This window comes from Crotalus tigris, unplaced genomic scaffold, assembly GCF_016545835.1.
Source record: "Crotalus tigris isolate CLP2741 ecotype Arizona unplaced genomic scaffold, ASM1654583v1 scf7180000018432.44079421565:4894166, whole genome shotgun sequence".
Classification (NCBI taxonomy): Eukaryota; Metazoa; Chordata; class Lepidosauria; order Squamata; family Viperidae; genus Crotalus; species Crotalus tigris.
The window spans coordinates 2331726-2475904 of record NW_024096999.1 but is presented as its reverse complement, the minus strand read 5'-3'; the positions used below and the strand labels follow the sequence as shown (position 1 = coordinate 2475904).

Sequence of the window (144179 nt, the reverse complement as noted above, 5' to 3'; positions counted from 1 at the left end):
AGGTTGCAAAAGGATGAATCCTTTTTATTTTTGAAAGAAAACATTTGCATTGCACATTTGTTCTGAGAACAGGCGGAGGAAACTCCCACAGTGTTGTCTAAGTATTGCGTGTGGATGCAGGTGACTTGACGGAAATATTGTGGTGCTCTCTTGCATTTTGTCAGCAGTGTTTACAGTAATTCTCTCCCACTCCTCTCCAATCAGTTCAGGAGCACAGATAGACCCATGATGCTACTTGCTCGTTCAATAGTTCACAAGGGTTGAATATGGACAGAAAAATACGACAAGGGAACAATCTACCTGCTGCTACACATCCTGACTGCAGCTAGGCTTGCTTTAGTGCAAAAATGGAAGAGCAAGGAAATTCCCACAGAGGAAGAGTTAATACATAAAATATTAGCATGTGTGGAAATGGACAGACTCACAAAGATATTAAAAGATAACTGTGGATCAGTTTATTATGAAACCTGGGATAAATTTTACCGCTGGAGGAATTTGAAGAGGACGGTCGGGATTAAAGATGAATGTTAAGATAGAAATATATGTTATTTTAGAACAAGTATTGTATATAAAACTTAGATGTATATGTAGAGATGAAGAATTGATTGTAAAAAGTGGAATAATCTGATAAGAATGTATATACTGGAAGATCACGTTAAATCCAATGTTTGTTTGTTTTTAACTGTATTATAAATAAAATTTGTAAAAAAAAAAAATAGTCCACAAGGGTTGACTGAAGGGGGTTGTATATAATGGAGATAAGGTTTACATGATTTACAACTTTCTTACCCACGTTTTTTCCATGGGGAAGATGAAGATCTGTATGGGTGTCAGACAGGGATGGGTCCTCGACTTGCATTCTACTCAGCACGTAATTCCCCAAAACAAATCAGGTCCTTTTCTACAGCAATTTACCAAGGCTGGATTCTTTAAATCCAGAGAGAAGCAACCTAGAACTAAGGAGAAACTTCCTGACAGTGAGAACAATTAATCAGTGGAACAGCCTTCCTCCAGAAGCAGTAAATGCTCCAACACTGGAAGTTTTTAAGAAGAGACTGGACAACCATTTGTCCGAAATGGTGTAGGGTTTCCTGCCTGAGCAGGGGGTTGGACTAGATGACCTCCAAGGTCCCTTCCAACTTTACTACTATTACTAATTACTATTACTAAACATTGTCCCTTCCCTTCTCTCTCCTCCTGTTCTTCTCCCTCTCTCTCTCCCTCTCCTCCTCCTTCTCTCCCTCCCTACCCCACCCCTCCTCTTCCTCCTCTATCTCCTTCCCCTTCTCCTCTTTTTTTTTTGCCTGAGAAGGACTCAGAACCCACTTTGTGAAAGAGGATCCCTTCCCAAAATTGAGGGGGGGGAGGAGAAAGAGAGCCCCCCCCCCGGTTGTCACGCACACATTACATCTTTAATGCCATTTTGCCTGCTGTCATGGTAAATAAAGAATATTAATTAGTCAAGTAGCCTCTGTGACAGGCCTTTTGTTTTTACCCTGATTCCTAAATTATGTATTCTGCTGATTTATTTATAGCTCTTGAGTCAGAAATGTAGATGCTTTGTACGAGAGAGGTTGGAAGATACGTTGGCAAAGAAGTCAGGAGGGCAAGAAAGCGCAGCTTTTTCTGTCCTGTGTCTTCCTCCCCCCCCCCCCTTATATTTTCATCAAAATGTTTTTTAAGTGTATTGATCACACGGAAGAGGAGATGGGGAAGTACGGATTTCTGTAGGTTGTTTTTTTTTTTTAATTGTTGCGAAGCCCACAAATGAACGTTTCTTGCTAAGATGTTGCCCTTCTCTCATATAAGCAAAATTAGTGCTTATTAATTAATAAAAAACAAGCTTTTTTAAACGATTCTTTTAAAAAAAAAAAAAAAAAAAAGAAATAAAAACTTAGCTTTCTTCTTTTTTTAGTTAGCCTGGAATGCCAAAATTTGTTTAATCACAACGTGGGAAGGATCTTCCTCTCCAGCCTGACTCGTATTTCTCAACTTGGAAACTTCCAGATGTGTGGATTCCAAATCCCAGAATTTTTAGCCATGGTTATGTTAGCTGGGGATTTCTGGGAGTTGAAGTCCATATGTCTGAAAGTTCCCACGGTTGAGAAACTCTGATCTAGATTAAGCTTCTGATTAATGAACCCTGTGAGCAGCATAATAAATGTAAAAGGAAGGAAGGAAGGAAGGAAGGAAGGAAGGAAGGAAGGAAGGAAGGAAGGAAGGAAGGAAGGAAGGAAGGAAGGAAGGGGACAGCCATATGGCAAGGATATAATCACAGGGATTTTCTTCCTCCCACCTCCCTCCCTCCCATCTTCTTCCCCCACCCTTCCTTCCTTCCTTCCTTCCTTCCTTCCTTCCTTCCTTCCTTCCTTCCTTCCTTCCTTTCTTTCTTTCTTTCTTTTCTTCCTCCCTCCCTCTCTCCCTCCCATCTTCTTCCCCCAATCTTTCTTTCTTCCTTCCTTTCTTTCCTCCTTCCTTCCTTCCTTCCTTCCTTCCTTCCTTCCTTTCTTTCTTTCTTTTCTTCCTTTTCTTCCTCCCTCCCTCCCTCTCTCCCTCCCATCTTCTTCCCCCAATCTTCCTTCCTTCCTTCCTTCCTTCCTTCCTTCCTTCCTTCCTTCCTTCCTTCCTTTCTTTCTTTTCTTCCTCCCTCCCTCTCTCCCTCCCATCTTCTTCCCCAATCTTTCTTTCTTCCTTCCTTTCTTTCCTCCTTTTCCTTCCTTCTTCCTTCCTTCTTCTTTCCTTCCTTCCTTTCTTTCTTTTCTCCTTTTCTTCCTCCTCCCTCCCTCTCTCCCTCCCATCTTCTTCCCCCAATCTTCCTTCCTTCCTTCCTTCCTTCCTTCCTTCCTTCCTTCCTTCCTTCCTTCCTTCCTTCCTTCCTTCCAAATTTATTCGCCTCCTGTCTCACAATTACATGACTCTGGGAGCCCTTCAACAAAATAGAAACAGCGTTAACAAAGGTTACCACACTAGAACAGTATAAATCTCCTTCTCTCCTTTATAGAAACACACGTACACCACTGATGTCACGTATTTAAGGAGTAAACCGGGGTGGGTGGGGAGATTTTGCATTTTGCACGTCATACCTTTTACAAGATAGAGGAAGGGACTGTCTTTTGTCCCAGGGCTACATTTTGCGGTTTTATCCATTGCACCTATAATATGCGGTTGAAGGCAGAGAAATGCTTTAAAAAGGGTGGATCGCTACCCAGGTTTTTAGGCTGAGGTTTTACTGGGATCTGTGTTTTCAATGGCAGAAATATGTGTGCAATTATGTCTTATGAATTTGGATAAAACTATGCTGCTGTTTGTTGTTGCTGTTGTTATTCAGCCTGATAAAATTACTTATTTTCAGCCACAGGTTTGTGAATATAACTGATCTGAAAAGCCTTGGAATTTCAATTCTGCAAGTATAATGGATTCCAGATTTTAAGTTAGTCCACTTGAGGGACGTTGACTCAAAAACCACTGACCTATGATGATATGTTTTGCCCAAATGAAGGTTATAAACAGGAGCATTTTAGTAGTGTACAGAATGTCATTACTTTATCTAAAAGAATGATTTTTAATCTCATTGACTTTTAGAGTATACAACTGATCTTATCTCATGTACTCCAATCAAATGGGCTCTATTATGGAAGAACAAAGCCTTTTCATAATAGACTCCCTTGATCAGTTTTCTAACCTTTAATAAGATTGCTATATTTATCCCAGATATACATATTTTTCTTTCCAGGTTTATTGATCATTCAAAAATCTATAGACAAGAACTGAACATGAAGAGGATATACTCTTCACCGGATGAAATAGTTATTCAATGGTGATGTGTATTATAACCCCCCCCCCTTAAAAGAAAATTTTCTTTATGCCTATTTTAAGCAATTGATTACTGCCTGGCTAATAATAGGTGCGCCTTTTGTCAACCAGCTGAATGGAGAGGATCGTAGATAATGTACTCTATAATTGTTCAGTTGACTGCTGTTGAAAATTCCCAGCTCCTACTTTAGAAGACCAACAGTCCTATGTTACTAACTAATTTATCATGTAAGAGTAATTAGAATTCTCTGCATCAGCAGGACCCACCTGGGGTGCAGCTTCCTTGATGCCCTTGTCTTATTTACGTAGAACATACTTCCAGTTCTCTTGCAAGAAAAATTCAGCTGAGGTTAGGAAGTGGAGGAGAAAGGATGGGGTGGAAAGCTCAACCAAAGCAAAATCTCACTGGCATTCAGCTACAGTACTATAATGTTGGTCACAATGGTTAAATCTGGGTTAGTCTCTGTGTAAACTAGAATAATAGAATAACAGAGCCGGAAGGGAGCTTGGAGGTCATGTAGTCCAACCCCCTGCTCAGGCAGGAAACCCTATACCGTTTCAGACAAGTGGCTGTCCTATCTCTTCTTGAATAGTTCCAGTGTTGGAACACCCACAGCTTTTGAATGCAAACCGTTCCATTGGTTGATTGTTCTCACTGTCAGGAAATTCCTCCTTAGTTCTAGGTTGCTTCTCTCCTTGATTAGTTTCCATTCATTGCTTCTTGTCCTGCCTTCAGGTACTTTGGAGAATAGCTTGACTCCCTCTTCTTGACGGCAACCCCTGAGATATTGGAAGACTGCTATCTTGTCCCCCCTCGTCCTTCTCTTCATTAAACTAGACATACCCAATTCCAGCAACCATTCCTTATATGTTTTAGCCTCCAGTCCCCTGATCATCTTTGTTGCTCCTCTCTGCACTTTTTCCAGAATCTCAACATCTTTTTTTATATTGTGGAGACCAAAAACTGAATGCAATATTCCAGATGTGGTCTTACCAACTGGCTTTACTTGCCCGGTTCTTGTGCTCTGGGATAACACAATCATGAAAAAATTGGATGCAAAATTCCAAGTGTGGTCTTGCCAACCATTTTTATTTTATTTTATTTCGAAAAAAAAGTAGGCATGAAAATAGTAGGCATGAAATATACTGTTCTATATTTTCTATCTTAAAAACCAAAGCTGCATAAAAGAACATACTATTCCTATACATTTTAATAACACCGGCTTTCATCCCTCTGAAACTGAGCTGTGAAAAATCAGATATTTTTAAGGGGGATATAGTGGAAGAATTATTATTGTCAGTCAGAAGATTTGGTTGATCGTCCTTCTTCAAGCCCGCATGGAACCATTCTCGCTATAAGTTCAATGTGTTTCCAAATATCTGCCGAAGATGTCAACTTTTGTTGACCTCTTTCAACCCGGGGGGGGGGGGGAGAGACACTGGTGTTCACAGCATGGAAGATGAGCTGAGCCTGATGAAATTTTTTTATCCTGGGTCCCTATTTTGAGGAGTCATTCAAGTTGAACCGTTTCTACGGGCTTCATGCAGTTTGTACAGCCTTTTTAAACAAACCCCCTGATTTTTCTAACCATGTGAATTCTTGTCAGTGCTTCAGCCAATTATCAGCCTCCTCTGTTTCTTTGTTTCCTCCATTCTTCCTTTGGTTAATTGTTTGCTGAATATGAAGTCCTTGAATGACTGTGGAGATCTTGGGAGGTGGTGATGGATGAATGGAGAAGCGGCTGCAAAACATTTTTGTTCCTAAATTAGATTGAAAGGAAGACCGAGTCAAAATACGAAGTAATGATAATAACGAAGTTATGAAATAACAAATAACCAGTAACGAAGAAGCTAAAGTGCTCTTAGAATTCAAACAGAGACGCACCTGGTCTGTAACAGTCCAGATTTAACAACTGTCAATCAGAAAGACCCAAAAAAAAAGTCTAGAGTCCAGAATCATCATATTACTGAGATGAGTAGCACAGAAATTTAATAAATAAATTAAATAATAAATTAAAAAAAATAATAGACATGGCAGTACTTGGAGAGAGCAGAATGGAAAAGAAAGAACTGAAGAAGATAACAAAATACAAAGACCTGCAAATAGAAGTAGAACAACTGTGGCAAAAGAAAGCAAAGGTGGTATCAATTGTAATCGGCGCCTTGGGTGCAATCCCAAAACAACTGGAGCACCACTTGAACACCATCAAAATTGACAACATTGCCATCAGTCAATTGCAAAAAGGCAGCTTTACTTGGAACAGCTCCAAGTAAATAGCTCCAACACCATCAAACATCCACATCTGCCTATCCCAAATCCTTGATGGGTGAATAAAAATCCTGAATCCTGAAGTCTCAACATCTGGCTGACTGTGTGACCAACCATAATAATCATAAGCAAAGAATAGTAATATGAAATATCAAGATTTGCTAACTGAGATTGCAAAAAATTGGAAGAAATTGAGAATAGAATCAATTGTTTGGGGGGCATTAGGTGGAATGTCATGCTTTATTAAAAGGAATTTGAATTGCTTATTTTTGGGGAACAATTTATTGAGACACACACACACATACTTGCCCCCCCCAAAAAAATTCAGCCTTGTTGGGCATCTGATACATAATTAAATGTAACTTTTATGACTTCCTACCTTTTGGTGAGGCTGGAATTATGAAAAATGCTGGCCAACGCTGACTATAATATATGATTCAATATTTAAAATTCTCTTAAGCTCCTTCAAAACTTCCACTTCCTTCCATACTTCTAGTCCCAATGACAATAGAAACTTGCAGAGTTGCAAATGGAACCCTGTTTGTAGCCATGCTAAAAATGCTATTAGAAACCATGATAGTTGGGTTCCCCCATCACGTCAACCAGATTTTGACCAAGTTTCTTCTATTGCTTCAGTATCTAAACTCAATTCAAGAGATTGTCCTTTCATGTAAATCTGTGAAGGGTTTTTTTTTTTTTTTTTTATCCTTCCAGTCGGTACATTTAGTGGTACCCAAGCAATCAAGCCATTTTATCCTCTAAAACCTACCTTCCAATGATTTTTAATAAAAGAGCATGCATATTTGGATTGCTGTTATGGGTGTCAATCAGGCATTGCAATGGATCATCAATCACCTTTACTTTTCCTAAGTCACTTAGCATAAAGCTTTTGATAACATCTCATGCTTAGCGGGGGGGGGGGGGAGGATATATTTCAAAACAACACCAAAGTCTTTAAATTTTGAAACATTAAAATTTGCTTTTTACATGGACTCCTGAAACAACAGCAGCCCCGACTTTTCCATCCACTAATTCTGCCAAAAGTGATATCCAGGCTTAGAGAGAATAAATCATATTTGACAGTTTTAAGATTCAGAAATGAACTTTGCCAAAAATGGGAAGTTAAAAGTAGCTAGAAGGTGATTGAAAAAAAGGAGGATAAATAGCACTATCTGCCTACATGCTATATTGTAGTCATAGGGAACATTTCTGATATGTATTTAAGAGAAGCATAGTCTGTTGTTTGACTTTCTTTGTTAAAGTCAACATGTTGACTTCAGCTGCATTTTCATTTTGTCAAGTACCATGTACTTTAAATATTTTAATAATAATAATTAAATTGTGTGTGCTGCGAGAGACACGTACCTTAGATGGGTGGCTTTATAAATTTGATAAATATATCAAACAAGTAAAATGAGAATAATTAATAAATAAGAAATATTTTGAAACCAGCTGGTGGAGTCAATGAAGTAACAGTCTATCTCTGTTAAGGTGGAGTCCATTTTATTTTATTTTTATTTTCAAAATTTTATTTATAATACAATTAAAAAAACATTGTGATATAATGTGACATTCCAGTATATACATTCTTATCAAAATATTCCACCTTTTACAATCGATTCTTCATCTCTAGATATACATCTAAGTTTTATATACAGTACTTATTCTAAAATAACATATATTTCTATCTTAACACTAGTCTTTAATCCCAACCGTCCTCCTTGAATCCCTCCAGCGGTAAAATTTATCCTAGGTTTCGAAATAAACTGATCCACATTTGTCTTTCAATACCATTGTGAGCCTGTCCCTTTCCACACATGCTAATATTTTATGTATTAACTCTTCCTCTGTGGGAATTTCCTTGCTCTTCCATTTTTGTGCAAATGCAAGCCTAGCTGCAGTCAGGATGTGTAACAGCATTTAAATTGTTCCCTTGTCGTATTTTTCTGTCGTTATTCCCAACAAGAAGAGTTCAGGTTTTAACTCTAAGTCCAGTGTTAATATATCCCTCAACCAGTTTCGTGTCCTGTTTATTTATTTATTTATGAGACTTATATACCGCTTTAAGTGCAAGCACTCTCTAAGCGGTGTACACCAGTAAGCAATGTATATATATATATTTACATTGCCCCCAACAATCTGGGTCCTCATTTTACCTACCCCGGAAGGATGGAAGGCTGAGTCAACCTTGAGCCGGTGAGATTTGAACCGCTGACCTGCTGAACACAGTCAGCTAAAGTGGCCTGAAGTACTGCACTTTTACTGCTGCGCCACCTCGGCTCTTTATTGGAACTCTGTTCCAATACTCACGAGTCTTTGGGCATTCCCACCACATATGGTAATATGATCCAATTGCTATTTGACATTTCCAGCATAAGGGTGAGATATTTGAACCCATTTTGGCTAACCTTAAGGTGGAGTCCATTTTAGATGTAGATGCTGGCGGTCATCTGAATCTGACTCTCATACGAGACCTTCTTTCAAAAGGGACATACACAAGTACAAATATACAGAGAAGGCACATTTCCTAGGCCCTACTACATGGCATTGCTTCAGAGAGGGGACCTGGAACATACCTACTCTCTATGAGGTGTCTTGCACCAGAAGGCAAGACAAGAAACAACGGATGGAAACTAGTCAAGGAGAGAAACAACCTGGAATTAAGGAGAAACTTCCTGACAGTGAGGACAATTAACCAGTGGAATGGCTTCCTTCCAGAAGTTGTAGGTACTTCATCACTGGAGATTTTTAAGAAAAGACTGGACAGTCACCTCTCTGAAATGGTACAGGGTCTTCTTTCAAGAGGAGGTTAGACTAGAAGACCTCCAAGTGAACTTCCAGCTCTATTCTGATTGAAAACCTTGTAGGATGGAGAGAAATAAACTGGGAAAGGATGGTCCTGAAAGTAATTTGGTCCTATGTCATATAGGAGACACCCAGCACTTGGAATTGCATGTAGAAAGTTGGACAGTTATCAGGAGATGTTCAAGTGGATACTACACTGGGTAGGGAGATGAACTATGTCATGTGTAAAATAACTTCCAACCCTATGATTCTACAACATAACCAGCAGTTGATGTTGACTTAAGACTCTCTGCCGTTTCACTTCAACCTGGTGCCTTCCAAATTCCATATTTCTTTAGGAAAACATCTCAGGGTCTAATTCTTTCCAGAGTAAGCACGAGCAAAATGGGTCTTCCAGAATTCACGTTTTCCCAGTTTTTTTCTTTTTCTTTATGCATTCTTGGACCACAGCAGCAACAGCAGCCTGGGTGGCAAGGTCAATGGGAAGAGAGAAGCAGCCAAAGGTGATGTTCTCTCTGAATTTGTGCAAAAGGCCTGCCAAACCTCAGAGGGATGGCAAGAACACAGTGGGAGAATAACAGAATTTGACCAAGGGATGCTTGCTCATCTTTGACCCACACGCCTGCATTTTGAGGAAAGCGAAGGAGTGACACCGTTCAACTCCTCCTCCGAGAAAAACCAATCCTCGGTACGTTAAAGGTAAATCAACCCAGCGCGGAACATTTTTTGTAAAGGGGACAGGATAAAAGATGACCACTGTCCTTTATTGCTAGAAAGGAGAAGAGGTGTCCCTATGTTGCGTAGCAAATGACAGCTCGTTCGGGCTGCCATTACTGGATGACACCACGGTGGGTCGACAAATCAGTCTCATTATCGGTTGGAAAATTTGAGAGTGCAGAATTATTTATTGGCAAATTAGAGATGGCAGAATTATTGGTTGGGAAAGAGAGGATTGCAGCAGTGGGTTAGGAAATTAGAGGTGCCTGAGTTTTGTCTGTGCATAAATCGAGCTGGGGGAAAGCGGTTATCGGAGGCCAAATTAAAGACAGACACATTATTTATGGCTCCTTCAAAAAACATTGCAAGGAGGCTGCCCAGCCGGTGGAGAAGAACATATTAGTTGCTCTGGAGTGATTTCTTCCTGTTCTTCATTTTCAGACAACTATAAACGATAGGATATCTTTGCAGAACAGATGGCGTATTTGTATTTTAAATAAATAATAGATACACCCTAGTGCAGTGATGGCGAACCTTTTAGAGACTGAGTGCCCAAAAACTGCCCCATCCTGCCCCACTCCACCCCTGCCCTGCCCCCACCCACCAGGCTACCCACCACCTCCACAGCCTGCCGCTGATCGCCCAGGCAGCCCAGCAGTGCCATGGTGGCCACGCCTTCTACCCATGCCCCACAGCATCATCTGTTTGCGACGGGGAGCAAGGGCACAGCCTTGTCCCCATTGCCCGGCTGCCATGTCCTTGGCTGCACTGCTCCAGGTAGGCCGTGCCTGGGGGCGACTCTCCTCCAGGGGGGCTGCTGGAGTGGAGGGGGCTGTGGGGGGAGGCGGGGCTGGGGCAACGGCACGTGTGCCCACAGAGAGAGCTCCAAATGCCGCCTCTGGCACTCGTGCCATAGGTTCGCCACCACTGCCCTAGTGGCATTCCTTGAAAAATTCCAATACTGAAAGCAATGTTCCTTTATGCTTCAAATCACTGTTGACTCCTGTTTTCTGCCTGGAAAAGACCCTGCAATTTTCTTGACAAATTTTTGGAAGTAATTTGCCATTTTCTTTTTCTCAGGGCTGAGGGAGAGTGGCTGGCCCGAGGTCTTGTCTTTGTGTCTAAGGCAGGACTAGAACGCACAGTCTCCTGGTTTCTAGACGGATGCCTTAGCTACTACATCAGACTGACTCTTTGTGCTCTTTGTGGAGTTCTATAATTCATCTTAACTTGAGAATAGGTAATTCCAAATAATAATTCCAATAATAGGTTAACGTTATGGAACAGGAGGAAGAGCGGTTGCAAAAAAAAGGAATACAGGAGACATTTTCAGCACTGTCCCTAGTTTAGAATAAATAATTGCTTACCTATTGGGCTTCTTTCTAGTCCAGTGGTTCTCAACCTTTTTAATGCCACGACCCCCAACCGGTCGTAAGTCGAGGACTAAACCGGTTGTAAGTTGAGGACTACCAAACCGGTCGTAAGTCGAGGACTTTCCCTGCCTGGAAGTGCCGCACATGCGTGGTGCCACCCCCTGTGCCGGCCGAGGCGTAGCTGGCAAGTGGCAGAGACGGAGCAGGCCGACCACCGGCTGGGCCACCAGCTGGCCCAGCCCAAGGGAGATAAGACACCCGTCGGAAAAGGGGAAAAAATGGCGGACAGCCTTGCTTGGCGACCCCCATGAAATGGTCGATCAACCCCAAATGGGGTCGTGACCCATAGGTTGAGAATCACTGTTCTAGTCCATGTGGAGGATTTGCAAAAGAGTTGGTTTTGAAAGAGTGCAAAGAAGAGTAACAAAGATGATTACGGACTGGGAGCTAAAACATATGAAGAACAGTTGCAGGAATTGGGCATGTCTAGTCTAACAAAGAGAAGGACAAGGGGGGACATGATAGCAGTGTTCAAATACTTGAGGGGCTGCCAAAAAGAAGAGGGGGATCAACCTGTTCTCCAAAGCACCTGAAGCAACGGATGGAAACTAATCAAGGAGAGAAGTAACCTAGAACGAAGGAGAAATTTCCTGACAGTGAGAATAATTAACCAGTGGAACAGCTTGCCTCTAGAAGTTGTGGGTGCTTCACAACTGGAGCTTTTTAAGAATAGACTGGACAGTCGTTTGTTTGAAATGGTATCAGCTCTCCTGCTTGAGAAGGACTAGAAGACCTCCAAGGTCCCTTCCAACTGTGTTAGTCTGATGAGGAAGACATCACTCAGGAATTCTAGAAAAACTCAACCCTGTAGAAAAACGGTCACGATCTCATATTAATCTGGGGAAGGGAAGTTGTAACTGGATACATGAATGGTGAGCTGAAGATCCCTCAACACACGGCCTGGTAATTCTTCTCCCTTTGCCACAGCATTAGAGTACTATTGATTTTCCTAAACAAAGAGGATACTGGCCATATCCCACAGTGCCACACTTGCACAGTTTAATTCTTTTATCCATTTCAAACACAGCCGATCGATCGCGGTGCTCAGGTAGGTTGTGAAATTACCGGGAAAACACATCCACAAAGCAAACCCAATACAGGGCCTTGTCTGTGTGACTTAAAGCTTAGCGCAGCCTTGAAAAAAAAAAAATCACTAATGGAACATACAGCACAAGTGCGTCCATGCTGCGAGCCGTCCAGGATAATGCATAATGCAGGAACGCATCTGCTAACAGCCACTAACACAAGCTAATTTAATCTTGCTTTAAAAGGAGACACAAGGAATTAATCTCCAGAAAGGTCCCGTTTTGGCCCTCCCTTGAATCCAGGCAGCTATCCATTTGCAACCACCCGTTTTTCTCCAGGGAGGACATTTACCCAAGGAGACACTCTCAGCTGAACGGCCATCCTTCCTCCCCCCCCTCCTTTCTGTTCTTGGCTCAAGCTTTAGCCATATTTAAGCTGAAAAATGAATTTGACCCCCGAGAGTTGGACAGCCTGGTAGAGTTAAAAAATGTTTCAGCTGCTGATTTTAGCCGGCAATGTCAAAGCATTTGAAAAAGTGAAGCTGATATTCTAATTGTGTCCATCCTTGCAAATGTTCTCGTCGTCTCTCTTCATGTCCCATCCATACAGTAGATACGCACCTTTCCAGGTGGGTATTTATCTATTTATTTTTGTTTAATAGAATAACAGAGTTGGAAGACACCTTGGAGGTCATCTAGTCCAACCCCCTGCTCAGGCAGGAAACTCTATACCAGTGGTGGCGAACCTATGCCAATAATCCTTCAGATGGCTCAAAAAGATAAAACCTGTGCAATTATCCACACCTTCATCCCCCTATCCCTCCATCATAGGGGTGACATGATGGCAGCGTTCCAATATTTGAGAGGCTGCCACAAAGAAGAGGGGGTCAAATTATTCTCCAAAGCACCTGAGGGCAGGGCAAGAAGCAACGGATGGAAACTGATCAAGGAGAGAAGCAACCTGGAATTAAGAAGAAGGTTCCTAACAATGAGGACAATTAACCAGTGGAACAGCTTACCACCAGAAATGTGGGCGCTCCATCACTGGAGATTTTTAAGAAGAGACTAGACAGTCACTCGTTTGAGATGGTATAGGTTCCCCTGCTTGAGCAGAGGGCTGGACTAGAAGACCTCCAAGGTCCCTTCCAGCTCTATTCTATTCTATTCTATTCTATTCTATTCTATTCTATTCTATTCTATTCTATTCTATTCCATTCCATTCCATTCCATTCCATTCCATTCCATTCCATTCCATTCCATTCTATTCTATTCTATTCTATTCTATTCTATTCTATTCTATTCTATTCTATTCTATTCTATTCTATTCTTATCTCTCCATCCTCCCATCCATTCTTGGATTAGCAAGTAGATCTATTTCACATCTCCTTCCAAGTCATGATTTCTTAAGTAATCTACACTAGGTCAGGTTCACCCCAACCCACTAATATAAAACCAACCAAGCATACCACATGGGATACATTATCGTCCATAAGAATAAAAACCACATTTATGCAAAGTAAACACAAAGCAAAAGCTAATAATTTAAAGGAACAAAAGGTAACATAATATTTCTGATTAAGTTCCACTGAGTTTGTTGTCTGTTCAGTGACCGTACTACAGTTGATTTCAATGGTTTATCCTAACTGTGATCCTATCTGAATCCACACAAAACAAAGTGCTGGGTTCTCGAGAACCTTGGTAGTACATTGGGCCAAAAGAAAACACTGATTCTTGCAAAATAAATAAGTAGGAGTGATTCTCCCTTATATAGCCTTGTTGCTCCAGGTTGGCCCCAGTCTGAAGAGTGATCTGGTCAGTTTTTGTCGCAGAATTAACAGAACAGAAAATACTCTTGAGTTATCCATAAGATTTGTCCTGAAATTCCCAGAAGTCTGAAGTTGTTTATTTGTTCTTTTTCTTTTTCATCCTGCCACTATGCAAAAAAAAAGACATTGAAATCCGAGAAACAGAGTAGAAAACAGCAATAGAGATGAGAAAGGATCTGGAGGCTAAACCGTTTAAGGGAACTAGATACGTCTAGACTAGTCTAGTGAAGAGGACGAGAGGTGATATGATAGCTATCTTCTACTGCTTGAGAGGTTGTCACAGAGAAGACAGGGTTGACCTATTTTCCAAAGCACCTTGAGGACAAGTAGGACAAGAAGTAATGGGTGGAAGATCGTTAAACAGAGAAGCAACCTAGAACTAAGGAGAAATTTCCTGACTGTGAGAACAGAACAGGGATCTCTATGTGTCTCTGTGTGAATGATGTCGAAATGTAGGCACTTTTAATGGAGCTGCAGTACATGTAACACAAGTTACTAGTTAGCTTGTTCCAGCCCTTGTGATATTGTTGACCTCCCTACAATGCCTCTTGTCTAGAACTTGTTGAGATCACAGAAAAATCAAAGGAAATGGGTTTAAAGAATAAACAAGACGAGACAATGAAATTAGCAGGTGGGTAATGAATTCTTCAAAACTAGGCTTAATATATCTCAGTTCTGTTCTGTTCTGTTCTATTTAGAATAGAATAGAATAGAATAGAATAGAATAGAATAGAATAAGGAACAGAACAGAACAGAAATAAGAATAGAAAAGAAATAAGAATAGAATAGAATAGAATGCAGAATAGAATAGAAAAGAATAGAATGCAGAAGAATAGAATAGAATAGACAGATTATAGAATAGAATAGAATAGAATAGAATAGAATAGAATAGAATAGAATAGAATAGAGCTGGAAGGGACCTTGGAGGTCTTCTAGTCCAGCCCCCCGCTCAAGCAGGAGAACCTATACCATCTCAGACAGGTGACTGTCTATCCTCTTCTTAAAAATCTCCAGTGATGGAGCGCCCACTATTTCTGGTGGCAAGCTGTTCCACTGGTTAATTGTCCTCACTGTCAGGAAGTTTCTCCTTAATTCCAGGTTGCTTCTCTCTTTGATCAGTTTCCAACCATTAGAGAACAATTCGTCAGTGGAATGGCTTGCCTCCAGAAGTGGTGGGTGCCCCAACACTGGAGGTTTTTAAGAAGACACTAGACAGCCATTTGTTCAGAATGGTACAGGGTCTCCTGATTGAGCAGGGGGTTGGACTAGAAGATCTCCATGGTCCCTTCCCGTGTTTGTTCTCTATTCTATCTCATTGAAGGTGGATGCCAGCTCTGGTACATTTTGCTCCTCCTCTTATCAATTCTTTACAAAAAGGTGCCTCAAAACCTCAAAGAACCTGGTCCCCTTTGCCACTGAAGAATGACAGAGAGGTGGGTGGGTGAGTGGGTGGGAGGTGGGGGGTTTTCTGTTCTGCCTTCCCCCAAACGAGGCATTGTAAATAAGCAAATGAATAAATAGGAAGAAGCAGAAGAAGTGGATGAGAAATCCTTTCCATGCTAAGCATAGTCAAAATGCATTATTAGGGTGCCCAGGAAACGATAGTTTGTGTCCATTAGTCCTTTCAGGGTTAATATTGATGCAGATATTATTTCTGTCCACGGTGCCATTTATTTGAAATATTATGACGGGGAGTTGCTGCAGCAGTGAATCAAATCAATTGATAGAGCAGTTAGTCCGGCAGACAAGCCTGGCTTCCCACCGCACAGGGAGCATGAAATATTATGGAGATTGTTCTTTAAAGGGATCACTTAATCATCATTTGTATCCTGCCCCCGTTATTCCTCTCTGCCCAGCTTCCCTGGTCAGTTAGAGCTGTCATAACTCAATCAGGCATATAATACTGCTCATAACACCTCCGTAGTAGCAGGTATTGGAGCTGTCAAGAGGCACTCTGGGAATTACCCTGATGCATTGTGACAGCTCTCAACGCCACCCTGATAGGGATGTCAGTTTATATGTGTACAATATGTATTTCTTACATGTTAATTAGAAGCCGGTTTGTCTCTGAGTCTCTCTGGATGGTCCAGAGATGCTCATAATAGAAACATAGGTGTTGCGATTCCGGCTAATGAAACATTCCAAAGAACTTCCAGGCATTTATTTTCCTAAAAGTCTTTTGTTGTTACAAAATGTTGGCACAGGCACAATGGAGGGATGCTAGGATCTAAGTTCTCTTCCTCTGAGCAGTTAAATTATCAGCATGTTCCCTCCCTAAATTAGCCGTCATATCTCACATTATCCAATTAGCGTGAAGGTCAAATGTTTTCTTCCTCTTTCTTTCCTGGGCTTTACCCCCAACCCCCCTTCTGCTCTGTATTAACCCCATAATTACCAGACAATTCTACATATTGTCAAAAGCAAGAATATACAATATTTGCAGCGTTGACATCAGGTTTCTATCCTTGTATTCTACACCAGGGGTCCCCAATCCCTAGTCCATGGACCAGTACTGGGCCATGGCATGCCAGCAACCGGGCCGCACAAACAAGCACAGCCCCATCTGTGGGATGCAGGCAGTACACAAAACCACGCCCCCTCCGGTCCGTGGAAAAACCTTTATCCTCAGAACCGGTCCCTGGTGTCCAAAAGGTTGGGGAGCTCTGCTCTACACAGTTAAGGAAAGGGATACGACACCCTTCATCACTCAAGGCATGTGGGGAACCTCTTTGTCCAACACAGTGCAGGAAATTGTCCCTTTTGCTTATTTATCTGGCCAAATGGACTCTCACTGGCACAAGCTGTTAAAGAAACCAAGTTAGAGATCCGTATTATGGATAATACCTTTCCACATGCTTTCCACAGCTAAGCCTGTGGCAGCAGAAATACAAAGCTAGGTGCTGGGATTCTTAGAACGAAAGGTGGGGTGTGCCCCATTGGTCCCTCATCCAGTTTGTCTTTCCTGATCTCTAACCCAACGGGAGGAAGAGCAATCCAAGAGAAATCTGTCAATCACTATACCGGGATTGTCATTTTTATTTTGACATTTGTTTTGGGGGGGGGTTAATCTATTGTTTTGGTTTCTCCGAAGAGTTTTAGTTCTTGAGCAGAGTTGAAATACATTGGTGATGATGATTGCTGATGTTGTCATGAAAGGTAAACAGGGTGGGTTATGCAGATTGAATAATAGAATAACAAAGTTGGAAGGGACCTTGGAGGTCGTCTAGTCCAACCCCCTGCTCAGGCAGGAAACCCTATACCATTTCAGACAAATGGCTCTCCAGTCTCTTCTTAAAAATTTCCAGTGTTGGATCATTCACCACTTCTGGAAGCAGGTTGTTCCCCTGGTTAATTGTTCTAACTGTCAGGAAATTTCTCTTTAGTTCTAGGTTGCTTCTCTCCTTGATTAGTTTCCATCCATTGTTTCTTGTCCTGTCTTCAGGTGCTTTGGAGAATAGGTGGACTCTCTCTTCTCCCCTTGGATGCAATATTCCAAGTGTTGGATTGCATCTCGGTTGTATTTTGATTTGGACAACTGAATCAATTTGATCTGGCTGTGATTTTTGAATAAAGTTGAACCAATGTGGAAAGTCAGCCTAATTTGGGTGGAGAAGAAAAAGCTTTGAGGGTCATGAGTATGATGGAGTCAAAGTGGTGTAAGTATCCACTAATTCCATTTGACCCTTCAATCTGAACTGATGGTCAAATTCTACAAAATCTGTTTGATTTGGAGAATCAGTCCACTCTTTTTCAAATTGAACCCCTGAGAGCTTCATAAAAACGTCTCTTCTTAATATCCGAGCATTGATAAGGCTCCGGGTTGATAAATGGTTGGTAGGACTTCCATGAAACATATCCTTGCACAACAATTTTGATACAAGATAGAACATGCAAGATGCAGATTATGAATGGAACACCGCAAAAACCATGATGGGACCTTCTAAAGTTCTTTGATTTCCCTCAGTTTAGAAATAGCCGCATTTGACAGTTATGAAATATTCTTTTCTGTGCTGAACAACCCACAAGCTTTTCCTGTGGTTTCCTCTCCCCCTGATTACACGAGGCATCCCTTGTCTTCTCAATTTATTCTCCTGAGGGTCTGCTTGTTCTATCTAAGTTCTGCATTTAAGGGTTAACAGTGTTTTTAGGAATTAAGAGTGTAATGGAGTGTATTTAGAGCTATTTACAATGCATGAAACGTAGGTTGTTGTTAATTGCAAAGTCGTGTCCAACCCGTCGCGACCCCATGGACAATGTTTCTCCAGGTCTTCCTGTCCTCTACCATCTTCTGGAGTCCATTTAAATTCACACCTACTGCTTCAGTGACTCCATCCAGCCATCTCATTCTCTGTCGTCCCCTTCTTCTATTGCCCTCAATCTTTCCCAACATTAGGCTCGTCTCCAGTGAATCCTTCCTTCTCATTAGGTGGCCAAAGTACTTGAGTTTCAACTTCAGGATCTGGCCTTCTAAAGAGCAGTCGGGGTTGATCTCTTCTAGGACTGACTGGTTTGAACGCCTTGCAGTCCAAGGGACTCGCAGGAGTCTTCTCCAGCACCATAGTTCAAAGGCCTCAATTCTTTGGCGCTCAGCCTTTCTTATGGTCCAACTTTCACAGCCATACATTGCAACTGGGAAAACCATGGCCTGGACTATACGCACTTTTGTTGGCAGGGTGATGTCTCTGCTTTTTAGAATGCTGTTTAGATTTGCCATAGCTTTCCTCCCCAGGAGCAAGCGTCTTTTAATTTCTTGGCTGCAGTCGTAGGTAGGGGGTTAATAGTGTAATGACAGAGCATTTGTTGGCGGGAATATCCCACCCATAGACCAGAGATGATTTGAACTTGGCTCCCTCATTTCAAGACTGTTGGTCTACCTGGCCAGGCTGTTCGAATTAAAAGCTGCCTAAAATTTTCTATCATTTTCATTCTGTTTCTTCCATTCCTGTTATTGTGTCCTAGGGATGATAAGATGTTACACTGATACACCCATTTTAGAGGCAGATCTTTTGGAACGTGGACAGGATTGGGATTAGAATTAGGATTAGGATGGGGAGGACAATGGAAAGTAAGTGTGGCCAGAATTAGACACACATAGACATGTAATTTAAAAAAGAAATCCTTGGAATTGAGATTGAGGAGACTGTGAGGGGCCGTATGGGGAATCAATGTTTCAAACAAAACAGAATTCAGTGACACAGTTATTTTAGTTAGATTACACACTGAGCAACTAGCAGGATGGTAAATTGGGCCTAACCTCAGTTTACAAGAGCTTATAATATTAAACCAAAAGAGAAAAAGCACATTTCGCAGTCTCCACACAACAGGCTGATGTTGGTTGAAGGAACTCAGTGAACTTTGTGGAGTTCACCATAAACTTACTGAACAGGATGGGATTGCCCAATAGACTAAACCTGCAAAAAGAAAAAAAAAACCCATAATCCAGGTTAAAATTAACCATGTTTTGTATGTCCCAAAGGTGCTCAAAAGACAACTGGACATTTTCTCATTATTATTTTTTTGACTCGAAAATGTTTGTCTTCTCATCCAAAGGAGTTCCTTCATTTTCTTTAGATGATGATCCTGAATGATTCAGCATCTTTTGTATGATTTCCAAATGATGCAGCTTCTGGGTCTTTAGGTGATCAAACTCAACAAATTGATGGAGCCAAGTTTTGTCTCCCTGTGGTTCATGATTGAATAACTATAACAGTCAGCCAGCATGCTAGAGTTCAGAAAATCAGGAGGGTACCAATTTATTTACCCCAGGTTAGATTTTGTGATGAAAATAAAATGGGCTGGAAAGAGAGAATGCTTTGTCTGGATAACCACTTTCAATGTTGTTGTTGTTGTTGTTAATTGCGAAGTCGTGTCCGACCCATCGCGACCCCATGGACAACGTTCCTCCAGGTCTTCCTGTCCTCTACCATCTTCTGGAGTCCATTTAAGTTCACGCCTACTGCTTCAGTGACTCCATCCAGCCACCTCCTTCTCTGTCATCCCCTTCTTCTCTTGCCCTCAATCTTTCCCAGCATTAGGCCCTTCTCCAGTGAGTCCTTCCTTCTCATTAGGTGGCCAAAGTACTTGAGTCTCACCTTCAGGATCTGGCCTCCTAAAGAGCAGTCGGGGTTGATCTCTTCTAGGACTGACCGGTTTGAACGCCTTGCAGTCCAAGGGACTCGCAGGAGTCTTCTCCAGCACCATAGTTCAAAGGCCTCAACAGCTAAATCCGTTTTAATGTTCTAACCAACACTCCCTTTGTTTTTGCTTTTATTTTTGACTTGTTTGTTTGTTTGTTTTGAAGCCCCCCCCCAAATATCCTAAATCTACCAAGTCCTTCATGACCTTCCAAATGTCCTCAGGCTGGAAATAAAGAAGAATAACGTGGCTTAAAGATCCCCCGTCTTTACCACTGTGTCTCTTTTATTAATTTAACACTGATCCATGCAGGAAAGATTAATCATAGGTTGCTAAGCGAGATTTATAGATCACTGTAGAGGAAAGGCAGAATCTTCATGAAAAGCCTCGTTAAGAAAAAAAAAAAGAAAGAAATCTAAACAGCAGAGAAGAAATAATCTCTAGGCTCACCGAGGCCATGTCAGAGCTAATTGAAATGTTTAAGAGCAAGGCACCCGTTTTTTTTCTGACTCCCCGGGAAACACACTAAAAACACATCTCCAGACCATTCCGTTTTCTCAGCTGGACGTATATTATCCCTCCAGATCACAGTTGGGCCTCCACGGATTCCTAATTGTGAAAAACCTTACGACCCAGGGCAAGCCAGAATTGCAGTGCCCTAGCCTGCTTAATAATAAAGATAATTTACTGTTCCAAAGTGAAGGGTGGTTCGTAATCGGTTTTCTTTAAAAAAAACACACACATGCCCTTATTTTTAAAGAAAATCTCTTTTACCCCACTTCTTTTACACAAGCAGGGACATTTAGATACAGGAAACCCCTTCCTTCCTTCTTTCCTTCCTTCCTTCCTTCCTTCTTTCCTTCCTTCCTTCCTTCCTTCCTTCCTTCCTTCCTTCCTTCCTTCCTTCCTCCCTTCCTCCCTCCCTCCCTCCCTCCCTTTCTTCTTTCTTTTCCTTTTCCCTTGCTCCATTAATTTATTCCTTCATTCTTCCCTCCCTCCTTTCTTTACTTTTACCTTCCTTCCTTCCTTCCTTCCTTCCTTCCTTCCTTCCTTCCTTCCTTCCTTCCTTCCTTCCTTCCTTCCTTCCTTCCCCAATATCTCAGATACTGTTTAGGAACCAACAGCCTAAGGGAGGAATTAGAATGCAACCAAAAGAACAGGGTTTATTTGCTTATTATTGATTGGTGAGATTGATCTCCTCTGTCCACCGCACATCCTCCAACGATTTGCCCCCGTAACAACATCCTTTGATGGAGGTTTGGCTGAAAGGTCTTCTCCTCAGCTTCCATAGTTGAAGATGGATTTGAATTTGGATTCTCTCAAGCCCTTCGTCCCAATCACCTCCAGCTTGGGAGCCCTCCAGAAGGCTTAGCCTGCTGGACCCCTGCTGGGAAATGGAGGACAGTTTCAAAGGAGGCTTCCTTTAGAGTTGCCACCAGGCCCTTCCCTCCAGTTTAGATTAAAGATTGGAAGCCCACCGGAGGAGCTTACCTTACGGCAGAACATGAAGTCTAACGACCTTCCCCTTCTCATGTGAGTTTTCCTGGACGTTCCCTAAAGCTGCTCACTTTTAAGATTTTGAGTCTACTCGGCTTTCACAGATCACTTCTGCTTTTGACTCACCACCCACGTTGCAAGGATGAAAACCTCAGCTACGAAAGAATGCCCAAGCTCCTTTGGTTGGTTTGAGGGAAAATCTGGCAGTTGCAAAGGGTTTGGTTTTTTTTTTCCTCCTATGGCTGGAACAAAAAAAATCCTTCAATCCTTCCTTCCTCCCTCCCTCCTTTCCCCTTCCTTCCTTCTTCCCTCCCTCCCTCCCCTTCTTTCCTTCCTCCCTCTCTCCCTCTCTTCCCATTCCTTCCTTCTTTCCTTCTTCCCTTCCTCCCTCCCTCCCTTCCTTCTTTCCTTCTTCCCTCCCTCCCTCCCTCCCTTCTCCTTCCTTCCTTCTTCCCTCCCTCCCTCCTTTCCTTCTTTCCTTCTTCCCTCCCTCCCTCCCCTTCCTTCCTTCATTCCTTCCTCCCTCCCTCCCTTCCCCTTCCTGTTCCTTCCTTCTTCCCTCCCTTCCTTCCTCCCTCCCTCCCTTCCCCTTCCTGTTCCTTCCTTCTTCCCTCCCTCCCTCCGTCCCTCCCTCCCCTTCCTTCCTCCCTCCCTCCCTTCCCCTTCCTGTTCCTTCCTTCTTCCCTCCCTCCCTCCCCTTCCTTCCTTCCTCCCTCCCTCCCTCCCTCCCTCCCTCCCTTCCCCTTCCTGTTCCTTCCTTCTTCCCTCCCTCCCTTCCTTCCTCCCTCCCTCCCTTCCCCTTCCTGTTCCTTCCTTCTTCCCTCCCTCCCTCTCTCCCCTTCCTTCTTTCTTCCCTTTCTCCCTCCCTCCCTTCCCCTTCTTTGACTACCCATAACAAATCAACATTTCTAATGTGTCCCTTGGCTTCGCTTTAGCAACTGAGGCAATCGAGAAGGAAGGAAAAGGCAAGGATGAGAAAGGAGTGAGTAGCCAAGCCAGAAGCTCAATGCACACAGCTGCTTTCTGTTTACATTGCGGGCCTTGAATGTTTTCCAGATCCAACCAAACGGGTGAACCAAATGTTTCTTTCCCACTTGCCAAGAGTCTCCCACAAATGGCTATATTTAAAACTTGGCCGTCTGCCTCGGCTGGGCTTTGGATGCGAAGGCAGGTAACACACATTGTCCAGAGAGTTCCCCTCTTCTGGCACGCTTTCAAATTTGTCCCCCTCCACGTGACCGTGGGGATGCTGCAACGGTCGTAATTGTGAAAAACGGTCACAAGTCACATTTTTCAGTGATGTTGTAACTTTGAACGGTCACCAAGCAAACTGCTGTAAGCCGAGGACTCCCTGTATATTGAAATACAGATAATTTATACTTTCTCCTCCAGCACAGTACCAGCTTGAATTGCTCCATCCAAAACCAGAAATAAAGCTTTATTAGATCTACAAGCTTTCCTTAGGAAATAAAAATCTCCAATTACTTTGCTCCAGAAAAGATGTAGCAACAAGCAAAATGACAGCTGTAGTTCATAAACATCTGGACGGATCCAAATATTTTACAGCATTAAAAGTCGAGTTGTACCAAGATCCTGGACTATAGCTTACTTGGGCTTTTTTTTACATTTTTTATTTTATTTTACATCTGCCTAGTTATGGAAAAAGAAAGAAAGAAAGAAAAAAAAAAAAAGATTCCATCTGCTGTAATGGGCCGATAGCAACTAACTACTTTTTAAGCACTGCAATTTAGTGCTATTATTTGAGAATAAACAATTTGTTCTGTCAATTAAACATTATTTCGTTTGCCTGTATTATCTGGCTATATCAAGCGGCCATTGAGAAAACTGGCATGTATAAGGGGACGATGCACTGTTGATTCTCACAATATGCTACATCCGTAGCAGAGGGGAAAATATAATTTGATCAGGTGACGCTAAATTTACAAGGATACCTAAAACAAACACTATGACTTGCTCCAGCTGTGTCTACGGACGATCTGCAACCTATTGCTAAACTCCCCGTCTGTTATCCAGTGCTCAGAATTATAGGTAGTCCCCGACTTACGACCACAATTGAGCCCAAAGAGAGTTGTTAAGTGAGTTTTGCCACACTTTGCAATCTTTCTTGCCTCGGTTGTTGAGGCGTTAAGTTGGCCAGACGGTGGCTAATCGAATTTGACTTCCCCATGGACTTGACTTCTCCAAAGATGGCAGAAGCGGATCACCTGACTGCAACTGTCACAAATACATGCCAGTTGCCAAGCATCTGAATTCTGATCACGTGACCCTGGGGATGTTGCAATGGTCGTAAGCGTGAAAAACGGTCCTAGGTTGCTCTTTGCCGTTGTAACTTTGGTCACTAAATGAGCTGTAGTAAGTGGGGGACTAGTTGTATTTAAGGGCGAACGACGGACGTTCACAGCAAAGAAGAGAAACTTTCTCCGAACTAACTGCTCCCAAGGAGGAATTAATTGTCTCCCCAATCGCACGGTGCCGGGTTCACTTGCTCAGAACGGTTCCCGTAAGATGACCCAGAATCTCCCGGGCAGTTGTAAAATCAGCAACACTTTGCAGCTGCCCTCCGTCCTCGCCGATGATTAGCCCCAATTGAACCTGGAGGTTTTGCACCCGCGTGCCATCCGCTTCGATGGGAATGAGGCAAGAGGTTAACTGCAGGTGAACCCCCCCCTTCCCAATTCTGCCGGCGTATTTATTCAGCAAAATGAGAAATTGATCACATTATTTCATAGGGGGTGTGGGGGGGGAAAGCTAATTTATTACAATCAGTTTGCAATTGGCAGTTTTAGCTGGTGGGCAATTTTGGAGCATTACTTCTGCTTAGGCAGCGACGGCTCAGGGCATTCAGCACGTGGGTGGGGTGGTCATCTCCCTCGCCAAGGGCCAAGCATTTTTCAAACACACACACACACACACACAAACAAGTGTGTGTGTGTGTGTGTGTGTGTGTGTGTGTGTACAAAGAAGAATAAAAGGTATGTCAATTATTATATACAGGTAGTCTTCAGCTTAAAACAGTTTATTTAATGGCCATTTGAAGTGACAGCGGCACTGAAAAAGTGACTTAGGACTGGCATGTCACTTTTTTTCAGTGCTGTAGTAACTTTGAGTAGTTACTAAAGGAATTGTTGTAAGTCGAGGACTACCTGTAGCATTTAACAGTTGTTGGAGTTTTTTTGGGGGGGGGGTTTCCTTTGACTCTTGATAATTGCCTGGACTAGTCAAGGAAGGAAGGAAGGAAGGAAGGAAGGAAGGAAGGAAGGAAGGAAGGATAGGATAGAGAAGGAAAAAAAGAGAAAGAGAAAGAGAGAAGAAAAAAGAGATGGAGAGAGAAAGAGAAAAAGGAAAGAAAGAAAGAGAGAGAGAGAGAGAGAGAAAGGAGAAAGGGGAGAAAGGAGAAAGAAAAGAAAAAAGAGGAGAAGAGAGAGAGAGAGAAAGAAAGACAGAGACAGACAGGAAAGAAAAAGAAAGGAAAGAAAGAAAAGAGAAAAAAAGAAAGAAAGAAAGAAAGAAAGAAAGAAAGAAAGAAAGATCTATATTATATCCATCTGATCTGGAAATACGTCTCTCTCTCTCTCTTCCTTCACTCCTGGAGACTCTTCCCTGAAATATTCCAGCTCTCCTTCCTCAATGACATCTGGGTAGGGTAGCACTTCTGGTGTATTTAGGTCGTCTGTTACTGAATATTTCTCTGTCAGTACAACAAAAAGTGTGATGATCACAGTTAAAGCTCAACAAAGAAAATGCTGTCAGGCAATTAGTAAGCTGAAGTCAGCAGCGCCAGAGCGAGAGGGCGCATGTTTGGGAGAGCACATGAGTTTGCTCGCAATGAAAATGTTGCAGCCAGGCCAGGTACACAAACACTATCCTGCCTTCTTCAGGATTTGTCCTGGGCCGGGGGGGGGGGTAGGGTAGGGGGGGCTTCATTTGCAGCACCACAGCCCCCCCAAAAAAGGAGAGCCAGCAAAAGCCCTTCCTGGACTCCATTTCAACTGCACACCCTTCCCCCCATCCTGGTCTAAAAATGGCTTGCCTACATTAACAACAGTGTAAGGGGCCTTTTTCTAAGCCAAGTGTAGCGTCACACAGCTGGAGATGGATAGATTACAAAAATGGCACTTTAACAAGCAAAAAAAAAAAAATGGTGGGAAAAATAATGTTCAGATACCCTTTCAGAAATAGTATCTGAAGACTACAAGGTTCACTTTTAAAAGACAGTTTCCCTTTCTGCCTCCCCCCACCCAAAAAAAGAGGGAAAGAAGGAAGGAAAAGCAAATTATTTCATTTTTTATCCTTTGTTTTTCCATAGCCATTACCACAAACCAGTGAAATTATTTTACATTTTTATACCTTTTTAAAAATAAACTTCATTCCAGGGAGGGAGGGAAGAAAGGGAGAGATGGAGGGAGGGAGAGAAGAAGGAAGGAAGGAAGGAAGGAAGGAAGGAAGGAAGGAAGGAAGGAAGGAAGGAAGGAAGGAAGGAAGGAGAGAAGGAGGGAGGGAGGGAGGAAGGAGTGAGGAAGGAAGGGGAGGCAGAGTGGGAGGGAGGAAGGAGGGAGGGAGGGAGGAAGGAGGAAGGAAGGAGTGAGAAAGAAAGAAAGTAAGGGAGGGAGGGAGGGAGGGAGGAACGAGAAAGGAAGGAAGGGGAGGGAGAGATGGAGGGAGGGAGGGAGGAGGGAGGAAGGAAGGAGGGAGGGAGGAGGAAGGACTGTGAGGAAGAAAGGAAGGGAGAAATGAAGGAAGGAGGGAGGAAGGAAGGGGAGGGAGAGTGGGAGGGAGGGAGGGAGGGAAGAAAGAAGGAAGGAGGAAGGAAGGAGGGAGGGAGGAAGGAAGGAGTGAGGAAGAAAGGGAGGCAGAGTGGGAGGGAGGAAAGAGGAAGGAAGGAGTGAGAAAGAAAGAAAGAAAGAAAGAAAGAAAGAAAGAAAGAAAGGGAGGGAGGGAGGGAGGGAGGGAGGAAGGAGTGAGAAAGGAAGGAAGGGGAGGGAGAGTGGGAGGGAGGGAGGGAGGAAGGAAGGAGGAAGGAAGGAAGGAAGGAAGGAAGGAAGGAGGAGGAAAGAGTGAGGGAGGGAGGGAGGGAGGAAGGAGGGGGTGCTACTCCCTCTTTTCAACTGTAGAAGGTGTTCCTTGCTCAATTAAAACAGCTGAGGATCAGTTTATACACTTGGTGAGGCTGCCTGCAAAGAAAGCAATTTTCTACCTAATAAATCTTGATTGCACACAGAAATTCCAATGCAGAACCAGCAGACTCCATACGAGGACTCGGGTATTGAATATTCAGTCCTGCTGTTGATGCTGCTTTGAGGCAATCTGTGTCCGTTTCCCCAAGCCGAGAACTCTTGTTGGGTTGAAGCTCTAAGGTTCCTATTTTATTTTTCTGTCCTAAAAAGGGTCGGAAGTCAATGTTCTTCTTCCTTTTTCTCTTCCTACTCTGCGCCTCCTTCTCTTCTCTTTTTTCCTCTCCCCTTTTCCCGATAGTTTCATTCTCTTTTGTATTTTATGTCTTGATGAGCTTAATAAAATTATAGGTAGTCCTTGATGTACGGCCACCGTTGAGCCCAAACTTTAGGTTGTTAAGCGAGACATTTGTTAAGTGAGTTTTGCCTCATTTTGTGACCTTTCTTGCCACAACTATTAAGTGAATCTGGCTTCCCCATTGATTTTGCTTGCCCAGAGATTGCAAGTGTCATAAATGTGAGTCAGTTGCCAACTGTCTGAATGTCGATCACGTGACTACGGCGATGCCACAAAGGTCGTGAGTGTGAAAAATGGCCGTAAGTCGTTTTTTCAGGGCCCTTGTAACTTTGAACGGTCACGAAATGAACTGTCATAAGTCGAGGACTACCCACATTTTTAAAAAAGTTCATTTTTTGACTCTGTCTTGAAGGGGGTCGGGTCCAATCAATTTGCATTTGCCTGGGAACAAGTCCTGCTGAGGTTGTTGCAAAGGCCCAACCTGATGCCGACTTTTTGAAAATGTTCCCTGCGATAAGAAACAAAACAAAACAAAATTAAAAAAAAACCCCAAACAATCACAGCTATACAGTTTCAGTGTGCGGCTGAGAAATAACTGTATTTCACCTTGCACACTCATCCGGAATAGTTTCTCTTGGAAAAAAAATGGTTCCACTGGTTTGAACACTGATTGAGAACACGCTGCTTTTGAGCAAACGTTTCTTTTTCTGTAGTGTTGAACCTGATATATTGAGAAGCAAAACATCTCACCTCAGTGGTTAGCAGCATTTGTAATATAAAACATACCTACTATAAGCCGTGAACTACACTTGAACTGCGTTTAGATTGGAAGCGCATTTTCTTTCATTCCTGCCACAGAGGAAGGAGGGAGGGAGGAAGAGGAGAGAGGGAGGGAGGGAGGAAGGAAAAGAAAGAAAGAAAGAAAGAAAGAAAGAAAGAAAGAAAGAAAGAAAGAGGGAGGGAGGAAGTAAGGAAGAGAAAGAAAGAAGGAGGGGTAAGAAAGAAAAAAAGAAAGGGAGGGAGGAAGTAAGGAAGAAAAAGAAAGAAAGAAAGAAAGAAAGAAAGAAAGAAAGAAAGAAAGAAAGAAAGAAAGAAAGAAAAAAGAAAGAAAGAAAGAGGGAGGGAGGGAGGAAGTAAGGAAGAAAAAGAAAGAAAGAAAGAAAGAAAGAAAAAGAAAGAAAGAAAGAAAGAAAGAAGAAAGAGGGGTAGGAAAGAAAGAAAGAAAAAGAAAGAAAGAAAGAGGGAGGGAGGGAGGGATAGGAAAGAAAGAAAGAAAGAAAGAAAGAAAGAAAGAAAGAAAGAAAGAGAGGGAGAGAGAAGGAAGGAAGGAAGGAAGGAAGGAAGGAAGGAAGGAAGGAAGGAAGGAAGGAAGGAAGGAAGGAAGGAAATAGTTTACTTTTTAAAAAATTTGGTTGAACTGCCTAAGAAGCAAAACCAAAGTTCATTAAAAATAATGATCTGATGAGGTTTTGACTGGTAAATAGTGCATTAAAATAATATTTCAGAACTTCCTTCCTCAATTCTACTCTCTTCCTGTTTTCTTTCCTCCCCCTTAAAAAAATGAAAAAGATGAAAGCTACAGGGATGAATACATGAAAAGGGGATGGAAGGAGAGCTCTGTAGGCTTCTGCATGGTGGGGTTCTTCACCAGGTGTAAACTCAGTCAGCGCCAGAGACCTCCCTAGCTGCAACTGTTGTGGGTTGAGAAAGGAGAGAGCAGGTTTACCATATCTACGTTGTAAATAACCAAGGGCAGCCATAAGAGATTGGTTTCTTTTTTTTTTTGCCATCTGGTCATCTTCATTTGCTTCATTCTTTTAACAAATACAAAGAAGATAACTAAGAAGAGGAACAGGCTTTGAAAGCTGTCAAGGTCTTGAGAAGCTCTTAATCTAGAGCAGATGTTGTAGCTAAAGTCATAGAACGTAGAACGTAGAATAACTGGGCTGGAAGAGACCTTGGAGGACTTCTAGTCCAACTGCCTGCTGAAGCAGAAGACCCTATCCTATTCCAGACAAATGTTTGTCCAGTCTCTTCTTGAAAACCTCCAGTGATGGAGCACCCACAACTTCTGAAGGCAAGCCGTTCCTCCGGTTAATTGTTCTCCCTGTCAGGAAATTTCTCCTTAGTTCTAGCTTGGATCTCTGGATGAACAACTTGGGAATGGTAGCAAAGGAAGAGTTCCCTCTTCCCTCCTCATCCTTCTGTCTTCTGCACTGCTCTTCTGGTACCATTCCCTGCACTTGGACTACCATATCTGGGCACTAGAAAACCACCAGCCCTATCAGCAAAGAGGTGGAGAAAACCTAAGTTCTTTGCTGGTGGTTTGGATGTCTACAACCAAACCACCAGCCTGATGCACAATCAGACGGGTTGAAGGCCTGGGTCAAGACATTGGTAGCAAGAGGAAGTTGGGCAGGCCTTCTCAGCCTGGGGAACCACAAAGTGGGCGCCTCTCCTGCCTCCCCTACATTTACACCCCTGACATGAAATGAGAAGAGGAGTATCTCTTTAACCTATACCAGATGCCTCACCGTGTCAAGCTGTGAAGAATGTTTGAGCTTGTCTACAGACATTGGGGGGGGGAGAGGGAGAGAAGAATGGAATGCAGGTTCCAGACATTGAGCTGCCAGCCCAGGAGAACCAAGGCCATTCAAGAGTTGTTTACCGAGAACTAAAGACACTTTCTCATAATAATTCTCTGACACTTAATGGATAATGTGAGCTGCACTATTAGGGAGGAGGGAACTTTATACTTTTAATATACTGATTTAGGTACCAATTTACCAGAGCTGGTTTTCCTTTTACTTGTGCCGAAATGATGTACTCAATAAAGTTTTGCATTAGAGGTTGGTTCGTCTCAACTGTGCTTTCTTCGTTGGGTTTCTCAATCAGAACCTTGAGACACAGCCTCATGGCTGTTCCACTGCACCAAGCGTGATGGGAACAGTGCTTAGGTTCTGCCATCACCCCCGCCTACTCCATGTCTCCCTAGGTGCTAATGCACACAAGTTTGTATCAAGGAATGCTTCTTTCTCTCTCTCTTGCCCTGGCATCTGCTAAAATGTCAGCTGCGATCACAGCCTTTGGGGAAAAAAACAAGCATTTTTAACAACCTCCAACCTTACGATAAGGGGCTTATATTTCAGTGACTTGGGAAACAAGGCTGCATTATCTGATACAAAACAGCACAGATGTTGCTTAATAAACTGTTTGGTTTATGCATTGCATTAACCTCATGAAACATTTATGCAAATCTCACATTAACAGAAGGTAAAGCGAGCGAGAGAGAGAGGAAAAAAAGAAAGAAAGAAAGAAAGAAAGAAAGAAAGAAAGAAAGAAAGAAAGAAAGAGGGAATGAAAGATTGGAACTGGGGATGGAGAATACAAAAGTTTGCCAGCCTTTGTATCCGAGCGGTTTTCCACCCTTGTATTTTTACAGGGATATATTTTAACGATTTGGATTTCAGTTTCAAAAGACACAAGGGGCATTCCCGATTATTTGCTTCCCCTCCTTATGTTTTCAGCTCTGCTTTCTTTCCTTCCAGTTGATTTCACATTTTATAATGCTAATAGTGGGTGTATGGTTTGGAGTTTCTCTGCCGTCAGCTGGTCAGTAGGTCTGGGGGATATACTTAATGGAATCTGACAGCTGATGGGACTATTCCCATTGAGAAGGGGATTTGATATGTGGGATGAATATCTTGACCCTCAATTCGCCATATTAATGACCATTATCATTCAAACCGCACAGCCGATATAATTCTTTTTTTTTTTTTTTTGGCCTGGGCACACCAGTACATGCGTATAAAAGAAATGACTTATGGATGAGTTAGTCCATATACTGAATGAAGTGCCTTTCTGGATGGCATGTCAAAACAGATTAGCTGTTTCCCCCCGCCATAAAATTAAAAGCCAGCAGCTTTGTGTGCAACATACACTTGTAAACAAAGCGATCATAAAAGTGTAAAGGCTTTCTGTGTTGTGTCAGACATCCAGCAAATGCATTCCCCTTTAATAGGAAAGACACACAAAAAGAAAAGAGATGGGAAATAGAGAACTTTTGGCCCATCTGAGAATTGGAAGAGAATGTGCAGGAGTCAACTGATTGTCCTCAGTAAGGACCCATCTTGGTTTGCTGAGAAAAAAAAAAGGGGGGGGGGAATCAATGCAATTTGATTTCAGTAAGGACAACCCAAAGAAGGATAAGCTAACTCAGAACATTAATGTGATCCTAAAGACATGTAAACTTCTGCATAGGGTTATTGGGTCTCCATTTCCCAAGAACCCACCCCCCCTCTTCTCTTTTATCAGTTTCATTAGGGATGGATAGAAGAGACAGTGGACTGAGTTAAGATGGGGCTTTAGTGTGGAAAATTAGACCTTGGATTAGGGTTGAGAGAAAGCATCTTATCCGACAACCAGCATCTCACATCAGTTAGGAAGTTAGCTTACGAAGCCTTAGATATACACTTAGGAAAAGAAAAAAAAAACTCATCAACTAAGAGGTCCAATGATCTGCTTGGCACATAATACTTTTTCTGGTTGTGCTTTTGACAGAAGAGCAGAACATTTTGCTATTGATCATGGCTTGAATGCCTTTTAAAACATCCCACTCATTGGAATACTACAACCAATAGCATGGTCTGCCTGCCTGCCTGCCTGCCTGCCTGCCTATCTATCTATCTATCTATCTATCTATCTATCTATCTATCTATCTATCTATCTATCTATCTATCTATCTATCTATCTATCTATCTATCTATCTATCTATCTATCTACCTACCTACCTACCTACCTACCTACCTACCTACCTATCTATCTATCTATCTATCTATCTATCTATCTATCATCTCTCTATATATCTATCTCTCTATCTCTATATATCTATCTCTCTATCTCTCTGCCTATCTATCTATCTATCTATCTATCTATCTATCTATCATCTCTCTCTATATATATCTCTCTCTATATATATCTCTCTCTAGATCTATTTATCTATATCAATCTATCTCTCTATCTCTCTGCCTGCCTATCTATCTATCTGTCTGTCTGTCTGTCTATCTATCTATCTCCTTATCTATCTATCAAAATTACAGGCAACTTAGGTTGGTTTTCACTTCTTAAAAGGCATATAATATCTACTATAAAGGAGAATATTTCTAGCTCAGGGTTGAAATGAAGAGTCCTTGGTGCAGAGTGCACTGTTGATGCTACCTAGTTTGGGTAATGAAGCGTCTCGAAGAAAACAACCAAGGTCAGGGAGCACTAAGGACCCCTCAATATCTACCATTTTTGTTTTTAAAAATTGAGCTGAATTTGGCTTGCAACTTTTGGAGACGTGAAATTCAACAAAGGCTACCCACCAAGAAATCCACTGCTGGACAGAACTCCGACAATGTTGAAATAAACTGTGGATTCTTAGTGCTCTGCAGGTTTGGTTGCTTTTCTTGCAGGAGTTTCAATATCCATCTAGGTAACATCATCAATGTTAGTGATGAGCACTGATGATATTACCCAGTTGGATAAGGAAACATCTGCAAGAAAACCATCAAGCTCAGAGAGCACCAAGGACCCCACAGTCCTCCTCATCCTCCCGTCCCCTTCCTCCTCCCCAAGCCCACCCCCTCCCTCTCCTCTTCCTCCTCTTCAAACTCCCTTCTAATATGGATGACATTACCTAGTTAGATCACAAAACCTCTGCAAGAAAACTACGAAGCTCAAAGAACATCAAGGACCCCACAGTTCAACCCTGAACCACCAACCTTCTCTTCTGTATTTGAATAAAGCCAACAGAAAGCAATTTACTTATTACCTTAACAAGCTCTTTCTTCCTTTCCTTTCCTTTCCTTTCCTTTCCTTTTTTTGTTTTGAAAAGAAGACTTTGAACCTATTCAAGTTCACCAACTCTTTATTCAATCCCTTGTCTGCCTAATGTCCTGAGACATGTAGTCCCCATCAGTTTTGGCAACATATAAGAAATGCATCTATATGTATATATTTTTAAAGAACTGTTGGATCAAGGAGAAGCAATTAGGATCTGGTAATAAGATTCACATTTGGTTTCCATATTTTGGAAGATACAAGCTGACATGATAATATCTCAATTACTGTACATTTTGAAAGGCCTATGATGAAACACAGCTTTACATACTTCCAGAGAAACAGATGAAAGCCTTTTGTAAAATTTGGATGTTTAATTGGGTATGAGTCATCTTTCATTTCTTCCCCTCATCTTCTAAACGACAAAATCATCCCATAGATTACAACAGTAGTTTACCACGGGATAGCTTGATATTCCTTCTCTCCAAATATAACCATGGCATATTCCTCTTTTCAGGGATCTAGTAAGAAGTATCTGCTCCAAAGCTGAAGACGACAGTTAATTCTGAAAATGGAGTTAAGGCTAAACGTACAAAAGACTTTCCATGATTGTATCAAAGGAATATCCGTCAGATAAGCCAAAGTTAAACCTTCAGCCTCAAAGTCAGTTGGTTTCTCTGTGCAGGAAATTGAAAAGTAAAATTTAATAGGAAAGACACAGACCACAAAAAAAAGGTGGGAAAGAGAGAACTTTGGCCCAGCTGAGAATTTGAAGAGAATGTGCAAAAGTCAACCAATTGTCCTCAATCCCTGTTCTTGTTTGCTAAGAAAAGGGCTGGAATCAACTCCATTTCAATAAGGACAAAAACACAACCCAAAGAATGCTAAGATAGAAACAGAAAAGAGAAATTGGAATGACAAAATGGTTAAAAAATATGCCCTGTTATGGAAGAAATTCCAGCAATGGAAAAAAAAACGATCTCTAAGTTTCAAATCATGAGACTTAACATTTGCAATTGAGATTCTGGAGACAGTGCAGAGAAGAGCAGCAAGAATATTTAGGGGGCTGGAGGCTAAAACATACAAAGAACGGTTACAGAAATTGGGTATGTCTAGTCCAGGGGTCCTCAACTTATGATCCGTGGCCTGGTACCCAGGCCATGGCCTGTTAGCCATCAAGTCATGGAAATAGCTGGTGAACCCCTCCTCACTTGCTGTAGCACCACCATGAGGATGCTAGTGGTCCCGTTTGCGCATTCACGGGTGCGCCAGCATCTCCACATGTATCACGTGTGTGCCAGCAGCCCATTTCCTTCCAGACCACCAAGCAGGAAAGGCTGGTCTAGGCCAAGGGTGGGGAACCTTGGCTCTTTTATGACTCGTGGACTTCAACTCCCAAAATTCCTGAGCCAGCATGACTCAGCTTGGAAACCTCTCCCTTTCCCCTCAGCATGGCTGGCTCAGGAATTCTGGGAGTTGAAGTCCACAAGTCATAAAAGAGCCAAGGTTGCCTACCCCTGGTCTAGTCTAATGAAAAGAAGAGCTAGGAGAGACAGTGTTCCAATATTTACGGGGTTTCCTACAAAGATGAGAGGATCAAATTATTTTCCAAAGTAGTAAAAGGCAAGACAAGAAACAATGGATGGAAAGTAACCAAGGAGAGAAGCAAACTAGAACTAAGGAGACATTTCCTAAAGGGTGAGAGCAATCAACCAATGGAACATCTCGCCTTCAGCAGCTGTGGGTGCTCCATCACTGGAGACTTTCAAAAAGAGACTGGACAACCATTTTTCTAAATGCTATAGGACAGGGGTCTGCAACCTTGATAACTTTAAGACCTGTGAACTTCAGCTCCCAGAATTCCTCAGCCAGCTATGCTATGTTCAAATATCTCTTGGACAGCCTATCGCTGAATTAATTTGTCGTTATTTAAAGTCTGAAGTTTCATGTCCTCCATTTTTCTAAAGATTTTCCTTTTTAACGAGGGACAGCTACAGAGCTATGGAATTTTCTTCCCATGTCACTTAAGTCAGGGGTCTGCAACCTTGGCAACTTTAAGACTTGTGGACTTCCGTTCCCAGAATTCCTCAGCCAGCTATTGTGGTTGCAGACCCCTGGTATAGGGCAGTGATGGCGAACCTTTTAGAGACCGAGTGCCCAAACTGCAACCCAAAACCCATTTATGCATTGTCGAGTGCCGGATGGGCGTGGCCCATTGGGTGGGCGTGGCTGTGGTGAAAACGGCAGACTGGATGGGACTAAAAAGTTCAATCAATTCCAACTTTGCAAGATCTTTTTTTTTCCCCGCGAGAAGTTGAAATTGACTGAACCTTTTTTTTTTGCACATGGCGGCAGAGGCCTAAAGCGAAAAGGTTTTATAAAACCCAACTGAAGGCCTAGGACTGGGGCAATGGTGCACGTGCCCACAGAGAGGGCTCTGAGTGCCGCCTCTGGCACCCGTGCCATAGGTTCACCACCACTGGTATAGGGTCTCCTTCTGGAGCAAGGAGTTGGACTAGAACACCTCCGAGATCCTTCCAACTTTATTATTCTATGTTCAATTCTGGGATTGAATTTTTTGCATGGTCCACACAGCTGAAACTTTGAAAATTTCATTTTTCTGGAGCATTGTATCTCTCTCAGTTTAAATGCGCCCGTCTTGATTCATTTAATAGAATCGATTATTTTACTTTCAGATCTAACAGCTGTTTGGTATTTTATTTTGCAAGAGCTTTGGAGAAACTCATTGATTTTTGCTAGAGCTGTTTGCTGTTTTCTTCCATCAACATTGTCGCACGATAAAAAAACAAAAACAAAACTTGACTCAGCTGGTCAGATCCAGCAATGTGCTCGACAAAGAACAGAAACAGGGAGGATTAACGTGACCAATCTCATCCTTCCTACGTGGGTCAAAAGAAAAAGAATTTCCTAAACTCTGTCTGGCAATTGTTTTGATTTTATTTCTTGCTTTATTTTATTTCTCTACTTGATATAGTATTCTAATCCTCTTTTTTTAGCAAAGGTTTTAACTGTTACCGATATTATCAGAAAATGCATTCAATTTTTTTTTTAAAAAAACAGACATGAAATTATTTTTTTTTAAATAAATAAAGGGAGAGAGAAAGGTTTAAAAAACAGTCGAGAATGGTATAGGGCAGGGTAGTCAACCTTGGCTCTTTTATGACTCGTGGACTTCAACTCCCAGAATTCCTGAGCCAGTCCACGAGTCATAAAAGAGCCAAGGTTGACTACCCCTGGTATAGGGTTTCCTGCTTGAGCAGGGGGTTGGACTAGAAGATCTCCAAGGTCCCTTCCAATGCCGTTATTCTGTTATTCTTTCTTATTCCTGATATCATTCCATTAGTGGCATAACCCAATTCTGCAACTTCTCATTTAATTTTCTTGCAGATTAAAACAACACACTCTTTTAAAGGCGAGAGAAAAAGTTGGGGTTTTCCTCCTTCCTTTTAAAATTTCTCACGATTTTCCCTCTACCTGTTTTTTTTTTTTTTTTTTGCAGCTATCCAAGATCAAGGAGTGGTCGAATTAAGGCTTATCAAATTATTTTACAGTTCCCTTCCTTATCCTCAACGAAACTCAACTGAGCTGGCTTCCCTTGCAAGTGAGTCGCGGCTAGACTGAGTTAGACACCAAAAATGCATTTCACCCAATCAAAAATAACTGGTATTATGTAATCATAACCTCGTCCTTCAAGACCGTAAAGCGTACATAATTATAGGACTCATATCTACTAAAAATATGTCCTGAACCACCCATTATGTAAAGAAGAACTCTTTAGCCTTCTATATATTCCCAGGATTTGTAGGATTTTGCATGTCAAGGGTCTCTTCTGTGGAGGGCTGTCCTGGTGGGCAGGGGAATCTGATGGAGGCAGGACAATTCAACTGCACCCCATCTCAGCACTACTCAGTAAGTAGTCCTGAACTTACAACTGCGATTGGGACCAGAATTTCTGTTTGCTAAGCCAGGCAGTTGATAAGTGAGTTGCGTCAACTTTTGATCACATGACTGCGGGGTAGCAGTGACCATTGTAAGTGCAACAACCGCTGCTGTTGTAACTTTGAACTGTCACTAAATGAATGATTGGTAGTTGAGGACTACACGTATCTGCATACTCCACTTCATCAAGCCCGATTCCCCTGTAGTCCAGTTTAGATAGATAACCTTTATTGACATTTTTTTACTGTGGGCACAATGGCACATGTTAAAAATGAAATTTAGTTGCTTGCTCTCAAAGTGTACACATACATAATACACATTTTAACATACTACATACAACCTACACCCTTACAAATAAGTAACATATAAATGTTAGTCACTGTCTATCTTGACTATATAACAGAAGGCGGAAGCTTTAGAGTTCACAAGGTTGTTGTTGTTGTTAGTTGCGAAGCCGTGTCCGACCCATCGTGACCCCATGGACTATGTTCCTCCAGGCCTTCCTGTCCTCTACCATCTTCTGGAGTCCATTGAAGCTCACGCCTGCTGCTTCAGTGACTGAAACCTTTGAACAGTTAAAAAGATTTCCCTCTTGGAAAAGTTGTCTAGCACAATCCGATACACTCCCTAAACTAAACTCTTGCGAATTTCATTTGAAGGTAATTTCACATTATCACCCAAACAAATTCCTTTCCATTCTGTGTATCAAAACGCAATGTGCCTGTTTGAGCACTTACTTTATGATGGATGCATGCAGATCTATACCCTGGCCAGTTATAGATTAACAATTCTGAATGCCATTGGGAAGAACAAAAGGAACTTAATTATTGCATTTCATTCATCAACCCTTCTTAATAAGAATGTCATTACTTAATCCTCTTTGCTTTTCAGCTAGGAACAATAGGTCCAGCCTTCTTGGGTTTTTTTTTTCTTTTTTCTTTTTGGAGTGACCCATGACTGAGAAATTAAAGCGTACTTTCAGAGAGGATGGGGTGGGGAAATTAGCTGTTATTCATAATTGTGTAATGGAGCATTAAACCAAATCTTTCATGGCGGAGATTGGAGCCAAACCTTTTATGGCCAACAGTCTCAATTCCCCAATTGGACTGAATTCATTTATTCATGCTTTGCCTGTGTATGTGTATGTGCATGCGCACACATACATACATGCATGGCACAGCAATCGTGCCTCCAAGTCCAAGCTGTGACTCCAAAAATAACACTCTTCTATAGATGAACCAAAGGGCTGGGAAAATATTATCCTAAAGACATAATGTCTTCCAGAGAATTTATACAGCTGACGACCCAAGATGGATATTTAATCTGGATGTTTTTTAGTGTTTTTAGGTTTTGGGTTTTTTTTTTTTGCTGTTTTAAAATGTTTTTAGTATTCTTAATTGTAACGTGTGTGTGTGTATGTGTATGTATGTATATGTGTATATATATATATATATCTGCGTGTGTGTGTGTGTGTATATATATATATACACACACATATACACACGCACATAAACACACATACACACGTTACAATTAAGAATACTAAAACATATATATATACACACACATACACATGCACATACACATGTTACAATTAAGAATACTAAAACATATATATACATACACACATACACATGCACATACACACGTTACAATTAAGAATAATAAAACATATATATACACACACACATGCACATACACATGTTACAATTAAGAATACTAAAACATATATATACATACACACATACACATGCACATACACACGTTACAATTAAGAATAATAAAACATATATATACACACACACATGCACATACACATGTTACAATTAAGAATACTAAAACATATATATATACACACACACATACACATGCACATACACATGTTACAATTAAGAATACTAAAACATATATATATACATGCACATACACATGCACATACACATGTTACAATTAAGAATACTAAAACATATATATATATACATACATACACATGCACATACACATGTTACAATTAAGAATACTAAAACATATATATACACACACATACACATGCACATACACATGTTACAATTAAGAATACTAAAACATATACACACACAGACACACATACACACGCATATACACGTTACAGTTAAGAATACTAAACACACACACACACACACACACACACACACACACACACACACGATCAAAGAGGTCTCAACTGGCCATGAAGTCTTCCAGTAATTGTCGGGCTGTCAAAGAGAAGAGAGCGGTCAACTTATTCTCGAAAGAACCAGAGGGAAGGACAAGAAGCAACGGATTGAAGCTAATCAAGGACAGAACCAACCTAGAACTAAGGAGAAATTCCCTGCCCGTTAGAATTATTAATCAGTGGACCAGCTTGCCTCCAGAAGTTTAGGAGGCTCCATCAGTGGAGGTTTTTAGGAAGAGATTGGACAATCATTTGTCCAAGGTGGAATAAAGTCTTCTGGCTTTGGCAGGCGGATGGACGAGAAAGTCCTCGGATTCTGTTCTTCTTCTTTCCAGTTGCAGTGATTTGAATTATGGGATATGAAAAAGTATTTTTTGTGTGTATCTTGCTTCTGCAGGCATGAACACAAAGAGAGAGAGAGAGAGAGAGAGAGAGAGAGAGAGAGAGAGAGAGAGAGAGAGAGATGTACATGTACTCAGTTACCCATTTCTGAGGACAGGAACTTCTAATATTACCTATCAAACATGATAAAAAGAAGTTTCTGCAACAGGATGCAGAAACATTTTGAAGCTGCAACTTCTCTTTGGCCTTTGGGCTGTCTGTCAAAAAGGAGGTGGGTCCAGTGAAAAATTGGGTGGCATTTCATTTCAATGACAGTCAAGCTCAAATTAAATTACATTAATTAAACGCAATTAGCACAAGTGCTCAGTAGGCAATGAATCATTTCTCTTTTTGGTCACATTAAAATATAGAATTTGCATATCAAGTTTTGGAGGGGTTCTAGAATTGCACCCAAGTCTTTGAGAGGCAAAACAGCGACAGTTTCAGATATCGAGGTGAATTGCTTTGATACTTTGCTTTTTTTCCCCAGCATATTGTATCCAGATATATTTGATTAAAAGTCCCTTGTCTAAATTGGCTTTGGATACTTGTGCATGAGATTGGGGTGTGGGAAGTCAGCCCCTCCAGTTTTCTTAATAGCCCCAAGTCTCTCTTCCCCAAGCAGAAACCAGTTCTGTAGAAATGCAGATGTAAACCATTCAAGAAGGTCGAAGCTAGAAAATTAAGAAGACAAAGACACCTAAAATCTACAAACCCCACCCAAACTCTAATACAGGACATAATAGGATTAACCCACAGATACCAAAGGGCACACTCAGACTCAGGTCAAAGTTCATGCCACAGGAACAACTCCAAACAAAAGGCTCCAGAGGGTATAAAAACCCATTCCCTACATGTGCTCTCTCTTTTCTTCCAGAGCCATCTTCCTGCCTATCTGTCCTCTTCAATAAACTGCAACTTTCTTTCTAAAGCAGTCACCATGTTATTTATTCCCGGCTTGGACTGAGCTATGATGAAGACTTTTCCTTCAACAGGGGGTCATTGGTTAAATTGTTCCAGATACATAATTTGAAAGTCGGTGCCTGTCTGGTTTTATTTTTAAACTGGAAAGTATATTCAGAAGATAAACATATAATACTGCGGAGAAATATATATAACCTGATGTTGTATTTGATTTACATGTATCAAATATTTCCTCCCTCACCTCCTGGAGGGAACTAAAATTAAATTAAGTGTCAATGTGTGAAAAACTTCCTCTTAAATTAAGAACTGGCACTCACTTCAGTGGTGGTTTTAGCCACTGCAGTATAAAAAAATAATATCCATCGGGTTTTGGTTTTTTTTTCTCTGAAAGAAACATACATACCTACGGTGTTTTGGGATGTGAGGTTTTCACCCTCACTTTTTGGGGAGAAGGAAATGAAAAACCTTTATTCTTACCAATTAATATTTTGCTTCAATGATGCGATTGGCATTTGACAATTATTTAGCAATTGACATTTGGAAATTATAATTTATTTAAAATTATTTAACAATCATTTCCCCAAATTAACCACATTAATCCTTGTTCTGCGATTTGATCCTGGGTGGAAGATGCTGGCTTCTGTTGCTGTGCACTAGAGAGAAGGAGGAAAGCGATATAGAAATACTTCTTGATTTTTAGAATTGTTGGGCAAGGAAGCCTTGGGTGTTGATTAAATACTTTTAGCAAAGGGGGAAAAAAGAAGAGATAAAAAAAATATTAGGAACGATGCAGTTACAGTATTTTTTTTTCCTTATGAAAAGTATTTAGCTCTTTATAAATTAAGATAGTGTTTCACAACCTCAGCAACTTTAAGCAGGGTGGAATTCAATACCCAGAATTCCGCAGCCAGCTCTACTGCCTGGGGAATTCTGGGCATTGAAGTCCACCTAGCTCAGGGGTATGCCACCTTGGCTCTTTTATGACTCGTGGACTTCAACTCCCAGAATGCCTGAGCCAGCCATGCTGAGGGGAAAGGGAGAGGGTTCCAAGCTGAGCCATGCTGGCTCAGGAATTCTGGGAGTTGAAGTCCACGAGTCATAAAAGAGCCAAGGTTGCCTACCCCTGGACTAGCTAAAGCAGAGACATCACACTGCCAACAAAAGTGCATATAGTCCAGGCCATGGTTTTCCCCGTTGCAATGTATGGCTGTGGAAGTTGGACCATAAGAAAGGCTGAGCGCCAAAGAATTGAGGTCTTTGAACTCTGGTGCTGGAGAAGACTCCTGCGAGTCCCTTGGATTGCAAGGCGATCAAATCGGTCAGTCCTAGAAGAGATCAACCCTGACTGCTCTTTAGAAAGCCAGATCCTAAAGTTGAAACTCAAGTACTTTGGCCACCTAATGAGAAGGAAGGACTCACTGGAGAAGAGCCTAATGCTGGAAAAGATGGAAGGCAAGAGAAGAAGGGGACGACAGAGAATGAGGTGGCTGGATGGAGTCACTGAAGCAGCAGGCGTGAGCTTCAATGGACTCCAGAAGATGGTAGAGGACAGGAAGACCTAAAGGAACGTTGTCCATGGGGTCGTGATGGGTCGGACATGACTTCGCAATTAACAACAACAACAAAGGAATAGGTGATCTTGAGTGTAAAAATCCAGATAGTCACAAGACGGTAGCAAGGAGTTATAGAACATTCAACGTCAAATTTTTGCAACCTATTAGATAGCAAACATTACAAATTCAGACAAACGAGATTTTGTCCTAAAGGAGGGGGAAAACATACACCCCCAAAAAGTATTTTATCAGTGAGAGGTTACAGAAAAGGCAGATTCTCCCTAATAGAAATAGTGTGTGTCTCGATGGAGTAAATTCTCCATTGATACTAAGTGCAGACAAAGGTTTTATAAAGAACCCCCAAAGTCATGAATATGGATGCACAGTCATTAAAAAAATAAATAACCATTTCCAAGCAACTTTTTATTTAGTTACGAAACTGACTCCTGTAAATGCTTCTTTCTCTCAAATGCTCGCTTGAACTTTTCCCATTGTTTCAGGATGTTTAACAGCCATATAAAATTATTCAGCCAGTTTCTGCATGATTGCACCACTGTTCTCCACATTTTTAAATCATCCAAAGGAGAGAATGCATTTCCTTCTCATAAATACAATGCTTTCTCTCTTTGCTTGTTGAAAATGGATCTCGTTTTCCCCTCCTGGTTTTTCTTGCCCTTCTCCATGTCTGAGGCAAGTCCTTTCACACACACACACACACACACACACACATCCCTGAGAGAGTGATCAAGTCACGAGAAACCAAGGCCAAGAGGTGCTTCAAAGGAGAGATGCAGAAATTAAAGGCATCGGGAGGGTTTGTGAGTGAAAAACACAACAGAGAGAGAGAGAGAGAGAGAGAGAGACAGAGAGAGAGAGAGACAGAGAGAGAGAGAGAGATGAAGGCCTGATCACACAATACACTGACTTATTTTTTGAATTTGCACAACTTGCTGAATCACATATTTTCCAAATAGGTCCCAGATTCACACCACTCATTGAACCAAAAACAAACTCAAGGAGAACCCAACTAAGCTTGTTAGTAAATGGTGAGAAGGCAACCACTGGGGGTTTAACTAATCTAATTAAGGATGTCATACAAACACCAGATTACGTGTGACATGTTCTTCAGAGTCCTGCATCCGAAACTGCATATAATTATTTTCTATTTGCTGGATACATACGGAAGTGAATCAGAATCAAAATAGAGCTGGAAGGGACCGTGGAGGTCTTCTAGTCCAGCTCCCTACTCTAGCAGGAATCCCTATATTATTTCAGACAAACGGCTGTCCAGTCTCTTCTTACAAGCCTCCAAGGATGAAGCACCCACAACATATTAGAGGCAAGATGTTCCACTGGTTGATTGTTCTCATTGTTAGGAAGTTTCTCCTTAGTTCCAGGTTGGTTCTCCCCTTGATTAGTTTCTTATCCTGCCTTCAGGTGCTTTGAAAAATAGGTTGATCCCCTTTTCTTTGTAGCAACCCCTTAGATATTGGAACACTGCTATCATGTCACCCCTAGTCCTTTTCATTAAACTTGTTGTTGTTGTTAGTTGTGAAGCTGTGTCCAACCCATCACGACCCCATGGACAATGTTCCTCCAGGCCTTCCTGTCCTCTACCATCTTCTGGAGTCCATTTAAGCTCACACCTGCTGCTTCAGTGACTCCATCCAGCCACCTCCTTCTCTGTCGTCCCCTTCTTCTCTTGCCTTCCATCTTTCCCAGCATTAGGCTCTTCTCCAGTGAGTCCTTCCTTCTCATTAGGTGGCCAAAGTACTTGAGTTTCAACTTCAGGATCTGGCCTTCTAAAGAGCAGTCGGGGTCGATCTCCTCTAGGACTGACCGGTTTGATTGCCTTGCAGTCCAGGGGATTCGCAGGAGTCTTCTCCAGCACCATAGTTCAAAGGCCTCCATTCTTTGGTGCTCAGCCTTTCTTATGGTCCAGCTTTCACAGCCATACATTGCAACTGGGAAAACCATGGCCTGGACTATACGCACTTTTGTTGGCAGGGTGATGTCAAACCGAGCTGAGTTCCTCATTCTCTTCCTCACTTTCACTGCCTCTGCAGATTCAGATCTACCAGAGAAGGTTTAGCTCCTACAACAGCTACCCAGCAAGGATTTTTTTTTCTAAAAATCAAAATTTGCTTCCCTTCTTTACTAACCATGTTCATTTGGGACCATCTTTAGTTTCCTATAAAGTACAGCTGAAGCCTCTCTTTTTCTTCCAAGCCTGTAACAACTCTTAATTATATCTGACCCCTTTAATCATCTGCTGCTATTTTAGACCAGATTTAAATAGTAAATAGAGAAATGATCTACTGTCTGACTCTCATGCCTTTTTACTTGTGCTTGTGGTGTATTGTTTTAATCAGATGTTTGTAATATTTTTGTTATTGTCTACCGAGTTGGTTTTTTCAACCCCTCCATCAGAAGCGCAACCTTGAAACACTTTTAAAGGCAGGCTAGAAAAATCTCTTGATTATTTCATTCTAGCGGAATCTAACAAACCAGATTTGGAGCCCACCAGCTCCAAAGCTTACTGGGAATGCAATGGGCAATGCCTAATTATTAGACCTTGGTTGCTTTTTGCACTCTAGAGTTCAGCTCCGATTTAATTATTGCTATCCATGCAAGATATAAAATACATGGTATTTAATTAGGTCGTTTGGTGTCTCGCTTATAGAAGAAATGAAGGCCTTTTACTTTGAGATCATGTAATTATTTCTAACACCCCCCCCCCAATCTTTTCAGCTGGTAAAAGGCGAAGGGGGTAAACCATTCATTAGATGTCAGCTGCCTTCACTGCACATCGTACATAAATCTCAGGTTCTTTTAAATGATGTTAGTTACCTATAGCTTTGAAAAGTGAGGTAAGTACGGGGCATTTTAAATACCAATTCGCCTAATAGAACTTTCTGCAAACATCCATCTCCAAGTTGATTTTTTTTGCAGATCCCAAATCGTACTACTCCAGAATGGCAATTTTTTTTCCCCTGCAGCCTTTGAATAACAATTCAAGACTTAAAATAATCCTTGACGTAGAGCAGTGATTCTCAACCTGTGGGTCGGGACCCCATTTGGGGTCGAACGACCATTTCATGGGGGTCGCCAAACAACGCAGTCCGCCATTTTTTCCCCCTTTTCCTTAGCTGTGCTACTCCCTTTTATTCTATTGGCTTTTGAAAGCCAATAGAATAGACTCTCTTGAATAGAGTCTAATTATATTGGCTTTCAAAAGCCAATAGGAATTGTCCAGGCTGTCTCTGCCCTGCTGAGCCCGCCAAAAGTCCCATTCTGCAAACGGTGCTGTACCAGTTGAGTAGTCCTTGACTTACGATTGATTGAGTAGTCCTCGACTTATGACCGGTTGGAGGTCGCGGCATTAAAAGTGTTGAGAACCACTGACGTAGAGCCACGACTGGGTCCAGGATTTCTGTTCCTGAGCAAGGCAGTTGTTTATAGTGAGCCATGCCCAACTTTACAGCATTTTTCCCAAGGTCATTAAGCGAATCTGTCTTCCACATTGACTTTGCTGGTTAGAAATCACTGGGAAGCTTGCAAAGGGCGGTCACATGACGCTGGGATGCCGCAACCATTGTATATATGTGGCAGCTGCCAAGAAAACTGCAGAATTTTGCCACTTCCAAAATCTTTTTTTTTCTTTTTTTTCTTTTTCAAAATTTTATTTATAATACAATTAAAAAACATTGGATGTAACGTGACCTTCCAGTATACACATTCTTATCAGGTTGTTCCACATTTTACCATCGATTCTTCATCTATAATTATACATCTAAGTTTTATATACAGTACTTATTCTAAAATAATATATATACCGTATTTTCCAGCGTATAAGACGACTCGGCGTATAAGACGACCTCTGACTTTGGAGAAGATTTGCATGGTTTAGAAAGTCATCTTATACGCTGGAAAATATGGTCTATTTCTATCTTAACCTTTAATCCCAACCGTCCTCCTTGAATCCCTCCAGCGGTAAAATTTATCCCAGGTTTCGAAATAAACTGATCCACATTTGTCTTTCAATACCATTGTGAGCCTGTCCCTTTCCACACATGCTAATATTTTATCTATTAACTCTTCCTCTGTGAGAATTTCCTTGCTCTTCCATTTTTGTGCAAATGCAAGCCTAGCTGCAGTCAGGATGTGTAACAGCATTTAGATTGTTTCCTTGTCGTATTTTTCTGTCGTTATTCCCAACAAGAAGAGTTCAGGTTTTAACTCTAAGTCCAATATTAATGTATCTTTCAGCCCACTTCGTATCCTATTCCAATACTCACGGGCCTTTGGGCATTCCCACCACACATGGTAATATGATCCAATTGCTATTTTACATTTCCAGCATAAAGGTGAGATATTTGAACCCATTTTAGCTAGCCTTGCGGGTGCCACTTCCAAAATCTTGTTGAGAAAACCTGCAGGGGTCTGACTGGGCAGCCATACAGGTATTCCTTAATCTGCAAATGCCTCATTTTACAATCATTCGCAGTGACCGTGATGATGAAAAAAGTAACTTTAAGATCAATCTTCACATTCATGACTTTTGCAGGTCTGGAAAGCAAAAGAAAGTTGAAGTAGGATCGTAGGCACGTAGGTTGTGACTGCTTCCCATAGCAACCAGGTTGCTGGTCCCAATTGTCACTAAACGAGGATGACTTGCATATATACATACACCTCGATACATTCGCCAAGGTGGTTCATCGGCGAAAGAACACCAGGAAGATGTTCCCATTAATAGCAACCCAATCTCCTAGGATTCTTCTCATTTGGATAGCTTAGATGTCATTAGAGGATCAGTCTTCTGCTGGATTGGATGGACATTGTCCCTATTAATTGATGCAGCAAAGAGCAAAACATTCTACATCTTTCTGGTGCTATTTAACGGCATCTAGAGGGTATATGAATGAAAATCACGACAGAGAACTGATGGCTTGATCACACAACCCACTGACTTATTTTCTGAATTTGCACAATATGCTGAATCACATGCTTTCCAAATACATCCCAGATTCACACTACTCACTGAGCCAAAAACCAATAAATCCATGAAGAATCCAACTAAGCTTGTTAGTAAATGATGAGAAGGCAACCACTGGAGGTTTCAGTTGTGGCTCTTGGGTGCCCCCACAGAGGGGAAACCATCTTATTTTTTCAATTCAGGCTTGCAAATGTCCTAGGCTTGCTCTACACCAGGGGGTCTGGCTGAGGAATTCTGGGAGTTGAAGTCCACAAGTCATAAAAGGGCCAAGTTTGAAGACCCCTGCTCTACACAGTGGTGCTACCTACACATCATCAGCTCTTTCCAGAGCCGTTGGAGAATAATTTTAGAAAGGGTTGTTCCTCACCAAATTGGAGATTGGAAACATGAAAGCAGGCCAGTTTGCTTACTCTTGCTATAAATACTATTTCCAAAGAGGAAAAATGTATACTGGGTGAGTATACATGTGTGCATTATGTACCATATTTAGCTCAGAGCATTAACTGGATTTACGATCAAGGCTGTGTCTCTCAAAACTTTTTCACCAAAAACCCCAGCTGCAAAACATATCCATGACTTGCTTCTAGAGATGTCTTTTATGTGGAGAATGCAGTTGCCATTCATGTCATTTAATTAGCTTGTGGGCTCTTAATTATCCCCTAATATAAAATGTGCATTTGTACTGCAGATTACAAAGGTTTTAAGATTTTTTATGATATAGTTTTTAAATTGAGGCACTGGTACCATAAAGGAATCTTTGGTCAGATAACCCTCCTGTTTTTATTACTACTGTGGCATCTCAAAGGATCTTTTCAGGAAACAATTCTTGAAAATAGGATTTCATAGCTAGGATTTAGCCTGGATCCAAATGCACAAAATAACCTGAAGCTAAAAATCTGATCCTCAAAGGCAGACTTTTTTTTCCTGTAACTGTGCTGCTGAGTTTTTGAGTTTGTAAATCCATCATGAATACAATGCTGCTAAGTGACTGTAATAAAAAGGTTCATTTGTTTGGTTGAATACATTCAAATACCCACAGACAAAATATGTGAAATAACGGGACTCAAAGCAATAGCAGATTCATTGTCAAAGACTGTTGTATAGGTTTTCCCAGGGTTGTCCAACACTTTTGACTCGAAGAATGTAGAAGAGTAGACAGAATCTGGGGGTGGAGTCAAGCAAGTAATCAGCCTAGAATCATTACATTCCCACAACCCTTTTGAATTCTGTTGAATCTTATCTAGCACCAATTTTAGTGCTGAGTTAGTTGAGTAGATTCTTGTGTATAGCCATGAACCATAAATCATCCTAACTGGAACTTAGTGTGTGTGGTCCTGATACTTCATGCCTGACAAAGAAAGACTGAGTAGGCATCACCACTCATGGTGACATGGATTGTCACCATCCGATTTAAATGAATGGTAGATCTTAACTTCAACTTGCCTTACATCAAGCCCTCTTCCCCATTCATGTGATCACTGATGTCTTCAAGTCACTGGTGGTGGTGCTGTGCTGAAACAACTGGACCTTGTGATGCCATAGTGCAACATGGCTTCGCAAGTTCAAAGAAACGGAACCAGTACTTTATACATCCTTAATAAAACCACACCCAGAATAATGCATCCAGTTTTGGTCACCACATCACAAAACAGATGCTGAGACATGCAAAGAAGAACAGCTAAGATGATTAAGGGCCTGGAGACAAAAACATATGAAGAACAGTTGCAGGAATTGGGTATGGCCAGTCTAGAAAAAGGAAGGACTAGGGGTGACATGATACCAGTATTCCAGTATTTGAGGGGCTGCCACAAAGAAGAGGGCGTCAACTTATTTTTCAAAGCACCTGAAGGCAGGACAAGAAGCAATGGATGGAACTTCATCAAGGAGAGAAGCAACTTGGAATTAAGGAAAAATCTCTTAACAATGAGGACAATTAACCAGTGGAACAACCTGCCTCCAGAAGCAGTGAATGTTGCAACACTGGAAGTTTTTAAGAAGAGACTGGACAGCCATTTGTCTGAAATGGTATAGGGCAGTGGTGGCAAACCTATGGCACAAGTGCTAGAAGTGGCACTCGGAGCCCTCTCTGTGGGCACACATGCCGTTGCCCCAGCCCGGCCTCCCCCCACAGCCCCCTCCACACCAGCAGCCCCCCCCCAGAGGAGAGTCACCCCAGGCACGGCCCACCTGGAGCAGCACAGCCAAGGACATGGCAGCCGGGCAGTGGGGACAAGACTCCGCCCTTGCGCCCTGTCGCAGACAGATGCTGCTGATGGGCACGAGAAGAGGGTGTGGCCGCCATGGCGCTGCTAGGCCACCTGGGCAATCAGCGGCCCATGGAGGTGGTGGGTGGCCCTGCAGGTGGGCGGGGGTGAGGCAGGGGTGGAGTGGGGGAAATGCAGGAGGTGTGGGGTGAGGGTGGGGCAGTTTTTGGGCCCTCGGTCTCTAAAAGGTTCGCCATCAATGGTATAGGGTCTCCTGCTTGAGCAGGGGGTTGGACTAGAAGACCTCCAAGCTCCTTTTCAGTTCTATTCGGATTGATTGATTGAAGTTATAACCGTTCTATTAACCAGCTCTAAAGGAGAAACTTATTTTTTTCCCATGCCTTTAAAAAAAAAAAAAAGCCTTGAGTGTCATTGATGCTACTGTTCCTTCAACTATTGACTCCTTCATGTAAGGCTCAGTCTGTCCCTTCTTCTTCTCCTCCTCCTCTTTTTCTTTCTCTCACCCAACCTCCCCCATCGCCTCTTTGCATTTGGTGGCTTTGTGAACTATTTCTTCAGATTTCCTGCTCAAGAGGCCAGTGTTATCAAAAAGGTCAATTCATTCAGAGGGGCACTAAGCAGAATTGAATATAATTATCCCAATCTTTACTGTGTAGAATTCATGCTTGAATTCATTCAAAAAATAGAAAGCAGTATAATTAACTCCGAGCCAAAAGAGATCTACTGAGAATGCCTCAGGTATCATACAGTCCTACTTACAATAGAACATTTTCATTTAAGGACATTGTACGTATTAACCCTAGTCCGCATCCAATTACTCTGAATAAGTGAATTCTCTGTTTCAGGAATGTAATTTGAAAATGTTGTCATGCAGTGGAAGGTAAAAGGTCTTTTTTCATTAATCTAACTCTCATTAAAGCAGGAGCCTGTGGGTTATTTCAAATCCATTAGTCTTAAATACAGATGATTGCAATTTGGTGTGGCATAAGACAACCAAAATATCTATCAGGGAAATAGTGTAAACTATTTCTTTTCTTTTCTTTTTTAATTTCGGAGAGAAAAAAGGAGGAGGAGGAATCTGATGATTTTGTGGCTGGTCAACTTGTTATAAAAATTAAACCGCCTGTCTGAGTAATTCTGGGACTTGTATCCTGCTAATTGGGCACCTATATGAGCACTGGAGAAGAATGGCAGGAGGGCCATTGATTTAGAAGTGATGGACAAGGAGAGGGGGGTAAAATCTGAGAAAGTCTCTCGTAGTTCCAGGAATGAAAGGAAAGAGATGCACCATCTTAAATTATCTTCAGGAAATTTCAGTAAGGCATAACGTAAGGCAATAGAAGATATTTCAAGAGAAGATCTAATCTCTTTGCAGCTTGCTATGAAAATTAAACCACTGGCCTGTCATTGTGTCTATACCAGGGGTGTCCATCGTTGGCAACTTAAAGACTTGTGTCTATGGAGATTCTCAATCATCCAAGTCATGGTTGTCCTAAAGGTGCTTTTTTAAAAGGCAACTGGACTTCCTTTGTTTTTCCTTGAAGACATTTTGCTTCTCATCCAAGTTCTAAAGAAGCTTCCGGGATGAGAAGCGAAACATCTTCAAGGAAAAACAAAGCCCAGTTGCCTTTTCGAAAAAGCACCCTTGGGTTTAAGACTGGTGGACTTCGGCTCCCAGAATTCCCCAGCAAGCATGGGAGACGAAGTCCACAAATCTTAAAACTTGTCAAGGTGGGGCACCCCAGGTCCAAACTGTTTAGGGATGGCATCTAGGGTTCTTTCCAAGCTAGGAATGGGGTTGCCATTTGATTACTTTCAGAGACACATTCGAAGAGACCATTCAGTTATGGGCAAAGCATTTGCCCCTCCTCTTTTCTGGGGTTCAGTATAGCCAATGTGAAAGAGATATATGAAAATCTGGAGCAGAACATTGGCTGACCGGTAGCATCAAATGCTCCCTTTCCTGAATCTGGGAGCTTGCATAGCCCGTAATCCTTTGTGTGTTCCTGATTGCTAAATTAGAGCCATTCCATCCGACTGCTCATTCCTTTACTGATTCTCCTACTCCTCTCAATTCTCACTTAGCAAAAACAGCAACAGGGGAACAATTCTGTAGTACTTAACCTTTTATCCCTGAGAAGACCTCATTCTGACCCCAGACCACGTGTGGCTGCTGCAGCCAATCTGAAATCATTGGCTGCTTTTACCCGGTCATCTCTTAATGTAATCTACTGCTGGAGACCACAATAAGAAATAAATCATCACATCTATGACCTTCTGATGAAGCCTTGCAACTTGCTTGCCACCCAAAAGACTTGCAAAGAGGTGTCGGCTGTCGCCCGGAAACCTGGAGCCAGTCTAAATTATGTTGACAACGAGGGAGCCATATTTTACTGGGATGGTGGTGATGTTTTTTTTTTTTTTTTTTTTTTTTTTATGACTGCAAAGTACATGAAGGAAACAAGTGTGCTCTAACTCCTGAATTTGTTACATCAATTTTTCGGTTCTGTTTTCGTTCACGCTGGCCAAGCCACTTGGTGGATTTATGGCAATATAGACACGAATGGAGCATAAGCTGTTTCTCTCGCTGCATAAATCATTCTAAATATTCCGATTCCATCCGACTTTGAAGAGCTAAGGACTTTCTAATGTCAAAACGGTGGCTGAGTTTATACAATAAGCTTAATTACTGAATTAATCCATTTTCTGGGGCTTCATCCCCTAATGTATTGAATCATATACTGTGCTAATCACTGCCCAGGCCCCCTCTATGATGGAGATTAGTGGTTAAGAAGTTTGATATATAAAAATAGATAGATAGATATATAGATAGATAGATAGATAGATAGATAGATAGATAGATAGATAGAGATAGATAGATAGATAGATAGATAGATAGATAGATAGATAGATAGATAGATAGATAGATAGATATATCAGGTAGGTAGGTAGGTAGGTAGGTAGAAAGAAAGAAAGAAAGAAAGAAAGAAAGAAAGAAAGAAAGAAAGAAAGAAAGAAAGAAAGAAAGAAAGATGTAGGTAGATAGATAGATAGATAGATAGATAGATAGATAGATAGAGATAGATAGATAGATAGATAGATAGATAGATAGATAGATAGATAGATAGATAGATAGAGTAGACAGGTAGGTAGGTAGGTAGAAAGAAAGAAAAAAGAGAAAGAAAGATGTAGGTAAATAGATAGATAGATAGATAGATAGATAGATAGATAGATAGATAGATAGATAGAGTAGACAGGTAGGTAGGTAGGTAGAAAGAAAGAAAAAAGAGAAAGAAAGATGTAGGTAAATAGATAGATAGATAGATAGATAGATAGATAGATAGATAGATAGATAGATAGATAGATGACAAATAGAGAGATATTAAATGAGAGATAGATAATAGATTGATGGATGATAGATGGACAGATGGATAGATTTATTTCACTGTTTTGTAAACTATTTGAGAATTTCATTCACCATGTCGCACCTCCTCCATATTCCTGGGTGACCTAAGAACAACAATGCTTTGTACTTTCTCTGTTAGCTTTGTCAAAGCAGTAATTAACCAGCCTGGAGCTGTTTTTGTTTAAAGATGTTTTGCTTCTCATCCAAGAAGCTTCTTCATTTCTTATATCAGCTTCTTCAGTTCTTGTATCTTGCATCATGTACCAAACTAAACTCAACTGAAATGAATGCAGAAATCAAGACAATTCACATTATTATTATTATTATTATTATTATTATTATTATTATTATTATTAATAATAATAATAATAATAAAGTTGGAAGGGACCTTGGAGGTCATTAAGTCCAACCCCCTGCTCAGGCAGGAAACCCTACACCCTTTCGGACAAATGGCTGTCCAGTCTCTTCTTAAAAACTTCCAGTGTTGGAGCATTCACAGCTTCTGGAGGCAGGCTGTTCCACTGGTTATTTGTTCTCACTGTCAGGAAGTTTCTCCTTAGTTCTAGGTTGCTTCTCTCCTTGATTAGTTTCCACCCATTGCTTCTTGTCCTGCCTTCAGGTGCTTTGGAAAATAGCTTGATTCCCTCTTCTTTATGGCAGCCCCTGAGATATTGGAATATTGCTATCATGTCCCCCCTCGTCCTTCTCTTCCTTAAACTAGACATACCCAATTCCAGCAACTGTTCCTTATATGTTTTAGCCTCCAGTCCCCCGATCATCTTTGTTACTCTTCTCTGCACTCTTTCTAAAGTCTCAGCATCTTTTTTACATCATGGTGAATGAGTTTGAATGGGTTTATTTCGATTTTGTCTTGGACGTGCCACTCCTGAGAGTAGAACACCCTATTTAAAAGCCTTACACAATCCATAGCCCAGAAAACCTGATAGGTCCCTATTTTAACACTTCAGGATTTCTACAAATTAAGAAAGAAAAGTGCTAAATTCATGCCTCTTCATTCACATTATTTATAAAGCCGATCAGCAGATGCTGGAAGGATTCTCCTGCTTCCTATCCAGGGCCTTGCCAAAGTTCAATTGATTTAACTTAATAAGGACAGATAGAAGAAATTACCCAGTCACTGAGGGCTAGGGACACTAATAACTCCCAAAAGAGGCCAGTAAGCAAATATGAGCAACTTATACCACAATTCAGAAGATTCATTAATCTCACAGATCTTTATGGAGTTTTATAATGAGATCAATGAAGGACTATTGCTATTTCCTTTTTTTTTTCTTTTAAAGGAAACAAATAAGCATCCTGGATCCTTAAGTTCATAGGTTTTCAGCATTTCATACGTATTGATCAATAAGTCATTTAGGTTGTAATCTAGGACCCATTTACTGTGGAGCAGTCTTATTAATGTTGGTGTAATTGCTGTAAAATAAACAATTGTAGGCTTCATACTGCTGGGCAGGCAAACAAACACTTAAGCACATCACAAGGATATAGCCTGAATTAAAATCCTAGCTAGCTGTGGGGGAAAAAATAATAGAATAATAACTTTTAATTTAATAGAATAACAGAGTTGGAAGGGACCTTGGGGGGGGGTCTTCCAGTCCAACCTCCTGCTCAAGCAAAAAATCCGGTACCACCACAAATGGTTGTCCAATCTCTTCTTAAAAACCTCTAGTGTTGGAGCACCCACAACTTCTGGAGACAAGTCATTCCACTGATTTAAAAAGACCAACTGCCCAAAGATAGAACACAGAGTAATAGAATTTGGGGAATTGCACTTTAAGATAAAGTTTGCTGCCCCCAAATGACACTGTTGGAACGGACTTTCTCAAGAGGTGAAGAACTGATTGGCTATTTTTCTTCCCAATTTTCTAAAAAAAAAATAAAAAATACACAGTAGCCATATTAGGAAAACACACACACACACACACACACACAGAGCAAAGTAATTAAAGTTATTTTTGCCCAGTTTTTCTAGTCTGGTGTCTCTGTGATAGATGCTGGTTCAGATGAGACTCTAAACTCAAGACACATCCAATCATTGACAGTTCATCAGGACTACAGAGTGGGATTTGAAGTCCACACATCTCAAAATGGTCAGAGTTGAGAAACATTGATCCAAAACAGCAGTTCTCTAAGGTCTGGCCTTCTGAAATCAAGGAATTTTAAAAATGAGTACCCCAATTCTCAGACAAGGCACTTCTGCTACCTATCTGAGATTGAGGCGAGGCGGGACTTACTGCAGGAGAGGGACTGGCAGAGCCAGGGGGAGGGATCAAGTGAGGAATCAGTCTAGAATCTCTATACCAGACATGTCAAACACAAGGCCCGGGAGCCAGATGCGGCCCGTGAAGTGGTTTCATGTGGCCCACGAAGCCATCCTGGAAACAATGAGGGAACGGCCCCCGCTGCCTTGGCCCTGGCCCAGGTTGGCCGGGAGCCAATGTACAATTTTGTGGTGGCCATCTATGCTGAAAGGCATTCAGTCTTAGCTCCACAAGGCCGTCTGGAAACAGCATGGAACCAGCCCCTGCCGTGTCGGCCCTGCCCCCGGGTGCATGCTGGGGAGGTGTCACCCTTTGTGAGGAATGAAGAAATGGACCATGCCTTGGCGCTTGCCCCGGTCCCACCCCCTTCGCCAGAGACCCTCAGATCTCTGTCCAGGCCCCCACAGGCACCCTTGACGCGAATGATGTAAAGCTAGCCATGCCCACCCAGTAGACCACACCCACTCCATCCATGCCTATCCAGTAGGCCACACCCACCCTGGCCACATCCATCCAGCCCCCCCGAGGGCAACTGCAATGCTGATGTGGCCCTCAATGAAATTGAGTTTGACACCCCTGCTCTATACAGTCCCAAGAGGATGAATTCCAACCCCTCTAAGTGCTGTTAAATCTTAACTAGTTTTATCCAGTTACAGACCGTTAATCTGAGAAGATTCTTGTGCATAGGCTTGAGCAATAAATCAGTAATATTGAACCCTTCCTGTGTGGGCCTAACGGTTTGCACTCGACACATACTGATGAATAATAATGTCACGCGCAAGAAACCAGTGGTTGGAACAGACTTCCAAAGCACTACGAGTTTATTTCATGGTTACCTATACATAAGAATCTGATCTACTAGTGGTTAAAGCAAATTGGCGCTAGATAAAAGTCAAGAGGATTCACAGATGGCTGGACGTGGGTCTCTTGTGGGAGCATAATGACTTCAAACCGATGACACATTTGACCCCGCCCTCAGGCTCAGCCTGGTCATTTCTGACAAGTAACTTGCTCTCTATAGTTATCTAGCTGAAGAAACGTATGATCTTCCCTTACGTCTTTGAGGCACAAACTAAAAATCCACCCGAAACAGAGGTAACACAAGAGAAAGGGAAGCTATGAATAAAATACTCATGCTCTGCATGAGAACCAATGAAGAGGGAAAAAAAACCCTCTTCTCACAGTTGCATCTACAGTAGTTATGAACATAGATGGACCTCAAGTGGATAAGGGTAGAATCCCACTTTTGAAAGGCGAAACCTCTGAAAGGAGCTCCTTCAGAGGCCGAGAATTTGAAACCGCCCTATCTTCTTCGGGGCATTTATTCAATCTAATGGAAGAAGACAGAAGAAGGTTGAAGATTTCTTCTTATCCATGCGTGGCCTTTTCGGAATGAAGGAGCTTTTTCATGAGCAAAGCGGTGGAAGGGATCGTCTTTCCTCGAGCGGGTACGGTGCATGGCTAACTCAAAGTACTATTGCCATAGGGAGGAAAGAAAGGGATTAATTGAAATGTAAATTTGTGGAACACGTTGACCCAATTTGCTGCTCGGAGGAGGAAGGAAAGGGCAAAATTATAATTTTCAAAGCACTTAGGTTTTGCAAGGTCATTAATCATTAAGCTTAGGGTGGGAAAAGAAATTCGCCGTAAGGGTGGTGTCGTGATGGTGGTTCAACACCAGATGGCAACGGACTTTGCTCTACTGGAATTGAGTGAGGAATGTTGTGCTGTTCTAGTCCTTGGAGAACCATAAAGTTTCTGAATAGGTTCCTCAATGCGAGCGTTCCCCTCCCGCCTTCCATAATATTTATGGAGGTTTTAAACTGATAATCACCTTTGCAAGCGAAGAACATTTTAAGCTTAGTGTAACATTTAAAGAAAATGAGATTCTACCACCATCTCCGCTACTATCAGCATCACCCGCAATCTGTTGCATGGAGGAAAAAACGGACTGCTACCAAAAACGTTGTAATGGGATCCCCTTTCTCTTCTTCCTATTCCCAACCACGTCGAGGAACATCTTTGTCATCCTGCCTGTGACTTTGGGCAATCACCAGGAGACAGTAAGTTCTAGTCCTGCCTTAGGCATGAAAACTGGCTGGGTGACTTTGGGCCAATCACCAGGAGACAATGAGTTTTAGTCCCGCCTTAGCATGAAAGCCGGCTGGGTGAAAAGTATACTCTGCACTTGCAGCAAAATGCTAGAGACAATATATATATATAGCATTTTATCTATCCCATGAGAACGTCACTGAAATTCTTTTCTCTTTTAGAAGAGATTTCAAAAGCAACTTTCTCTTTCATCCAAGTAAATGAGATCTGGGAAATAACGATAGGAAAATTTATATGCCCCTAGTCCCATGGTGAAGCTACATCTGCCAAAGTACTGTTGTAGACACTGCAAGTTGTCACATGAAAATCATTAGTCCTCAGCATGCAAACAGAACTCTTTGCTGCTGTTGTCATCTCTAGCACATCTGGAATTCAGATGGATGGAGTATGTAAACTGACTATGAACATTTAATTTTTATAACAGAAACCATAACGTTCCGATGAAGCTGTACTTGTCATAAAGACACTTGCAAAATGATCGGCAAACATCTGGAAGGATAGCTCTGCCGCTCCAGGTTGTGTAGATATGGAAACCTAACCCTCCCTTCAACAAATAATCTGTGTCCTTGAATCAAACTGGCAAGCCTCACCTGTGTATGTGTACATTCTGTACATGAAAGGCATTTGAACAAAACTAAAAAAGAAATGGTCAAGCACTGAGCAGGTATATTTTTAAATATACAGTATGACTTGAGTCATCCATCATCCCTAAGCCATATTTGGCTTAAGTACAGTTTGTTGTGTAAACCATATTTGAATAAGATACACAGGTCGGGCTTAGCTCTTACCAATAATTTGCTAACCACAATGACTGAGTTCATAGCAGCTAATCCAAAGCCAAACAAATCCTATTTCAAAATTTATTACAATGTGCGAATTCAGTTACTCTTTCTGTTCCAATTTATCTTACTTGGGCCTGGGCTCAGTTTTATCATATAGCAAGGAGAATGGAGGTGTCCCCATGGGAAGTGTGGTCAGAAGATGGGAATTAAGATCTTTGTAGTGCATCAGGATGTGTTTTTTTTCTTTTTGTTTAATTTGTGTTTTGAAAATTTGTGTTTCACCTTAACATATCTGGATCCAAGGGAATGGAAATTGAATGGCACTTGCAGACAGTAGAAAGTTGTAAATTGACCCAGGCTGTGCTTGATTTTGGCAAAGCTAAATAAAATAGTTTAGAAGCCGGAATCAGAACACAAAGTCTCTTGTTAGCCAATATGTTCTGAGGGGGGAGGGGGAGAGAGTGTGTCAGTCTAACTGTGCAAACAAAGAAAAGTTACAGTTTGTGTAGGAGGCTAATACAAATACAAACATGCACACACATTTGGAAAAAATGTCCAGATCAACAACTGTTCCATGTTAGCAAATAAGGTTGTTATAAAAAGCAGGGGAAGAGAAGAGAAGAGAAGAGAAGAGAAGAGAAGAGAAGAGAAGAGAAGAGAAGAGAAGAGAGGAGAGGAGAGGAGAGGAGAGAAGAGAAGAGAGAGAAGAGAGGAGAGAAGAGAAAGGAGTGGAGAGGAGAGGAGAGGAGAGGAGAGAAGAGAAGAGAAGACAGAAGAGAAGAGAAGAGAAGAGAAGAGAGGAGAGGAGAAGAGAAGAGAAGAGAGGAGAAGAGAAGAGAAGAGAAGAGAGAGAGGAGAGGAGAAGAGAAGAGAGAGAGGACAGGAGAGGAGAAGAGAGGAGAAGAGACAGAGAGAGGAGAGGAGAGAAGACAGAAGAGAAGAGAAGAGAAGAGAAGAGGAGAGGAGAGGAGAGGAGAGGAGAGAAGAGAAGAGAAGAGAAGAGAAGAGAAGTGAAGTGAAGTGAAGAGAAGAGAGTGGGGAGAGGAGAGGAGTGAGGAGGGAGGGAGGGAGGGAGGGAGGGAGGGGAGGAGGGGAGGGGAGAGGAGAAGGCCCCTGAAAATCTATGGAGGGGAGAATTAAATGCTACAATCAGATTGTTTGTGTAGTCATTTACATTTCTCACTGTGTAAGCAGACCAACTGCTCAGGAGTGGCCATTGCAGATTGTAACAAGGCAGAGCAACAACAAACATGGGATTAAAGGAATATTGATAGCTCATGACAAGTCATTTCCTGAGAAATGTTGCTTGGTCAAATAGCAGCAATCACTAAATATATGAAGGTCAGTTAATTTAATCTGCTCTTTTTATATATATATATTATAGGCATTGATTAGTTTATCAAAAATAACAGAATTTGGAGACATTTAATGGTTTACTTCCTGCAGCTTCTCAGGGGTGGAGTTTCAGAAATATATTTCTCTTCTCCTCCTCTTTCCCATTCACCTATTCTTTTTTCTCCTCCTCCTTTCACTGTTACGACTATGCTACGACTAACAGGAGGCTGAGCACAATGGCTTGAAAACTTGCAAGAAACACCTTTGCCTTCTTGTTCATGATTTACTTTCATTCTCACCTTTGCTGCACACTTCAGAAAATTTCTAGGGTCCATTGTTTTTAACCCTGTAAAAATATTTGCTAGTTGGTCACAAATAAGGCCAACTGGAGAAGTTTCTTGGGTGGGAAGAAAAACATTTTCAAAGAAAAAAAAAATCAAGAAAGTCCAGTGGGCTTTTGGAAAAGGCATCTTTTGGGTTTAGTTTGGTTTGGATTTCTCCATGAAATTCGGGATGTACAAAAGCGAGCACTTTTCAGAATCACCGCCATTCATTTCAGTGGAACGTTTTGGGTTTTTTTTTTTTTTTGGTAGAATTATGGATTTGGCCATTCAACTCATGGAAATGTCAGAAAATACGTTCAGTGAAGAAGCTGCAGTGATTGACGGAGCTTCAAAAGTAATGGATTTTCTGCACAACGTTGTCAGGAAGCCCCCTATTCCAGTATCTGAGGGGCTGCCACAAAGAAGAGGGGGTCACGTTGTTCACTAAAGCACCAGAGGGAAGGATGAGAAACAATGGTTGGAAGCTGATCAAAGAGAGAAGCAACCTGGAATTAAGGAGAAACTTCCTGACAGAGAAGACAATCAACCAGTGGAACAGCTTTGTCTCCAAAAATCGTGGGTGCTCCATCACTGGAAGTTTTTAAAAAGAGCCTGGACGGTCACCTGTCTGAGGTCCTGCTTGAGCAGGGGGCTGGACTAGAAGACCTCCAAGATCCCTTCCAGCTCCTATTCTATTCTATTCTATTCTATTCTATTCTATTCTATTCTATTCTATTCTATTCTATTCTATTCTATTCTATTCATCTCTGTATTGTGGAAACTTCATGAGGTGCAAACTTGAGGAATTGTGAGATTTGGGTGTTGATCTTGGAACGTACTATTGTAAGTATGGTCTTGCACAAAAGGAAGGAGTGGATGGCCCAGAAGAAACACCTAAAACCTGCGGTGGTGGACTCTCCCCCAGTATAATAAGTTCTGATACTACAGCTAGCCAATGAAAACCAAAACGAGACAATTCTATTGCCTTGACATGATATAAATAGACCCAATAGAAAAGATTTAAGATTTTGGCACAAAACAGGGGCTCTCTTTCTGTTCTTCTGGAACGCCCCAAAGGTCCTCCACTCCATTGTGTTCTTAATATTATTTCGTTGCTGCTTTCTTCCCGCGCTGGAAAATGACAGCGCCGTGAAAGTATGATATATTAATTTTCACCCACCGAGTTGCTGTCAGTGCAAATTAAGTGTGAATTAATAAACTGTAATTCTCATTTTGGAAAGGGAGCACTTTCCTTGAGATTATCACACTTAATTATGAAATATTATTCTTGGGAAAATATTTATCCACATTAGCGAGTTGATGATCGTAAATTAAAGTGCTGCAAATTTCTTTGCCTCTGTGAGGATTTCTCGGTGCATTTGCTAAAGACTGAGATTCTATCGAGGGAATGAAATCCTTTCTGACTCCAAAAGGCCTATCAAGGAATCTTAAAATAGGTTCCCCCCAGGTTTATGAGCCAACAGCCTCTGTTTTGTTTTGTTGCATACCGACAGAAGGATCTGATGGCTGTATGCATGAGAGGACGAAAGTGTTATCATGGTGTCAAAGAATATTCAATATTAGCAGCGTTGACAGCCTGAAAGTTCTTTGAAGTGTTTCATTAGTCAGACACATGACACATGGTATTGCAACATGTAATGGCATGCAGGAGTGATTTTGGGAGGCAGAAGGAAAAGCTGCAGTCTAGTCAACTGTCATATCCTTCCATGTAGTCCAGGCAAGAAGCCATCAATGATATATCAATAAAAACTCAGTCATTCAGGTCAAAGGTGTCTAAGGGTTGAATCATGGCAACTGGACCAAACTTTGTTAATCTGAGATGTTTCATTGCCCATCCAAACTTCATCAGTCAGAGCAAATTAGTTAGGGAGAGAGTCAGAGAGTTGTTGGAATGTACCAACCCTTGCCACATCAACATCAGGGGTTTCTCCCCAAATGGCTTGCAAGATGTCAATGAAGATTCAATCATCCAGGCCAAAGGTGTCTAAAGATTGAATCTTGGAAACTGGACCAAACTTTGTTCATCTGAGACGTTTCGTTGCTCATCCAAGCAACTTCATCAGTCAGAGCAAAATTAGTCTTGCTTGAGCAGGAGGTTGGACTAGAAGACCTCCAAGATCCCTTCCAACTATATTATTCTATTCTATTCTGTTCTGTTCTGTTCTGCTCTGTTCTGTTCTGTCATGGTTCTATTCTATTCTGTTCTGTCCTGTCATGGTTCTATTCTGTTCTGTCCTGTCATGGTTCTATTCTATTCTATTCTATTCTATTCTATTCTATTCTATTCTATTCTATTCTATTCTATTCTATTCTATTCTATTCCATTCTAATTCTATTCCGTTCCGTTCCATTCCATTCTGTTCTGTTCTGTCATGGTTCTATTCTGTTCTGTTCTGTTCTGTCATGGTTCTATTCTATTCTATTCTATTCTATTCTATTCTATTTGCATTCTATTCTATTCCATTCTAATTCTATTCCGTGCCATTCCATTCTGTTCTGTTCTGTCATGGTTCTATTCTGTTCTGTTTCTGTCATGGTTCTATTCTGTTCTGTTCTGTCATGGTTCTATTCTATTCTATTCTATTCTATTCTATTCTATTCTATTCTATTCTATTCTATTCTGGTCTGGTCTGGTCTGGTCTGGTCTGGTCTGGTCTAGTCTATACTTCTAGTCTTCCAGTCTGCTTGAACAGAGGGCTGGAGTAGAAGACCTCCAAGGTCCCTTCCAGCTCTGTTATTCTGTTACTATAGAAGCGAAATGTCTTCAAGGAAAAACAAGAAAGTCCAGTTGCCTCCTGAAAAAGCACTTTGTGAAGGAGGGAGATGTCGTGACCAGTCAAGAAATGCAATCTTGTGTCTATGGCAACTCCCTGTGGCCAGCTTGCCACAGCCAACTCACTGCGGGACAGCACCCTATGGCCAACTCGTTATGGGTCAACTCGCCGCAGGACAAGAGTCACACTAATATTGAAGAAATAGTGAAATAGAATCCTTAAAGGAGGCCAAAGGAGGGACAAAATAAAATGTGAATGACAAAAATCGAAATAATGTTTAAAACTATTTTAAATAATTAAATGGAATTGTTGAAGTGTCTCGCAGCAAGTTGTCCCATTCCATTCCATCATAGCCCTGCCTTTGAAACACACCAATTTCAAACAGATGGTAAACATTCCAGTTACTAAATTTCATTTGTTTGGCTGGAGCAAAGAGAAGGAAAAAAGGGTTGCTTAAAGAAATCTTGGTGGAAAAAAAAAAGTTCTTTTCCTAAAAGCTGGGGTTTTTTTTCCCCCTCCTTTCTTTAATTATTGCATTCAACTGTGGGCACTTTGAGGAGGAAAAAAAAAGTGACGCCCTCATTCAAGGAGAATTAAATATATATATACAACCAGGTGCAAATCAACCGTTCTGATGTTAGGGAGTCAAATGTTCTGTGGACGATTTCACCAGTGTTAAACGGCAGTTTCTTGAACCGTGCTTGTTGAACAAAATCCAGGGGCTGCGTTTACAAGACACGCTTAATCAGTACCAAATGTTCCCCATGGTGGCTTGGTTGGATGCCCTGAAGCGTTAGGCGACGACTTACAAATAAGCTCCATTAACTCCGAGGCTACTTACTTGCAAGTAACTGTGCAAAAGATCGCAGCCTGGGTGAGCCAGCCGTTTCTGAGATCAGAGGTTTCATAAATGTAGCAGTAACAGCATAATTAGCCGTCTTTTTTTATTATTATTTCTGGAAGATGTGTGTAGGTGTGTGTATAAAGTATATTGTTTGCATTAGTGGTGAATATTGATAGCTCGGGTGGTGGAGGAAGGTGGAGGTTCGTTCTCCGAGATTTTGGGTTGGTTTCTGAGCGTCTCTTTACCAGGCTAGGTAACACCTTCAGCAGAGTTTAGAGGTATATTATACACAAGTGCCATCCACGTTCAGAAGTTGCCTCTGTCCATCCACCTCGGTCAGATAAGCGCACAAGGGGATATTTTTATGATTTATAATTGGAGTAAACATTCCTCTCCATTTCATTGCATTAAGTTTGCACTGAAATCATGGAAGTTTTTTAAACACTGGAAGCTTTTAAGAAGAGATTGGACAGCCATTTGTCTGAAATAAGGTATAAGGTTTCCTGATTGAGCAGGGGGTTGGACTAGATGACCTCCAAGGTCTCTTCCAACTCTGCTGTTCAGTTCTGCTCATAGACTATGCCTGTTCTTACAAGATATCCTTATTTAGCCTTACCAGATCTGACCTACAAGAACCCAACCAGCCACAGGATGAGAAGAAAGAGCTAGAGCAGAAGTCCCCAACCTTTTGGACACCAGGGACTGGTGCCGTGGAGAAAGGTTTTTCCACAGACTGGAGGATGCGTGGTTGTGTGTATTGCCTGCATCGCACAGATGGGGCCAAAGCCTTCATTGTCCTGAATTGTGATCTGCAGTTTTGCAGCAGTCTAAATCTGGGACCCAGGACCCCTTGATTTACAACCATTCCTTTAGCAACCAAAGTTATGATGGCAGTGACTTACAGCTGGTCCTCACATGGCATCCCTGTAGTCACATGAACAAAATTTGGGCATTTTTTTGGCAACTGGCCATGTATTTACCACGGTCACCCCAGGTCATGCTATCCCTATTTGCAACTTTCCCATCTGCCTTCTGACAAACAAAGTCAAGGGGAAAATGGATTTGCTTAACAACTGCATGATTCATGTAACAACTGTGGGGAAAAAAAGGTTGTCTAATCAGGTGTGTGACTTACTTAATGACCACCTTTCTTAGCAACGGAAATTCTGGTCTCAGTTGTGTGGCCATGACTCCAGCATTATTTGTACTCGCTGATTTGCTTCTACCAGGGGTGGAGAATAGCCTTTCATTCACCAACTTCTCATCTTCCTTTCTTTCTTTCTTCCTTCCTTCCTCCTTCCTTCCTTCTTTTTCTTCCTTCCTTCCTTCCTTTCCTTCCTTCCTTCCTCCCTTTCCTTCCTTCCTTCCTTCCTTCCTTCCTTCCTTCCTTCCTTCCTTCCTTTCCTTCCTTCCTTCCTTCCTTCCTTCCTTCCTTCCTTCCTTCCTTCCTTCCTTCCTTCCTTCCTTCTTCTTTCTTTGCCTTCTAAAGTTAAGAAATCACCTCTGATGATTACCTTTTATTTTAATGAATTTCATTTCAGGACCTAAATGATCGTGAGGAAGTAAAAGCAACTCTTTGCCTGCCAAAGTCTCAGGATGTGTCACTGACATTTCCAGGTAGAGCTAGGAAAGGAATCCACCTGAACATCAAGATCACTGCTGCCAGCGGTGAAACAAACTCTAGACCAGAAGAATCAATATTCTTATTCAGCAGCTCCCTGCGTCGTCCAGGATTAAAACATTTCCCTCGACTGCAATTTGTATTGTTTCTTTTAAAATAAAAAATAAAAAAAAAATCAGCAGATCACCTTCAAGGAGCATCAATCAGATCAGGTCCTGGGCAAGCTGCACATATGGTTTCTCATTGCTGCTTCCTCTGTGCGCTGCTACCGAACAACATATAAATCTTCAACGTTGAAAAATCCTTCCTTAAGGTAATAAAATCTGTCAGCTTCCATAATGGTTGATGAGACAAGAGTCCACAGGTATAACACTCTGCTTTTCCTTTAAAAAAAAAAAACCTCAGGAAAATCAGCTTATAATAAAAAGCCCTCCTACCCCCATCACTCAAATTAAACGTTACTAGGATCATCGGCCATTCTTCCTCCGTTCTCTGAGGAGAGAACAGCGATAGCTTTCTACTGCTCTGCTTGTGATGTTCTGCCCCATCAGGAGTAAATAAACACAATCCTCTTTTTATCTCCCCAAAGAAACATCGATCATCCTCCCAAAACGCTGCCCATACATTTTCCAACAAAGAGCTCAATTTTAAGGCTTCTTCATTTTTTTTCCCACGAGGAATGGTGAAAGGCAGTATGTGTGTGTTGTATGCAGAGTATATATAGATAATATATCTATTGGACAACCATTTGTCTGAAATGGTATAGGGTTTCCTGTCTGAGCAGAGACCTGGACTAGAAGACCTCTAAGGTCCCTTCCTGATCTATTCTATTCTATTCTATTCTATTCTATTCTATTCTATTCTATTCTATTCTATTCTATTCTATTCTTGTTCTTATTCTATTCTATTCTATTCTATTCTATTCTATTCTATTCTATTCTATTCTATTCTATTCTATTCTATTCTATTCTATTCCTGTTCTGATTCTATTCTTGTTCTGATTCTATTCTATTCTATTCTATTCTATTCCTGTTCTGATTCTATTCTATTCTATTCTATTCTATTCTATTCTATTCTATTCTATTCTATTCTATTCTATTCTATTCTATTCTATTCTATTCTATTCCTGTTCTGATTCTATTCTTGTTCTTCTTCTATTCTATTCTATTCTATTCTATTCTATTCTATTCTATTCTATTCTATTCTATTCTATTCTATTCTATTCTTATTCTTAAATATTTCTCTTCCCAATATTTAAAGTTAAATAAATAAAATAAAACTAGCTTGAAGTCCCAAAGGTGCAACTGGACTTTCGTGTTTTTCTTTGAAGGCATTTCACTTCTCATCCAAGAAGCTTCTTCAGTTCTGACTGGATGGTGGGGAATGGACAGATTTATATTCCTTGCAGACAGCAGGTCATTTGCATTCTTTCAGAGAGTCGTTGAGGCCACTTGGAGATTTATCTATGTCTTCAGAGTCACCCGAGTAGTGCAAATGGACGTGGAGCCTTCTTGGAACTGCTGAAAGGACTGTGTAGACTGGAGATAGACGTTGCATTCCTCCAAGAGAGATAAACCTCCAAGTGGCCTCAACGACTCTCCAAAAGAAGGCACATGACCAGATGACAGCAAGGAATATAAATCCTTCCATTCTCCACCATTCAGTCAGAGCCGAAGAAGCTTCTTGGAGGAGAAGGGAAATGTTCTCAAAGAAAAAACAAGAAAGGCCAGTTGCCTCTTGAAAAACCTTTGGGACAATCATGACCTGGATGATTGAGTATCTCCATAGACCAAGGCTTTTCAACCAGTGGTACGGGTACCACCTGTGGTCCATGGGCACCTGGCAGGTGGTACGCGACCATCCTAGAAAAGTGGTAGCGGGGGAGGGGAATGAGCTGAACCGGTGGCAGCACCGCAAAGCCTGAGGGAGAGACAGCTGGAGCTGCAGGGCTGTCAGGGCTCAGCGGAAGCGCCAGGATCAGTGCCGCTTTCCAGCTGATCGGCGCTTCTTTGGGGCTGCCAGGGCTCAGTGGAAGTGCCAGCATCAGCGCCAGGCTCCAGCTGGAGCTCGGCACTGATCCTGGTGCTTCTGCTGAGCCCTGGAGAAGCACCAATCAGCTGGAAAGCAGCACTGATCCTGGCACTTCTGCTGAGCCCTGAAGAAGCACCGATCAGCTGGAATGTTGCAGCATCTCCAGGGTCTTGTGATTTACATTCATATACTTGGCAACTGATTCATATTTATGACGGTCACAGTGTCCCAGGGTCATGTGAAGTGACGAAAACCTGCTGCAACCACCCAGCAGACAGGGGGAATAAACACCAAACACCTATAAAGCTCACAACAATGAAAACCTCAGACAGGAGGAAGAGCGCTGCCGGGTGGGCAGGCAGGTGTCTTGCTCGGCACTTTTTCCAGTGTCATTATAACTTCAAACAGTCACTAAGCAAACTGTTGTAAGTCAAGGACTACCTGTACTTCATCAGTTTTTTCCTTTTTTTTTTTTTTTGGTCATCAAGTTTTTGATACCTTGCTAGGCAACTGGTGGTACTCGGATACTGCCCTATCCTAAAAGTGGTACAGTGGGTGAAAAGGTTGAAAAGCCCTGTCATAGACAACCAGCTGAAAGAGTTAGGAGGGGGCATATAGCTTGTGGCTTCAAAAGGGGCCTTATAAGAAGAGCTAAACCAGGTTTATTCCTCTCTCCAACCCTATCTCACATCTGACCTTCGCCAATAAATCCTGTCAACAGGAGTAGGGGTGGGGTGGACGTCTCCACCAGAGGGGATCAATTCAACACATATTTGCCATCCACAATTCAGCTGTTGTGTTACTTCAAAGCCTAATCAATAACCCGGGTCCGTGTAAGAGCCCAGAGGAAAACGACAACATTCCAGCGACGGCTTGCTATGGGTTTATTATTGCACTAAAAGCATGTTGCCTTCTCTAATTTGAAATAAAGATTAATGCCAGGAGTGGCTCAAGCGAGCATCATTATGGTGGCTTTTTCTTCCTTTCAAAGTCTCAGCCAAGGAGGGAGGGGGGAGAGATTTTTTTTCCCCCTGCATTCCCACTTTCCTTCATCATGACCTTTTTGGACATCAGAGGGTCCGTTCAGGAGTGTTCTGGATGGTCTTCTCCTCCTTGCACCACTCAAGTCAAAATTATCCCATTTTTATGTGGAAAAACTGAGACAGTGCGGGCAAATCCTTGCTCACGACCTTCCTCTTAATGACCAAAGCTACAATGGCATCAAAAAAAGAGACACACGTGACCATTGCAGCATCCCCATGGTCATGTGATCAAAATGGTGGCTGGAATTGGACATGTCTAGTTTTATGAAGAGAAGGACCAGGGGGGACAGGATAGCTGTGTTCCAGCATCTCAGGGGCTGCCACAAAGAAAACGGAGTCAAGCTCACTGTCTCACCGACAGAAAGTTTGGGTGCGATTGCAAGTCGTAAGTCGAGGATTACCTGCCAAAGAACGTTCACCCCAAGAATGTTAATACCTCTTTACAATGCCTTGGTAAGGCCACCCTTGGAATACGGCATCCAGTTTTGGTCACCACAATGTAAAAAAGATGCTGAGACTCTAGAAAGAGTACAGAGAAGAGCAACAAAGATGATTAGGGGACTGGAGGCTAAAGCATATAAGGAACGGTTGCTGGAATTGGGTATGTCTAGTTTAACGAAGAGAAGGACGAGGGGGGACATGATAGTAGTGTTCCAGTATCTCAGGGGCTGCCCCAAAGAAGAGGGAGTCAAGCTATTCTCCAAAGCGCCTGAAGGCAGGACAAGAAGCAACGGGTAGAAACTAATCAAAGAGAGAAGCAACCTAGAACTAAGGAGAAACTTCCTGACAGTTAGAAGAATTAACCAGTGGAACAACCTGCCTCCAGAAGTGGTGAATGCTCCAACACTGGAAGTTTTTAAGAAGAAACTAGACAGCCATCTGTCCAAAATGGTGTAGGGTTCCTGCCTGAGCAGGGGGGTTGGACTAGATGACCTCCAAGGTCGCTTCCAACTTTATTATTATTATTATTATTATTAATGAGCTGGATGATACCGAATCTTGCCTTTTGTGGATTGTGCAGTCTGTAGAGTAATGGAGTGGAGCAGAGATTCACCAAGGGGTGACTTACTGCAAAATTATATTATCTGTTTTAAAGGCTGTTGAATAAATCATGACTCTGAAAACTGGTAGCTTCCCACCTCATTTCCATGCATCTAAACACCCACATGCTTGAGCTGAGCAACGTCTTCAGTAAATCACCATCTGCAGCGAAGCCCAGCAGCTGCGGGAAGAAATTAAGGACATTTAACTGTAATCTTGAAGAGCACTTTAGTAGGCTCTTGCGCTGGCCCAGAAAATGCCATTCCAGATGCGGGGAACCCAAAAAGCAAAGATTTCTTGAGATTGACATGGTAGCCATGTTCCAATATCTCAGGGGCTCCCCCAAAGAAGAGGGAGTCAAGCTATTCTCCAAAGCACCTGAAGGCAGGACAAGAAGCAACAGATGGAAACTAATCAAGGAGAGAAGCAACCTGGAACTAAGAAGGAATTTCCTGAGAGTGAGAACAATTAACCAGTGGAACAACCTGCCTCCAGAAGTTGTGGGCGCTCCAACACTGGAGGTTTTTAAGAAGAGATTGGACTACCGTTTGTCTGAAATGGTATAGTGAAGCCCCATCCAGTTCTTAAAGAATTCTAGGATTCTGTGGGACCTAGTTGGAAACAAAAGCCCTGATTCTAGTCCAATCTCCATTCAGTGAAGGAATCCACTTATTGTCCCTCAGCTCTATTTACTAACCACTGTTTCTTTTTAAGGAACTCCCAATGCTCTAGCCTCTTTTGATAGCTTGAAGAAGATTCAAAAAAATAAAAATAAGAGAGAGAGTACAGCTGGGAGAAAACCCTTCCTTCCTTCCTTCCTTCCTTCCTTCCTTCCTTCCTTCCTTCCTTCCTTCCTTCCTTCCTTCCTTCCTTCGTCTCCTTCCTCCCCCTCCTCCCTCCCTCCAATCCTCTCTTTTTCCTTCCTTCCTTCCTTCCTTCCTTCCTTCCTTCCTTCCTTCCTTCCTTCCTTCCCTCTAGCCCTCCCTGCCTCACCTCCCTCCCTCCCTTCTTTCCTTCCTCCTTCCTGCCCTTTGTTTCCTCCCTTCCTCCCATCCTTTGTCTCCTTCCTTTCTTCTCTCCCTTTCCCTTTTCCTCCCTCCCTCCCATTCTTTGTCTCCTTCCTTCCCTCTCTCCATCTTTCCCTTTCCCTTCCCTTCCTTCCTTTTCCATTGCTTTCTACGCTCTGGTATCTGGTCCCCAAGTGTGAAAGTTCCACTTGACTAGCACACTCTGATGACTCAGAGAAGAGCTCCCAGAAGTCAGGAGAGTTGATGGGTATCAGCAGCAACAAGAAAACAACACACAAAAACAGAACAGACACCCACACACACACCACCCGAGCAAAAGCCAGCCCAGTTCCCCTCAACACCTGTTCCTGCTTTATTCCGGAGCCCAAATGCTTTTAAAAGCTTTCAGGTACCAGTGCTTTGTTGCCTTTATTTGATCCATTTGACAAACCCTGATTGATTTCTCCCCCCACCCCACCCCTGTCCGGGGTTTAAAGGCCTTCCAAAGCTCTGTGGCTGGTTTTGTTTGCTTTCTTCGCCGTGCGTTGCCTTTTATTGATGGTGCCAGCATGAATATGCACAGCTCCAGGGAGAGAAGGCTGGTTAATTACTGCTTTGATAAAGCTAACAGAGAAAGTACAAACCATTGTTGTTCTTAGGTCACCCAGGAATATGGAGGAGGTGTGACACAGTGGGTGAAATTCTCAAGTAGTTTACAAAACAATGGGATTGGAGATTTAAATTGATAAATCTATCTATCTATCTATCTATCTATCTATCTATCTATCTATCTATCTATCTATCTAAACTGTCACACACCTATTCAGAAATCAGTTCTGTTCTTGCCATCAATTATCATCTATCATTTAATCTATCTATCTATCTATCTATCTATCTATCTATCTATCTATCATCCATCAATCTCTCATTTAATCTATCTATCTATCTATCTATCTATCTATCTATCTATCTATCTATCATCCATCAATCTATCTATCATCTATCTATCATTTAATATATCGTTGTCATCTATCTACCTATCTACCTACCTATCTATCTATATCTATCCATTCATCCATCCATCCACCCCATTTGTCTGCCTAGTTTGTCTTTACCTTTATCTATCTCTAGCTATTTATTCACAATGGAGCTCAATCTCAGGTGTTCAGAGCTCATCTGTTAAGTCAGAAATTATCTAAAAACATCTTGCTGAAAGTTGATACTCACAAATAAAAATCAAGAACTGATTCACCGTTGAACCTTTAATTTTATCATAGCTTCCATAGTCCTCTCTCTCTCTCTCTCTCTCTCTCTTTCTCTCTCTCTCTCTCCCTCCCTCTCTCTCCCTTCATCCCTCTGCCTCTATCCCTCCCTGCCCTCCCCCCCTCTCCCCTTTAGCTTCTCCACTTTTGAGCTGTAAGCCCTCCTTCTATTCTGGAATCCATGGGAGAATGACGTGCAATCCATTTTAATTTGATCACTGACCAGCAAATTGGGAGAATGACGGCTTAAGACACCATCCAAAGTTTGCTGCTTTCAAAGAATACAGAAATCCAGAGGAAATAGTTGTGTGAAATCACGTTATTTGCAACCGTAAGATAAAAGTCCATCAGGACCTCAAGCATGGGATAGATAAAAGTTCCAAGCAGGAATCTCTTCACCTTGTTTTAAACTCTCCCCTGATGTTGGAGATTCAGGTTGGGACCGTCTAAAAATAAAATGAACTTTCAGAACAGAGAATGTACTGTCTATAATACTCTTTCCTCATCCTATTTTTTCCCCCATCAATAACCCTGTGAGATGGCTTGGATTGAAAGAATGACTGGCCCAAGATCCTCCATGCCTGTCAGATTGGCCCAAACAAAGTCAACCAGTCCATTTGCAAACCTTAGGCGGGATTAGAATTCACCATCTAATGGTGATTAGCTCAAAGTCTCCCAGCTGACTTTCATGCCTAAGGCAGGACTAGAACTCACCATCTCCTGGTTTCTAGATCAGCACTTTAACCACCATACCAAACTGGCTCCAGTTTTTATAATTATAATCTATTATAATAAATAATGACCATCTGTTTAACCAACCTGTCCACGCCTTAAAGAATCATGGACCGAGATGACATGAGAAGCTTAAGTGGTTGACTTTTGCACAATATTCTGATTTAAGGCAAATTTGTTTTCACCTTGTAAATCTATCAGCAGTTTATTTGCTTAAGCCGTAACACATTGTCACGGCATGCAAAAGTGCAACCTGCCTGTTTACCCACACACGCCTGCACACACATATTTTCTGTCTTCCATGCCTTTTTTAGCGCTTGACAATTGTTTCTATACCAAATGCTTTAGAAAATAAACATGTGGATAGATAGATAGATAGATAGATAGATAGATAGATAGATAGATAGATAGATAGATAGATAGATATAGATATATAGATACACACACACACACACACACACACACACACACACATAACAGAGTTTAAAGCCTCACACGGTTGCCAAACCACATTATTGCAAAACAGGAGTTAACTTTTTTTTTTTTAAACTGTCTCTGTGGCAACATTAGTAACTCACTAAAACTTCATCCACAACCACACTCCCAAATCAAGGCTGAAAAAAATTATGGCATCAAAAAATCGGTTAGAAAGAGCAAAACATTGCATTTTATACAGAACAGGAAAATGTTTTGCTTCCAAGCCTTTTAGTTAATATCAAGAGTGGTGTTCTAGTGAAATTAATGATACAAAACAGGCTACAAAGAAACCTTTATCAACTTACAACTTCATTGTAAAAGGAGAGGGAATGTTTCAAGCCATATATTCAATTTTTTTTCATGAATAAATAGCCAAGGATCCAAGTTAGAAAATTGGAAAAGAAAAAAGCAAAATGTTTCAAAAAGTTGCCATTTTCTGATTTTGCAATTCCATTGAAAGATACTTAAAAAGAAAGGGTTGGGAGAAGAGGCATAATGTATGGGAAAATATCTGATTTTCCTCTTTGTCCCCCACACGGGGACTCTGCATTACAAAACCTTTTGGTACCGATTGAGGCAATACCAAAAGCTGAGAACCCCTATTTATTTGTTTACTTATTTAGGATCGCATGCAGAAGAAATCACTAAAATCATTAAAGTTCTGCCAACATCTCCTTTACAATTTTTTTTTACAAATGTGTTGCTTCCCTGTCCCCCCCCCCAAAAAAAACACCTTTGTTTTTCAGCCTATGGAGCTTGAGAATCTCTTTCAGTTATATTTTTTAGCTCACTTCATTGTTGGAAGACCCTAGAAGGTGCAACTGTGAATCTTGTTTGTTTTTATAAAGTGATCCTCTTCCATTTCAAGCACCTTCAGCTGCCCTAGAGATAGTCCTTAATGATCATGGTCAAAAAAGGTGGGTCTGACTCATTTAACAACCACACTGCTTAGCAAAGAAAGTTCTGTTCCTGATTGTAGTTGTAAGTCAAGGACTATCTGAAGAACTATCTGAAGAAAGCCCAGTGGGAAACTTTATATTTTTCCTTGAGATTTAAGCTGCTGTAGAAAGTTGCAGACTGCCAGAAAGACACTTTTACTACCAAAGAGAAGATACTCTTGTAACGTCACTCAACTATTCTTACTCTAAGAAAGATGATCAGGGGACTGGAGGCTAAAACATATAAGGAATGGCTGTTGGAATTGGGTATGTCTAGTTTAATGAAAAGAAGAACTAGGAGTGACATGACAGAAGTATTTCAATATTTGAGGGGCTGCCCCAAAGAAGAGGGAGTCAAGCTATTCTCCAAAGCGCCTGAAGTCAGGACAAGAAGCAACGGATGAAAACTAATCAAGAAGAGAAGCAATCTAGAACTAAGGAGAAACTTCCTGACAGTGAGAACAATTAACCAGTGGAACAACCTGCCTCCAGAAGCAGTGAATGCTCCAACACTGGAAGTTTTTAAGAAGAGACTGGACAGCCATTTGTCTGACATGGTATAGGGTTTCCTGCCTGAGCAGGGGGTTGGACTAGAAGACCTCCAAGGTCTCTTCCAACTTTATTATTATTATTATCTTTTATTCATTAAACATGAACCTCAGTCAACTAAACATTCAAATTGGCTGGTGCTGATCGTTGACACGGGTTGCTACCAGCATCCTAGGTGTCAACCAATCATTATTATTATTATTATTATTATTATTATTACTCAAGATCAATTTCAGCAGAATTCTGCTCTTTATTGGAAGAAAATCTTTTCCATCACATCAACTGAAATGGATAGCAAAAAAAAAAAAAAATGTCATGAATGGCAGGGGTCCCCAATCTGTGAGCTACAGCCCACTAGGTGAGCTGTAAGGAGTTTGCAAGTGGGCCATGGAAACAGCCGGTGAGAGGGCAAGCGTGCATGCACATCCTCACTTGTTCAAGCAGCGGGCGACTCTGTGTGCACATGTTCCATTTGCGTGAGCAGCAGGAGCATGTGCACTCCACTCGCGTGGAACCATCCCCTCCCCTCCGCCAGTCTGCAAAGCCAGAAAAGCCAGCTGATGTATGGCACTAGTTATCTCTCAGTTACAACTTGTTGCAAGAATGACGGTAACAACAAGAGCAAACCAATCCTCACAATCTGTCTCTTCGTGCCTAGAAGTAAAGGGAATTTGTATGGCCTCCTCACTACAGGAGAAAAATTTCATGTAAGTTACGATAGACAGTTAAAACTGTTTGCGAAGATCTCCTTGCAACCCTGAGCTCTCAAATTAAAAACTGGACTAATGCCACAAAACTTTGCTGTTTTGTCCACTATTTCCGCCTTCTTTGAAATAAAATAAAATAAATGAAAGATTGCTTTTCAATTTTTTTTTCGCTGAAGAAAACTTCACAATTTGCAAGAGAATATCTTGAATCTCAGCATCCTCCCAGGATGATTCAAAGGCCAACTTCAAAAGGAAATCCAGCCAGATGAGCTTAAAAATTATGAAGCATTACTTTAAAAAAAAGACAAACAACAACCCTCAAACTCAAACACACCCAAAAGCTCCAGTGGACAGAAGGAATTTCCAAAATCTAGTTGGAATAATGAAAGCAGCGATTCTTCCTTCAAGGACCTGCAATGGCCGTGATATACTTCTACAGATGTGATCTGATATGAACAAAGAAAAGGAGGATTTTATCTGTCCTTCCATTTACTTTAGACCAGGGATCTTCAAACTTGACCCTTTTATGACTTGTGGACTTCAACTCCCAGAATTCCTCAGCCAGGCATGCTGGCTGAGGAATTCTGGGAGTTGAAGTCCACAAGTCATAAAAGGGCCAAATTTGAAGGTCCCTGCTTTAGACCCTTTCCCAACAAACTGCAAGATCTCCTAAATCAGGGATTCATAATTTTTTTTTTCAGGGGCTAACAGTTCCCTGCAGTAACTTGAACCTGAACCACTTACTTGGGAGTAAACTCAAAACAATGAGATTTACTTCTGAGTACAAATATCTGCTGATAGACCCCACTCCTTTATATGTAGACTTAACTAAAAGGTGAAGCCTGCTTCAAGTTGAACATTCCTGCAGTTTTCTCGGCAGGAGAGCATTCGTCATTTGTCATTACCTTCTCGTGGGATGATTTTCAATTTCCTGTTCTAGCCCTATAGCCTCTCATCCAGGACCTCAGTAGGCCTCAGTCTGCATAGCTTTTGGAGACCAGCCAAGGTTAGTTAGGTCCTGCCACCAGCCTGAGCTAGGGAAAAAAAATCTGAAGTAGTAATAGTAATGATTTCAAAACAATGATAAACCTGGGATTGGTTTTCTTTTCCAGTTTTAGTCCAGGCATTAAGCAAAACAGTTCTCTTTCATTCTCTGCGTGGAACAAACCTCACGGTTTAAGCATGGAACCTCCAAAACCAGCTGTTGTATGCATGAAGCTGTTCGTGTCTAGAACATCTCACTTGTTTAAGTTTTAGGGCAGTGGTTCCCAACCTTTTCTATACCCCTAGAATGCTTATGATACATTCTTGCACCCCTTATAAAAGTTCAAAACAAATTATGCATATACACTACAAAGGGTTAGGGTTACATCACCATAAACTCAGAGAGCAAAATAGACATTGCCAACAAATTCAGAGTGCTTGGGTATGGTTAGGAAGGCACTGACTTTTCTAGCCTGCCCTATCTATCTTTCGTGGTAAAATACATGGGAAAATCCCATTGGAGGAAAATTTCACTTAGGGTTAGGTCACCATGAACTCATACAGCAAAATGGACATTGCCAACAAATTCAGAATGCTTTTGTACGGTTAGGAGGGCACTAACTTTTCTAGCTTGCCCTATCTATGTTTCCTGGTAAAATACAAGGGAAAATCCCATTCAAGGAAAATTCTACTTATGGTTAGGGTTAGGTCACCATGAACTCGGAGAGCAAAATGGACATTGCCAACAAATTCAGAGTGCTTGGGTATGGTTAGAAAGGCATTGACTTTTCTAGTCTGCCTTATCTATGTTTCCTGGTAAAATACATGGGAAAATCACATTGGAGGAAAATTCCACTTAGGGCAGTGATGGCAAACCTTTTAGAGACCGAGTGCCCAAACTGCAACCCAAAACCCACTTATGTATCGTTGGGTGCCGGGTGGGTGTGGCCCATTGGGCGGGCGTGGCTGTGGTGGTCATGGCAGACTGGGTGGAACTAAAAAGTTCAATCAATCAATTCCAATTTTGCAAGGTCTTTTTTTCTCTGTGAGAGGTTGAAATGTGACTGATTAATTGAACCTTTTTTTTTTTTTTTTGCACATGGCGGCGGAGGTCTAAAGTGAAAAGGTTTTATAAAACCCAGCTGAAGGCCTAGGACTGGGGCAATGGTGCATGTGCCCACAGAGAGGGCTCTGCGTACCACCTGTGGCATGCGTGCCAGAGGTTCACCACCATGGCACTATAATTTTAAAACTTCTAAACCCAAGTTTTTGCACCACCTGGAATATTGTCTCGCACCCCTCGTTTAGAACCCCTGTTTGAGGGGATCAACCAAGGTCAGGTACCAAATGCAATGGGAAACTGTTTTCTATTAGCCAGGGGTCCCCAACCACCGGTCTCTGGACTAGCACTGGGCTGCAGTATGCCAAAACCCGGTCCGCACAAAAAATAAGCAAAGCCCCATTGACAGGATGCAGGTGGCATGCAAAACCACACCCCCTCTGATCCACGGGAAAACCTCTCTCCATGGAACTGGTCCCTGGTGCCCAAAAGGTTGGGGGCTGCGCTATATACCATGCATGCCCAAGACAGAATTGTGAAAAACTTGGTCATGAACCAGGAAGTTCAGCAAAGCAAAAACACAAAAACATACAAGTCTAATTGATTATCTTGTCTAGGCAAACTTGAACTATTTCAAAGGATCGTGTTGCTATCCAAAGATAGGAACAGAAAAGGCATCCACACATGGAAGCTTCCTACAAAAAGGTGGACCTTACAAGAGCTTTACGAGGGAATCTAGAATAATCCTAGCTTAATACCGAAGTTTACAATCTTCATGTTGTATATTATAAGCATTGTAACAAGCATTTCACAGGAAGTATTCCATGGACGTTTTCTTTCCCTTTCTCTACAACAGGTTTTCCTTGGGGGGGGGGGAATTGGGAATGAAAAAACACACATTTCCTTCCCTCAAAATTTCAAATTTCTATAAACAATAATTTATCCCAACCCACTTCCTATAGTTGTGGTTTGGAAACTGGAAGGGGAAGAGGAAACACAGCGTCTACCACCCCTTTTGCTCCCGAACACAAAATGGAACCGAAGTCTAACAAATTGCTGAATAATGAAAAAGCACAATTGATTTCTTTCTCCGACTGTCTAAAGCAAGACGAACGACTCATAGATAGTTGATTCTGGACTCATTATTTTCGTATGTATGTATGTATGTATGTATGTATGTATGTATGTATGTATATGTATATGTATGTATGTGTATATATATATATATATATATATATATATATATATATATATATCCAAATTTCTTTTTCTGACAAAGAGTTAAAGAATTAAATTGGGAGACTAGATTCTTTAACTCTTTGTCAGAAAAAGAAATTTGGATTTGTAAATGTTTCGCAGTTGCGACTTGAGCCTGCTTAACGCCCCTAGTTGGGGTGCTACAAGGCAAAAGAGATTGTAAAAAGTAGAACTGCAGTATAGCAGTTAAAATGCCAAGGTGTAAACAATCAGCCCAGTCTGTCTGAAAAACTTCCTGTATGTATGTATGTATGTATGTATGTGTATGTATATGTATATGTGTGTAGGTCTTTGGTTGTTCAGGTTTTCTCCCGCATAGAATTGGAAGTGTCTTGGCGACGTTTCGACGAAGTCCCATTCATCATCTTCAGGCTGGTGTTTTCAGCTTCATGCTCCTTGAAGCACGAAGCTGAAAACACCAGCCTGAAGATGACGAATGGGACTTCGTCGAAACGTCGCCAAGACACTTTCAATTTTACGCGGGAGAAAACCCGAATAACCAAAGACCTACATACAAACACCCGCGAAAACCTCAGAAATATATATATATGTGTGTGTGTTCCTCAATTTTTAGGTTAATTTTTAATACACACACACACACACACACACACACACACACACACACACATTTCTCCTGACCTCAAAATATCGTTCAACCACAGCCGGAGAAATCCCAAAAGCTCCTGGCCGAATATCAACACCACCACCAGGTGGGAACAAAAAGACTAGCATACAGATAGTCCTCCATTTACCACCACAACTGAGCCCCAAATTTCTAGAGGAAGTTGTTTTGCCCCATTTTGCGACCTTTCTCGCCAGTTGTTAAGTCAATCGCTGCAGTTCTTAAGAAGGTCACAAAAGGGAATCACGTGACTCCGGGGATACTGCACCCATCGTAAATACGAAGCAGTTGCCAAGCATCTGAAATATTGATCACGTGACCACAGGGATGTAGCAACAGTCATTAAGAGTGAAAAAATAGCCTACGTTACTTGTTTCAATGCCGTTGCAACTTTGAACGGGCACTAAACAGGTGGTTGTAAGTCAAGGACTACTTGTACTCATTTAAGCCTGAGGCTGAGATTTCATGTCACCAAGTTTTTATTATTATTATTATTATTTAAAAGAAAAGCAAGACTCTATTCAGCACCCACAGAAAGTGTCAGAAGGGCTCGCAAACCCTGCCTTATTTTACACACGTGTCAACATACTACTGCCATGTGGCCTTTTTCAGCCATCCTTTGGGCATGGCATCATCCTCCCAACGGAATATCCCAAACTTGGTCACTTAATGTCTCCCTCTCCAGCAACCTGAAGGCCCTCATTTGAACAAAATAATAACGATAAAATAGGAATTATTGTGGAAAGTGGCCGTCTTCTATTTCTTAATGTAACAAACCTAACGAAGGACTAAGAAGGCATGGATTTGGCACCAACGGAAAGCCCTCAAGAAAATACTTGAAAATCCATGCTTGTTCTTCCCATCATCCCCTGCTTGCTGGGGCTGATAGGAGCTGTAGTTCCACTCTTTAACTCTCTCCTGTTCAGCACTTCTTCACATTCTCCCCCCCCCCCACATCTTTTTAACTGGCCCATTCACCTGAAAGGCCGTCTCACATATTCTAAAACAAAGCATCTCCCTTAAAACACACACACACAAAATCCAGTTTCCTCCGTTGGAGAAAAAAAAAATGTATTTGATTACTCGCAGAAAATTACAGTCTCTCTGCTGTTAGTAAGTAATAAAGGATAAAGTAACTGGACTTATTTCTTTTTTTCAGGCTTTCCAAGAAAGTGCATATAAAAGTCCAAAGTATATTTTTGTTTGTTTGTTTGTTTTCCTGTCGTACCCAGTACAAAATAAACCACACTGTAGTTATCCCTTTTAGTCAAGACATTGATCTCGCTGAGAAGATATGTGCATTTTAATGATCTCGATATTTCTCATCATATGTACAGGAGTATCTTTAAGTTGTCCATGGAAGGTGGTTTGAGATAAATCTTAGCAGCACTAAGTCCAGTACTTTTTTTTCTTTTTTCTTTTTTTAATAATATACCTACAAGGCAGAGGGTTTCAAACTAGCAAAACAACACTGTGGGGTTTTCGCTAATCTTCTCCGTGCTTGTTTACTGTACAGAAACAAATTGACATCTAAGACGACTCCAGTAAAAAGCACAATACAAAAAAAGGACCATTTCTAAAGGGGACAAAATAAATCTACCTAAGAATAATAACCATAATCATAGCCAATTTAATTCCAACAAAACCAATGCAAAACCAAATCGATCCTATGGTGAAGGGGGATGTATGGAATTCAATTTTGATGTGGTCCGTTTTCAATCCTCGGCGCAAAGCTGGTTGTGCAATTAAAACAACCTTGGGGCCGAGAAAAGTTTCCATCGGGACTGAAGTGCACAGAGATAATGTACGTTTGTTTTACACGCGCGAAGAGGAGTGAGCATGGCAGAAAGGTCCTGGAGGCACCGCCTGACCATCAAAACTTTTAGGTTAAACTGGAAGGAGAAAAATAAATTAAAAGGCCAGAAGGAGACCGTCTGGCCGAACAGACTTGTGTTGCTATAAATGTTACAGCACTCTAGTCAATTAGTATTTACTTCAACTTACAGAAGACCAAAAAACTTAACACTTGCATGTCCCTGCAAAGCCAAGAACAAAGAAACAAAAAAAAAAGTTATATCACTAATAAATAAGCTGTTTTAGAATTCTAGATGTCGAACGGGTACAAAAGGATGTGTCTTTAATGTTTCTGTGTTGTGGATTTGCCAAAACAAACAAAACAAACAAACGAAATGAAAAACAAAAAACAAAAATCCAACACAACCTCCTCCCCAACCCACTTTCGGTTGCAACAACTGCACAAGTATCCGCCATCTTTTGTCCTAACTTGTTACAATCTCTTTGCTGTCCTCCACAAAGCGGGTTAACCGGAAGCTGATCCCATTTTCGCTGCCTGCCATCTTCTCCAGACCAGCTAGAGGCCCATTAGGTTCCGAATCCTGGAGTTTCTCCAGGCTGCCGGTCAAACCGCTGATGGGGGAGCTGCTGCCGTTGCCCAGGCTCCCGGGAACTGGGGCGATCCCCCCATTCTGAATGACAGAGATCTCGTTGGTCTTCATGGCCAAACCGTTGGAGAAGGCCGCAGCGTATTGATTCCAGAAGGTAGAAGGGTCACCGTTTCCCGACCTCACGGCCAAATCTTTTGGAAACATGTCTGGAAATTTGATGGGGTTGCTTCCGAGGAAAGTCATGGGCCCGTCCACAGAGAGCCGTCTGCCTCGCCTGGCGGGAGCACTGTTCCACATATGAGTTCCCATGTGCACCTGAAAAAGACACGGGTTAGCAGCGGCAGTTAGGTAGGTTAAATGCAGCAGCCTCTCTCTTGAGTGTTATGGTCTAACCAGGGGTCTCCAAAGTTGGCAATTTTAAGATTTGTGGACTTCAACTCCCAGAATTCCTCAGCCAGCACAGAATTCTGGGAATTGAAGTCCATTGGCTGAGGGACTCTGGGAACTGAAATCCACAAATCTTGAAGTTGCCAAGTTTGGAGACCCATGGCCTTAAGCTAAGCATAGAACATATAACACAGAATCACAGGGCTTGAAAGGACCTCAGTCCAACCTCCTACTCATTGCAGGAGCTTCATACCATCCTAGTCTCAAATGGTTGTCCAGGCTATTTTTGAAAAACCTCCACTGATGGACCACCCACAACTTTTGGAGGCAGGTTATTCCACTGATTAATCATTCTCAGCGTCAGAAAATTTGGATCTCTCTTCAAGAAGCTTCCACCCATTACTTCTTGTCCTGCCCTGAGGTGCTTTGGAGAATAAGCCAATCCTCTTTTCTCTTTGACAGGCTCTCAAGTACTGAAAAATAGCTATCATGTCATCCTTAAGTCTTCTCTTCCATAAACTGGACATATCTAACTCCTTCAACCATTCATCATGATTTAGTCTCCAACATGAGGAAGTTATACCTACAGAGGTTAATGGTTTACAACTCAGTGTTCTTCACTATTGGGTGTCCTACAGAAGCTGGGAGAGGGCAATTGAGCAACATGTGAATTACCACCTCTGGTCTAAGGTGGGAATGAAGAACATGACCTATCAATATCATCATCAACTAGAGTTTGAGGAAAATCTAGCTCAAAGCAACAGGACAGCAGAATTCCTATCTGTGTTATTGACTGGATGAGTCTTTTATCCCCACCAAGTCTTGTTCTCCTGCCCCAGGTAGATCTACAGTAGGATCTGAAGATACATACCACAGAACGACTTTGCTAAAAATAAGTTTGGGATTTGGTCCATGCACGACTCGAGTAAATTTCAAAAGGTACCACCTTGAGTTAGTTTCCCGCACTTTTCAAGCAGTCAGCTATTTGAAATTACAACTGCCAAAATGTCTTAGGGAAATATTCACGCAAGTGAGATTTAAACAGCTCGACCCAATGGTCAGATATGGGAGATTCCATTATTCCACCTTATAATGGATGTCTCTGCATTTGTGACAGAGGTCAAGGACCTGGCTCATGTTCTATTTGACTACTACCTGTATAAGAAGGTGAGAGACAAGTACCTTGGCCTATATACTAAACCAGGGGTGGGGAACCTTGGCTCTTTTATGACTTGTGGATGTCAACTCTCAGAATTCCTGAGCCAGCTCAGGAATTCTGGGAGTTGAAGTCCACAAGTCATAAAAGAGCCAAGGTTCCCCACCCCTGCACTAAACAAATGACCCATTGGGACCCCCATATCAAAATAACTTACCTTATGTGCGGCCAGAATTTGAAAATTACATTTAACACAGCACAGTACCTGAGCAAAATGGTTCAGCTGAGATCGGCATAGGTGAGACTAGTTGGGGTAGATTGCAGGGGCGATAGTGAAATATAATTTTATCCTATTTTATCTCTCTCATGTCAAATGGCTGGGTTTGATTCTAATTTCATTTTAAAAGTGCGTTTCATTCCAATTTCATTGGAAATTGTATTTTGTTTCTGTTTTGTTTTAAACTGTATTTTAACCATTTCCCTTTTAAATTGTTTTTGTACTGCATTTTAGTATAACGTGTGTTTGGAACTCTGCACCTTATGATATGGCCCGTGGGCTGATCAATAAAGTAATCAATTAGTTCGTTTCACGTTGAAGAAAAATGGGCTGCAAATGTCAAAAACTGCACATCAGATTTTTATAATCTGGGGGGGGAGCTGTCATCACTGACCCGAGATGAGCTTGAACGGCCATTAATGAGGCCAGAATCTAATTTAGAAGAGGGTCAAGCCTGTAGAGTTTGAAATTCAGGTGGTCCGCAATGTATGACAACTGAGCCCAAATTTTCTGCTGTTAAGTGAGACATTTGTTGTGAGGTTTGCCCCATTTTTATGACTTTTCTCCCCCATTAACTTGGCTTGTCAGAAGATCACAAAAAAGGGGATCCCATGATCTTGGGACCCAGCAATGGTCATAAATATGAACCAGTTGCTAAGCACCTGAATTTTGATCCCGTGATACCACGGGGATTGTTGCGAAGGTTGTAAGTGTGAAAAAGCCTCATTTTCAACACCATTGTAACTTTCAACAGTCACTAAATGAACTGTTGTAAATCAAGGATTACCTGTATTTGTTTGCTGCTCATCTCATGTACAGAGAGACCAGGGATTCCCCCCCCCCAAAAAAAAATAAATCAAGGTGGCCATCATAACAGGGTGATTCAAGTCCTGCCCAGTTTTTATATGACCGTTTGGTGTTAAAACGACATCTGATACCAATGTTTTAATTTCATATCTTTTGCAACCTTTCCTAGAGGAAGGCTCAGCCAGGCAGTGGGGTGAACAGGAAAACAAAACTCCATTTAAAAGTTTCTTTACCAACATTTCTAATGATACGTACGCAGGAGAGTCAGTGATAAAATCTAGAATCTTAAGAGTTGAAGCTTTGGTTAAAAAAAAAAAAAAGAACTTTGACCCAGCAAAATACTAATAGTAGTTAACTAATTTCTCATTTAGCAGAAACGATCCCATTCTAAATTTCTTCTAAATTTTGAATTTCTATCTAAATGTCTAAAGTTTGAATACTTCTAAATTTCAAATTTTTATCTCGTGGGAGCACAATTCGGGACTGCAAGGGAATGGACGTGCTTGTGTTTAACACACATGCAAATTCCAGTCATGTTTTTGATTTTTAAAATAGGGATGAAAGATAAGGAAGGAGTTACAGAGAAAGTCACAATCAGGAAAAGTATGCAGAAGGATCCAAAGAAAAGGATTGCGGGGGGGGGGGGACTCATCAAAGCCTGGTCCCTCAGCCCTTACAAATATATTCATTCTTCTTCTCCCGTAGCTTTTCCAAAAATCCCCCCCAAAAATCCATGTCAGTTCTGCACTATGAAATCACAGGGATAGCACATGATGTGATCAAACATACACACACACACACACACACACACACACACGTACCGGTAGTCTTTATTTATGTCCAGCCACTTAGGGGCTGTTTGAAGTTCTGATGGATCTATGGGGGGAGGGGTTACTTATGACCCAGATTTGAAGTTCAATGGTCAGAATCCCCCTTCAGATGCTCATCAACTCTATTTATGGCTGTTTGCAGTGTCCTTCAGTCACATGACCAGGTTTTCCAATGTTTTTGCCAAAAACTGGTGCTTACTTCCAGTTTGCTGCAAGGCCCCTCCTGTAGTGAACCATTGGCTCACTTAATGACTGTGGATTCGTTTAACAACTGCTGCAAAAAAAAGCTTTCAAAATTATTAGGACTCTTGTGAGTTATGACCGTGACGGGCAGGCTTCATTTCGGTCGTAACTCAAACGCTACCTGTAAACCCTTTAATCTATTTATATCTAAAAAAAGAACGCCTTCCTCTGTTTTTTAAATGTTATACACTTAATATTCCAGGATTGGCAATCTAAGGGTTATGCACTCAATAGAATTTCTAGCTGCAATTTTATCCTTGGAAAAAGAAAAAGCATGGAAGGTATACACCCATTAGAAAAACCGTGGTTGAAATGACCATGTTTTCAGAATGCATGGATACAGCCTTTCACAAGTCACGTGAAAACCCTGCTGGATATACAGGTAACCCTCAACTTACGACCACAATTGAGCCCAAAATTTCTGTTGCTAAGTGAAACATTTGTTAAGTCAGTCCCCCCCCCATTTTACAACTTTTCTTGCCACACTGATGAAGTGAATCACTACAACTGTTAAGTTAGTAACACGATTATTAAGTGAAAACGGCTTCTCCATTGACTTTGCTTGTCCAAAGGTCGCAAAAAAGAGAACACATGATCCCGGGACACTGCAACTGTCATAAATGTGAGTTGGTTGCCAAGCATCCAAGTTTTGATCACATGACTGTGGGGAGGTTGCAACACTTGTAAGTGTGAAAAATGGTCATAAGTCGCTTTTTGTAACTTTGAACGGTCCCTAAGCAAACGATTGTAAGTCAAAGACTACCTGTACAGAAGTTATGTTCATCATGCAAAAAGCACTGAGATAAATCAACATCCCTGATCCTGCGGTGCACTCATGATGGCCCAGTGAACACAACCTGCTGAGATACGGTTAGTTCACCCAGGGTTCGCTGAGGTTCACACCACACTCCAAGCCATAACACCACGATTTGCAAAACACAGTGGGCTAAACGCACCCAACAGGGGACACCAAATACCAAATCGATCCATTATGGCTTAGCGCAAAATGTGAATCCTGTCAGGCACCAGTGGGCAGCTAGAGGAAAAAAGCAGAGCATTGTAAGATGGAGGGAGGGAGAGTACCTTAAGGTTGCCCTTGGTGGTAAAAGCTCTTCCACAAATTGTGCAGGCAAAAGGCTTCTCTCCTGTGTGGGTCCGTTCGTGGATCTGCAAAGCACTGGAAGACGAGAAGGTCTTTCCACACGTGTTGCAGAAGTGCTGCTTGGGTGTCCTCCGAGGCAGAGTTGGAAGTAAGACTGGTGATGTCGCCGAAGGCAGCAAAGGTCCCGAAGGAAGCAAACTGGGCAGTGTCTCTTTGTGGTCCTGAGGAGAGCCATGTACAAAACCATTGACCTCGGTTTTTATAAGGGACGAGAGAGAGTTTGCAGGTATGACGGAGGAAGAGTTCTGAGCTGAGCCAAGGTTGGAGTTGGGTTCAAAGAGCTGTGATGGTAGATCTCGCATCTGATGTGTCAACATGTGCTGCTTCAAATTACCCTTTGTGGAAAAGCCACGATTGCAGACTGTGCAAATAAACGGTCTCTCTTTGGTATGACTTCTGTAATGAATGTCCAAGGCACTCTGACAAGCAAACGTTTTGCCACAAATGTCGCACGCCGTGTTTTTAAGTTTGCCTCTATCGCGGAAAGGAAACAACATGCCCAGTGGCTCTTCCTTCACCATTTTTTCTGGATTGCCTGATGTCAAGTCCAAAGCACCACCGTTGGCAAGGATGACAGGCCAACCATTGGCAAAGTCGTTCGGTAAAGTCCGTAGCAGTTTGTCTTCCATGCCTGGTGATTTGTAGAAATCCGTTGTGCTGTTGGATGGGGACAAGGCCTGCATGGAAGAGGTAGACTCCGAAATGGCAGGACTACCAGCACTTTGACTTTCCATATCACCCCCAACCGATGAAGAATCGTTTGTCATAATGTCTCCTTCGACTGATCCATTTTCCACAGATTTTAAACTTGCTTGGAGCTGTTCAGCCAACCCTGCATTGATCATCTTCATCTGGTTTTCTAAAGCAGCAAGACTCGATATTTCTGGTGGCAACGGGGAGGATGATAAACTATCTTGAGATGCATCTGCAGACTTAGGGGTGTCTGGTACGCTACTATCAAGACAGTCTTCCATGTTCTCATCAGAGAGGGTATCCAGATCATCAAAGTTTTTCTCATCAAACGAGCCGGTATCAGATTCCATTGACTCAGGGTAGTTGTCAGTCACAAGTGTGTTAGGGATCTGGCCCCCCATGTGCATCCTGATGTGCTGCTGCAACACAACTGCATTGGTGAACTTTTTCTGGCAGATGGGGCAGGAATGTTGCACTCTTAATGGTGGCATGGCACGATGGACGCTGTAATGGGTCTTTAGATTGCCTTTTGTAGTGAAGGCCCGGCCACAGATCTTGCACTTAAAGGGCCTTTCACCAGTGTGTGTGCGGTAGTGCATTTTCAGAGCACTCTGGCAACTGAGCACTCGATGGCAAATGAGACACTCGTTTGGATCGCTTGCCTTTTTGTCAATGTTTTCTACAAGTTGCTGCAGTTTTGAGGTCTCCGAGGCTGGCATTCCATCCAGCAGCCCTCCAAATGGAAACTTGCCCTTAAACTGATCAGACATGAGAGACAGTGGATTGGTAAAAGCAACTGCATTGCTGGAATCCGATTCTGCTGCTGGGGAGGTTACAGAATGATTCACACTAGAGGAAACACTGGGCATGCTTTCTTCTGGTTTGTCACTTGAAGACAGCAAAACCCCCATTTCCCCTTCTGCCAGATTCCCATTGGAGTTCTTCCCTGCAGGATCAATAGAGCCAGAGTCACTTTTGACAGAACATGGAGGACTAGATGAAGGGTGACTGATGGGAATGGGCTGAGGCTCCTCTGTTTTGATAAAAGGTGTCAAGCTTGGAATTGTGGGTGGAAGTGGCAGGCCAACAGATGGAGTCAAAGTTGACAACACTGGCTTGTTATCCAACCAACTGGTGACCGGTTTCTCTGGTGGTATGGACATCCCATACGGAATCCCCGTACTTGTGGGAATGTTGTCTAAATGCTCTGGTACTGGATACGGGTTCATTTGAATGTGAGGGTATTTTTCTTTATGCCGTTGGAAGTGGACTTTTAAATTCCCCTTGGTGGAAAACCGGTTTCCACAGATGTTGCATTTGAAGGGCCTCTCCCCAGTATGAGAACGTAAATGGATCTGCAAGGCACTGTCGCTCCCAAAAACTTTTGCGCAGAACCTGCACTTATGTTTGAAGAACGCTTCGTCCGAATTACTTTTCGTTTCAAAGGCGGTTAGATTGGGCGGCTTGCTTTTCCTCTGCTGAGCCAAAGCAGACAACGAGTTTAAGTCCTCTGCGGGTGTTCCAAGATTGGATAAAGGATTGGGGAACACAGAGTTACTAGGAGTGGGTTGAGGTAGAAGCGGATTTGATACAGGGCTTAATAAACTGCTTATTGCAAAGGCTGGCGATGATGACACGGTCCCTGGCGGGTTGCCAAGTGGTGGACCACCAGCGTTTGTAATCACTTTGTCAGAAGGTGACGTTGTAATTGCTGTGGTAGCTAGGCTAATACTTGGAGATAAGCCGCTACTGGATGGAATCGTAGTGTTGCCAGAATTGCTCTGAGGTAGCTGTAGAGGAGATAGGTGTTTCATACCACCAATGCTGGCAGACTGGCTAGCAAGGCTTTGTGCCAATCCAGCTGCTGCAGCCAGCTGTTGGGATAAATGGGAACTTAACGTCGACAAGGGGTTGGCTGATGCTCGTACTGTACTCTGAGGCGGGTTGGGAGACGTTGGCAAGTCTGCATTCTGAGAAGCCAGCAATAATATTTGGTGACGGATTTGTTCAATCAGTTGCAGCTGATGGATCTGTTGCTGTTGCAAAGCCAACAGTTGCTCCATTAGGGCAGGGACGGCCAGCTTGTTGGTTGAGGTGCCATTGCAGCGTGCTTCCTGAGAGAACTGGGCCACTGCTACTTTCGTGCTCTGAAGGTTCTCGATGATAACGTTGCTATTGATCACGGAGAAATTGCCCAGCATGGTTAGATCCCCCAGTTGAGGTAGAGAGGTTGTAAGAGCTGAGGTACCCTTTGTGGAGCAGTTACTGCTTGCAGTACTACTGTTGACGGTCTGGGAAGTACTGCTAGTGCTTTTGCTAACACTGGAAGAAGACTCTAGATCCATAGTTTCTTCCTTGTCAAGTTTGTCGCCTTGCTCAGGAACGCTGCTGCTGCATTCAACTTGATCCACGTTATTATCTGTATTGTTCTTCCGTTCATCGGAATTATCTTTAGGGGGGCTAGGAGGGAAGGCTGGAGATGCAGAGTTTTCATTCACAATTAGAACCAGTTGGTTTTTAGTACAGGTCTTCTTGTGTTGTAGCAAGTCTGGAAGTTCAAAGAACTCAGCGCAACATCTGCCACAGACATGGGCATCCTTTGTCTTGTGGGTCCGATTGGGTTGACCCTTTTGCGCGTCTCCTATAGGCCCAAGGCAAGGGGGGGGGGGAAGAGAAAGAGAGAGAAAAAGAAGCAAAATTAACAATTGTACAGAAATATAAATAGGTCACAAGGAAAAAAGAAGCCAAGCAGAGGAGATGTTACGTTCATCTCATCCCTAAAGAGTTCTTCTCGCTTTGGTTCTCCTTTTTGAAGAAAGAAAAATGGAAAACTCAACCACCTCAACTCAACCAACTCATTTGAGTCCGATCTTCCCTTCAAGAGTGTTCAACGTTGGCTGTTCAAATATCTTGGACAGTCAGCCTATCGCTGAATTAATATGTCGTTATTTAAAGTCTCAAGTTTCGTGTCCTCCATTTTTTTAAAGATTTTCCTTTTTAACGAGGGACAGCTACAGAGTTACGGAATTTTCTTTCCATGTCACTTAAGTCAGGGATTTGCAACCTTGACAACTTTAAGACTTGTGGACTTCAGTTCCTAGAATTCCTCAGCCAGCATAGCTGAAGTCCCCAAGTCTTAAAGTTGTCAAGGTTGCAGACCCCTGACTTAAGGGTGTCCTAGTCTGCCATTAGCTTTTTTTTAAAAAAAGTTACTAATGTGAATCTATAGAATATGATGGGTTGTGTCTTTCTAAGATGATCCTTAAACATTCAACCTCATGATGGGGAAAGGAGTTCACAACAAAAATAGCTCTCTGCCCATGATCAGTGTAATAGGTGTCCCACCAGTTCTATTCAGCACAACAACAACATATTATAAGATAATTATTATAATTTTTCTACAAAGGAACGCCTATCTTCTTGCACCGATTTCAAAAACATAAGGACAGAAAAATAGAACATGAAGCTTTCAGGCTTTTTAAAACTAGGAATTGAGATACAATTGGAATACAACTAGGAATAGAATTCAGCTCCATAGGTATTTGCACTACAATCCCAGTTCTGCAGGAATAGAGGTTTTAAATCTTTCAAGCACTTCCTGGGTGGAACATATATCTTGTCCCAATTCAGAGAAATATGAAGTCTGAAGGATAATGTTCCAATGCTCAAACAGACCATCAGACATTAAGTTTTCTTTGTGACAAGCACAACATAAACTCTTTAAGCTACTCTCCATGAAATGATAGATAGAAAAAGGGGAACATTTCAGGAATCTGATAAAAGCAGAGTAAGGTATTTATATACCATGCTCAAATTTTCATCTAGGAAGGACATTCTTCCCTTAAGCCAGTGGTTCTCAACCTGTGGGTCGGGACCCCATTTGGGGTCGAATGACCATTTCACGGGGGTCACCAAACCATGCTGTCCACCATTTTTTTCCCTTTTCCCTAGCTGTCCTACTCCCTCTTATTGGTGGCCACACCCACTTGGGGGTCACCACAACATGGGGAACTGTATTATGGGGTCACGGCATTAGAAAGGTTGAGAATCACTGCCTTAAGCCATACCTCGCCTTTGAATGACATTACTTGCTGAAAACTGGCAAGAAAACCTGTAGACCTTACAGTTTTCATTTTTTAAAAAAAGACGTTTTAGTGGCCAGAATAAAATCAAGTTTGGACGATCAGATGCACACAACGCAGGGTGAGAACAAATATAAATTCCCAAAATTGTCCATTGAGTTTTAAGGCTGCACAAGTAGACCTTTAAATTGACATTCATGCCTAAGGTGATGGGTCCTCCAAATAATCCATAGTAATATAAAATAGCATGAATTGAAGACATGGGGCATAAATCAAATTCCATAGCAAGAAACTGATTGTTCTGTCCATTTTGTTCTGTTTATTCCACCAAACAGAAAACCAACCATCTGTTGATTCATTTGACTCTTTAAGTTTCCTTCAACCTTTGTTCATCTTTGGCTGCTTCAAAAATCTCTTGGACACTCACCCTATCCCTGAACTAATCTGTGGTTCTTCCATATCTCCATCAGTCATGGACAAAAGTGAACAGGTTGGGATGGGGAACACAGAGGAGAAAAAAAGCGCATGTCACCAGAGCTTCAGGTTGGCCACAAACAAAACATCTTTTGAGCTCTTAAGGAACACACAAGCTAACTGTTTCTTCTCCCGCAAAGCCTTGTTTTCCATTTGTTCATTCTGTTATTTCTAGGAGCAAGAAAGAAAGGGATGGCCTGTCAGAGAAGAATATCCGTGTTTTTCACAATCAAGGGTTTGTTGCTCAATCTTTCTCATGGCACTTAGCCGAAGACCTCCGTGTTCTTTGAAGTTTATTGTTGCTCAGCAAAGCCCAAACAGACTTTTATGCGGTGCAATTTCTTTTCTGATAAACACATTTGGCCTGGCTCCACAGGTGCCTAAACATATTGTTAGCTTTAGTTTTCAAAAAGTTCTTTCTCCAAACAAGCCCCCTGAACTATTAGGAACTACCGAGGAGCTAGTAAATGAGGAGCTAGTAAACTACTACATCGCTTGCAAACCGGTTCCTTCCTAATCAATAAGATTCGATTCCAGTGACACGTGCTTCGGATCGATGGGAGGTAGTCTTTTTTTTTTAAAAAAAAAAATCATGCTTCTTCTAACCTCACATATACCATGGTAAAACTTAGGGTAGCCCCACTTAGACTAGACACTGCCTGCCAACTCCATAAAGTCACTGTCATTTTACTACCACACAGATGAGGATAGATTATAAGCTCTCATCTATAAAAACAGCATTAAAAATATGTTACATTTCTGGATAAGAGGCAGGAGGGGCGCGAAGAGCATGAAATGGGTTAAAAGAAAGAAAGAAGATGAGCAGCTAAGAAAAAAGTTTCTATACAATAAGAAATCAATTTGGATTGTTAAGGCAGATTATGCCGTGCAATCTTCCTTGTTTGTGACCCTATCAAAACTCTTTGCTTTTAACTGTTCTCGATTGTTTAAGCAGTAGCTCTGAACCTTTCATTAAGGAGGGGTAAAAAAAAAATCCCTTTCATTTCAGGTTTGTTATCACTAGTTGCTGCCTTTTCTTATCACCAAGATCCATTTGTAAATTAAACGTTATCCCCCTCCTCAAAAAAAAGAAAGAAATTCTTCCTCTGCCTTCAAACTAGCTGATCTTATTCAAACGAAGGATGGTTCCCTATTGTTTTCTCAGCATGAGGACAAAAAATTCCCTTGTACAGAGTGTGTGTGGTCAACTTAGAAAGACAGGGAAGGGGGGGGGAAGCCCATTTAATTCAAGGATTACCTCCCTCCCTGTTCTCCTGCAACACTAAAATCAGATAATAGGTAGTTTCCATGACTTCCAAATTAAATCTTCGAAGGGGGTGGGGTGGGGTGGGTGGGAGAAACATTAAAAAAAATTCTGAGGATGGAGAAGACGAAAAGGGAGAGAATATACAATTTCCCCTTTTCTTTTTACAAGTTAAAACCAATCCAAGTTCAAAACAGTCATTGGACCTATCAAAAAAGAAAAAGGAAAAAGGAAAAATGGCATCAATTTTTTTCCTCTCTTTTAAATTCCATATAGTGTGTGACATGGGTGCCAGACGCACCCTTTTGTTTTAAGTTATCCTGTCTCTGGAGTTTGAAAACAGGGGGGGGGGGAAGTTTGACAATGTTGTGTATTGAAGTTAGTAACAAGGAATCTATTAGCAGATGTACGTGATTAGAATTTTAGGATTTTGATTGCTTGGCAAGAAGTAAAATATTAAAGGCAATAATTTGCATGCATCCTTGTGGTTATTTTATTGTCTAATACTACATATACTTGTGTGTATATGTGTGTGTACTTACACACACACACACACAGACACACACACACACACACACACACACACACACACGTACACTCAATTTAAAGCACTGTATTTTGACAACTAATCTTAAATGCTGTATCCTTTTAGATGCTCATTTCAAAAACTACAGGAGCCAGTTCTGAATAATGTCAGGTGAAACATTTTTTTTCTTTTCTCTTCTCCCATTTCCATATCTAATGATGATGCTCCCTCTACTTTTCCAGCCAATTATGAAGGAACAAAAGCCATTCTGTTTATTCACACATTTTGAACAAAATGCATTAAAACTATTATGTCAGCATGTTCTATTAAGCTCGGCATTCAGTCGAAAAATACTTTTTCAACTAGATCACATTTATCAAAACATAAAGCCCACTTTAAAACATGGTTTTGCTTGGTCAGCTGTGCTTAGACAAATAATGACAGATTCAAAAACTAAATAACTAGTGAGGGAAATCAGAAAAAGCAACTGATGAATTATATGCAGAACAATGGATTTGCTTCCAACGTATAGCACACGCGTGGGCTAAAAAAAATCAAAACGTGTCCTAAATCCTTCTCTTCACCTTTATAATGCTGCATTATCTGCCCAATTTGCAAAAGATTCTGTTCTATATTTTAACCTACCCACTTTTTTCTCTCCTTTACTAGAAGGCAAGTAAAAAAAAGACTCAAATATCAAACAGAGAAGGTTTGCAGTTTTTCTAGAATTGTCTAACAGTCAAGAACTGTGCCCCACATGCTAACATTAAACATATTAACATACCCATTTCATTTAGTTTGGAAAAGGGAACGCTATTGCTTTTAGGAAAAGACAGTGCATTTAAAAAAAAAACAAGGTTTTTTCTGCAAAGTTTCTCTCAAGAGAATATCCGAAAGGACTTTGTTTACCCCAAAATTGAATTTTACACACTTTTCATTTCCTATTGTGCAAAATAAAAATTAAAAAAAAAGATACAAAGATACATTTTTAATAACATCCTGTCACACTTCTGTTTGATTGGAACCAGGAAACATTCTTACCAGCTTCAGCCCTTGTTCAAAAACAACTTAAAAAGTTTACAGATCCTTTCTTAGGTGCAATTCATATAGCAGGTTTAAGGCCTTGGGAATGGTGTAATACATTATAGCTTAAACAGTAAATCTCTCTCTCTCTCTCTCTCTCTCTCTCTCTCTCTCTCTCTCTCTCTCTCTCTCTCTCTCTCTCTCTCTCCTCCCCCTGCCTTTTTTAAAAAAAGCCATGAGGGGGGGGAGATCTTTTAAAAAAAAATATTGTAGCAACTGGAGACATTAGTTATCCCAAACAATGGAGCCTGACAGTTGAGATTTCAGTGTTCTTGTCTCTTAGGATAGAAATGTTTAAATGAATTTTCAATCCGTACTTTTGAAATAGAAAATGCAGCAATACATCAAACCCAAGCAAAATAATAAGAAAGGTTGACTGCAATCCTATTCCCTTTTTAAAAAAAAAAACAACAACAACCAAAACCTCTGAAAATTATCCCAAGAAACTGTATGTTGGCAAGGCCTGAAATCTGCTCCCAATCTGTTGGTCTCTCTTAAAAATGGCAGAGAATTCGTCTGCCAGCTCAAAACTATTTCAGTATTGCTCTCTTGGAAACAAGGGATTTTGCATGACTTTGGAGACATAGGCTCGACCACAGAAACGCAAATATAAAATTATCTTGCACCATTTTGGAAAAAGGAATAATAAACGCCCCCATCAAGGTGTCTTGAGGCAGGTCTTTAAAATTTCCAGCTTCCTGAATAACACCCTTTGAAGTTCATTCCTCCACATTACGAGAATAGATTTTAAATTCACCAAAAAGAAAATGATGTAAGGTTTAGGCACTAACACACAAAACACAGCCCCTTCAAACTGAGTCTTCACAATTCCCACTTGCACTTCTATAGGAAATGAAATGAAATCAGATTTCAGCATTGTCTAAGATATTTCCAAAAGACATTATTAAAGGGACTTTTCTTAAGTTTCAATATGCTCCTGTCTTTCTTTGTATTTAAAACTAGGGTCAGGAGTTGGGGCATGGATTTTACACATACATACATACACACAAACACATATATATCTCCGTGCTTCAACTCGTGTTTTATTTATATATATATATATATATATATATATATATATATATATATATATATATATATATATATATTCTTTTTTAAACCCTCTCAGAAAGTTTGTTCCACTGGAGATTGAATACGCAAAGACTCTGGCCCATTAACAAAAATAATAACAAATGCATTTTGGTTGCAAAAACGAAGTAACAGACCAGACCAGCGATTATTTTTCTAAAACAAGAAAGAATGGGTTCATTCTTCAGAATGAAAGGGGGAAAAAAATGAACACTAGGTGGTGGGGTTCACTTGCAACAGTTTTTCTCTCTCTCTCTCCCCCCCCCCTTTCAAACTCCAGAACAGTTGCATCCTCGCAGGCCTGAAACAAATTGGAGCGGGCAGAGGGCCGGTAGAACGACCTAATATCTCAACTTTAGTTCCGTAAACATTGGCAGAGGAGCAAGAAACCGGATCCCACTCGTAGGGGTGGCGGAAAGGTGCAAAAAGATGGAGCTGCTACAATTGGCTGTCACTTTTCCCTTTGGGGGTCCGATACCCAGAGGCGTAACAAGGGGAATAAGAGTTTAGTCAAGAAGCGGAGCTGATAAGGCGAAGCTAAAATCAACTATCAACTTCCTGCTAAGTGAGTGGCAAAAGTCTATGTGGAGGTCACCAGCTGAGAGATTGAACTGTGCGTTGTGATCTGAACTTTGTCACCTTTGGCTGGAAGGAAGCTGGCAAAGGTTAAAACATCTGAACTCCACTTTTTCCTAGTTCCAGTGGGTCGGGCTTTGCTTGACAAGTTTCCCCTTTCCAGAATCCAAGCGGTGGTTTCTACCAACGTTTCCAGAGCCATCCTAGCTTAGGAGAAGACTTGCCAAAAAAAAAAAAAAAAAGCCAGATAGACTGGTTTTCTTGACCAACACTTTTTGCCTTGTTTTTTTTTCTTTCTTTCTTTCTCTCTCTCTCCCTCCCCTTTTTCAATCCCACCATCCCCCCGCCCCAATTCCCATTTGCTTTCTTTTCTCCTTCTTTGGTGGGTTGGATTTGCTGCTCTGATAAAACACCAATGTTTCTCTACACCTATGGGACACTTTTCTTTTTGAAGGAAATTATCAAACAAAACAGCCAGAAGTGTAAATATGGGGTGGTGTGGGGGGGCAGTGGGGGAACTAGAGAGGGAAACTAGAGAAAGAGGATCTGTTTGTGAAACAGCCACTTTGAGATAATCGCCCGAAAATTAAATGAAGTTTGCAAAGGACAAAGCACCGACCAACCGGAAAACAAAACAAAAAAAAGGATGTTGGGATGTTTTGAAAATGTCAAGTATATTTTTCTCACACAGAACTTTTAACTGAAATGGAGACAAGTTTTCCCAATTGAAATATATATATATATTTCAGCCATTTTAAAAAATTATTTACCTCTATTTAGAAGCACAAAGGGCCATTAAACAAGCTAATCCTGCCATATCAAACCAAGTGGCTTTAGTAGTCTCTGACTGAAGAATGGAAAATGTCAAATAATTGCAGCAACCATCTTTGGAAGAATATCTAATCATAAAAAGCATAACAAAGCCTTTTTTAAAAAAAAATGATTACAAAGCCCACCCTGAAAACACAATTGTAACCTGGGCAGGATTCACACAGATAAAGTAAGGAGGTATTAAAATGTTAAATCATAACCATTTCTAATGTTTTGTCTAGAGCGAGAGGGAATTCTTTATATCTTACATTCTCCAGATTATGTGTGCTTTCTCCCAATCTTGTAGAGTAATTCTGCAATGAAACGTATTTTTGTAGCATACACTTTTAAGAAACTGCAGGAAAAAAGACAGCACAGCTCAAAATGAAGCTGGAATACCAATAAGTTGCAGAATTGCTCCACGAGTCTGCATATTTTACTCAGTAGTAAGTTCTATTTCAATGAATGGAGATTCTTCTCAGGAAAAGTAATTAGGAAATAAGAACCTTAATTTAAAAAAAAAAAAAAACCCAGCAGAATTCTGCGTATATTCCCAGGAGCAATGAATGTATCACTTGTTGAATATAGTTTTAAAATTTCAAATCTTTCCTTCTTCTCTGCCTACAAAGTTGTTACGAAATGAAGAGGTTAAAAAAAAAAAAACAGGGAGAAAAAGATCACATCAAAGTCTCCTTATATTTCAACTCAGCAACAATGTTTAATTCAAACTAGCAAAAACAAAAAAGTAACCCCAAAATCGGAGAGCAGGACAGTGCAGGCCAAAAAACTTTCAAACACCTGATTCACAATGGAGATTGCTAACAACACTCCAAATCATCACACGAAGAGGCCATTCTGTTTGTAAGAAATAATATATCGGGTTTTTTTACAGCCATCAGGTTTAGCTTTTAATTACCCCCACTTAATCTCACTTTGATACCCTGACTGGAGGCTACACACAGTTTCCCCAAAATGCATGTTCCTGAAAAATAGATCAAATGCAAAGGCAAATTGCCCTGACATGGATGGCGTTCAGCAAAAGTTCGTCCGCTGTATACTATTATTACAACATACTCAATCCTGTTAACACTATTACAAAGCATCGCCTGCAGGCAAATTTGGTCAAACTATGTAAGGCAGTAGTAACCTAGAAGTATTGCTGGCAATAGAGTTATTGGGAGAAGAAGAAAAGGAGGGAAACATTTCTACAACTCACTGCTCTTTCAAAAGGAAGGAAGAAAGGAAGGAAGGAAGGAAGGAAGGAAGGAAGGAAGGAAGGAAGGAAGGAAGGAAGGAAGGAAGGAAGGAAGGAAAGAAGGATGCATTATTTAACTGAAGTAAGCCAGCAACTAAGAAAAGTGAATTGTCATTTTCCTTCATATCAATGTGTTTTGATTAAAACTTTTTTTTTCCTCCACTACATCACTGAACAGGAAAAACCTGGAGAGATAAAATTACTTTTCTTTCACAGCAATCATGGATCCAAGCATTAAACTATAAGGGGGAGGGATATGGCTAACAACCTGAAGATCCTACTAAGGCCTAAACAGAAGCAGGAAAGAAAAGAAAAGAAGAGAAGAGAAGAGAAAAGAAAGAAAGAAAGAAAGAAAGAAAGAAAGAAAGAAAGAAAGAAAGAAAGAAATTCAGATTGGAATGGAATTGGAACCAAGATCTTCCTCAAAAGAAGAGATTTTTTTCCCCCTTCTCAACTCAGTTTGAAGATCACAGAATTCTTTTGTTACAAGTCTTTTTGGAGAAAGGACCCTCAACAAAGGAACAGGATTTCAAGTATTCTACTGAAATCTATACCTGGGCTTAGAGACAAACACAGCAGTGAATACAGAGAGGAAATCTTCTAGCCCAGCTTTTAAAGGAGTATCCACTCTTCCAAAAGAAAGTGCTCAAAAATGCCTCCAAACGGTTGCCAAGGACTTGAGAAATTATAGGAAATAACTGTCATTTTTTTTAAAAAAAAGAAAAAAGAAAAAAAAATTGAAGCAAGACTTAATTTTTAAAAAGTATTTTTTTTTTTTCCCTTGAGGAAAAAGCAAAAAGCTGATTTGCTTGTCTGCACCTTGGAGTGGCTGGGTTAGTCTCAAACTTTTTCAAGCCTCTTGAACCACATGAAAAGAGTTAGGAGAGAGGGAGGGACACAGTGGAGGGGCAGTGTGTGTGAGGTGGGGGGGATGATATGAAAATACACACATACACAAACCCACATACACCTCTTATCTTTCTGGCGGCTAGGATGCTGAAAAGTTTGGGTGCTGGAAGAGTTTCTTTATGTATGTATGTGTGTGTGTGTGTGTGTGTGAGAGAGAGAGAGAGAGAGAGATTAAATAGCACTGTGGAAGACAGAGGCAGAGCTCATATTGGAGATTTTAAAAAGATGGCTTCAGGGCACAAAAAAAATATTTTCTGATAGGCGAAGGAATCTTTTTTCCCCTTACAAAAAGAGGCCAAAAGGAAGAGTATGTATGTTTATATGCATATGTGTGGATAGAGATAGATAGATAGATAGATAGATAGATAGATAGATAGATAGATAGATAGATAGATAGATAGATAGATAGATATGAATAGGCAGAACTCGCATCCTTCCAAATGTGTTAGCACAACTGCTAGGAAGTTTTAGTCACAGTTCTTTCTTGGGCCCACCAGTGGCCTGGGAGGAGATTTTTGCATACACATCCAAACAACAAGAGAAATTATCACCCTTTCCACCCCAGCCTCCCTCTCTCTTTTTTTGCCCTCCCTTTTCACCTCCCACCTCCAAGCGCTAATCCCAGTTTAAACACAATTTAACCTTTCCATGCGTGCCTTAGCAGATGCAACCCAGAAACTTGCCACGGATCCCAGCGAGAAGGACCTTGTAAGAAAGTCAAGGGATGAAAAAGATTTAAAGGGAGGTCCGTAGAGAAAGGGAAAGAGAGAGAGAGGATCCCAGGCATACTCCCAAGCCGGCAAGGAGATCCACCGGATCAAGCTTTTCTCCTCCAGGGGGAAAAAAAAAAAAAAACTGTTTGGGAAACGCAAAGGCTTTCGTTTGTTTGTTTTTTTCCCTCCTCCATTTCTTCAACCTTGAGTTTTTCCAAGGAGCCGAAAGAAGTTGGGCAGCTCAGTTCGCTCTCTCTCCCCGCAGACAACACACACTTCCCCAGATCTTCTTTAATATTAACCCACCCAAGTTTATTCGCAAGCTTCGTCAACCACTGATGGGGATTCGCGGAATCACCCCAACAAACAGAGGCAGGAATAAACAAACAGGTCCTCGTTGTTTTTTTTTCCCGTCGCTTTTCTTTCTCAAGAGAAAAATAATCTGATCAATTTGTCGGAATTGGGGGGATTTGGGGGGAGGGAGAAGAGTGTCCCTCGGTTGCAGCTTCTCCCCTTTTCTGCTGTATCCCCCCCCTCCCCATCGCTCAGAAACCAAGCCACTTGTTCAGCCTCCAGCTCCGCTCCGCTCCGACTTTCCATTCGCGCGCGCGATCCGATTCCGACCCGCTTTCTAAGCAACCGAGCAAAATAAACGGCGGTCAGCAGCAAGGGGTCCAGGTCGCCCGACGCCCACTCCCCAAACGCTGGTGGAGCAGGGCAGATTGCTAGCAACCAAGCAACCTCCGTCCCCTTCCCCGCGCAACTTTTCCCAGCCTTCAGATTCCCACGAGCGGCGGGTGCCCGCGAAGCGCGCCGGAGTCCCGGGTTTGTTTGTTTGTTTGTTTGTTTTCCCGTGCGATGCCCTTCAGAACAGACCCCAAAAGTGACAAGCCAGGATCGCTCGCAAGTTTACGAGAGAGAGAGAGAGAGAGAGAGAAAGAAAGAGAGAGAGAGAGAGAGAGAGAAAGAAAGAGACAGAGAGACAGAGAGAGAAGGAGAGAGGGATGGGGGCAGAGGGAAAAAGGAGAACTGGCCGGCTAGGAAACTTTCCGGCGCCGGTGGATGCCACGCAAAGCCAGGAGGGGGAAAAAACAAAAGCCAGCCAAGGGATCACACTCACCCATCTGCGCCGGGAAGGATCCGAAAAGCCGCGCTAGCCTTTCCCCCTTGTTTTTGTTTTTTTTGGGTTTTTTTACGAAATCGGTTTTACGCGCCGCAGCCGAAATAACCGTGGGTGTTTTGCCGCGAGTGTGTGTGTGTGTGTTTTTTCCTCCTCCTCCTCCTCCTCGCTAAAATTTAAGGGAAGGGGCCAAAGGAAGGGACTTGCAGGAGCCGCTTTTTTATGGGGTGGGGGGTGGAAAGGGAAGGAGAAAAGGCAGGCAAAAAGGGGGGGGAAGATTTGGGAAGAAAGCTTTTTCCGATGGGGGTCAGGCCCGGATCGCTTCTGCCCCCCCCCCGTAAAGAAAGAAAGAAAAAAATCCTGGGAGTGATGGTGTGTGGGAGGGGTGTCAGAGGATCAACCCCCCCCCTCGAGGTCCTGCAGCGTCCTTTCCCTAAGGGCCTTCCCCCCGACTCTAAGCTCGACTTTGGAGTTAGTGAGTAGGCGCGGTGGTAGGTCCGTGTGTTAAAGGGGGGAGCAGCCTGAGTAATTGTGAGAGATCCGGTTCTCGGCTTGGCAGATCGCAAAGGATCCAGTCAGAGCAGGACTCCTTGGAAGGGGGGGCTGGGGGGAGGGGGGAAAGAAAGGGGGAGAGAGAGAGAGACAGACCCGGGAACCCACTCCTCCAGGAGAAGACACCCAAAATCTCCAGTTGATCAACTTCGTGCCGGATCCTTCACCAGCCCCCCCCCACACACACACCCCACCCTGGGGGAAAAAAAGCGCGTGGTTTTACTTTCCTCCCTGTTTTGTTGCCTCCCCCCCCGCCCCGCCTTTCCATCCTTCTAAGCCCCCCCCCCCAAGATAGGTAAGTTTCTTTGCATTTGTTTGGGCAAAAATTCAGAGCGAATATTTTTGGGGAGGGAAGGGGGGGATCGAAGAGAGGGGGGGCAAAGCTGGCGCAGGCTTCTGGGACGTCAGGCAAGATCGCCCACCGGAGACGGTCGGGGGGGCAATGTCTTTGGCAGGACCCCCCCAACCCACCCCCCCACTCCTCACCCCCCCACGCCATCCAAAAGAGCCCCAAGGCAACCAGGCAGCTTTCTCTCTCGCCTCCTCCTCCGGAGATCCTCTTTTCTCCCCCCACCCCAGTTCCCCCCCCCCGCCACCCCAGGTCCAAGCCCTCACCATTGCGTGGAGCTTGCCAGGCCAGCTCGGGGTCGGACTGGAAGTGCTGCGGCTTCGCCTGTTTCCTCCGCGACATGCTGGCTCAAACATCAGCTGGGGCCGAATAAAAAATTACGAAAAAAAAATCTTCTCAAAATTACGGAAATCGAGCCTGCTCCCCCCCCTCTCCTCCTCCTCCTCCTCCTCCTCTTAGCTCTTCCCCTCCCTCCTCCTCCTCCTTCGCCTCCTCCTCCTCCTCCTCCTCCTCCGGCTAGCCCGATCCTCCGCGCACCGCGCATGTGTCCTGCGATAATTGCGATTATCAATAATGCACCGCGATTAATCATACAGGGCACTCTTTGAAAGGCGATTGGCACGGGGCCAGCTCTATTCAAACCCGCTCGCCTTAATCAATTAGCCGCTGATTGGGCGGGGACCCTTGTCGCTCCCAGGCGACCGCCCAATCAGGCGAGCCAGGTCGCAGGACCATCACCCGCCCCCCCTCCCTCCCTCCCCCTTCCAGAAAAGCTTGTTTGGATACAGTTTTGTGTGTGTGTGCGTGTTGTGTGTTTTTTGTTTGTTTGTTTGTTTTTTAAACCTTCTTAGCAACTCCGCCGGGCCTGTTACTATAGGAATGAGCTGCAAGGGAACCCCCCCTCCCCAGTCCCAACTTTTGGGGTCCTTGTTTTGGGGGGGGGATGGAGGAGAGAGGGAAAGTTGCTTTCTTCTCTTCTTCCTCCTGTTTCTCTGGAGTTGGGAGGTTTTTTGTTTTGTTTTTTTTTTCAGTCTCGGATCCGGGCACTCCGCGTTTGTTCAGGACCCGAATTGAATTCGGAAGCCCTTTTTGGTCGGATGTCAGATTGGGGGCGAGCGCAGGTTTCGAACCCAGAGCCCCATTGGCCAGCCTGGCAAGGTCTGACGGGCCTGGAGGCGCGCGCGCGCGTGGGGGGGGGAGCCCGTTCCTCTTTGATCTCCGCCTTTGCTTGCAAGAGAGATCCCCCCTCCCCCCTCCCCCCACCCCCCGTTTCCGTTTGACTTCCTAGAAAGCAGGGCTTGGGATCGTGGGATCTGGCCGGGATGCTCCCCACGTTCCTCTCGCTGGGCAGTGGAGATCTCTTGCACCCCTCTCTCCCCCCCACACACATCTTCCCACGTGGGGGGGGAGGCCTGCTCTTGGGCAGATGGGGAGATGGATGGAGGGGATCTCCTTTCCCCAGCTGCAAGGAGGGGGGGGGCGAGAGAGGGAGGAGAAGAGGAGGGGCGCATCCCGCGGGGCTTCTGAACCTCCAAACCTGGGCTGGGACCGGTGGGGAGTTTTTTGAGGGGGGCTGGGAGGAAGAGCCAAAAGGGCAACGTGCGCCCTTCGAAGGAGGCGAGCTTAGTCCGATTGCCCAGCTGGCCTTCCTTCCCAGCACAGCCCACGCTGGAGGCTGAGGCAGGACCCGTGGCAGTCACTCGCAAACTTTCCTTCCCACCCACCCACCCCCCCATTTCACTTTTCGCGACCAGCCCCGGCAAGGCTCCACGCGTCCCCAAGCAAAGCATCCGCGCGCCGGTTAGGGGCTGCCCAGAGGGTGGGGAGGGGGCTCCCCTCAACCGACTGCCCCCCTCCCCATTTCCAGGGTTAGACAGGCCACATCTTGGAAATGCCCCCCCCCTTTTTTTTTCCTCCCCTCCCCCTTCTTCCTCCCTGCCTCTCCATCCATCATGGAGCCCGGAGGGGGCTCAAAATAGGAAGACCCTCCCTTCTCGCTTTCTCTTCTCTCTTCCCCCCCCCCTCCTCCCCGCCACAATTCTCGCAAACTTTTCTTTGCCTCTTTGCTTTCCCCCCCCCCCCCTTTCACTACCTTCCTAGCTCCGAGCGAGCCGGGGAGGGGCGGGCTTCTGCCAGGCAGAGGCGGGCTCCAGTTGGCTGAGGGGGGAATCAGTCTCCCGGAGAAGGCGGCTGGAGGAGGTGGGTGGCGGAAACGAGCGAGCTGGTCTCCCGGGCCGACTCCTGGGGCCGGGGGAGGCGGGGCCTGGGGAGTGGGCGGGGTCTCCAGGGAGAGGCGACAGCCGCCTGAAGGCGACACTTTTCATTCAGGCCCCGTTGTCCTTTCCTGGCCCTTTTTCCCCCCCCTCTTTTCTGCTCTTTCTTTTACTTTTACTTTTTACTTTTACGTTCTTGCTTTTGCTGCGCGTTTCTTTTTTTATTCTTTCTCCTTCCTTCCATCCTTTTTTCCTATCTTCCTTCTATCTTCTTCCCTCCTCCCTACTTTCTCCTTCCTTCCTTCCTTCCTTCCTTCCTTCCTTCCTTCCTTCCTTCCTTCCTTCCTTCCTTCCTTCCTTCCTTCCTTCCTTCCCACGTCTTTCCTCCCTCCCTCCCTGAATTTCCCACTTTACCCTTTATTTCTCCCGAACCGAGAAAGTTTCCCGTCCCAGGGACCAAGCAACGCTTCCCTCTTTCCACTTTTGCTCCGCATCTTTCCGCTTTTCTCTCCTGGGGAACTTTCTTTTTGTCACCCGGACTTGGCCCCTTTCTCCCGCTTCAACGAAGGGCGCGCGCGTTTGCTCGCCTTCGTCCCCTCCGCTGTTGCGGGTGGGGGTGTCAAATGGTATTCCGGGTGGAGAAGCCCAGACCCCCTCCCATTCTTTGCACCTCCGTCCCCTCCCTCTCTCCCTCCCTCCCCCCCCCCCTCCGGCCCCTCTGCTGAAAGCTGATTTGTCATCTCTGCCCCCCTCCCTTCTCCCCCCCCTAAAATTCGGATGGCATTTCAGGAAGGGAGCCCACAAACAACCCCCACCCCCACCCCCGTAAGCGCTCCTGTGATTCTGACTTACAGCCAGGATCGCCGCTTTACGATTCGTCCAGGGCTTTAAATCCGAAGCCGCTTCCTTCCTTCCTGGTCTGAGAGAGAGGTGCTCCGGGGAAGAACTGGGGCGCCTCCGTGATCTTTTGGGGTGCCTCTGCTCTGGCGGAGAGGGAGCGCCTGCTTCCCCAAATTCAGCGCCTCCGGATCCGCGAAAAGGCAAAGCCCGGCGCGTTCAGAACCTGCGGGCCAGGGCGCCTGGTGGGAAGCGCTGCGGGGGACCTTTTCTAGAGAACTGGGGGCGGAAGGATTTGGGGAGGGGCAGGGGGGCAAGGATAGACGCTTGCCCGCCAGGAGTCAAGAGATGGCCCGGCGCATCGCGGCGGGCAGCGGTGGCTCTTAGCCTTCCCAACCGTATCCGCAAACTTTGATGCTCGCTCACCTGTCTCTAGGTAAAGCGGGTGGACCTGGGGACACCTCCTGTCCGGGCGGTAGGGGCTGTGGGAGGAGGGGGTCGCACAAGCAAAAAAAGGCAATGGGACTCCCCTCTTTTAACGTGGGAACTGTGAAAAGCTGGCTAGGGGAGGTAAAAAGGAGTGGAGAGGCGCTAATCTGAGAGGCATTTTCCTCGACTTATTCTAAGGGCAAAAATCCCCCCTCCTTGCTTTGGAACAGGGCCGACCCTCCACCCAAAACGTGCGGGGCTATATCAATTCACGCGTGTATTCCGCTCCTGCGAAGTCAGCGGCCCAATTTGCTTTCGCAGGTCAGTTCAAAAGGCAGCGCTGCCTCAAGCCTTGTTCTCACCACCCACTCCGGCACCGTTTCCTAAACGAGATTAAAACTCAGCTAAAACGGCGCCTGCACAGGGTGGTGAGAACAAGGCCCGTTTGGTTAGTTCTCGATTCGGGGTATTAGGCCGAAGTCCCAAACTGGGCTCATTTGCATAACCATCTCGAGAGTCTTGTGCCAATCAGTCGACAAACAAACGGCTCGACACACAGGCGCAGAACGCGGCGTTCACACGTGCGACTCCGCAAAGGGGGCAAACCAGGTTTAAACGAAGCCGGCGGAGCCTCGCAGGACCATCCTTCTCTTTCTACTTCTTTCTGAAGGTCGGTGACAGAAGAGGCTGGTTTTTCCCGAGCTGTCAATCTGTATGTACATTATTTCTCTTACAAGTAGGGACCGATTCATTTCCATTTCAAATGATGCGGTGCAAAAGACACACAGAACAAACACCCGGCTGGGAAATTGTGGCCCTTTTTTCGCCGGGCTTCTTTGGTTCGTTAGAAGAACTGGATTTGCGAAATTCTGCCGAGGTGGGCAGGGGCAGAACCCTTATGTAAATTAAAACAAAAAACAAAAACACAAGATTGTGGGGTGTGTTTTTTTTTTCTTTCACCTTGGTGCGAGATGCGCAAATTCTGCGAAATGGGCAAAGGCGAACCCAACACCGAAATGTCCTTCTGTCAGGTTTCCGTGTGCCTTAAAACACAAAGAGATGAATACACGAGTACACGAGTGCGTACACACACCAAAAACTGAAGCCTGTGGGACAGAACCGAAACGGGCAAAGGCAAAACTTGGTCTCACCAATAGCTGCATCGCGTGGACAGAATTATCACCCCTGACAGCGGCGAAACAGGCGAAACCCACCACACCCTTTCCCCGGTTTTTTGTGTAGTTGTGGTAGCACCCACCAGCTGGATGTCTGAAGGTCCGCGCGGGCGCGTTGACCCAACACAACGTCTACATTTTGCCAGGTTTTGCCAATGCGGCGAAAGCGGCCAATCCATAAACTCTTCGAACCGAGGTGGCTAGCGCGCACCCAGTTAGCCATTCACACGTGAGGGCAGACGCGCAAGCGTGCACCCCCACACCCCGGTTTCTTCGCGTTTCCCCGACCCTCTCTCCCCTACCCGGGAACCAGTTTGACCCAAAGACAAAACCCAGCCCGCTTTTCGGGCAGGGGTTGAAAAATAGCGACAATAACCCGAGTTCTGGGTGTTATTATTTTGCTCTGAATATTTAAAGACATCCTTCGGCAGAGATGGATCGGGGGGGGGGTGGCTGGGACGGGGCTGTTCGCCGCCACCTTCCCCGCCTTGTGGTTCCTCTTGCTCGGAAACTTTGCGCGGGTTTTGTTCCGAATGACAACCGGCCGGGGGGAGGGGGAGGAAACCAACGCGCCAGAAGCGCAGGTCGCCCCTACATTAACCGACCCTCATCCTAAACTCTTTTAATTTGGACCTTGTCCGCGATCCACTTTAACGCGGCCGTCTTCTGCTCTAGAGGCGTCTCCTGCGCCTTTAGCTCGCTTTTCAAGCGCTTGTCACCCTCGGAGCTGGGGGTGGGAGCGAGACAGGCTTTGGCTCCCCCCCCGCCAGCGCCTGGGGGGGGGCTTTCACCCCACTTGGTCCTCCTCCCTCCAGCCCCTTCCGCGTGTCCCCCCCCCCAAGTCTCCCCGGCGGCTGCGCGCTTTGAAACCTTCCACGGGATCTCCGTGCTTAAGGATCGCTACTAAAGCAACCGAAAACGGTTCCGTACAACGTCGGCCGAGTGGAAGTGGTAAAAGTTGAGCGGCGCCTGGCGCATTGATTTGGGGAGGGAGGGGGGAGGAAGGAAGGAGCAAAGGAGGGAGGGAGGAAGGAAGGAAGGAAGGAAGGAAGGAAGGAAGGAAGGAAGAAGCAAAGGAGGGAGGGAGATAGGAAGGAAGGAAGGAAGGCAGGAAGGAAGGAAGAAGCAAGGGAGGGAGAGAGGAAGGAAGGAAGGAGCAAAGGAGGTAGGGAGATAGGAAGGAAAGAAGGAAGGAAAGAAGGAAGGAAGGCAGGCAGGCAGGAAGGAAGGCAACGGCGGCGGGGCGCTTTGCAACCAAACCGGGGGGGGGGGGCGGCCGGCTTTTACAACTGGGAGAAAGGCCCTTTTTTTTGAATTCCGCGCGACTTACTTCTGAGTAGCCTCGCCAACCGCGGGGGCGTTTTGACTCAGATGAGTTTGTTTGTTTGCTGCTGTTCGGCCCACCTCCACCCAGATGGAGGGAATGGTGGGGAGGGGGGAGGAGGAGAGGAGGGTGCCGCTTTCCTACGAACCGCCCCCCCCCATCCCTCGCTCGTCCCCTCTTCCTAGCAACCCTTCCACTAAACGCCACCGCCTGGAAGGCAACTTCGAAGCTTTTTTTTCCGCAGGCAAACTGTATCCAGGCTTCCCTCTCCACCCCGATTCCCCCCCCCCTTGCCAGTCTCTCAACGCCCCCTCCTCTTCCCTTACGGGAAGGGGGTGGGTAGCAAGAGGCGAGAGGCATTCTCGTTCCCGCTGTAGATGCCTGCCTCGCTTGTGGGATGTTCGGTTCCCCCCCCCCTTTTTTTTAAACAAAAAAACCTGCAGCAGCAACTACAACAACAACAACGCAGGATCTCTGGAGGAGGTGGGGGCGATGCTCTGCAATGCAAATCAAACCTCGGAGAGCAGACAAGCGCTCGGCGGGGGGGGGGGGCGAAGGGGGAGAGGATCGTACGGGAAGGAGAGGGGGAAGACTCGGAAGCGGGCAGGGGGGCAACTTCGCACTTCCAGCGGGGGAAGCAAAGGCGGGCGAGCCATCCTCGGCGCTGGGTTAGCCTGGCGAGGTGCGCTTGTGAGCGCCACAACTTTCCTTTCTTTTTCTTTCCTTTCTTTCTTTCCGTGTCCTTTCTCCTTCTTCCTTTCTTTTCCTTTTCTTTTCCTTTTCCTTCCTTTCCTCCTTTTTCTCTCATTTCCTTTCCTTTCTCCTTCCTTTCCTTTCCTTTCTCCTTCTTCCTTTCCATTCCTTTCTCCTTTTTCTCTCCTCTCCTTTCCTTTCCTTTCTCCTTCCTTTCCTTTCTCTTTCCTTTCCCTTCCTTTCCTTTCCTTTCTCCTTCTTCCTTTCCGCTCCTTTCTTCTTTTTCTCTTCTTTCCTTTCTCCTCCTTCCTTTCCTTTTTCCTTCCTTCCCTTCTCCTCCCTTCCCTTCCTTCATCCATCTATTTCCTTTCCCCTTTTCCTTAAAAAACCAAATTAACCCCCACTCTCCTCCGATCAAAACAGGCCTCATTTATGTAATAATCAAAGCCGGGGGGGGGGGAAAGGGGGAGGTCGGGGAAAGGCGACGCGATGTTCGCCGGGCGGTTCGTCCTTGCAATTTATTCGTTCACTGGCTCCAGAGAAAATCCCGCGCTCTCTAGGCAGCGCCAAGCAAAGGTTCCACACATGGGTCCCTATGGAGATCCTCAGCTGTGCAGGTCGTGGTTGTCTCAAAGGTGTTTTTGCCCCCAAAAGGCAACTGGACTTAGGAAGAAAATCCAGTTGCCTTTTTTTGGGGGGGGGGGGAATACCTTTGGGATCCCACAGATCATGTTTTCCAATTTTTCTGGATTTTTTTTTGGGGGGGGGAGGAGTAGCTTCACATATCCCCCACCAATACTTACACACCTTCCCATAAACATTCATGGTATATATCTGTATCTAAATGTATACATACACCTTCTGCTGGGAGGCGTTGGCTGAGTTTTCCCACGCTTGCACACACACTCTCATGCGTGTGCGTAAGTTTGTCGCCCACGCAGCAGCTAATTGGCAGAAAAACCCTTTGAAACTGTCCGCGCAAAACGATCGATAAGTCGGGTCCGGCAGCCGTTGCAGCAAAAAAAACCCACAGAAATTATTACAAATCAAGGAACAAAACGTCTCTCTCCCCCCCCCAGCTCAGCTCACCCCCATCCCAAATTCTGAAATATTTCGTAAAGGAGAGATTTTGGGGACAAAGGTCGGAAGTTGGGTCTCTTTGACCCCCCCCCTCTCCATATTTCTTTTTGCATAGTCGTGAAAGGAAGAGGGAATGAGGGAGAGAGACAGAATATAGAACTTATCAATTTTTGTAGTCATTTTTTAAATAGCCCATTACTTGTTTCAGTTATTGGTTGAAAATGCCTGGTTTTGGCCTGATTATCTACAAATTTATGTTTCCAAGTTTTCCAAATCACTTTTTCTTAGGGTTTTTTTTAGTTCTTTTTCCGAATAACCCCCTCTGTTTCCGAAAAGTATTAATCGCGGGTTTTAAATTTCTCCATCAAAAATCCCAGCACCAAACGGACTTCTTCAACCTCTGTGGCGTAAATATTAATTAAAGATCTCCCCAAAGAATCCCCAGAAATAGGTCTGAACTTCTGCTCCTTCCAAACAACAAACTCCAATTTCTAAATTAGCTTGGACTGTGCTTTCCGCCCCTCCCTCATCACTAAATGCTTCCTCCCCCCCCCCTTTCAAATGATCTGCGATCAAGCGATTCATTTCATTTCAATCCCTCCGGTTTTTTTTAAAAAGGGGGGTGGGGGATGGGGAGGCCGGAAGCCCCCTCCGCTCTATTTCAAACGGATCATTCTCCTTTCGCCGCGACCGCCCCCCCATACCCCCCCCTCTGTCTTTTATTTATTGCCGAAGATGCCCGCCTTGACCAAGGAACGTGGAGTTGTTATTAGTGACATCTAAGAAATGATCCATATTTTGTTTTTAGCTTAAGAACTGAATTACAACTGAGCCAGAAGGAATAGAGAGATAGTAAAAACAAATGGGGGGGAAGCGAGGAGGAAGAGGGAGGGAGGGAGGGAAGAAGGAATGGAAGGAAGGAAAGAAGGAAGGAAGGAAAGAAGGAAGGAAAGAAGGAAGGAAGGGAGGAAGGAAGGAAGGGGAGCAAGGAAGGAAAGGAAGGAAGGAAAGGGAGGGAAGGAGGAAGGAAGGGAGGGAGGAAGGGAGGGAGGGAAAGGGAGGGAGGGAGGGAGGAAGGAAGGAAGGGAAAGGGAGGGAGGGAGGAAAAGAAGGAATGAAGGAAAGGGAGGGAGGGAGGGAGGGAGGAAGGAAGGAAGGAAGGAAGGAAGGAAGGAAGGAAGGAAGGAAGGAAGGAAGGAAGGAAGGGGAGCAGGAAAGAAATGAAGAGGAGAAAATCCCCCCCCCCCAAATATTACACATTAACAAGGCTGGTGTAGTATAAACAAGAAAAATAAGACACATTCCTCAATTTTTAATTCCCATACTATTTCTTCTGGCCATTCTTAGTATTTTTTTTCCCCGAACTCCGGGATTCCAGATCCTAATGTGACCACTGAGAGGGCTACCAACAGCCTTCTCCACTTGTCAATAAAGATCAAGAATGAAGCCCCCCTTTACCATACTCCACTAGGCAGCTTTTAACTTAATCTAACCCCTTTCCATTTTATTATAACTGTCCTGAATGGCTTTGAAGTAATAGAGCAATGTTACTTCTCTAAGATTCTGTTCATACTGAGGATTTGAAATGGGTGGGGCGGGGAAGAGGAGGAGGAGGAGGAGGAGGAGGAGGAGGAGGAGGAGGAGGAGGAGGAGGAGGAGAAAAGCCTCAGGAGGGTTATATTGCAAGATGTTTTTAGAAAGGTAAGATTAGCTTGGATCCTCATGCTTCCTTATGCATTAGATCCAGAACAGAAAGAGTAACCAATGCCTTTACAAAGGAATGAGTTAAAAGTCCCTAATGGGAGCTGTGAAACCTTTAAGGCTGGGACCTTTTTATTGTCCACTTGCGGGTGGCATCTTGGCTGCATCTGATTTAAGCAGCCTAAATACCACATCTGGATCCATTCTCTGCTTTTCTGCAGCGGTTTCACCTTGCAATCCACTGCACAGATCCTGCCTGGCTTAGATCACTGAATAACTAGTTCAGAAGTCCACTTTTACTGAATTCACCACTTTTCCTCGTGTGTGTGTGTGTGTGTGTGTGTGTGTGTGTGTGTGTGTGTGTGTGTGTTCCTTCCAATCTAAGGATCTGTAGGAAGATAGGCTTTTGACTCAGGCAAAGGATGCTACTTCTACATGCTCTCAACCTGTGGGTCGCGACCCCATTTGGGGTCGAACGACCATTTCACAGGGGTCACCAAACAACGCAGTCCGCCATTTTTTTCCCCTTTTCCTTAGCTGTGCTCCTCCCTTTTATTCTATTGGCTTTTGAAAGCCAATAGAATAGACTCTCTTGAATAGAGTCTAATTCTATTGGCTTTCAAAAGCCAATAGGACTTGTCCAGGCTGTCTCTGCCCTGCTGAGCCCGCCAAAAGTCCCAGTCTGCAAACGGTGCTGCACCAGTTGAGTAGTCCTTGACTTACGACCGGTTGGGGGTCACGGCATTAAAAAGGTTGAGAACCACTGTTTTAAGCAAATGTTTGGATCAGCCAACCTGATCATAGCATTTTTAATTAAAACACCCTTTTGGTTATGTGTGTTTGGAGGGAGGGAGGGAGGGAGGGGGGAGAGAGAGAGACCCTTTGGCAATTATCTGCCCTCCCTTCCTATTTACAGAAAGTGATTTCTCCCCTCCCTCCCTCCCAACCAAGTGTTGAGGTGTCATGGTACCTTTGAAAGCCATTCATTCATTCATTCATTTGCTGCTCAAAGCAAGAAGCTAAAAACACCAGCCTGAAGATGACGAATGTGACTTCGTCGAAACGTTGCCAAGACACTTCCAATTTTACGCGGGAGAAAACCTGAACAACCAAAGACCTATATATATATATATATATATATATATATATATATATATATATATATCTCCCACTTTTCTTATTGCCAATACATCTAATAAGCCATATCAGCAGATAATCCCCAGAGCAATACATTCTCATTGTTTCAATGGGCTAGAAGTCCCCTTTTTGGTTTCTTTTTGCCTCTTGAACATTTTGCTCCAAAGTCTTCCCCATGGCTGAAGATATTTCTGTAGAGTCCTCCGTCTTCTCTGTGCTGGGTTGCAGTGTTCTGTTGATCTTGCCTAGTTGGGTCACGGAACTTGGGCAGGCAAAAACCCACCAAGCTCAGAGAGGACCAAGGAGTCCACAGCTCCACCCTGAGCTTCGGAGATTCCTTGCATTGGAAGAGATTTCACCACATCTCTTGATAAAATAGATTTGTACCAAGGAAGGCAAACCAGAGCTGGAAAGCCTGCTTTGCTTTCTCTGCTTGTGGTCCTCCATTTCTTGGAGTGCCAGAATATTGTGGCTTTCACTGTTCTGGTGGCATCTGGCCAGCTGCTGCTGGAAATAGAACAAGAGAGAGAGAGAGAGAGAGAGAGAGAGAGAGAGAGAGAGAGAGAGAGAGAGAGATGCATCTTAATTTGAGCGGGGAAGGCTGCAACTTAAAGCAGAGGTGGGAGGTGTCAGAGTTTGCAAGATTAATTTTGTCTTCCTTTTTCACCTCTTTTGAGTCTGCTGCCAAGGTCTCTCCATTCTGCACATGTGCAGTCTGCTCAGTGTTCGGTTTCAAGTTCACATTTGGGATAGGGACCAACTTACCGACAAGCTACTAGAGATTTGGACATCATTCATGAGAGCTGAAGGAGATTCAGCCACTTAATACCTCTATCCGCAGAATGGAAATGTTATTGTTGAAGATGAGGATGATTAGTGTCTTTGGGTCAGTTTTTGAGTCCTGGCAACTGCCTGGATTCATGCAATTTTCTTGGCAAAGTGTTTCAGAAAGGTTGGCCATTGTCTTCTTTTTAGGGCTGAGAGAGGGGGACGGGCCCAAGACCATGCAGCTGGCTTTGTGCCGAAGGCAAAAACTAGAATTAATAAAGGAAGCATATTTGTAGCTCTGGGTTGAAATGAGAGGCCTTTGTGCTCTCCGAGCTTGCAGATGTTTCATGACCCAAATGAATAACATCTTCATTGTCAGAGAAGAGTCCTTTCTAGCACTGATGATGTTACCTAGTTGAGTCATGAAACATCTGCAAGAAAACCACCAGCCTCAGAGAGCACCAAGGACCTGACAATCCTCCTCCTCCTCCTCCTCCTCCTCCTCCTCCTCCTCCTCCTCGTAAATCTCACTCCCTTCTCGCACTGATGATGTTGCCTTATTGAGTCTTGAAACATCTGCAAGAAAAGCAGAAGCCTCAAAGAGCACCAAAGACCCATCAAAACTAGAACTCACAGCCTTTAAATGTAGCAGAACCCAGCCTTCCTCACTATTGTCAACTGCTAGGAGCTGCAACCCAACAACATCTGGATCATCAAATATTCCCCATCTTCTTCTTCTTCTTGTGCCATATCCATTATCGGACATTGGCGATCCTGTTTTTATCAGCAGCCGCACAGAAAAGTGCTGCTGAGTTTTGTCCAAACCAGTCCCTTAGATTTTGAAGCCACGATGTTCTTCTTCTGCCTGGACCTCGTTTGCCTTCAGTCTTTCCCTGGAGGATTAAATGGAGTATGCCGTATTTTTCTGGGGTCGCATCACATGTCCAAAATATTCTAACTTTCATTTTTTAATTGTTTTGATGATTTCCCTTGGCTTTCCCAGGTGGCTTATCATCTCCTCATTTCTGATCTTGTCCACCCAGCTTATCCGTAACAGCCGCCAGTAAATCCACATTTCAAATGCTTCTAGTCTCTTCAGGTGGCCTTGTGTCAGAGACCAACTCTCTAGTCCATAGAGCAGGATAGAAAAAATATAGCATCTGACAAGCCTGATTTTCAGTCTTAGGCTTATGTCTCCCCATATCTACATTCAATGCAGCCCAATTTTCTATCAGTTGCTGAAATGTGTGTGCTTGTTACAGCTCTCATTCTCTTCTGTCTCTCCCCTCACCCCTGCTGTTTATTAATTTGAGCAGCAAGATTATTACTTTGTAATATTGATCAGGTAGAAACTGATATTCTGACTCAACAGGCCCATCTGCTGATTAAAAAGTTTTATTGTCAATTGATTCTCCAGCTTTTAACCAATGGATCAATCCAGTTGTCTTTGAAATTCTATCCTTTTCTTTGTCTGCTAGGAGAATTAACTCAGGATATTTAATAAAGGTGAATTTCTCCTGACTGCATAAAGGAGAAAATGCATTTGCTAATGGAGGGGAGAGAGAGAGAGAGAGAGAGAGAGAGAGAGAGAGAGAGAGAGAGAGAGAGAGAGAGAGAGAGAGAGAGAGAGAGAGAGAGAACTTAAAACACATCGTCCAACTATGGCATTCCTTATTTACTACAAGACTTTCTGTTCCGGAATGAAATTGGTTTATAAGTATCTCCAGGTTAATACGTTATTTTAAAAACTGTGTTTAAAATCTGTGATGACTGAAACGCAGCACAAGAACAAAAACAACACCTCTTTGACTTGTTAACATAGAATGTGCCTTAACACTGAATGCATTGAAGCAAATTTGGGAACAATGGACTCTGAAATTAATTTTAAAAATGTCTGCCATCCTAGATGCAAATGATGTTATGTCTACTGGATAAAACCCCACCTCCAAAATCTTTTTTAATTATTTTCTGCACTTTTTATTTGCTTCCTATTCCTTGATATATATATATAGTGAGCATTAGCTTTTATCTGTACAATTGTAATTTTACAAAAGGATAACACTTAGTTGCTTTGAAGGAAATTATACTTTCAGAGTTTCTTATCCCTCAGTAAGTAGGATTAAGAGTTTGCCCTTAATTTACCTGCTTGCCCATTCGTGCTCAAGTAGTTGAGCTAAAAAATAGATCTTGGAAAAAGATAAGAGAAGTATAACATATTGACTGTGTGTTGAGCAATGTGGACAAGAAAACATCTTTAGCGTTGTAAAAGTAACGGGGGCTTCCCCGTTTCAGACTTGCTTGTAAGTACATGAATTAAAATCCATGCTTTTAATCAAAGGCCAGGATTCAATAAGGAATTGGAATGAAGAACGTGTAATATTGAAACTTTATAAAAACAAACCTTGTAGAGGAATAAAATCAATACAGCTAACATTTCCTGAATATTTGCCCTTTCCAATCCATTCTACAACAATAGGCACCTTGCGATTTTTGTTCTTTGCCTGGGTATTGCTTCAGGATTCGTTCCGTATGAGACGGGCGGGCAAATAAATTCAATACAGTGAATAAATAAATAAAAATAAAATAGTTGTCGGAAGTATCGTCCAGAACAAAGTAGATGTAGTATTTGAGGTGAAGGCAACCTTTTCATCTTTCTCTCCTGCACTCGTCCAGAGCTAGAGGTGAAACTCCAGTTGGAAGTCATATCTTTATTTTATATTGTATATTTATTTATATCCCACCATTATTATTTTTACAAATAGCTCGAGGTGAACCTGTTGAACGCATCTTCTTCTTTCTCCTATTTTCCCCCACAACAGCCCTGTGAGGTGGGTCAGGCTGAGAAAGAGTGACTGGCCCAAGGTCACCCAATTGGCTTTCAATGCTAAGGTAGGATTAGAACTCCCAGTCTCCTGGCCCAAAGTCACCCAGCTGGCTTTCATGGCTAAGGCAGGACTAGAACTCACCATCTCATGGTGATTGGCTCAAAGTCACCCAGCTGGCTTTCATGTGTAAAGCAAGACTAGAATTCTCACTCTCCTAGTGATTGGCTCAAAGTCATTCAGTTGTCTTTCATGGCTAAGGTGGGACTAGAACTCCCAGTCTCCTGGTGATTGGCACAAGCTGGCTTTGATGCCTAAGGCAGGACTAGAACTCACCATCTCGTGGTGATTGGCTCAAAGTCACCCAGCTGGCTTTCATGGCTAAGTCCAGACTAGAATTCTTTCTCTCCTGGTGACTGGCTCAAAGTCACTCAGCTGGCTTTCATGTTTCCGGTGGGACAGTCTCCCGGTTTCCAGTTTGGTACCTGGACCACCGGAAGCAAAATAGCTCAATATCTTGGCTTTCCTGGACTCGATCTTTCAGCCAAAATGAAATCGGGCGGGAACAAAAATGTAAAAAGTTCAACGCAACTCTTGGAGACCCCAGAAGCAGCTTTGAAAACAAGCCTCACGGAGCAGCAATTGATGCCATTGTTCGGAGGTTGAGGGAGTTTCCTCTAGCTTCGCTGATGTCATGAAAGGAATACCCCTGTGGTCGTTCCTGTCCGTATCTGTAATTAGCAGCAGATCAGCCCCCCCCCCCGAATTGCAACGTGAAGTCCAATTACCCCCCCAAGCGAAGGAGAAGGACTCCGAGGTGACAGAGGGCCTTTTGTTTTACTCGGGAGTAGGCCTTTAGGCCTGGGGGGAAGGGGGGAGGGGAAGTCGGCTGGAAATTCATCCAAGTGAGATGTATTGATTGCCGCTAATGAGATGTATTACCAAGTCAGCCTATGCACGTTAAATGTCACAGGTCCTCGTTTCCTGCCGTCTTTGCTTCCAATTAAAGATCCCGGGCTGGTATGAATGCAGCCTCCCCATTGTTTTATATATATATATATATATATATATATATATATATATATATATATGATAGGAAATAAAATGATCACCAGGGTAATAAAACTATAAAATTTATTAAAAAGCGCCTAGCTTTCGCCGTCACCTGCCGGCATCCTCAGGGCTAGTGCGCCAGGGAGTGGGAGGGTCATTCTTATAGGTGTGGTGAGGTCTGCGCACGACTCCTCGACCTCGTCATTGGGCCTAAATAGGATAACTGCGTGCGGCTTGTCTGTTCCTTTCTATTCATCTCAACCGCCCGTTCATCCTCCTCCATCCTTCTCTCCCTCAATCTTGAGGTGGGCGGGCAAATGTCTCTATGGTTGCAACTGTCTCTATATTTGAGCTCTTTTCCCTCGGGGGTAGGTGGCAGTGTGCATTTCGTGTTTCTTTTACAGTCCTCCTTCGTTCCATCGTTCTTCCTATGGCAATTTTTTTGTTGTTGAATTTTGGTATTTTTGTTTCTTATACAGGTATCATTTAAGTGATCACATGGGTCCTTTCGAGGTAGTTGTAATTCGTTAACGGTCTGGGGCTGGAGGGGGGGACCTTTCGAATGTGGAGGGGGGGGTAGTGATTCTTCAATTGTCCCTGTGTGTAGTCGCTTTGTGCGCGCTGCGCCCTGTTCGGGCGGTCCGGAAAGGGTAGCGGTGGGGCCATGCCTTCGCTCTTCCTCTTGGGGTAGGTATCGTCCAGGTGATCTCACACGCCCCTCCCGAATAGATATAGTTCGTCGGCAGTCCACAGCCGAAGGGCAAGCCACTCGGTCGTGGGTGGAGGGGGGCGGAGGCTCCCCGCCCGTCGCCACCCCCAGCTGTCCGGCGCGTCTCCTGCTATGAGTGATCGATCCGGGGGGAAGGTTAGCAATAGAGTCGTGATCTGTTTGGTCTTTGCAGCGTCCTTCCTCGCTACAAGTAGATATAGATCGTCGGCAGTCAGAAGCCGAGGGGCAGGCCATTCGGCCATGGGTGGAGAGGGGCGGAGGCTCCCCGCTCGTCGCTACCCCCAGCTGTCCGGCGCGTCTCCTGCTGCGGGTGATCGGTCCGGAGGGGAGGGTAGCGATAGAGTCGCAATCTGTTTGATCTTTGTAGCATCTTTCCTCGGCTTGTCTCCTCCTCCCTGCGTCGTCGGTGGTCATACGGATCCTCCGAAGCTCTCCGGAATACGCAAGCGGGGGGAATAGATATGGCAATCCACCTGCATATGGGAGGAAATATGCCAGTCATTTCAGAAAGAAAAGAGAGAGCCCCCCGCTGGATCAAGGGGACCAAGTTAGGAGAGAGGAAACCGCAAGAAGGAGAAAGAACTCAAGAGATCAAGCCACCGTTCCCCCCGCTTGCGTATTCCGGAGAGCTTCGGAGGATCCGTATGACCACCGACGACGCAGGGAGGAGGAGACAAGCCGAGGAAAGATGCTACAAAGATCAAACAGATTGCGACTCTATCGCTACCCTCCCCTCCGGACCGATCACCCGCAGCAGGAGACGCGCCGGACAGCTGGGGGTAGCGACGAGCGGGGAGCCTCCGCCCCTCTCCACCCATGGCCGAATGGCCTGCCCTTCGGCTTCGGACTGCCGACGATCTATACCTACTTGTAGCGAGGAAGGACGCTGCAAAGACCAAACAGATCACGACTCTATTGCTAACCTTCCCCCCGGATCGATCACTCATAGCAGGAGACGCGCCGGACAGCTGGGGGTGGCGACGGGCGGGGAGCCTCCGCCCCCCTCCACCCACGACCGAGTGGCTTGCCCTTCGGCTTTGGACTGCCGACGAACTATATCTATTCGGGAGGGGCGTGTGAGATCACCTGGACGATACCTACCCCAAGAGGAAGAGCGAAGGCATGGCCCCACCGCTACCCTTTCCGGATCGCCCGAACAGGGCGTAGCGCGCACAAAGCGACTACACACAGGGACAATTGAAGAATCACTACCCCCTCCACATTCGAAAGGTCCCCCCCTCCAGCCCCAGACCGTTAACGAATTACAACTACCTCGAAAGGACCCATGTGATCACTTAAATGATACCTGTATAAGAAACAAAGATACCAAAATTCAACAACAAAAAACTTGCCATAGGAAGAACGATGGAACGAAGGAGGACTGTAAAAGAAACACGAAATGCACACTGCCACCTACCCCCGAGGGAAAAGAGCTCAAACATAGAGACTGTTGCAACCATAGAGACATTTGCCCGCCCACCTCAAGATTGAGGGAGAGAAGGATGGAGGAGGATGAACGGGCGGTTGAGATGAATAGAAAGGAACAGACCAGCCGCACGCAGTTATCCTATTTAGGCCCAATGACGAGGTCGAGGAGTCGTGCGCAGACCTCACCACACCTATAAGAATGACCCTCCCACTCCCTGGCGCACTAGCCCTGAGGATGCCGGCAGGTGACGGCGAAAGCTAGGCGCTTTTTAATAAATTTTATAGTTTTATTACCCTGGTGATCATTTTATTTCCTATCATGAACACTCCCAGGGTTCACGTTTTTAATTTTCTTAAACGCATATATATATATATATATATATATGCTTGGTTTTATTCTATTAAAACTTTTTATAGTTTTATAACTTCCTGGTGTTCGCATGTTTTATTATTTAACATGAATCTACCCAGGAATCACCATTTTGTTTTTAATATTCATATATATATATGAAGCACGAAGCTGAAAGCACCAGCCTGAAGATGATGAATGGGACTTCGTCGAAACGTCGCCAAGACACTTCCAATTTTACGCGGGAGAAAACCCGAACAACCAAAGACCTACATACAAACACCCGCGAAAACCTCAGAAAACATATATAAAGAAAACGAAAGAAGATTTCTTTCTCCCATATTTGGGCTGACAGGGTGTACACTCAAGGTAAAAATCTCCTCCCCCTGTCTCTCTCCTGATTGCTAACAGAGTGGGAGAGACCCTGTGGCTTAGAGGTTATAACAACTGCCTAACATGCAGATAAGCCCAGGTTCGAATCTCAGAAGAGTAAGTCTGGCTGAAGAGAGTTAACGGAACTCGAAATAGCTATACCAGTTCTCTCTTTATTCTTTGTTAGCAACCTATATATATATATAACTGCTTCTCATGGGTAAAATGGATTACTTTCAAGTTAACTGGACATGGTTGAAAACTTCAGAGGTTAGCAATCTATGGGCCAGCTCAACTCTTCGGGAACTCTTGGGAAGAATCCAGCAAACAACTGGGACAGTTTGCTTCCTTCTCCCTCTCCCTCTCTCTTTTTCCCTCCTCTCCCCCTCCTTCCCTCTCCGTCTCAATTACTCTCTCCTTCCCTCTCCCTCATCTCCCTCTCCTTTCCTCTCCCTCTCAATCACTCTCTCCTTTCATCTCCCTCTCCCTTTCTCCTCAGCTCTCTCTTCTTCCCTCTCTCCCTCTCCCTTTCTCTCTCATCTCTCCTTCCCTCTCCCTTTCTCCCTCTCCCTCCCCTTCTCAATCTCCCTCTCCTTTCCCTCTCTCTCCCTCTCCCTCAACTTGCCCTCCTTCCCTCTCCGTCTCCATCGCCATCTCCCTCTCTCAATCTCTCTCTCCCTCTTTCTTGTTCTGCCCCTTTCTCCCTCCCTCTCCCTCTCTCCCTCTCTCTCTCTCTTGCAAAAGCAGATCCAGAAGGAAATAGGAACGGGTGGACAATGTAAGCAGGAGTGAGAGAAGGTCTAAAATCCACCCCAATTTTGGAACTGGTAAGTCCACAGTTTAAAGGACATCCTGTTCCCAGGAGTTCTTCCCGATGTAATTGGTCCCTGTTTAATTCCTTGAGGGTTTTGTCCACCATCTTTTTGTCCCCTCTGTGCTTTGTTGGGGAGGCGGCGAAGATATCTAATATGGCAGCCCCAGCAGTTGATACAAGGGGATATCTCCCACGACATCTTCTCCTTCTGGAGGATAGGATGACAGATCAGATTCCAAGCTGGGAGGAGGGAAAAACAGAAGAGGGAAGCTGAACCTTTTCTTAGCTGCCTTAGTCCTGCCTCTCTTCTGGCCAAGGCAAGGGAAGAGGATGACAGAAAGCAGAGCAGATGGAAGGGGACTATTCTACTTGTTTTAAAGCAGGGGTGTCCAACATAGAAACTGTAAGATCTGTGGACTTCAACTCCCAGAATTCCCGAGCCAGCACAGCTGGCTGGGGAATTCTGGGAGTTGAAGTCCACAAGTGTTATAATTACCATGGTTGGACACCTCTGCTTTAAACAAAACCCCAACCACTCTGGATGTCCCCATATTTTCATTAGGGGTGTGTGGAAGAACCATGTGCTCTCCAGGCTGCAAAGACTGAGAACCGAGTCCTTGAGCGATTAATGGGGATTTGAGCTGGCTTACAGTTCAGGACCCCAAAGCTACAACTCATTCTTCGACAGAAAGGCTATTTTCGAGATTTCATTACCTAGAGTAATAACCCAGCAGAATCAAATTGGAGGCACATAAACCTGACGCAGAGACAAAAAAGGGTGCCCTTCACTGTCAAAGTCACTCATTATCATCCCTCTTTTACTAGGGGTCGCAGATGACCCTACTCTAACTATAAATCTGCATTTTTTTCCCCTAATGTCTCTCAGAGGGACTCACGGCTCTTCTGCCCCTTGGAAAGGATAGGAAAAATTTAGAAAAATCCCAAGCCGGATGTCTTCCTTGACAGATAGGAAAGAAACTGAAGTGGTCTCTGCCCATAGACACACAGCATTGAATTATCCTGGTGGCCTCAACCACAAATGCAATCGAGATAGGATAAAGATACGAAAATATATGACTTTTATAAAGAACAGGCGATGTTTGATCAGAGATCGTCGACCTCTGTTGAAAAACTGATGAAGAAACTATATAACTGTCTATGCAATTTGAAAATGGAGGATGGACAAGGGAAAGATACAATGATACAATGGGCAAAAAACTTTGGGTATAAGATAGAGTTAGAGAAATGGCAAAATCTTTGGGAAAGAAATGATAAATCTACAATGGCAACTTCTTATAAAGAAAACACATGTAAAACGTTTTACAAGGGCACTTACCCTCCTGCTAGATGAGCAAAAATGTTTAAAAATATCTCTAGTCAGTGTTGGAAATGTAACCCAAAATCTGGCACCTATTGCCCTTTGTGGTGGACCTGTGTTAAAGCAAAAAAAAAAAAAAAAAAGGACAAAAATACACACTTGGTTAGAAAAGATGTTAGGAAAACATGTAGATTTTAAAGCTGAACTTTTCTTATTAGGTATAATACCTGAAAAATTTGATAAGCAAAGTCTATATTTAACATTGCATGTACTAAGCAAAAGTCAATGGGGGAGCCTGATTTCACTTAACAACTAGGTTATTAACTTATCAACTAAGTGATCCACTTAATGACTGCAGCACGAAATGTCATAAAATGGGACAAAAACTCACTGAAATGTGTCACTTAACCACATACATTTTGGGCTCAATCGTGGTTGTATGCCGAGGACTACCTGTATAGATGTCAACCCTGCTAACATCGGATGTTTTTGCTTTGACAACATTTGGAGATGCAACCATTTTCTTCTTATATTTTACTGTTAGAATTAGAGTTAGATGATATTGGGGGGAGGAATGTACAGGAGAGTTTAGTTAGACATAACAATGCTGGACCTAGTGTGAGAACCAAGGTTGCTGAAATAAGAGATGATAAGAATTGGTGGGCTGGAGAGCTGGAGGGAAAGCCTGCATTTCAAACTAAGTGGAGAATGTGATTTATGACTGTTAATTGGAGGAGGGAATTATGCTTTGATATTATGTGCTCAAGGGGGGGGGGGGAATTCAGTTTTTGGTGTCGATTGTGTTAGTGCCGACTCTATGCTTCTCTAATAAAGATAAACAATGCCTCAAAGTTCTTTTGCAACCTTCTGACAAGCAAAGTCAATGGGGAAGCCAGACTCACTTAACAACTGCAGGGGTTCATTTAACAACTGTGGCAGGGAAAGTTGTAAAATGGGGGCAAAACTCACTGTCTCACTTAGTAACCTAAATTTTGGGCTCAAATTGGTCGTAGGTTGTAACTGGAATCGTACTTCAATAATAATAATAATAATAATAATAATAATAATAATAATAATAATAATAATAATAATAATAATAGTAAAGTTGGAAGGGAACTTGGAGGTTATCTAGTCCAACCCCCTGCTCAGGTAGGAAACCCTATACCATTTCTCTTCTTAAAAACTTCCAGTGTTGGAGCATTCACCGCTTCTGGAGGCAGGTTGTTCCACTGGTTGATTGTTCTCACTGTCAGGAAATTTCTCCTTAGTTCCAGGTTGCTTCTCTCTTTGGAGAAGAGAGCCATGGCTTTTCAAAGCCAATATTTCAATTTGCAATTGGGGATGTCTGTTGGCCTCCTGTCTTTACACAACGAAGCAACGACTGGAATCTTTCTTCCCTACTCAGTGCCTACTCAAGCCTAGCCAGGGAGTCCCTTTTGCAAGCACCTGAAGCCTTGGGAATTTGCTGATTCGAGTCAAGCAGATCCTATTTACAAACCAGCTGCATAAGATGAGCGAGCGTTAATACAATCAAAATGAAAATGAAAGAAAAATAACGGAGAAATATCCAGCAGAACCAAAACAAAAGAAAGAAACAGAAAAAGAAAACTTTAGAGAAAATTTAGTTCTTCCTACTTAGCGGATGTCCGTTTTGGTCTTTCGATCTTCATCCAACTTTAAGATGTATTTTTAAAAGGCGAGGCTGGTGGCTGTGAAAGGTCAGTTGCCCCAAATGAGATTCAACACAATAGGACTGTTAATCAACTAACGGGTCATTTCGAAAAGTTGAATTAAGAAAAGGTTTATATCATTGATGAGCTAGTTTACAAAAGATCCTTTGCCTGCATGAACCAAATGTGGCCTTGGCAGTTGCAGCCATTCCTGGCAATGTATAAATGTTTTCTCTTAACGCTAAAATGGTGTATCGTTTATAAGGGGTGCAACTTATTTAAACCTGCTAAATAATTGCAAAATGTGTATCTGGAAAGCATTAGGCTTCTGAGGGGACTTATTAAGGACATTGGAGGCTGTTTCAGCTCTTTGTACTCTATTTGTAATTTTTCTTCTTGGAAAGGAATTTTCTTTAACATTTTATATATAATTTTTCTTTTCTTTTTCAAAAAAATGTACACACACAAAAAATTATTCTTGCCATTATCTGAAAAAACCACGGTAGCTTAAAAAAGCCTTAAAATTAAATGAGACCTACCATTAGTATAAAATTACTTTTAAGTATAGATGGCTTATTTTCAAATGATGTATAAGCCTTCAAGCTACCTTAATCTCACTTGTTAGTGCTGATACTTTGGACTTTGATCTGATTCATATAGTGAGCCAGGTTCCTAAATCAATAAGCCAAAACTAGTTAGTCTCCCATATTACATTTATGCCACAAACCAAAATTTATAAACCAAGGTGGCTGGGTTCACAAAACTTTCTAAACCAAAATCAAATATCAATAGTAGTAACTGTGAGAGGGATCTCGGAGTCCTAGTGGACAATCCCTTAAATATGAGCCAGCCGTGTGCTGCAGCTGCCAAAAAGGCCAACACAGTGCTAGGCTACATTAACAGAGGGATAGAATCAAGATCATGTGAAGTATTAATACCACTCTACAATGCCTTGGTAAGGCCACACTTGGAATACTGCATCTAGTTTTGGTCACCACGATGTAAAAAAGATGCTGAGACTCTAGAAAGAGTACAAAGAGCAACAAAGATGATTAGAGGTCTGGAGTTAAAACATATAAGGAAAGGTTGATGGAATTGAGTATGTCTAATTTAAAGAAGAGAAGGACGAGGGGGGACATGATAGCAGTGTTCCAATATCTCAGGGGCTGCCACAAAGAAGAGGGAGTCAAGCTATTTTCCAAAGCACCTGAAGGCAGGACAAGAAGCAACAGGTGGAAACTAACCAAAGAGAGAAGCAACCTAGAACTAAGGTGGAATTTCCTGACAGTGAGAACAATTAACCAGTGGAACAACCCGCCTCCAGAAGCAGTGACTGCTCCAACACTGGAAGTTTTTAAGAAGAAACTGGACAGCCAGTATAGGTTACCAGCTTGAGCAGGGGGTTGGATTTGATGACCTCCAAGGTCCCTTCCAACTATATTATTATTATATTATGGCTTAGAAAAATCTGTGAACTAGCCTTTGGGTTTGGGTCTCAATTAAGTCTTTGTTCCTGCTGTAATCAATGATCATTGGTGGATTTCATATCAATTGGAGTTTTTCAATCCTAAAGGAAGGATACGGGTGGAACCTTGGCATAATTTCGTTATTAAAAAAATGACCACTAGAAAAAAAAATGGATAAGATTAGGAGAGAAAAGCAACACCATGCCCATATTCCTTTAAAAAGTGGTTATGGCTTCAAAATAGCCCTTGGCTTGGAAATATGGATTTGCTAAAAAAAAAAAAAAAAAAAAGGAAGGTCATTTATAAATATCAGATCCAGTTATTTATTGTTTGAAAGTGCAAGGGGTGTCTTTTACATAAAATGAGAAATGGACAATAATAACCACGTTGAGCGTCATCAGATTTGCTATTTGTAGAACACTTCCTTACGTTTCCCCCCCCCCCAGTTTCTCTCTTTGGTTTAATTAGAGGTTCAAAAGATTACACATTACACTAGAAATCAATGAAGGCATCTTTAAATATTATCAGGGAAAGAACAGCGAGGCTGGGCTAAGCAACATGTAAAATAACACGTAAGAAGAGAGACTAAAATGAGACTGTTTTGCGTCAAAATGTTCTTCCATTTGACTATGTATAAAAGCAGAAGATGCGTATTCTAAAATATGTATTAAAATAACAATATACAAATTTTAAAATAACAATATGTATTGTATATATACGTATGTATGTATATATGCATGTGGATAGATAGATAGATAGATAGATAGATAGATAGATAGATAGATCTATCGATAGATATTATATAGATATATAGATATGTAGATTTGTAAATATAGAAAGGAAAGAAAGAAAGAAAGAAAGAAAGAAAGAAAGAAAGAAAGAAAGAAAGAAAGAAAGAAAGAAAGAGAAATCCTGACATTGATGAGAGCAGTTTGAATGCTGCAGAAGTTCACCTGGAGAGAGGCTGACACTACTTCAAAGAAACACCCCATCTAATCAATCATATTCAAGGAAACAAATATTCTCAGCTCTGTGGAGAGAGCTTAAGGGGATACATAAATGTCTGCATGTCAAGAAGACAAAGAGCAAATGGAAAAGTTCTACAGGGGCTGCCAGTTCATTGTGGAGAGAGAATCCTTTGACACTTCCCCATATGCCAGGTATTTCCTTGAGTTTGCTAAAGTTATCAAATGAAACTTCCTCCAAGAAAGCGGGTGAAGACTGCAGGAGCTTGCAAGATAAAAGAACTTGGAGATGGCCGGATGGCCGACAGATGGTATAGAACACAGCAAACAGAAAGAAGCTTGGAGATCTTCTAATCCAACCCCCTGCTCAAGCAGGAAACCCTAGACCATTCTAGACAAATAGTTGTCCAATCTCTTCTTAAAAACCTCCAGTGTTGGAGCATTCACAACTTCTGGAGGCAGGTTGTTCCACTGGTGAATGTTCTCACTGTTAGGAAATTTCTCTTTAGTTCTAGGTTGCTTCTCTCCTTGATTACTTTCCATCCATTGCTTCTTGTCTTGCCTTCCGGTGCTTTGGAGAATAGATTGGAGACTAGGCAAAACTCACTTCACTTAGCAACATGCATTTTGGCCTCAATTGTGGACTACCTGTAGTGAGATTTCTGTTCTATTCTTCCTTCCAAGACGAGTCATCCTTACATAAGGAGCCTAGAACGACCTCAAAATCTCCGCCATTTCTCTCTCTCTCAGTGGTTTTCGTCAGTCAGTTTTGTCAATCACTAGATGGGTTCACCAATGACACATTGCAGCTTTAAATAGAATCCATCCTCTTTAAATTAGCTTCAGGATGGACAGAGTTTTGAAAATTTATCTCAGCAACAACTGGTAGAGAGGCTAGAAGAACGGAAAATGGAAAGAAGGGCTTGGAATTGCTCAGCACCACAAAGCAAGCTGCAGCCAAGTGCGATGACCTAATGCTGTGAACTCAGGAAACAATGTCAGAAGGAGAATAACTTTGAAAGAAAGAAAAATCTTCAGCGTCTTTCCTGGAATCGGGAAGATTATGGATAGCGGTCTGGAATCGCCTGGGTAAAAGGAAGGAAGAAGGGGGGTGGTGGGGTGGGAAGAAGGGAAAAAATCCCCTGGGGGGGGGAGGGGAAATGTGATAGGAGGCTTAGCCAGGCTAAGGACAAAAGGTTAAGTGAAAATGTGACAAGGAACTGGACAGCAATGCAGGCTTGTGGGATGGTTAAATATAACCCAGGTGGTCTTTGACATACCACTATAATTGAGCCCCAATTTTCCATCGCTCAATGAGACCGTCCTTCAGTGAGTTTTGCCCCCTTTCACAACTTTCCTTGCCAAAGTTGTTAAGCGAATCACTGCCTTTTGTTAAGTTAGGAAAATGGTTCTTACGTGAATCTGGCTTCCCCCCATTGACTTTGCTTGTCGGAAGATCACAAAAGGGGATCACGTGACCCCAGGACAGTGCAGCAGCCATAAGTACGAGTCAGTTGCCAAGTAGTCTGAATTTTAATCATGCGATCCTGGGGATGCTGCAATGGTCATCAGTGTCAAAAACTGCCATAAGTCTCCTTTTTTCAGTGCCACTGTGACTTTGAACACTCACTAAAGGGACTGTTGTAAGTCGAGAATTATCTGTACAAATAAATGAAGAGAAGGACGAGGGGGGGACATGATAGCAGTGTATCAATATTGGAGGGGCTGCTCCAAAGAAGAGGGAGTAAAGCTATTCTCCAAAGCACCTGAAGGCAGGACAAGAAGCAACGGATGGAAACTGATCAAGGAGAGAAGCAACCTAGAACCAAGGGGAAACTTCCCGACAGTGAGAACAATTAACCAGTGGAACAACCTGCCTCCAGAAGTGGTGAATGCTCCAACACTGGAAGTTTTTAAGAAGAAACTGGACAGCCATTTGTCTGAAATGGTGTAAGGTTTCCTGCCTGAGCAGGAGGTTGGACTTGATGACCTCCAAGGTCCCTTCCAACTCTCTTATTCTGTTATTCTGTCAGATCATTACGGCATTTGCTCCCAGTCCAGCCATCTAGCTTAGTATTGTATGAATAGTCATCTCAGGCGTTTCTCCACGGTTAACTTGGACATGTCTGTATGCTAAGAATTCAAGGCTTGAACCCTGCACTCAAGAACTCTCCTTCACGGAGAAAACACTATGCTTCAGCTGAAATTACAATACTCTCCAGCTTCTTTTTAAAATCCCCCCCCCCCGTCTCCCCCTGGTTTCCTGCCTGAGCAGGGGGTTGGAGTAGATGACCTCCAAAATCCATTCCAACTTTATTATTATTATTACTATTATTATTATTATTATTATTATTCACATCTGTAGAATGATTGGTACACCTCAGATTTGATTTTAAAACCTTTTTAGAAATAGTTATCCCTTGAATCAATTAAATAAATATGTAATTTCTTACTAGCATCTGTACTGTTGTAGTTTTTCTTGGTTTTGCTCTTCTTTGTTTATTGTACTGATAGTTTCTATTTGTAAGCCACCGCCACAGAAAAGGCTGCTGAGTTTTCCTTTGCAAAGCAAAGTTATAAACGTAAACAATGATATGTTTTGTTGTTTTGTTTTTCATCCTTAACAACTTCTTTCAGCTTTGTCTCTCGTGGAAGCTGGTCCTTTATTTTATTTTCTTTTCTGAAAAAATACGGTCACAGTAGATCAGGAGTCCCCAACCTCTGGGCTGTGTCCTGCTTGGAACCAGGCTGCACAAGCAGCAGGCAGGTGTGTTTGTGCATGTGAAGTTCCCCTGATGGCTGCTTGTGCTCATGCACACACACACCTGCCACTCACAGGGAAGTACCACCTCTTGCCCTCTGCTGGGCCCCCAAGCCAGAAAGATTGGGGACTGCTGTCCTAGATATAAGTTACTTTTACAAGAGGCAACTGGACTTTTTTGTTTTTCTTTGAAGATGTTTCGCTTCTCATCCATGAAGTTTCTTCAGCTCTGACTGGATGGTGGGGAGTGGAAGGATTTATACTCCTTGCAGACAGCTGGTCATTTGCATCCTTTTAGAGAGTCATTGAGGCCACTTGGAGGTTTAGCTGTGTCCTCAGGGTCACCTGAGTGGTGCAAATGGGTCTGGAGCCTTCTTGGAACTGCTGAAAGGACGGTGTTGTAGAAACATCTATCTACTGTAGATCACGGGTGTCAAACTCAATTTCACTGAGGGCTGCATCAGCATTGCAGTTGCCCTGGGGGACTAGGTGTGTGTGGCCAGAGTGGGTGCAGCTTACTGGGTGAGCATGAATAGAGTGGGTGTGGCCCTACTGGGTGGGCATGGCCGGTTCTACATCATTTGCGTCAAGGGTGCCTGTGGGAGCCTGGGCAGGAGTGGGACAGATCTGAGGGTCTCTGGCAGAAGAAGGTGGGACTGGGGCAAATGCCAAGGCATGGTCCACCAGGGCAAGTGCCAAGATGGCCACCACAAAATTGTACATTGGCTCCCGGCCGGCCTGGGCCAGGGCCAAGACAGAGGGGGCCGTTCCCTCACTGTTTCCAGGATGGCTTCGCGGGCCACATGAAACCACTTCATGGGCCGCATCCGGCCGCCGGGCCTTGTGTTTGACATATCTGATCTAGATGATGTTGTATCCCTCTCCCTCTGTTGAGAGAGGGCTGTTCTGTTTTGACCTAGATAGCCTCTTTGACCCCTCTTTCAAACCAGCGGTCCTCTCTGTCCAAAATGTGGACTTTGCTGTCTTCAAAAGAGTGGCCTTCATCTCTTAAATGCAGATGGACTGCTGAATCTTGTCCTGATGGGTTTGTTCTCCTATGTTGTGCCATGCATTTATGAAGTGGTTCTTTTGTTTCAAAGAAAAACAAGAAAGTCCTGTTGCCTCGTGAAAAAGCATCTTTGGGATGACTACGGCCTGGATGACTGAGATTCTCCGTAGCCATAGATATAAGATAGATGACAATCTCCCCGTACCTAACATCAACTTTTTACACACAGATTTTAGGGTCCGTGAAAGCTAGCCTCAAAATTAAAGCTACTCCCGGAGAGAGATGTGTCACCCACATCCCCCAAATGTGACCTTTGAGTTTACAAGCCAGGGACGCACAGAGGAGGGGAGGGGAGTAAACCAGCATTTGGAGGGAAAGTTGGGCGTGACCCTGCAGGGCCGTGACGACTGAAGGTTATTTTCCTGTTTAATCTTTTGTGGTTCTGTTCTGCCTCTTCCTTCTCCAAACCCTTGATTTTTTTTGCTTGCGAGGCGCTAGGATGCAGTTGTCAACCTGAAGGAAGTGATTTCAATGCTCGGGTGCCAGGAAACCTTTCCCAGCGATCAAAACACAGCTGCACACAGCCTTGCCTGATCCGTTAATAGGTGCCACAGCTCAAGGGTATGGCTGCTTTTACCTGCGCAAATAGATATAATTAGTATAACAGATATCATATCTCGATGCAGATCCCAGTGGGCCTAGATGACTTGCAAGAGAAAGCAAAGGTTTCATTTGCCAAATTTAAGCAGGGGCTGCTCCTCCTTCCCCTCCTCAAAGCCTACCGTATCCGTGTAGAATCGGTCTCTTGTCAAAACTCTGCCTCACCTTTTAAGTGTGTTTACTGTTACACTTGTCGGCTGCTAAATACGCGGCTTTAAAACATATTCTGTGATCAGGAGTATTTGGGGAGGGGGGAGACGGGGGGGGGGTTTAAAAAGAAGCTGGAGAGTATTGTAATTTCAGCCGAAGCATAGTGTTTTCTCCGTGAAGGAGAGTTCTTGAGTGCAGGGTTCAAGCCTTGAATTCTTAGCATACAGACATGTCCAAGTTAACTGTGGAGAAACGCCTGACTACTCATACAGCACTAAGCTAGATGGCTGAACTGGGAGCAAATGCCGTAATGATCTGACAGAATAACAGAGTTGGAAGGGACCTTGGAGGTCTTCTAGACCAACCCCCTGCTCAGGCAGGAAACCTTATACCACTCCAGACAAATCATTGTCCAGTCCCTTCTTAAAAACCTCCAGTGCTGGGGCACCCACAACCTCTGGAGGCAAGTCTTCCACTGATTAATTTTTCTCGCTGTCAGGAAATTACTTCTTAAGTTCCAGATAGCTTCTCTCCTTGATCACCCAACTGATCGGTCTAAACCAGGGGTAGGCAACCTTGGCTCTTTTATGACTCGTAGATTTCAACTCCCAGAATGCCTGAGCCAGCCATACTGAGGGGAAAGGGAGAGGTTTCCAAGCTGAGCCGTGCTGGCTCGGGAATTCTGGGAGTTGAAATCCATGAGTCATAAAAGAGCCAAGGTTGCCTACCCCTGGTCTTCCCGACTTTGGAAAGGTTGTTCATGCCCAACACTAATTCAAATTCCAGAAAACAGTGCTCTAGATAATGCCTGCACAGATAGCAGTTTTGAACCATTAAAAAAAATGGGAAGAATTTGACTTAGATTTGGAAGGGGGTTTCTGGAGAGGTTACCTTCAGAGGTTCCAGCCAACACTCAAGTTCAGCTTTGTCTCCCAGCCCTGCCGGTGATGTGAGTGAAGACTCAACACTCTTTCAGATGAGTTGAAAGCTCAAATAGATGCCCCCAAATAGCTGTACAAAATCTAGCCAACACAATGGTTCCCCTGACTGCTTCTGATCTTATCTGTTTTGATTGCAGAAATCAAGGAACTTACCCACAAATAAATCTGCAAACAAAAAGGCCGTGGCTCCAATTCTCTCGTGTTCCACGTCTGTGCAGATGTGATATGAAATGACTTTCAAAAACAAGCTTTACTGTACTTAATGATGGGACGAAATGGGCAGGGTGGCCACTCAGATGGGTTGATAATTCCCTGAGTTTTCTTGTAAAAAGCCTGAAATCACAAACCCTGGGGAATCAAATCTTGCTTCATGGTAAACAAGCAACTAAATAAAAATTAGCCGAGAGAAGCTTGCAGCACTTTTAAAACATTTAATCGCAGCCTAAGGGTAGAGAAGACGCTATATCTAAAGTTACTTTTTATTGGATTGCCTGTCTGGAGAAAAATATAAATTTTCAAACTGTAATTAGTTTGGATTTCAGTTTGGTTTTGGAAGATGAGATACCAAGCTAACAGTTTATTTTTCAAGAAACGTAGCAGCAAAAGGAGATGTATGCTGTTACCAAAGACAGGAAAAGAGAAAAGCAAAGTTTTACGATGAAAGAAAGAGCTATGTTGGATAGCAAACTGGGAATCCAGGCTATACCTAAATTAGAAGGCCACACTTGGAATACTGCATCCAGTTTTGGTCCCCCACATGACAAAAAAGATGTTGAGACTTTGGAAAATGTGCAGAGAAGAGCAGCTAAAGTGATTAAAGGTTTGGAGACTAAAACATATGAAGAACGGCTGCAGGAACTGAGTATGGCCAGTCTAGAGAAAAGGATATAATAGCAGTGTTCCAGTATTTGAGAGGCTGCCACAAAGAAAAAAAAAAAAGGGGGGGGGTGTCAACTTGTTTTCCAAAGCCCCAGAAGTCAAAACAAGAAACAATGGAAGGAAACTGATAAAGGAGAGAAGCAACCTAGAATTAAGGAGAAACTTCCTAACAATGAGAACAATTAACCAGTGGAACAGAAGTTGCCTTCAGAAGTTGTGGGTACTTCATCACTGGAGGTTTTTAAGAAGAGACTGGACAGCCACTTGTCTGAAATGGTATAGGGCAGGGGTAGGCAACCTTGGCTCTTTTATGACTCATGGACTTCAACTCCCAGAATTCCTGAGCCAGCCATGGTATAGGGTCTCCTGCTTGAGCCTTCAAGATTCCATTCCATTCCACTCCACTCCACTCCACTCCACTCCACTCCACTCCACTCCACTCCATTCCATTCCATTCCATTCCATTCCATTCCATTCTATTCTATTCTATTCTATTCTATTCTATTCTATTCTATTCTATTCTATTCTGTTCTAGAAATGGAACACATCTCATTGGGAAGACTGTGATAGCTTGATCCGAACTATCCAAAGAATTGTTGATGGGAACACACAGTCTCCTTAGTTGCTGAAGGCAACTCAGAGTTTTGTCTCACTTGTAAGATTTGTGAGGTGACCATCTCCTTATTCATATCACTAGGACAGTTAGGAGAGAGGAGAAGCTGTCTCTGAACTTTCTGTGTTGCTCTGAACACCTGAAGCTAAGATCCAGACAAGTTTAGATCTCCTTCAAAACCTAAATGAAGATGGAGAGTCATGCAAATTCTTCCTAATTTTTGAAGCAATTCATGCTTACGGTCTAAAAATTGGAAGGCCCATTTATAGGTTTATAAATAGCCAGAAGGAGAAGTAGACTTTCTGTGTGTGGTGGAGTTGGCCAAAAGTAACCTTCTGAAACTTCCAGGATGTTCACTGAATTCAGGAGAAATCAAATACTGTTTTAACTTTGTTTAGCGTTTCATAACTTAGCCTAACTGATTTGTTTCACAGAATAACAGAATAACAGAGTTGGAAGGGAACTTGAAGGTCTTCTAGTCCAGCCCCCTACCCAAACAGGAGACTCTATACTATTCTGGAAGATATTCTTGGAAACCTCTAGTATTGGAGCATCCACAACTTCTGGAGGCAAGCTGTTCCACTGATTATTTGTTCTCACTGTTAGGAAATCTCTTGCTTCTGACACTTTGAAGAATACCTTGACTTCCTTCTTCTTTGTGGCAGTCCCCACAAATATTGGAAGGCTGCTATCATGTCACCTCTCGTCCTTCTTTTCATCATCTTTGTTGCTCTTTTAGGCGCTCTTTTTTATAATATGGTGACCAAAACTGGACATGGCATTCTAAGTGTGCTTACATTGCTTTGCGTAAATCCATAAAATGGAGCCATTAGCTAGCTAAGGGTGTTGTATGAGTTTAACCATTATGTAATGGACAAGATTTGGATAACATTGGGGCTGTTTTTCTCTTTGGGGGCAAATTGTGAGATTTTTTGAAGGGGGAAATCTGTGAAACTAAGGCAAATTTTCCCCTTTCTGCTCTGGGGACCAGTTTTCCATTGTTTCATGGAGTCCCACTCAGTGTAAATGGACTGAGGTGGGCCAAACCCAGATAAAAACATATCAGAAAACCAGGTGCCTCCTCTAGTTAAACTGTGACCTTTGTTTTTATCCACTCGCTGTCATAAATAAAGAGGGTTTATGAAGTGACCACAATCTTGCAGTGTTTTCTAATGAGATGTTTGATCCTGACCACATAGCAACTACAAAACAATGCCAATGCTTCATCCTTAAAAGCAAAACCAGAATCGGATGGGTCTTTCATGCCACAAGTTCATGGCCTCTGATTCAGATGTGGAAATTTGTGCTTCTGCATTTGGTTTCCTGCAGACATTTGATCCAGACAGTGAAGAGTGAAACTGTCCCGTTCCAAGCATCTCCCGAAATAACTCACTCTTAGAGGCAAGAATCTAATTTTGTTACATCATATTTGCTAGTTTTTTCCCCTTCTTTCTCCAAGTAGCCAACTGTATCTAGACAGGGACGCCTCAAATTACAACTATTCATTTAGCGACGGTTTGAATTTACAACGGCATTGAAAAAAGTGACTTACAACCGGTACTCGTGCTTACTCAGCTACTGCAGCATCTCAGTGGCCACCAGGTCAAAATTCAGCTGCTTGGTAACTGGTATGTATTTATGATGGCTGCAGTATCCCGAGGTTCATGTGATCACCATTTGCAACTTTTCAGTTGGCATCTGAGAAGCAAAGGCAATAGAGGAAGCCAGATTCACTTAACAACCATGTGATTCATTTAACAACCACAGCGATTTTGCTTAGCAGCAGTGGCAGAAAGGTGGTAAAATTCAGTGCAGCTCACTTAGCAACCATCCTGCTTAGTAACTGGAATTCTGATCCCAACTGTGTTTGTAAGTCGAGGACAACATGAATAGAATGGAATGGAACAGAACAGAATAATGCTAAATAGAATAGAATAGAATAGAATAGAATAGAATAGAATAGAATAGAATAGAATAGAATAGAATAGAATAGAACAGAACAGAACAGAACAGAATAGAATAGAATAGAGAATAAGGAATAGAATAGAATAGAATAGAATAGAATAGAATAGAATAGAACAGAATAGAATAGAATAGAACAGAATAGAATAGAGAATAAGGAATAGAATAAGGAATAGAACAGAACAGAACAGAACAGAATAGAATAGAGAATAAGGAATAGAATAAGGAATAGAATAGAATAGAACAGAATAGAATAGAGAATAAGGAATAGAATAAGGAATAGAACAGAACAGAACAGAACAGAATAGAATAGAGAATAAGGAATAGAATAAGGAATAGAATAGAACAGAACAGAACAGAATAGAATAGAATAGAGAATAAGGAATAGAATAAGGAATAGAATAGAACAGAACAGAACAGAATAGAATAGAATAGAGAATAAGGAATAGAATAGAATAGAATAGAATAGAATAGAATAGAACAGAATAGAATAGAGAATAAGGAATAGAATAAGGAATAGAACAGAACAGAACAGAACAGAAAAGAACAGAATAGAATAGAAAAGAATAAACAGTTGGAAGGGACCTTGGAGGTCTTCTAGTCCAACCTCCTGCTTAGGCAGGAAACCCCATCCCATTTCAGACAAATGGTTGTCAAATCTCTTCTTAAAACGAATGCTGGAGCATTCACAACTTCTAGAGGCAAGGGTGTTCATGTAGCAAGTTTTTCATATGCATGTAGCTGATTCATTCATGCAGGACCTGGTTTCTGGAGATGGCACAGAGCAGTTTTAAATTCACAAGAGAAATGACGGCAACTTCCAAAACTGTCTTTTTTCCCATAAGCCTTGTTGGACAATTTATTTTCCCCTGGTTGATTTTCATATACAATTCTATCTTCAGCAAAAACCTCTTTCCGTGTATCACAATGCCTGATCGAAGCTCATACATCACACACACACAGCGAGAGAGAGACAAACACACACAAACACAAACCAGGATTCAAAGATTCATTAAATCTAATTTATTGCATGTGTAATTAGGCACCTCTTAGCTGAACTCAGTTCTCCAGAGATAATAATACTTGGAATGTATATGGGTGTCTTTCATCTTCAAAGTGCTTTACAAACATTAGCTAATTAACAACATAATGAGACATGAAAGGCCAATGTAGTTACCCACCAGGCTGTCTAACCCTTGTATAATTCTGAATTTGATGTTTGGAAATGTAGTAAGGACATCCATTGTGGGGTTTTTACAAGGTTCTTTTCCTATTTTAAGCCAAAAAAAAAGAAAACGCTTACTGTTAGAATGTAACTAATTCATAAGAGGGGCTGGGAACAGGGAAACGTTTTTCCGATGCACCATTCACTGGAGAAGAGCTTTGAAAGTGTTCCTATACTCAAATCTATTTTACTGCAGAATAGATTTGATCTCAATAGTTTGGGGAGAAGGCTGACTCTACCCAGTGATATTCAGTCTCTCTCCTAGATCACTGAGGATGTCTACTGAGAGTTACATTGGTGCTCTCTGAGCTTGGTGGTTTTCTTGCAGATGTTTCATTACCCAAACTAAGTAACTTCATCCATACTAGTGAGGGCCTACTAACTAGCACTGATGAATGTCTATGGAGATTCTCAATCATCCAAGTCATGGTTGTCCCAAAAGTGCATTTTCAAGAGGCATCTGGACTTCCTTTGTTTTTCTTTGAAGACATTTCACATCTCATCCAAGAAGCTTCTTCAGTTCTGTTGCATAGCTAAATGTCTATGGAGATTCTCAGTCATCCAAGTCGTGGTTGTCCCTAAATTGCTTTTTCAAGAGGTAACTGGACTTTCTTTGTTTTTCTTTGAAGACATTTCACTTCTCATCCAAGAAGCTTCTTCAGTTCAGAAGCGAAACATCTTCAAGGAAAAACAAAGGAAGTCCAGTTGTCTCTTGAAAAAACACCTTAGGGGCAACCATGACCTGGATGACGGAGAATCTCCATAGACATTTATCAATGCTAGTTGCTAGTCTGTCACTAGCACTGATGAAGTTACCTAATTTGTGGTAATGAAGCATCTACAAGAAAACCACCAAGCTCATAAAGCACTGAGGACCCCTCATTTCAACCCTGAGCTACAAATATTCTCCTTTATTGATAGCTACATGGGTTCTTTAGCTCTTTGCCTAGATAAGGATCAAAGCTGAGACTTACAAGATCATGGCAGAGATCTAGAGTGCTTTGTTTTCAGATTGGAGATCTAGACTGACTGGAAGATTGCAGAGAGAAGAAGGGCTAGCAAAAACTCAGGAACAGAAGCATTCTCCATCTTGAAACCATCAAATAAGATTAAGCTTATTTCTTCTTCTTCTTCTTGTGCCATATCCGTTATCGGACTTTGGCGATCATGTTGGCGATCCTGTTTTTATCAGCAGCGCACGAAAAAGTGCTGCTGAGTTTTGTCCAAATCAGTCCCTTAGATTTTGAAGCCACGATGTTCTTCTTCTGCCTGGACCTCGTTTGCCTTCCATCTTTCCCTGGAGGATTAAATGGAGTATGCCGTATTTTTCTGGGTGTCGCATCACATGTCCAAAATATTCTAACTTTCATTTTTTAATTGTTTTGATGATTTCCCTTGGCTTTCCCAGGTGGCTTATCACCTCCTCATTTCTGATCTTGTCAGTCCAGCTTATACGTAACATCCGCCTGTAAATCCATATTTCAAATGCTTCTAGTCTCTTCAGGTGGCCTTCCGTCAGAGACCAACTCTCTACTTCCTAGAGCAGGATAGAAAAAATGCAGCATCTGACAAGCCTGATTTTCAGTCTTAGGCTTATGTCGTGACTGCAGAAGACCTTTTTCATTCTGAAGAATTAAGCTTATTACCAAAAGAAAATACTGAAGAACCTTGAATATTCTTGTATATGTAGACCAACAATGAAGTAAGCAAGACTCCAATCAAGGAAAGGCCACAGAGCCATTAGTAAACAGCCCAGCCAAAGAATCCCTAAGACCCCCACTCACCCACCCACCCAGACAGGCAAAACACCAGAATATAAACCAACAGCAAACCACACTCCTTACTAGCACTGATGATGTTACCTAGTCTGGGTAATGAAACATCGCAAGAATACAAGCAAGCTCAGAGAGCACTAAGAAGAAGCCCTCACTTCAACCTTGAGCTACAAATAGTCTCCTTCATTGGAACCTTGAGTAAGAAGTAGAAAAGCGAAGGCTGACTTCAGCACACTTCTGTGACTATCCAAAACAAGGATGCCTCAAAACAGAAAGGGTATTTTCTCTTCCATTACTTGCTGTATTTTTTTTTTTAAAAAAACTACTTAAACTTCTAGGCAACAGTAGAGCAAAGTGACAGATTTGTTTACTGTGGGAAGGAAGGTTTCCATCAGATCTTTTTGTTTACATAAACTATAATCCAGCTATAGCTCAAAAATGCACACATCCCTTCCAACATCAGCACCATCTTTCTCCAAAAGAAACCCTTATAGAAGCTTGTGGCTTCCGAATAAATTTCCTTCTTAACGCTCATTTATTTTCCCTGAAGGCATTCCCTTTGGAATTCATTCCTTTTCCTTTTAGACAGATTTCCTCTGATTGAGGTCCCTTCCAGAGAAGTCGGGCTTCAACCTGCAGAATTCTCCACTTAGCACGTCTGAACATCCTGGAGAATGAAAGCAACACACCTTGAAGTTTTTTTTTTTAGCTGTGCTCGGGGAGTGAAAGGATCATAAAATAATCGCTTATCTTGTTACAACTCCCCCCCCCTTTTTTTTTTCTATAATGCAAGCCCAAAGAGATATTTGTGGGGAATGTCATAGTAGCTTCACATTTGAGGAGTAAGCACATTTTATTCAGTTTATTTTGGGCTATCTTCGTCTGTGCGCCTACAAAGAAACATGAGCCCTGGGTTTAATCAGAGATTATTCTGTGTCCTATAAAAAGGGATTTGAGTTTTTATTATAATAATTTTTTATTTTTCCAAACTCTCCCCCATACATATACCGTGAAATTTATCAGATGTTAACATACATTCTTTTTACATTCATATATAACAGTGGTTCTCAACCTTTTTAATGCCGTGACCCCCAACCGTTCGTAAGTCGAGGACTACTCAACGGGTGCAGCACTGTTTGCAGAATGGGACTTTTGGGGGGCTCAGCAGGGCAGAGACAGCCTAGACAATTCCTATTGGCTTTTGAAAGTCAATAGAATTAGACTCTATTCAAGAGAGTCTATTCTATTGGCTTTCAAAAGCCAATAGAATAAAAGGGAGTAGCACAGCTAAGGAAAAGGGAAAAAAATGGCGGACTGTTTTGTTTGGCGACCCCCGTGAAATGGTCGTTCGACCCCAAATGGGGTCCCGACCCACAGGTTGAGAACCACTGATATATAAGATACTTTTAATAAAAAGAAATAAATACATACACATGACTTTTGGTGTTGCTTGCCCATTTCCCCTTTCACTGTATCCACACTCCTTCTTCTCTACCTTCTTTCTCCCTTTCTTCTCTACTTCCCTCTTCTTCCTCTCCTCTTTCCTTCACCACTCTCCTCCCCTTTCTCCCCACTTCTCCTCTTCTCCTCCAATCTTCCTACTTCCTTCTCCCCTCCTTTACTCTTTTCTCTCTCCTTTCTTCCAAAAAGGGATTTGAGTTTGATGAAACTTCTAGAACTGTCCTCTATGTTGTTGTTTTAACCATTTAGCCATGTTCAACTCTTGATGTCTTTATAAGCAAGTGCGCTCCATGCTAGTCTGTCAAGCACAGTTTCTTTCAGTTGATGGATGTCCATCTTTGTATCAGATTTGATGTTATTAAGCCATCTTCTTGTTTCACCAAACATGCCTGGCATCACGGACGTCTCCAATAAATTTGCACACATGACATGGCCAAAGTAAATCAGACGGTTGTCTTATGAGATATGTCTGGTTTTATATGATTTAACACCTCTCTGTTAGTTACTCTGTTTATTCATTAATGTTAATTAATCTCTGAGTACTTAAAAAAAAGGACATAGGATTTTGAACCTGCTCTGATTTTTGCTTGAATGGAAAAATATTATTGGCTTGAATCTGAATTTGCTTGCTTTTTCTTCTAAGTTAGCTACATATAAGAAGTACAGAAATAGCTGTCGCATCTAACGAGACATGTACATTGTATTATAGGAAGGGCTTTAATGTCTCTTATGCTAATTGTGCAACTGTTTCTTACCCCATTCTACTGTACATTTCCCTTTTTATGAACACTTAAAAGTAGCCTTTGAATGAAAAGTTTTGTTTTGTTTCGTTTTTAAAAAAAAGCATCGCTATTACTCACCCTGTGCAGCTTTTCTGAGTTGGAAACTGGGAAGTAGGAGGGCTTGTGTAAATATTTTAGGAAACATTGCCAAAAGGTTATGATTTATAGAATCTTCTCGCAAGCCAGAGCTGCAATTTACGCAATGTGTGACTAAGTCTAATTAAACTATTGGATATTGTCATTTATAAGATCTTCACGTTTTGTTCAGGAATAGTTGTGGACAATGAACGTTTGCAAAACTCTAACTTGGCTTCTGCTGACGCAGTCTCTTCCAGATTGCTGAACTACAATTCCTGTGGGGACAAGGGATGATGGGATTTGTAGTTCAACAAATCCGAGAAGAATGAGGTCAAGAGAAGATTCTTCCAGGACAAGAACAAGCAATTTCTTTTTGTACCTTGCTGCTCCAGAGGCTGCAGCAGTAAGAACTGAAAAGTTTACCATGACTTCATTCATTTCTATAGGATAGTCCTCGCTGAGTGACTGCCTCATTTAGTAACCGTTCATCGTATGAAGGTAATGAACAAATAACTTTGTGCCTAATCCTCCCATTTATGACCTTGGTAGGTCTGTAAAGCTAAGGAAAGCTGAAGAAAGATTGTAAGTACAGAACAGTGATGGAAGGAGGAGAACATTTATGAACAACCTGCTCAATAAAAAATGAAAAATGATAGCTATAACTGTGACAGCCCTTGTAATGTCCAATCAACCTTTGCTTTAATACCATCACTCGTTAGAGTATAACAAGCTGCCTGATATAAATCTCATTATTTCTCTTAAAGAACAGAAGGGAGGAACTCAGAGACAGATGGACTAGAAGACCTCCAAGGTCCTTTCCAACTTGGTTATTCCATTATGGACATAAGGAAAGCCACATATGAACATTTTGGGTTTCATATTCAGCTTTATCCACCAGGGTCCACTCCCCGCCCCCTTATCTAAACAGTTGTGGAATGTTTTACATCTTAGAGACTCTAGAAAGAGGGCAGAGAAGAGCAACAAAGATGATTAAAGTTCTGGATATGAAGAACGATTGCAGGAATTGGGTATGTTTAGTTTAATAAAAAGAAGGATTAGGGGTGACATGATAGCAGCGTTCCAATATCTAAGGGACTGCCACAAAGAAGAGTGAATCCACCTATTCTCCAAAGCACCTGAAGGCAGAACAAGAAGAACATGGATGGAAACAAATCAAGGAGAGAACTAACCTAGAACTAAGGAGAAACTTCCTGACAGTGAGAACAATTAATCAGTGGAACAACCTGCCTCCAGAAGTTGTGGATGCTCCATCACTGGAGGTTTCTAAGAAGAGACTGGACAGCCATTTGTGTGAAATGCTATAGGGTCTCCTGCTTGAGCAGGGAGTTGGACTAGAAGACCTCCATGGTCCCGTCCAACTGTAGGAGATGACCAGGCTGAGCCCAAGGGAGGGATCAAGTCTTTCATCAGTCTCAAGTCCCTTCACACCCACAAGAGATCTAAGTCCAGCCCATCTTGAATTCCTCTGACTCTTATCTACCACCAAGTTGCTTTGACCATTTAGTAGCTCAGATTCTTTTAGAGAACTTAAGCTTGCAATAAATGTATATATTCATTTGAACTGCCTGGGTTTTCTGATTTCCGTATGTGGCGAAAATAACTCTGTTGTTCTGTTATCCTTCTATAGTAGCAAATATAGTATTGTGGAAAGTGCAGGAAAGAAGATAGATAGTTTCTTTGGTCTCATCTGCAATGGTCCACGGATGGGATGATACATGGATGTGGTCCAACTTGAATTAGAATTTTTATAGATTTCAGAGAAACCCAACCACACTAGGGACCTCTTATGATACTTAAGAGAAAGATAGGAGATGAGAACCTTTTTTTTTTTTTTGGTTGCTACAGATATATTGGTGGTGAATAATGAGAACTGGGGTGAGATGCAGTCCCCTGTGGAGAAGAAATCTACTTGTCATCCACGTAGGAAATGGTTTATGTCTGAGTAATAATGTGGTTTATGGTTTTTCTTGTAATGCATTGTCCAAAGTTTAATCTCCCATCATTTATCAACGTTTTCTATTGTGTTGCACTAATGGATCTCTTTAGCACAAGGAATGGAAAAGGCTGCAATTCAAGCAAAAGCAGCACAAATGCCATTTATCTTTCTTCGGTCCCTTTGGAAGAAAGACGGAAAAAAACCCACAAAACCTTACCCAGAATAAGTAACCTGTAAAGATCAAAAGTCACCCACAGGCGTATCTCATTCCAATCAGAAACTCTCTTAAGAAAGTTTATCAAAACTTTTCTTTGACTTCCTTTATTTTGTGAGGAGCCAGAAGGATGGTCCAGGGCAGTGGTGGCGAACCTATGGCATGTGCACCGTCGCCCCAGTCCTAGGCCTTCAGCTGGGTTTTATAAAACCTTTTCGCTTTAGGTTTCCACTGCCGTGTGCAAAAAAAAAAAAAAAAATCAGTCAATTTCAATCAGTCAGTTTCAACTTCTTACGGGAAAAAAAAACATCTTGCAAAGTTGGAATTGATTGATTGAACTTTTTAGTCCCACCCAGTCTGCCGTTACCACCGCAGCCATGCCCACCCAATGGGCCACATCCCCAATGGGCCACACCCACCCGACACCTGATGATGCATAAGTGGGTTTTGGGTTGCAGTTTGGGCACTTGGTCTCTAAAAGGTTCGCCATCACTGGTCCAGGGAGTCTCTGCAGATTTTACTGTGCTAGTCGTGGCCAACAATAGGGGGCACTGCTCATCTCCATTTAAGACCGTTGAGCCTGCACTGTCTGAAGACATTTCTGCGGTCATGTGGTCAGCTTGACATCAGCGTGTGCTATTACCTTCCCACAGAAGTGGTACCTATTAATCTACTTGCATCTGCAGGCTTTTGAACGGTTAGGTAGGCGGGAACTGGGGTGAGGACAGGAACTCGCCCCGTTGCATAGCACTTGGGTCTTGAACCCGGACTGCAGCCGATAAACTGCTGCAGACTTGTGGACTTCAACTGCTGAGCCACCTCACCATTCTAGGATGGTAGGTGTGGTCAAAGTAGTTTGAGCGTTCAAAAGCTGCCCTATATTGGATTAGACCACTTGCCTACCTACCTTGGTATCACTTATCCAGTGATGACCAGCAGAAGCTTCTAAAGCAGTGGTTCTCAACCTTTTTAATGCCGCGACCCCCAACCGGTCATAAGTTGAGGACTACTCAACCGGTCGTAAGTCAAGGACTACTCAACTGGTGCAGCACCGTTTGCAGAATGGGACTTTTGGCGGGCTCAGCAGGGCAGAGACAGCATGGACAATTCGTATTGGCTTTTGAAAGCCAATAGAATTAGACTCTATTCAAGAGAGTCTATTCTATTGGCTTTCAAAAGCCAATAGAATAAAAGGGAGCAGCACAGCTAAAGAAAAGGAGGAAAAAAATGGCGGACTGCATTGTTTGGCAACCCCCGTGAAATGGTCGTTCGACCCCAAATGGGGTCCCGACCCACAGGTTGAGAACCACTGTTCTAAAGCTTTTGAATAGAAGTCCTCTCCAGCCTAACTGGAAATCCAGCAGGAATGTGTGCTCAAAATGGATGATATTTCACTCCAGTGTCTTAGGGTTATGATAATCTAGTTGTAGTTGTAGTTGAAGGAATGGACATTTTTGAAACAAGAAGGGGTTTGTGTGTTACAGTAAGGCATCACAATTAAGGCATCATGTTAAGATGCAGAAGATCCAGTTTTAAATTCCAATTCAACCGACAGTTGATTTGGATCAGCTACACTGTCTCGGGTCTAATCTACTTCCAAGGTTGCTCCTTTAGGGATAAATCAGATATTTAATCACCCTTTGAACTCTCCAAAGGAAGCAGGCTATCGCTTTAATTAATGACAACAATAAAAACAACATCAAAACAGATTTATCATGGTTACTACTCTGGAAACTATGTTCTGTTTTGAAAAATGCCCCATCCAAGGTCCTATTTTAAGGAGACAGAACACAACCAAATTTCACATCTTGGTAAACCTTTGAGGAAACATCTGGGCAAACAATTGGCCAGCTGTCAATACAGCAAACTTCAGATGACAGTAATAGAAGGAGCTCATGGGAAGTCACCTGAAGTTGACCCACGGCTTCTTGGAAGAAAAATTGTCATCAGAATGTAATGGACTAGTGTCCTCGTTTGCTTGGTTTTCAGTGCATGAATTAGGGGAAGAGAGCAGTGAATATTATTAAGCCTTTTTAGTTTTCTTTAAAAAAAACAATAGCAACCTTATGATCTGCTTCTTTGCTTGGTTTTTTTTTTCCTATTTCATGATGTCCTTCCAAAAGAAGGAAGTCTAGTTTATCAGTGGTCCCGAGCAATTGTTTCCTTCCTTGCTTCCTTGGCATTGTGAAATGTTAGAAAAATGAAATGAAAAAACTCTTTCACGCTTTCAGGATTTAGCTATAGAGACAGTTGTGTAGTGAGCTTTGCCCCATTCTATGACCTTTCTTACCACAGTTGTTAAGTGAATCACTGCAGTTGATAAATTAGTA

At 42.7% G+C, this 144179-nt stretch overlaps 1 protein-coding gene across 2 annotated transcripts; it reads right to left on the bottom strand.

Moving 5' to 3' along the window:
* Positions 1-79537: 79537 nt before the first annotated feature.
* SALL1 (spalt like transcription factor 1) lies at positions 79538-103237 on the bottom strand. 2 transcript variants are annotated; one of them, XM_039352416.1, is made up of 4 exons: positions 103131-103237; positions 101305-101397; positions 85465-88877; positions 79538-80996 (listed from the first exon to the last, which is right to left on the bottom strand). In XM_039352416.1, the coding sequence occupies exons 2-4, from the start codon at positions 101378-101380 to the stop codon at positions 80556-80558; spliced, it is 3930 nt and encodes a 1309-aa protein (XP_039208350.1). In that variant the 5' UTR covers positions 101381-101397; positions 103131-103237; the 3' UTR covers positions 79538-80555. The 2 variants fall into 2 exon arrangements, with proteins under 2 accessions (XP_039208350.1, XP_039208349.1); XM_039352415.1 differs by lacking the exon at positions 103131-103237 and having other exon boundaries at positions 101305-101431.
* Positions 103238-144179: the final 40942 nt, after the last annotated feature.

Coding starts and splice junctions, on each gene's coding strand:
- SALL1 (XM_039352416.1), bottom strand. CDS start 101,380: ATGTCGCGGAGGAAACAGGCGAAGCCGCAGCACTTCCAGTCCGACCCC. Junction 88,878..101,304: donor CTGGCAAGCTCCACGCAATG/GTGAGGGCTTGG, acceptor TTGGGCCTATAG/GAGACGCGCAAAAGGGTCAA. Junction 80,997..85,464: donor CCACCAAGGGCAACCTTAAG/GTACTCTCCCTC, acceptor TGTCTTTTTCAG/GTGCACATGGGAACTCATAT.